The 101,285-nt window shown below is 39.2% G+C and overlaps 3 protein-coding genes across 10 annotated transcripts; 1 reads left to right on the top strand and 2 right to left on the bottom strand.

The window, feature by feature from the left end:
• Positions 1-878: 878 nt before the first annotated feature.
• On the bottom strand, positions 879-69,257 carry ppp1r9a (protein phosphatase 1, regulatory subunit 9A). Of its 5 annotated transcripts, XR_005007056.1 has the most exons (22): positions 68,879-69,257; positions 61,370-62,801; positions 38,955-39,087; positions 37,833-37,953; positions 33,508-33,612; positions 26,280-26,415; positions 20,920-21,072; positions 20,337-20,390; positions 19,046-19,275; positions 17,539-17,635; positions 16,371-16,515; positions 12,475-12,617; positions 11,665-11,776; positions 10,614-10,683; positions 10,435-10,494; positions 8,884-8,932; positions 8,698-8,742; positions 7,119-7,238; positions 5,685-5,708; positions 5,205-5,387; positions 3,138-3,877; positions 879-2,843 (listed from the first exon to the last, which is right to left on the bottom strand). XR_005007056.1 is itself a non-coding variant. In XM_036566449.1 (21 exons), the coding sequence occupies exons 2-21, from the start codon at positions 62,690-62,692 to the stop codon at positions 3,671-3,673; spliced, it is 3,510 nt and encodes a 1,169-aa protein (XP_036422342.1). In that variant the 5' UTR covers positions 62,693-62,801; positions 68,879-69,257; the 3' UTR covers positions 879-3,670. The 5 variants fall into 5 exon arrangements, 4 of the variants coding, with proteins under 4 accessions (XP_036422342.1, XP_036422343.1, XP_036422344.1 ...); XM_036566449.1 differs by having other exon boundaries at positions 879-3,877; XM_036566450.1 differs by lacking the exon at positions 68,879-69,257 and adding an exon at positions 63,935-64,202 and having other exon boundaries at positions 879-3,877.
• Positions 67,579-85,078, top strand: sgce (sarcoglycan, epsilon). Of its 4 annotated transcripts, XM_036566458.1 has the most exons (13): positions 67,579-67,905; positions 68,404-68,463; positions 73,248-73,370; positions 73,825-73,982; positions 75,304-75,376; positions 75,906-76,104; positions 78,022-78,184; positions 79,673-79,887; positions 80,606-80,632; positions 81,215-81,403; positions 82,632-82,675; positions 83,185-83,222; positions 83,318-85,078. In XM_036566458.1, exons 1-13 carry the CDS (start codon positions 67,869-67,871, stop codon positions 83,366-83,368), a joined length of 1,377 nt encoding a protein of 458 aa, XP_036422351.1. In that variant the 5' UTR covers positions 67,579-67,868; the 3' UTR covers positions 83,369-85,078. The 4 variants fall into 4 exon arrangements, with proteins under 4 accessions (XP_036422351.1, XP_036422348.1, XP_036422347.1 ...); XM_036566454.1 differs by lacking the exon at positions 68,404-68,463 and having other exon boundaries at positions 67,583-67,905; positions 73,242-73,370; XM_036566455.1 differs by lacking the exons at positions 68,404-68,463; positions 80,606-80,632 and having other exon boundaries at positions 67,580-67,905; positions 73,242-73,370.
• On the bottom strand, positions 84,988-96,676 carry casd1 (CAS1 domain containing 1). The gene is made up of 18 exons (XM_036566453.1): positions 96,488-96,676; positions 94,184-94,280; positions 93,969-94,089; positions 93,566-93,610; positions 93,392-93,454; positions 93,254-93,298; positions 93,031-93,154; positions 92,735-92,949; positions 92,214-92,636; positions 91,563-91,652; positions 91,345-91,464; positions 91,057-91,213; positions 90,878-90,957; positions 90,664-90,765; positions 90,279-90,419; positions 90,124-90,201; positions 87,850-87,942; positions 84,988-87,738 (listed from the first exon to the last, which is right to left on the bottom strand). The coding sequence occupies exons 1-18, from the start codon at positions 96,618-96,620 to the stop codon at positions 87,475-87,477; spliced, it is 2,391 nt and encodes a 796-aa protein (XP_036422346.1). The 5' UTR covers positions 96,621-96,676; the 3' UTR covers positions 84,988-87,474.
• Between the last annotated feature and the right edge of the window lie 4,609 nt (positions 96,677-101,285).

The raw sequence follows: 101,285 nt of genomic DNA, 5'->3' as shown, positions 1-101,285 counted from the left end.
TGCTTTACTCAAAGTCACTAAATAACAAAACAACCCTAATTGGAGATCCTATAAGCTTGTTTCTATGTTTCTGTCAGAAAGGTGGCTAAAAAAAAAACAAAACACATAAAATGTGTCCTGTGCAATAGTAACGTCACATTTTGTATTTTCTTTCCCAATGTGTTAAAGCAAATAGCATTTGTGCACTAAAATCAGCAGATAAATGCCAGATTTAAAGCAGCAGTATGTAAGATGTATTGCACTATTGAGTCAGAAGAAAAAAGTACATTCTTAAATATGGTATGTGCACTGCTGCAAGTCACCCTGTAAAGCCTGAAATAGTGATTTAAAAGTCAGAAGTGTCAGGTCAAATTTCATGAGTGTTTTTTGGACAAGGTCATATGTCTTTACATATTAAAGTCACACACACACAGTCAAAAAAGAAGGTCTGGCTCAATGTTTAGGTCTCAAATACAAAATCAACATTACACCGATGATGATTAAAATAGCAGATAATTCACTTGCATCCACAGAAGACACGTCCTTCACCAAGTTTTCACTAAGTTTTCTTTGAATACTTTTGAATACATTTGAACACACTCACAAAAGTCAGATTCACTTGCTTGTGTGGGTCCGAAGCACAACCCACATTAGAAAATGTTCTTCCGCACGTTGCTTGCAATTACACGTTTCCAAAAGAGAGGTCTCCAAATCCCCAAATCCTATGTAGAGTAGCTTTAAGTTTGTTCCTTTGTAGAGGATGTGTTATTTTCACTTAGAAAATCAAGAAAACATAATTTGACCTGGGCTGTTCAAACAAGTGCATGCAACTGTAGTACATATTATAATACATAATTATTAACATGACAAAGACAATAGAAAACAAAAACCAGAGACAGTTTTGGAATGAACTTTCATTGTATTTCTCTGACTGGTTCTGTCATTCTGAGGTGTATTTACAGGCCAACATGAGTGACAACAGTAACCTCTTATGAACAAAAACATGGCATCAAATATTACCAGCCTGGAGCTTCGAAAGGGGAGACATGGCACCTTGGGGTCCTTCATGCGACTATGACTTAACAAAACGGACTGGTAAAAGCTCTGCTTAGCACATGCGGTGTTGGAGCAGTTCTGTACCTTCACTGGTTGTGTCATCTCTGAAAAGGGAGGAGATGACTGCTTTACTAACAGAGTACGCAGGAAGAGAGAAGGAGAGCACAAAGGTGACAGGGGCAGACACCATTTATCCAAAAATGATGAACAGCTGCCTTGTTTGTGCGGCTGAAGAGCGATGGAACTCTAATTTCGACACAGAACTGCAGAATGACAAGGTGCATTGCAACACTGTGCATTTCTGTACTAAAGCCAAGTAACCGTCAACCATCATCATCACACCATGATTATCCCAATGCACACAGACACATTCATATAGACAGAGCCTGCAGTTCCCCACAGCGAAGTAACACAGTAAAAACCCAAGGGCTTTGAAGTTCACCTATTGCTTTTAACTGTTACATACAAAAGTCATGGCATTGCTGCGCACTGACAGCTTAGATTAAAATCTACAGCAGTTGTTTTTTTTTTCATTGCTTCAATGTGGAGATACAATAAAGTTTAGTTAGAGTGACAAGCTTACAATTAAGAGATGTGAAGGATAAAAATGATCTCGCAAAAGTAGTTTTGGGCTAATAAAGAAATGTAAATTGTCCTACTACTGCCAAATGGAGTACTGTAAGTAATATACTGATCACTTTTTAAAACATTTTTTTGGCATAAATGTAATCATACAACTTTTTGTCAATAAATTACATTAGCTGATTTACAAATGTTTCTTAAATTTGAAAAATAAATAATTAAAACAAAATCATTCCTAATACAGCTAAATGACTAAACTTAAGTGGAGCAATATCATATTTCTTGTGAGAGCAATCCAAACATTCATCAGGCGCTGCCTGATACAGTGCTCCAAAACCCAGGAAGGATGGAAGCTGTCCTCGTGTTGCTATTGAAATAATCAGTGTTCAAATGTAAACATGAAAATTGTCACAGGAGAACATAAAAATCCAACGTTAACACGCAAGGGATCCTTCACAGGAGGGAAAACGTTACAAAAATGTAGAAATACTAATACCAATTGTGTAAAACTATATAAGTTCAGCAATAAAAAGAGCAAAGCAAAACTTATAAAGCAGAATGAATTACTAAGCTACAGCTAAATCCGAAGCAATTAAAAGTTTAGGTATCATAAGACATTTAATAGAAATATTTTGTATATTGAATTATGTACATTTGAAAATAAATTCACAATAGAATCACAGAGGCAATACTTGCTCATTGTGTTATATACTGAATTTAAATTTTATAAAACTTTTTTTTGGAACAGTTTTTCATTCTTTATGGTGTATCGCTAAGGGAATAAGCTATAACAGACAAATACAAGCGTCCGGCGGGTCCACGCTGTAGTCAGATGGGGAAAATATCTCACTCTACTACGCAGAAAGTAAAATAAGAGCTACATAATTAATGTTAAATGATGGATGTTAAGAGGTCCGTTTTAAGTGCAGGTTTGTCAACTACTCACCAACATTTGCCAGACAAATCAGGGCAGAGTAACTATGTTATACAAAATCTATACAGCAGCTCGGAAGGCAGCACTTGGGTCTAACTGAGGATCTAGTTCGATGAAACGAAGAAGACTAAAAGCAGGTAGCAGTGATGAAGAAGCAGCACAAGCTTTTGCAGGACTTCCCAGTGATCCATTCTTCCATCTTTGGAGTGTGTTTTCAGCTCTTCATACAGCATTGTCAGGCCTCTCCGTGATTATTCCTTGTGGTTTCTTTCCATGTAGGAGACTTCAATCTCTGAGAACAACAAATACGGTTAGATCTACTTCACTTGAATACTGAGAGGTCACTGAAGGATACAGGACACTAAACGGTAGACCGCGGTCATACAGTAAGTATACAACGTCCGCTAAAGTCGGATGGGTTTAGCGCGAGGTCTGGGATGTTTCAAGACTTGGAATGGCTTTCTTTTCACAGTAAGATTCAGTATTCCAGTGAGTCTGACTATAGTGGATCCTTAGAGCAGCACTCAAGCTTTCTGATGAAGCAACATACGAACACTGTGACAGCAACACTGTCCATCATCATCACCTGTGCTTGAAGACAAGAGCTCTCAGGAAACCTTCTTCCACACAGGGTAAACTGCACATCTTGGTCTTCATAGAAAATGGCACATTAGACATATATACTATATATATCTTCTATATATGTACATAGTCATTATGTCTAAAGATGCTTGAAATGTCAAAAGCTGTAGATTCATTTCAAGCTGATATGCTCTGGGCAAAGATGTACATCTTCTTACAATTCAAATAAATAGACATTTATCAGACATAAACAAAAACACACGAGCAGAGATCATTCTTAAACTGTTGTAAAATGAAGAAAAAATCCTGACTTGAAATTACAATTAAACGTAAACAAAGTCCTTCAGCAGAGACAGTGAGATCCTCAGGACTGTTTGGTTTCACTTTATCCAATGGCAGTTCAGTAGCAGTTCCTCTTAAAGTGAGGTTCTGGTGTCCGCAGAAGGGAGACCAGTCTTGAGTTCCATAAATTAACTAGACTCGTCTCGTTAGAATGCTTTTCAGAGTTGAATCAGTCTTGGTGGTTGAGCGGTGCTGTCACTCTGCAGCGCCCTCTCCTGGCCCAGAGGACTTGCTGTTTCTGCGGCCCTCTTTTTGCAGCTGCTCCAGTTCTTTCTTGCGTAACTTCTCACGCTGCTTCTCCAGCTTCTCCCTGTTCCTGCGGGCCTTCTCCATCAGCACCTTCAGGTCTTTCAGCTTCTTCTTAATCAGAGCCCGGTCCTGAGAGGAAGCTACACCTAAAGCCTACAAAAACATGTAAAATTACCCCTAAAGTCTGACACACAGAGCATCAGAGTGAGGCATTAAAACAGTCTAATGATCAGCTACAGTGCCTTGAAAAGTCATTTGCTCCCTTCCTGATTTTCTCTACTATTGCATATTTGTCAAAGTGAAAGCTTTTAGATCTAAACAAAGTGTAATATTAGACAAAAAGAACCATATCAAACATAAAACACATTTTCCAAATATTACATCATTTATTTAAGGAGTAAAGTTATCCAACATGTAAAATGACTGAACACAGCCAGGCTTGAATGCAGCAAACTTCAAGTATATGTCAACCTCACTTATATTGAAATTTACCATCAAAGCAAACATTAGTGAATCCTCCTAGGAATGGCCGGCCTGCCAAAAATTTCCCCATGGGCACAGAGGCAAATTATCTGGGAATAGTTCCAAAAGAACTGCACACGTCTCTAGCCTCGGCTAAGGTCAGTGTTCCTGACTCCACAGTAAGAAAGGGAGCAAGGTAGCAAAGCAGAAAACACCACTAACCAAAAGAAACATCTATGCTCATGTCACATATGCAAAAAGCACCTGGATGATCCCTAAACCTTTTTTAGACGAATCCAAGGTGTAATATTTTGTATGACACAGGTAAGGTAAATCCCCCATGAAGCAAGTTCTATATTTCAGAGTAGGAACATTATACGAACATTCATACATGGTGGTGGTAGTGGGAAATTGTGGGGATGTTTTGCTGTTTTGGGAACAACTGAACAACTGTAATTGTTTATCTGTCCATGAGCTGAAGCTGAAACAATTGGGTTATACACCAAGACAATGGACCAAAACAGCAAAGCAAATCCATATCTGAATGGCTGAAAACAAACACAGTGAAAGGTTTAGAGTGCCCTAGTCACAGCCCTGAACTGAACTCAGTACAGATACTGTGGCAGAACTTTAAATGCTAAGTAATTCAACCTATGAATTAAAGCATTCCTGAACAGAGTGGGCTCAAATTTCTTCACAACAATGTGAAAGACTGTTATTAAATTATAACAAATGTTGGTTGCAATTATTGTTGCTAATGTTGGATATCTTTGTACCTTAAATAAACAAATAAATTCAATATGACAAATACGCAGTAATAGAGAAAATCAGGAAAGGGGCAAATATGTTTTCACAACACTAGATTTTCCTAACTCTTAACCTAGAAGGGCCCAATTGCCCAGTTATAATCTTAGTAACAGAATAATTTATAGTATTTACTGAATAATAAGCCTGCAGTTTAAGGTCTTCAACTAAAGTGCTCTCTTGTTTGGCTGTAAGTGTGTGTGAATGTGCTCACCTTGAGTGCAGTGCTGTCAAGCTGCAGAAGCTGCTCTCCATCCACGTTCTTGGCAGTGAACTGAGGGATGTACTGCTCCAGGTTCAGGCCCATGAGCCAGCATGACACCTGCTGACATGACCACTCCAGCACACTGCGGTTCTGCCACTGGTGTTGCTTTGGAGGCTGCCCTTCATCCAAAATCTGCCTCAAACACAAACATTCACACTCTATGACGTTATGATATGAGCTCTGTGGTCAAGGTCATGTGATACGCAGTATCTATCCTTAGCCTTTATGCAAATTAAAGGTACCAGAGGCAAATAAGCAACCACAGGTAATGAAGAAAAAAATCTCAGTTGCCTGTGTCAGTTTCAAGCAGATAGTAGAAATGTGAAAACAACAACAAAACACCACCACCACCACCACCACCATGCTCTAATGAGAAATTAAAACAGGACTAAGCACATGCTGAAAAAGCTTATTAAAAGAATGCCTCACCTCATCATCGATCATATCCAAACTCTGACAAGTGCAGCACAGAGGACAGCAGGAGAAGTGACTTTGTTAGCATAAGCATACACAGCATAACAGCTCCATCTACTGGACTAACTGGAAGTTATGCCCAAACAGTAGATCTCACTTACTTTTCTAAAAAAGGCTTCCTCAGGTGATGGTTTGGCCAAACACCAAATTTGCTCAGTTTTAGCAAATTGTTATAGTCGTTCAGCCAAGATGTGTTTGGTGTCTGAAGCTTGCTTCTTTAGTTTTGCTACAAGACTGGAGCTATGAGGCCTATGTAGCTAAAAGTAATGGATGCCTACAGCCACCAGTTCAGCACTGTGTAAACAGGACATTCACGTATTGTGCAGATGTCTGAGACCACCCTGCATTTATTTAATTTCCAGTAAAAATCCATTAAGTCCAAGTTATTTATTTTTTTAGGAGATAGTAAGGATATTAGATAAAATAAAATAATCCATATAATCCAAAATAAAATAATGACATAAGGATGGGGAAAGTCAAAGGAAAATAAGGGAAAAACAGGAGTTTCTAAAACTAGGGGAAAAAAAATGATTGAAAGACTCCTTATGAAGCTCCTAAGAACAGTACAAGACCTGGTAGACCACCAAAACTGTCCCCATCAGATAAACAGCATTTAAAACTTTCATCTCTTTTTTGGGGGGGGGGCAGAAAATCAAGCTCCACTTTTGCTTCAGATCTGAAAAAAATCCACAGGTGTTTCTGTCTATCCTTCCACTGTGAGAAGAGGACTTAACACTATGAGTCTGAAAGGATGTGTAGCTGTCGAGAAGGCCTTACTGAGAAAAGAATATATACAAAAAAGAATAAAATTTGCAAATCAAACAAACGTCTAACACTGATGTGTGGAAAATATTCCTGCAGATTTCTTTGAAAAACTGAAAGCAAGTCTCCTGACAATAATGGAAGCTGTAATAAAGGCAAAGAGCAGACACACTAAATATTATAATTATATTTGGTTGCTGAGGTCTCTGTGTAATTCTGTGGCTTCTGTGTATGTTTTCAGCTCACTTCCTGATGCTGAACGATGGATAACTTGTACTTAACAGCCATTTTGACAGAAATTAAATAAATGAAAGAGGGTCTTTGACTTTTGCACAGTACTGTATGTCATTACATACTTGCCTCAAACCATGTCATGTTGTTAAGTAATCTCAAATAGACTTATGTGGTTCCTAACATTGTATGATATACTGTTATCTATGAAAATGGACAAAGATATGGATAAAAATCAGATGTCAAGATGCTACCACTGTTTAAGCTATGCAATGTACATTTGTCCATCGTTCTAGATAACAGTACACCAAACAGTGTCAGAAACAGCACAAAAATTTTAAATGACGTTTTTGACCAAACCAACACTTTAAAGCTCAAGAAGATAAAATCTCTCACCTCATCTGAAGACACTACTAGTGTGTGCGAGCGGCCAGACAGTTTGGGCTCAGTGACTGCACCACTGATCTCTGCTGAGCTTGAGCTGCTGATACTGAGGTCATCATTTAAAGTGGGACCCTGAAAAAAACACACATCATGATTCATCAGCATCAAAACACCAAGCATGGCATTTGATATACACTCATGCAGCTTTTCATTTGGACTTGTTAGGCTTGCCCCTAAATTACCGGACAGGCAGCCATTTGCTCCACCACTGTGGTCAGTAGAGGCGTAAATAATCACCAGGAAATATGTTACGGATTGATTGTTAATTTAGTTCATCAAGTCTAATTAAATGAGAGGAAAGCAAAGAGACCCGAGTAGCCCTGCAGAGAGTTCTGGACAGTATGATTAATAAAGTAACCTTCAAAGAAAGCAATTTAGTTTTGATGGAAATAAATGTATTCATATAAAATGTGAAAAAATAATCAGTTTTTCTGAGGCTACAGGATAGACAAAGTGATCCAAAACCAGCACCAGCATGGAATAATTCTTTACAGGTGTTCTCATATACAGTACTGTGGAAAAGTCAATTTCCTTAATTTCCAGTCAAAACAGCCATTAAGTACTGCAGTATATGTATATGTGTGTGTTGTGTATTGTGTATTTGTACATTTTTTGTTTCGATGTGGATAATCTTAATTGTTTATGAGATTAGTTCTAAATAAGAATTAATTACTTCATGTTTAAACATATTTTGGTGTGTATGTGTTCCAGACGACACCCCCTCAAAGCTATAAGAAAAACACAACACTATTCAAAAGACTCTCGTCTCTGAATGATGCCCTTTGCTTCGCTGGCTGGTCTTTTTTACAGGCTTTCTTAGGTAAACAATTGCTGAGCTACTTGAAAAACATGGTATCAGTGCTCATTCCCTTCAGATGTCAGCATAAGTGTAAGGCCCCTTTTCATCTGGGGAATCTGAAAGAAACAGGCTGGATCTCTTGCCCTCAGCAGAGAGTAACCCATTCACTTCTGTAATATTTTTTCTGTCAATTCCAACCATAACATGAAAATAAATACAATTTGTTGCACAGTTAAAGCATAAACAAGATGTGAATACCCAAAGCTTATGATAAGGCATTCAAATACTACGTTATTACTGGGGTATGCAAGGACGAACGTGCAGTTGAGTTTATTCTCACCCTAGACTGATTTTTCACACCATTATAAAATAAGCACAGCCCCTGTGTGGGTGGAAAGCACTGCACAGTTCTTCAGCTAGAAAGCTCAACTTAAGAAAGGCAATTTTCATCCCAAATACAACTTACATTCAGCCATAATTTCTTATTTACCAACACAATAAGAAGCCACAGGTATCAATGATAATTACAATTTCAAATTTCAAAATCTTTTTTAGGAAAACAGCATGGAACTTTTTTGCCAGCTTGATTAATGTTAAATCATTTTATGCCATGCAAATTTCATGTCATTTTATGTCATGCCCATTTCAAACAGTGCTTTGATTGTGTTGGAAAGCGCTTTTATATTAAAGCCGATTAGTCTGGTTTTAAATAAACAACAAGGGATACAGTACCAAATAATATGAATAGGAGAAGAAGTGTGGCCGTGAAAGAGATTTCTGCCAAACAAATATAACAAACCAGGTCATCAGTAAATACAGCTCTGATAACACAACATGGCAAATCTCATTAGTAACCATTCACATCTGAAACAGTCTATTGCATATTCAGTTCAGGTGGGTATTGATGAAAACTCCTACCTTGCTCTTGGGTTTCTCTGGGCTATTCTCTGCAGATGGTTCTGTGGAGCTGGAGGAAGGAGACAGGTTACTGAAGCATACACAATGAGACAATGGGACAGGGGGCAGGTGCTAGGGAGAGCTACTGAAGCACAAGAGCAACATCAGTAGCAACAGTGGCATACAAAGCACATGCAGATAAGTGCATAGATGGGAAATACTGATACCTGAAATACTGAAAATATACTACTTGGATATGAAGATATATGTATGTAATTCTTTTTTAGTAATATAAATATATTTTGAATCTTGTAAGAAGAGTGTTTTTTCTCTAATAAATGCATTTTTCCAATAATAAAAAAAAAAAAATTGCATTTATATATGTGTCCCATCAGGGAAAATTCTAAGATCAAAGCACTAAGTAAGCACAAGTATTCACATGTACTCAGTGTATTCGCATATGTACTCAAGTGTTTATACATTGTCTCTAGCATAGTATAAGCAGTGTCTATACAAATATTCAGACACTTCTGTTTTCATACAAAATTTAATATACTTTCAGTGTTTATATCCATTTCACTTATGTAGTTTTGCAAAGGTGCAAGCAATTCTGCAGTTTAAGAACATGTCATGAATCTGACGTAGACTTTTTCTCAGGACCTTTCTCAAGAACATATTTAAGAAAAAACTTACAGGAAGATATTGGTGAATGAGGCCCCATGTCTTTTGACTTTGTACTCATAAATATGACCAAAGTGTGTATTCATAAGTATAAACAAAGACATGTTTAAAAAAAATTAGATTAATATAAAAAAATATTCAGAACCCACAAATTAGTAACATTTGTGGCTTGTTGCAAAGCCTTTGATAGCAATTACAGCTTTAAGGCAGTAAGAAGTAATTAACTTTTTGTAGCATCATTGTTCAGTTTTGGCCCATTTCTCATGGTAAATCATCTTCAGTTCCCCAAGGTTACGAGGGTCCCTCTGATGGACATTTAAAACTCCCCAATGAATTTTCAATGGGATTCAAATTAAGAGATTAGCTGGGACATGCAAGCACCTTCACCTGCTTTTTTTTTTAGAAATCACTCAAATTATTTTGGCTGTATGTGTGAGGTTGTTGTCTCATTGAAACATCCATTTCTCCCCAGAATCAGTTTATATATATATATATATATATATATATATATATATATATGTACACACACACAACTGCAGTGTGCGCAGGTGTCCTGTGAACTTGTGCATCTGTATGCATGCGCATGTGTGCGTCTATGTCTGGCAGCTGTGCTCCCAGACAACCAGGTTCAGCTGTGCACAATGCGGCAGTCTGGAGCTTTGCTGGCACCCAACGCTGTAACTGCACGCTCCATTACTTCCAGCGCCTCTCTCAGTATGCTAGTCACACTTCAGGCAAAGGCACCGAATAGGCTTGAAATTAGAATTTGCTGCAAATCCAGTGGAAAGCTGGACTATGTGGGGGAAGTGTAGTTGAGTGTATGTGCGTAATGCAGTGGATGTGTGTAATTTGTGTTTACAGTGACTTTATGTGAGTGTACTCTGAGTTTACCTGTGTCCAGGTGAGCCTCTGGAATCCTGGTCTTTATTTTTGCTGCGTCTCAGGGCTGACCTAAACGGACAGGGTGGATCTATTCAGAGCTAAATAGATGAATCTCTCCATAGCACACATCATTAAGTGAGACAAAAGCATCTTAATCAGTTAGAATGGTCCTAGCTGTAGCATCTTACCCCAGGTCAGGCATCCTCTTGCTGAATTTCTCATCTTGAGCTAGTAAAGAGCTCGACACCAGTGCAGAACCTGCATAGACATCAAGCTTCAGACTTTGCACTTTGAAATTTAATCTAAAGGCCATATTTTGCTAAACTATGGTGATTTTTAGTCACTAAACACAGCCAAACAACAGCTACCTTTGATTATATTACAATTAGCATTACTTACATTTAATATTGTTTAAGGTTATCTGTAAGCAATACATAGTAACATGTGAATATATTATATATCTGAAAGTATGTATGCTTCCCTTCAGCATATCTCTATATACCTGTCATGAAAAGACTATGTACAGCCATGGCTGCTGCTAAAGTATGTTACAGTCTGTTACTGTTCGCTTGTCTGTAGACAGGGGTTTAAAAATGTATGAATACATCATGATGCATTGATCTGAAGGTGACAATTCGAGTCCATTAATTTTAGAATGTTATAATTATAGATTACAATAATATTCACTACTCTTGTTACTGAGTCAAAATAAACATTTCTGGCTGTGTTCAAAAACAAATAAAAAAAAACAACAACTTTTTTCAGGTGTATTGTTTTAGGTGTTAAATCGTTCCTACAGTCACATTTGTGTATTTACTGTATTTGTGAACAGTACCAAAATAATCAAATCAAACTGATTTGTGGTAAAATTTGAGATTTAATCATGCAATGAATCGTTTTCTAAATCACCAACGGATCAAATCACAATGACTTAATCTAATCGCAATCTTATCACTGTCACTTGAATCATAATCGGATCAGTAAACGTGATTCAATGGCAATATGATCAAATCACTGTGATTAAATCACAATCGAACTGTTGACACTAAATTGTAATCAAATCAAATCACTGTGATAAACCTGCAATAGAATCAAATTTGACTAAATCGTAATCTGATCAAAAGACAGCACTTTACTAACTCACAATCAAATCAAACTGTTGTAACTGAAACACAACTGAATCATATCGCTGCAAGGTCTGAGATTAACAGTTTGGTGGAGACTGTGTAGAGGACGTACCCTCACTCTCAGGCTCCTGCCGAAGCTGTTGGTGTCTAAGTGAGGCCTCTGCACTGACAGGAATCCTAGAGGTCATGGATCCAACCCCACTAGAAGAGACACTATGAGAACCCTGCAGAGAAAGTGAGACAGAGAGAGAGAGAGAGAGAGACAGAGAGAGAGAAATGGAAGGGGAAGAGAAAGAGAGACTTTCTTTTTTAACTGCTGACTCAGATGAGGCTTAACTGGAACTGTCCACTTCCTTTTTTATTTAAGAGACTTTACGACCAATTATGACTGCAAGATGCGGAATAAGCTCTGACGCTAGGGAAGATTAAATTGGTGCCATCCGGGTTCAGACACTGCAATTAATATCTTACATAAAAGCTTTATATAAGACATTGCTGCGCCGAACAGGCACGTTCACACTCACAGCAAGTAGCTTTCAGGAACACTTAATGTTCAAGTCACTGTCAGGCTCAGTGGCATGGCTGGTTTAGCATATTATGGCAGTTAATATGATGTGATGGTGATATAATCATTACACAAACTATGGAATGGTCGTTAAAATTAAAGATATGTAAATATAACACGTTGATATTCCTCCCTATAATCGATTCAGTGTCTCTCTTCCTCCCTCCCTCTCTCTCTCTCTCTCTCTCTCTCTCCTGCTGCTTTAAATCATACTGCGTTTGCAGCGCCTCAGTAAATGCCTCCCGCTGGGCTTCCGTAGACATGTTGGCCAGTGTGCATGTGAGCGTTCTAATCCGCCTTATTCAGAGTTCAGTGTGCGTGTTGTGTGAGTTGTGTGTGTTCTGTATTGTATCTTACCCTCCGTTTAAGGTTCTCCTCACCCTCAGTCGAGCTGCTGCTGTCTCGTACTCTTTCGTAAGCTCTGTCTGTTCCACTGGCTCCAGACAGCTGGCTATGACCCTTTACAAAATCACTGCCCACACGCTCCAGCTCACCCAGCTCTGACACACAAAACAAAACAATACACAGACAATATATTACAGGGTAACGCTTTATTGTAGGGCAACATTCCTACAGCTTCTTAAGTCTTTCATGACAACTGGCATATACTTATATAAACATTTCCAAACAATTATTCTGACAAGCATCAGGTGTCTGTCTGGAGTAAAATGACACTGTCTGGGGTAAAATGACATCAAAATTGACTAATGCCTTTATGACAACCAAGCCGTTTATAGTTATTGTAGGTTTCTGTCAGTTATGTCAGGCTTACGTAAGTGTCATGTAGCAAGGGCTGAATGATTTGGTCAAAATATCTAATTGCAGTCTTTCTAACCAATATTGTGACTGTGATCTATATTGTAAATTGTGATCCAGGTCTGTTTTTGTCAAGACGACTAGCATATTCAACTTTTCTGGTTTGAGTAATGTGTTAACCAGTTAGTTCTTGTTATCATGTACACAGCACCTGGGTGTTTGGTTGCTTCCAATTAATCTCATCTACAGGCAGTTTATGTTATTAGGTTATATTTTGTCACTTAAAACATGTTAAGACAACATTGTTAATAATGTAGGTTATAATAAAAATTGCAGCTTTTGTAATTTGAAAACTGCACTCTTTCAAGTTAAAAGTAAGGTGGTAAAAGGTCTGTGAAATGTTACCTATTACAGCACTCTGAATGCTACAACAGCACAGAATTATAATTATTATTAGGTATATTGTTAAAAATAATGGTTTATTAATGGGTCTTGGCTTGGGCATACAGTTCTACTGGAATTAATATAGAAACTACATTATCTGGAGGCTCCTTAACTTTCACAAGGTTCTTTATGCTCACACATCTCATTAACAGAACTGGTTCTTTAAAGAACCATCCACTGAAAGGTTCTTTAGGACAGGGTTTTCCAACCCTAGTTCTGTAGGCCCACTGCCCGGCATATTTTAGTCTTTTCCCTGCTTTATTATACCCGCCTAAACTCAGTAAAGGGTTGTTAATGAACTGTTAAGTTGGATCAGGTGTGTGGGGAGCAGAGAAAAAAATAAAATGCGCAGGGCAGTGTGCCTCCAGGCCACGGTTGAGAAACTACTTTAGGGAACCAAAACTGGTTCTTTTCTGACACTGCTCTCAGAAAGCCTTTCTGGCACCATTATTTTCAACAGTGTCTGGCTTTTGCAGCTTGTCTTCACAGCATATTCATATTGCCCCTTGTCCTGCTTCACTGTATTATGCTGTTTGTGCGAATGTGACACGAAATAGTATCCCATTAGTGAAAAGACAGCGAGGGCTCCCTCTAAAGAGCCTGTCTCAGTGAACTCTGACCATCCCCACTGTTTAACACCGCCTCATTCAGTCATGATGCATCTCAGTCAGTATTCCAGCATTGCCCTTTTTTATCCCAGTTATTACAGCACTCAGAATGGGCCGATTTCTAGGGCCACAGCACCCATTAAAACACTCTGCATCAGTGGAAAAAAAAAGAAAAAAAAAGAGTGCAGCCTTATGAAAAAAATCACAGCCTAAAATGGATAACCAGGGTTACTCACAGGCCTTTTTAATTTGATTACTGATGTGTGACTGAGGGTCAAAGAGAGCGAAAAACACTGGATCTGTATTGATTGCTGTGCAAATAGGTTACACATTACTGTGTAGAACTGTAATATACTACTGCATAATCAGTATGATGACAATCATAAAGTTCCTGCTGTACACAGAGACACGCCATAATGGCTATGCCACAGATACATTTGCAATGAGAGGCACTCTACTCCTTACACATTAGTCTAAGTCAGCAATACTCAATGCAGGGCTGCTTAGTCCAAACTGGCAGCTCCCATGGCAGTTAATAATTGCAGTTTAATAGCCTGGCTTTTATCATAATGCAGCCAATACTAAGAGTGTAGCCAAACATTCACAGTGGTACTTATTCATATAAAAAGCTATATATCCAACATAGAAAGAAAGAACACCTTCCGAAACCTAACCAGTCAATTAACCCAACTCTAACTATGAGCCTATGCGTCAGGTAGACTTGCTGTTCCTTCACATCAGGATTTGGCATTTGCCTTTATTCATCCATTCATCTTGCGCTAGTGTTGAGTTTTAGAACAGTTCAGCTCATTCGTCTTTACTGTAAAGCTGATTAGCTTTTATGGTCATAAGAGAGAAGTTACTTGTGCACAGACGAGCAAAAAAATGACTGATGTATTTTATTTCATTATATCGGCTACATTATAGGGATATACAGTATGTTGTACAAAGACAAATTAGCAGATAGATTTGCTAAATGGAGGTGATATCATGGAAATGTGGATCTCTTGTTAATTCACTCCTGAATGTGAGGCTCCTTTGAGAAAAAAATAGTGAGGACTACTGCTCTGTGCAGTGCCTCAGAGACTCTAAAACAGGCCTGCTCAGCCCTACACCTGGAGATCTAACTTCCTTCACAGCCTAGTTCCAAAACCTACCTCTGATGTTCACATGTTCCTGACTTTGATTATGTGGAATAAGTGCTTTAGATTGCAGCTGGAACTAAACTCTACAGTACATTTATAGGGCTCCCTGCTCTAAAACATGAGAATCTGCCAGTTTGAGGTTGATGTGTACTGCTGCTAGGAGTGACCAACAGGCACTTATGTATAGTGACAGTGAGGGAGTCTAATGCAGCCTGGCAGCCACTGTAGCCTTCTGTACAGCCTTCAGCATCTAGTGTCCTTTACCTAGGAGCTTGCAGTCCCATCACATATCTTTTCGCAACTGTACAAACTCCTATTTCTCCCAAAAGTCCCACCCTGCTTTACACAACCACAAGATTTGGAATCTCTTGTCATGTAATATTTGTTTTTCCATAATAACATACAATGTAGACTGAAATGTAATAAACTAGACACCAAAATGTAACCTGATGGTTTATTCACAACTTACAGTATTTTGGGAACATCTGAGTGCTTCTGACATGGCAAAAAAATAATAAACATTCAGGATTAATAAACTGTAATTATCTACTGTATTTTTGACATAAAATAACTATGGACAGGATTTTGATCAATGAGATTTGGTCATCACTTTTTGAATATGAGGGATTCTGAATATTTATTTTATGTTCATTCTTAATGCTATGCATAATACAACTATTATAGAATCACTTACAGCTCCATTCATCACTGAATATGTCTCAATTGTACAGCTTTTTAAAAAATGCTTGAAACCTATGGAAATATTATCATTTTACATTACATCATTAACAAAATTGGTTTTATATAGTTAATGACAGTTTTTCTAAACTTTACGGATTGGTAGTGTACACTCCTGATTTACCGCCTGATGGGGCAGACTACGCTTGCCTGGTTGTAGCTGAAACCTACAGACCTGGCAGGTTAGGTTATCGTGAGTAGGTCATTTATTGGCTGTGTAAGATAGATGTGGTTTTTAGAGAGTTAACCTCCCTTGCTAAACATATTCACAAGAAGAACCGGCTCTAATCGGGACTAATGGGAGTGCTGCCATTGTCTTACAGTTTTCACATTTGTCCTTGTCTCACTGTGATAATGCCCGAATATGACCCGTTCTCTTCTTCACAAAAGATCACTAGGCACTTTTTAGTAAGCAGACATGATGTATTTGAGAGGGAGACATTCTGAGAGGAGTGTGGCTCCTGAATAGACGGTTGATGATAATTACTGTAATGAGTCACCGGGTGACATTGTTGAGGTGAAGACAGAAATGGAGTCTGGACTGTGAGTGTTTGTCTCTCACCTCCAGGGACGCGTCTCCCGGGATACTGGAGGGCAGCCAGTCTCTCACTCAGCTGTGCGCAGCTCTCTGCACTGTTGTTGTTGTTGTTTACCTGGATGCCATTTTGTTTCATCAGCTGCATCAGCTCTGATTCCAGTGTTGCAATCTGCCCAGAAAAACAAGGTTTGTTTTATTGGCACAAATGTGACTGGTGTCGGGTTACATTCTGTTATTTACGTTTCGACAGTCAGCACCCTCCTCCGGTCAGGACTTGAATTACACTGTAAATTATAAAACAATCCATTATTATCTTCCCTACAATGACACTCAGTCTGCCCTCTAATTATGGGATAAACTATGTGAGGATGGGATTCTATTGTGAACCTTAAATAGAGGTTAAACAGTGAGGTTAATTTGAGTGAGGTTACTGTTTGTTTTTGTACATTTTAGGACAAAACAATATTTTGACTTAACAGGGTAATCTACAATATTTTGACTTAACAGGGTAATCTACCCTTTCAGGACAAACAAAACAGTCTGGAGCAGTGCAAAATTATTCTGTGGAGTGACAAATCCCACTTCTCTATCTGGCAGTCCCCTTAGTTCTAGTGAAGGGAAATCTTAATGCTTCAGCATACCAAGACATTTTGTACAATTCTATGTTTCCAACCAATAGCATGTGCCAATAGCATGGGGAAGGCCCTTTTTCCAGCATGACTGTGCCCCAGTGAACAAAGCAAAGTCCATAAAAGCATGGCTGGGTGAGTTGAACTTGACTGGCCTGGCCCTCACAGAGCCCTGACCTCAACCCCATCAAATGCCTTTGGAATGACCTAGAACAGAGATTGCAAGCCAGGCCCTCTCGTCCAACATCTGTGTCTGACCTCACAAATGCCCTTCTGGATAAATGGGCAAAATATTTCACAGACACCCTCCAAAATCATGTAGAAAGCTTCCCAGAACAGTGGAAGCTGTTACAGCTGCAAAGGGGGCAACTCCATATGGATATATATATGGATTTAGAATGGGATGACATAAAAGCTATGTAGGTGCCCCAATATTTTTGTCCATATAGTGTAGTATAGGTACTTACATATCCATAACACAATATGAAACATGTATGACCCCATATCCTGACATCATATAAAAACAAACCTGTGTGTGTGTTTGTGTGTGTATTGATAGTTACCCTCAATTGTAGCCCTTGGATCTCAGTTAAATGAGCCTTCTCCACTTCCTCTAGTCTCTTCTTCTCTGCCTCCTCCCTCTGAGCAAACTCCATCTCTCTGACAGGCAAAACACACACACACACACACTTTATGAAGAAGGTCAGGTTTTTTTGGGTGTGTATGAGTGAACTAGAGAAACATGAGCAGAGCTATTATAATGAACTTAAGCAGAACTGAACTCTTCCTCTTTCATCAGGGCAAAAAGGCAAGAATACACTCTCACATACACATGAGAACTAGTTCTATCAAGGGCATGAGCCTGGGGAGAATTACAGTACCCAAACACCCCCACACCCCCAACCGCTTCCTCGCTGCTGAAATGAACTGTCTTATTCACGCCCGCCAAATGCTGCCACTACACCGAGTTTGCTTTTGCAACATTGCCCCAAGGGGAACGGCAATTAAAGCCAGTCAAGCTGTATAGGAGTAAAACCATTGTGATAGGCATGACCATAAAGATCAGCTCACACTGTCTCACAACACGCGCACTTCCTTTGTGCTCCTGCAGGGAAATACATACTCAGATTACAATGCCTACACAAAAGACATTTTTCTGGTCAATAACTGCAAAGCATGACATCTAAATTCCCCCAAAATAAATCCAGACATATTCAAATCTTGTTCAAGGCATAAAAAGAAACGTGCCTCACAAACCCTACACTGAAGTCTTCAAAATGTAATACCCATACTTTTAATCTGAGATGTCATATCGGTATTGATGGATGGATTAGCTAGCTTCAAAGATCAGTTATGCTTGCTAGGTTAGCTTTTGCCTGCCGTTAGCTTTCTCTCAGTAAATTTATCTGACTCGAACAGAGTAAAAGAGACTGGAACACAATTTTGTTAATGCTGTGCAGGTAGGACAAACCACATCATGCCTGTGACTGGTGAGGGTAATGCTTACGAAAGCACCACCCAAGATTAGGACTGCCTAGTCAATATTTCAGAGAATATGGGCAAAACACAGCCATTTAGTGGGCATTGGAAAGATTAATCTACTTAGAAGGAAAACATAGATTTAGTTTCTCGTAGATTGAACAGTGATCACACGAGATCAGGCATTCTCAGAGTGGTAAGGTCCTAAGCAAATGCCACCCCTCGATTCAGCCCCTTTATAGCTTGTGACCACTATATAACCCATTTAAAGTTTTCTTCTTTGTGCCTTAAGATCATATGCTTTTGACTCTATTTCAAGATGACTAGATGACACTCAAAATAAAAGTTGAGATGAAAAGTGCTTCAATTACAAATAGTTCATTTTTAGGCTTAGTAGTTTTTAAAGAAAGGATATTAGATCGTTATCAGGATCAGCCAATACTCAAAGTTTCATGCATTCAAAACTAAATGTGTACCAGTAGCATCTAAGAATCTTCCTGGTAGGTGAATCCTGGTGGCCTAGAAACTGACAAAACCTTGGAGTGTGTTTGTGTGTGTGCATATATGTGAAAACTATGCTGAGGAACTAACTTCTGTTGGAAGTCCTTGATAAGTTTTTTGGCCTTGTTGTACTTCTTCTCCAGGGCCTGGTACTGATTCTGTGCCTCCTTCAGGTGCTCGTTTACAGTGTGGCAGAGTGTCTGAGCCTCGATCCAGTAACTCTCCAGCTTCAGCATCCTCTCCTTATTGTCCTCAATACTCTGCTTTAACTGGCTCTTCTCACGCTCCCAGCGTGCCTTCTCTTTCTCTACTGCTGCCAGCTACAGAGATAGAGAAAGACATTATTAGTGTATGCTCTTTGACCCACAGCTGACACAAGTAAACCAGTACTGCAAAATGTCTACTTGCAACATAGAAAAGTTTTTATATTATAAATTCTATAAAACCTGAAACAAAATATGTCCCTCGCTTTTTTGTAATAAAAGAGTTGAAGGAACCAATTCATTTACATATATACTTCTATACAGCATACAGCATTCAGTGTTTCAGCCTGGACTGTTTTTTATTAAGGCACAAAACAGGATGTTTTACATATGTCAGTCTAAAAAGAACAGTAACAAAAACAACCCGATTAATTCGAGATAAGAGAGGTTGGAAAATGGTAATGTAAAAATCAATTACGATCATTTTTGAAACATAACACTACACAAACATCAGAAGTGGACCTCAAAGAAAAAAATTAAGAAATCTGTGGGACACTGGCTCTTTAACAGCACTCAATAATATAGTTTGGTGAGAAACAAACATCCAAGTCCAATCCAGTCAAATCTTCCACTAATGGAACTGGAGGATCTGAACAGCAGTTTCATATGAACCAGCTATCTGAACTGAGGATAGGCCTGAAGGCCAAAATCAGAGGTAGAAGTCCTAAAGCTGTTTAGGCTTAGAAAATGAAAGACTGATTAAGTTCAAACACTCATCTTAGAAAGAGATAAGAAAAGTAAATTTGCAGAAATAGCAAGTAGAAAGGAAATGGACCTAGGGTCTGCAGTCAGCACTTCTTGCCTCAGATTATTACTGAAAACAATATTACTGAACTATTATTGAACATCACTTGAGTAGTTCTGTAGTATATATACTTGCTTTCTTCTGAGTTGATTCCACTAAGGCAAATTCCAACCCCAAACATGTTGCCATGGCAATAAATATTCAATCAGAATCTGAACTGTACATGAGCTGGTTGCCCAGACTCAGATTAACTTAAAGCCTATAAGTAAGAATGTGTTTTTCCTTCTCCTGAAGAGTTACTATTATGGAGATGTATAGAGGATATACTGAATGTAATTGTTAAAAAAAAATATATATAATATATAGCTCTTACCTTGTTCTTGAGTTTCTGGATCTCAGCCTCAGTGACACTGTGTTTGATCTGTAGCTGTTGACAGAGAGATAGAGAGAGAAAGAGAGAGAGAGAGAGAGAGTAAATAAAGACAAGGTGAGTGACTGCATGTGCAGGACATAGGAAGAATTCCTCCACAGCCTTCAGTCTCTTGCATGCCAGGAGAGAGAAGGAAAAGAGAGCGCGAGAGATGAACCAAAGGAAATAAAAGAGAGGGGGGTGGATAGCGAGTGCTCTCTGGGACTTCTTTTTTTCCTCATCCAATATCAAACGAAAGGTAGCACATCTACACTGAGCTGTAAGAAGCGTAGTGCTGAAGATAGGGTCAGAATACGATTGTCTTTGAAACTGACTTACAGAGCTGGTCTTTGAAAACAGGTAATAAGGTAACACTTGTAGGTTTCCTGCATATGAATGACGTTTGAGCTCAGTTTGTACTGCAACTCTACACACAGCTCTGTATTTGTAATGTTAACTAAAATACAGCCTCTGGATAAACTCCCTCAGCACCAACTTGATCATTCCATTAAAAACAACTTCATGGTCTGCACATCTGGGAGCCTACCTCTCTGAATTTCTGGTAGAGTTTGGTGGCGTCCAGCTCAGACGGCGAGATGATGTCCTCATTCTCGGGCAAATCAAAAACCTCAATGGTCACATCTCTGTCCGTCACGGCTGGCCCCACCTCTTCCTCCTCATCTGTGGCGTACTCTCCTGTCTAAGACAAGCACAAAAGTAGGCATTCAATAATATACGTGAATAACATGGATGCTAATTAATTAGGGTTGCACAAAGTTGTGAGTTAAAATCACTTTCTGAAAACAATTTCAACTGTTTCAGCTTAATTAACATATTTATTTTTTAATCAAATTTCTTCACTATTAATACAAAACTCTTCAAATGCAGGCCAAATACAATGTCAACCTAGTGCTAGCTTTTCAAAATAAATAACTGAAACTACTGAAAGTATTGAAAGTTAGACTACTGAATTGTTTGCCAAATTGCAGTACTGAAAAAATATTGAACCTTTCTGATTTTGATGCAATTCTGTTTCAAACTGAGATATGATGCTGTATCTATTGTGCTCCAGAACAGCAGTATGTTTTTGGAGTACTAGGCTACTGTGCTAAAAATATCTAAATATTATTTGTTTTACTGCATTTGTTTCCCTACAGAAATACATGTTATATTAGGGATGGGTAGTATCAGTTTTGACAGTATTTTTTACTATTTTTGTCTGTTCCAACTCATCAAACTTAAAAAAAAGAAATATTGTGATAGTGTGTACCAAGAACATTTTTGAAGTTTTTCATTATATTTTTATATTTTTCTATATTGCACTCCTATCTTATATTCCTTTGTATGACTAATCCAAGTAGATTTAGTCCCAATTTCTACATTTTTAAATGTGTATGTATCTGCACTGGCAGATATGAAAACTATCAGATTCAGACATCGGCCTATTGCTATATCAGTGCATCCTTAGAATTAATGAAGGGTACTACTGGGTGTCTTTGATTGACTATTAACAACTTTACTTTCACTCTGCACTGTAGAAATGGTGTTTTAACTTAAAAAAGTGAGTTAACCTTGCTTCCTTAAAATGTTGATTTTATTGAACTTATTGTAGAATGTAGAATGTAACACACTGATTAACACGTTGATGTAACAATAACAGAATGTAAGAGGTTCAATGAACTAAAATTTTAAGACAGCTATATTACTTGCCTTGATAAAGCAACATTTTTTAGAGTGCATTCATTTTGATAACACACTAAATTAATCAATTTTAAGAGAGCGCAAAAGTAGCTTCTTTTTAGCTGACCCAGTTAATTAACACCCAAATTAGCTTGAATGGTAGAGCGCTGCCTAAATGCATTTCATCAGTCAGACAGGTTGCTTTCTGTCTGATACATGTTTCAGTCTTAACTTACACATAGCTTTTCAAAGCCTGTAGAAATGGACAAATTGCACAGTACAAAACGCATCTGACACCATGTAAAGCATATTTCTGTATCACTAATATCGGGACAAATTCTGGATGCGGCTTCAATTTCTGTGTGAAAATTGAGTGAGATAAAGAAGCAGGGGGTGTGCTGTGAGCCTGCCAGAGCGGATCAGAGAGAGAGCGAGGGATGGATAGGTGGATGGATCTGTAGGCAGGCTGGTTTCACTTGGCTGCGGCTCAGATCTAGTTGCAGGCAGGGCTTCTCCCTGGGAGGCCTCCCCTTCTGATCAAATGATCCGCCTTGGCAGGAGGCTGTCCAAAGCCCTGATCCTATCCTGCAACTCTAACCAGCGCTCTAATTGTATCTCAAACTCTCTCTCTCTCTCTCTGACACACACACACACACAAGGTGAGGATATACAGCCTAGGGGTAGGCAATCTGACGATATTTTACTATTATTGTGATAAATAATGCTTATTATGATAAATAAATTATATGCTTTTTCTGAGTGTACTGTAGGTATTAGCAGGACTTCTACAACACTAAACAACTGTCATAACAGACTCCTTCCAAATTTCTGCTTAATTTAATTGTTAAGATGCAGACTCCATTCTAGAGAAACTTGCTGACTCAGAATGATTCGCAGTGGTGGTCGGAACTGGATCTCCAAAACGTTTAATGTTTAAAAAGCTCCCAAACAGAAACCTGGTTCAGAATATGTTTCCTGATGCCTGAGACTTTTTTTCAGATAGTTTTGAGATAAGTGTTTGGCAATAAAATGTATCTTTAAAACACATGGAAGGCATATGCAAGACGATGCAAGGCAAAATAGTGCTGTAATATTTTTTTTTTTTGAAAATTTTGCAACATTTCCCAAACCAGTTATACAGAGGCTGTAAACAATAATAATAATAAATTTAAGATTTAAAAATCTATTTTAATATGGCATTACTGTTTTGCTGGTCCTTTTTGTCTGCTCTAACTTGTTATCATTGCCATATTGTTCAACCTTACGCATCCTAGAATAGGACGCAAGCATCCGCCCATGCTGTCCTGCTCAAGAGGGCACCCAGTTCGTCTTGCAGTGTCACATTTAATTAGTCAACGTGTCACCCAGCCTACTCACACTTGACTATCTTATTGCACGTCACAGAAGCTGAAAGGTGATTTGTGCACTCATCGAATGCTACATTCTCAGAGGGGACTAATGCAAGCACTCTCTGATACAAAGCTAGTGGTCAAACATTTCAATTCAGTGTCCATGGTCCAGCCAACTTGTGTGCGAGAGGCAATGCCTGGTCAGGCCAGTCACCTGTTCCCTCTATTCACCGGCATCTGGAGGAGCTGCTTACCACAGACCTACTAATCCACGGCCTAGAGAGCTCTCATCCTTGCTCACACACACACTTTCTGCTCCACTGCAAACACCTGCCCAAATAACTCTCATAAACTCTTAATTTGCATGTGGAGGCTTTTAATTTTTATTAATATCTTTAATTCTTCAAAATCTTTAGATCTTTATTTAATATATATACATGCATACACATGCTTCTGTAAGTCAGCAGGATGACATGGGGCTGGACCTCTCAATGAAATTCCTGCTGGACAGCAAGGCCCTCTCCAGCACAAAGCTCAAAGCACCAGTACAGACCAAACCACTTATCCTAGCATGCAGTCTATCCATTCATATATAGCATCCTTTGTAAAGGATCTAGAGTGGCATTGTTGAAAGTACTTTTGTTGGATAACATGAATACTTGATCAAAACCTCCACAAAAAACACTCTGTAATTGTGATTGGTCAAGATCTTCATAGCGAACAGTAACAAAACACTATGATGCTTAAATGTCAATAGTGTTACGTATTTACAACTAAGTATTAACAAGCAGTAATATTCTGCAGGCCTACCATACACCTCTTCTAATTAAAGAATCAGGCTATTTAAGGCATACTCATTCTCAACACAGGTGTTTGAAAGAACACAACGTAATCTCCATAGACAGTCAGTGGCAGTAGAAGGCTCTGATGCAGGTGTACACAAGTCCAATATCACCATATCCAATGCCAAGCATTGGCTAGAGTGGTGTAAAATGCCCTGCCAATGGACTGTGGAGCATTGGAACTGTGTTCTCTGGAGTGATGAAGCACTATCAAACACATTTTGGCATGAGCTGGAGCAGAGTTTGTGATCCAGAACTAATCAACAACAGTGTCTCACCTCAGTAACGCTTTTGTGGCTGAATGGAATCAAATCCTCACAGAAATATTCCCACCTCCAGTGGAAAGCTTTCTGCAAGAGCAGGGGCTATTAGAGCAGCAAAAAAGTGGTATCATACTCTTGATCTTGGCAGAAGAACAGGTGTCTGGATACTTTTAAACATACAATACTGTGCAAAAGTCAGAGACGACCCTTCATTTATTTATTTTCCAGTCAGAATGGAACATCAGGACAAAGCAGAAGACATATATTTAAAAGACAATCACACAGAAGCCTCAACAACTAAATATAATTTTTTCATTATTTAATGTATCCATGTTTATCTTTATAACAGCTTCCATTCTTTTCAGGGGAGACTTGCTTTCAGGTTCAAAGAAATCTGCAGGGATATATTTCTGCACCTCCAAAGTTCAGTCTTACAAGTTGATTGCATTTTCAGCTTTTCACAAAACAAGTAATCCCTCTTTCAATGATGTTGATGTCTGGACTCTGGGGTGACTAGTTCACTGTTCTGAGAACACCAGCAGCTTCTTTGTTTGATTTGCAAATGTTCTTTTTTTGTATTTCTATCTTTTTATAATTTATATTCTAGTTTTGGAAACGGTCATTATTTTCATTTATTTTTCTTTGATTTTCCTCTTCCTTATGCAAGTGGATTATCTTATATCTAATGTCTACAGAAATATCTCAAAAAAAAAGAGAACTAAATGGCTGTTTTGACTGGAAATTAAATAAAAGTTGGTCTCTGACTTTTGCACAGTACTGTGTAGTGTCCATGGCTTAAAATACTGAACCTGACAGGGTGATATTTTAATATCTTACACTGGTAAAAAAAAGACAGATTACTAGCCATGCCCACAAAACATCATGCAGCCATGTGCACAAATACCAACTGACACCTCCACTGAGAAATAGTGAGGGTGCGCTGGTAAACATTAAAATTAATTTTCCTATTATAACCCACAATGCATTCGCTGGCACTGCCTGTAATGCTAAATTGTCCTTGTCCTCTGAAATCATAAGGTAAAGATTGCTGTGTGTAGCCTATAGATGTAATTATCTCAGCATCCTGGCTGATGATTCATTCAACCTTCCTTCCAGTCAATCATCAGAGTTCTAATATAGAATCTCAGTGCCATGGCAACTCATCGCATATTATGGAAATGTGGCACAGACTAATGCATGAAAACAAATCATCCAAGAAGAAAGGCTACTGACAGGCAGGAACACAAGCTGCTGCCCCTTTTGTACAGAAAGACCGGCAGCCTCCTGACCTGCTAATAATCAGTGAATGATGGCGATACAATGGCGAGTAATATGTGTTAAAACATGAGAAGGCTATTAAACTAGCTGTCATGGCTACAGTATGTGCACAATCACAACCTCAGGGGGTTCAAGGTAAAACACGTTGATGTACAAATGCACTTGTAAGCAAATTTAACAACCAAAACTTCATCAAGACCGTCATAATCTATTGGTAAGCAAGTGACTCCTGCCAACGTGCTATGGCAGGCTGTAGCACGTCTGGACTTGTTGGCAAAGGTTTCGACAAGATGTCAGCAGTTTTATCCTGCTCTATGCTGTTTTGGCAGGTTGTAACAGGCTTGGGCTTGTGGTGACTTTAAACCTAACTCTAACCCACTCTGCACTCTTCTAAGGTCTCCTTGGCAGGTCATTACAGGTTCAGACAGGTTATGGCTTGTTCAGACAGGTTATGGGAGACAGAAACGCTGCTGTGAGAGCTGCTCCAGGGCTTACCTCATCATCGTCAGCATCATACTGAGCATACTGCTGCTCCAGCATCTCTCTCTGACGTCTCTCTTGCTCCAGAGTCTGACTGATCAGCTGGGCTACCTCGCTCTCCTGCCCTGGACGCTCCCGGCCAATCACAAACCTGCAGTCAAAAACAAAGACTTTTTAAACCTCGGGTGGGATGTGGCGTGATATGAAAACAGTCCAGACAATGGATCTAATTCACAGTTGGAAAGAAATGACTGCTGAGGTAGGGATGTTCTTCTGTCTGCGTGTCTGTGTGTGCATATTCACTGTGTTTTCAAGCTCAGTATGGCTGCTGCTATTAAAATGTAAGTACATAAGGATACCTTTTCTAGTTAATCTGGGAGATGACCATCGTCAGAAGCATGTCAAATTGACTGTATGACTCCAATTAATGCAATACATTCTTAAAAGGTTGCTGGCTGTTTATTCTAATACAGTAATCCGACAAATAATGTCAAGTGCATTTCCAGCAATACTGACCACTGATCTCAGCAACAGCTCTTCTTATCTCTTGGACAGCTAATAGCTTTTTTATACACTGGACATTTCCAGGCTTATATGTCCAGTTATTGAACCTGGCTCAAATCAACAGTATTTCACAATAAAATGTAAGTTTACCTTTAGGCCTTTAATCAAAATCAAATGAAACACAGTTTTCTCATTTTTCATAAATACACCTGTTAGACTTGCTAATGCAGTTTCTAACTGTATGGCATACTGTTATCTAAAAAAATGGACAAATATGCAGACATATTTCAGGCTAGTACCGTGTTTTGCTATGTGATGTGACATTTTTATAGATACATATACAGCATCAGAAACCACATACGAAAGTCTATTTGAGATTAAACCTAGTCATTAACTAATGAGTTGAATCAGGTGTGTTTAAACAGGCAAAATCACCAAACTGCAAGAATCCAACCCTCCGGAACTGTAGTTCCCCCTCCTCACCATACACACCTAATAATGGCAAGAGAAATGTTTGTGCCTGTGTATTTTGTGCTTTACTTTGATTTGATCATAAGCGCAAAGAGCAAAGACTACATTTGTTCAAAAGAAAGTTGCATGCAAATGTTTGAAATACCATGTTTTGTTGATTTTTATTAGTGAAAATAAGTTAACACATCCTCTGCAGGGAACAACTTAAACATGACACTTTTTCTGCACATTTTGGTGCACTATTTCTATTATTTGCTGAGTGTAACATACTGTAAAAAATAAAATAAAATAAAATATAAAATGTGCCATAACTTTTGCCACATTTTATGTTTTATTTTTCCCTCAATGTGTTAAATTCAGTAAATACACAGTGATTATGCTTTAAAATGTGCTGAAGTGTGTTCCCTGTAGAGGATGTGTTAACTTGTTTTCACTTAGAAAATTAACAAAACGTACCATTTTACCAGGGCACACAGCACTTTCTGTGTTGCCAAGTTTTCCTGTCATTCCCTTTCCTGCCATCATGCTCTACAGTCACTGATAAAACTAAAAGTAATGCTAGCTAGATAGGAGCTAGTTAATAAAGGGCAGTAGTGTAGGAATGAAGTTAACATATTAATGTCAAAGCATATTTTTGAATTTATGGTATATGATATGATATAATAATGATGACTGTAATGTCAACAGCCACATTCCGAATCAGTTTTGAGATCTATTATATGATTTCATTTAATTTTTGAAGTTGATATACGAATAACACAGTTATATAAATATAACTTAGTAATATTTTCATAGCATTATACTGGCTTACAGTACACTGCGGTAAGTTTATATTGACATGATTTTAGGCCAGACTTAGCTCTTTTAATTATCGAGCACACAGGGTGGGGGTTCCTAAAAATGCACAGTATACCCACCTATAGGTAAATTAGATTTTAGAACTATCGCTTTAAGACCATAGAGTACCAAATGACAAGTTTCTGAGAGTATTACCTCTCCATATTTCCGTATCGTACAGTCGCATCTCCTAGTGAGACATGCAAGGGTGACCCAGCAGGAACCCTGCCCTAATCAGGCCCAGCCTTGATCTACATCTGAAGCAACAGTAGAGCGGATCCTGAGTGCTGCTGGCTGCTCCTGTGCAGCTCAGCGCAGAGGAGCTGTGACCTGGAAACCCACACACACATGCACAGAGGGGCTCGTCACTGCTCCAGGATGCCATGCTCTCACTGCACTGACAGGCGAACCGTTTAGGACACCCACATCCCTTTAGCCGCCAGCTGACATCTCCTGTCGACCTCCTAACAGCTCCATGCTGCTGTGAACGTTGATTCATAAACCATCCAATCAATCTTAATTTAGAGTTGCTCTTGATATATACTTGTGTTGTTCAGTCCAGGTCAGTGGCCAGTGAAGTAGATGTGATTTGAGACCTGGATTAAATTCTAGGTTAAATATAGCGCGAAGGGAGAATCTGGGCCACCAGGCAACATGCTCAATTCGAGGAGAGGAGGGGAATTACTGAAGGAGAGAGTAAATCAGAGAAAGAGGAGAAACTGAAAAGATCAGAAGAGTTTAAAGGAACACTCCAGTGTTTTTTAACCTAATCTCCATCTGCCACATCTGTAGCATACAGTCTGTTACCACTAGGGATGCAAATTTTGTCTATTTTTTTCACTGATCTCCAAGTCATTAGATGGCAATTAATCATTAATGGGGAAGCCAAAATTAAGGATGTGACCCATCAAAATATATAATTGTACTATAAACATATAATCTGATATCTGATTGACTGAGTCACATTCAAAGCTATTGTAAAATGCTTTATGTATGCACACTTATGAGCACACACAACTGAATTTTGTATTATGAACAGAGATACAGTGCTGTGAAAAAGTATTTACCCCTGACCTGATTTCTTCTATTTTTGCTAATTTCTCACATTTAAATGTTTCAGATCATCCAACTAATTACATTAAATTACATTACATCATTACATTACATTACACTACACTAACAGGATTTTTGAGCATGAACTGCCCATTTAAGGTCTTGCCACAGCATCTAAGGGGACTCTGGCTCGGCCACTCCAAACCCTTAATTTTGTTTCTTTTGAGCCATTCAGAAGTGGACTTGCTTGTGTACTTCAGACCTTTGTCCTCCTGCATAACCCAACCGCGCTTGAGCTTGAGGTCATGAACTAACGGGAGGACATTCTCCTTCAGGATTTTCTGATAGAAAGCAGAATTCATGGTTCCATCAATTATGACAAGTCGTCCAGGTCCTGCAGAAGCAAAGCAGCCCCAGACCATCACACTACCACCACCATGTTTGACTGTTGGTGTGATGATCTTATGGTGGAATGCGGTATTTGCTTTACACCAAATGTAATGGGACCCATGGCTTTCAAAAAGTTCTACCTTTGACTCATCAGTCCACAGAATACTATCCCAAACATCTTGGGGGTCATCTTGATGTTTTTTGGGCAAATGCAAGATGAGCCTTTGTGTTCTTTTTTGGTCAACAGTGGTTTGCACCTTGCCACCCTCCCATGGATGCCATTTTTGCCCAGGGTCTTTTTTATTATGGAATAATGTACACTGAGCTTAACTGTACACTGAACTTGAGGCAAGTGAGGCCTGTGGTTCTTTAGATGTTTATCTGGGTTCTTTTGTGTCCTTCTGGATGAGTCATTGATGCACTCTTGGTAAAACTTTGGTAGGCCGGCCACTCCTGGGAAGGTTCGCCATTTGTGGATAATGGCTCTCACTGTGGTTTGCTGGAGTCCCAGAACCTTAGCAATGGCTTTGTAACCCTTTCCACACCGGTAGATTTCAGTGAGTTTGTTTCACATCTGTATTTGAATCCCCTTAGAACGTGACATCATGTGCTGCTTTTTGAGACCTTCTAGCCTGCTTCACATTGCCAGACAGAGATTTAACAGGTCTGGCAGTAATCATGCTGGGGTGTGGCTACTTAAATCGAACTCAATTTGGTCAACTGGTTGATTTAGTAGCTAAGGGGGCAATTACGTTTTCACTTAGGGCCAGGTAGGGCTGAACAGCATTTTTCCTTCAATAAACAAAATCATCATTTAAAAAAACAGTGTTTTGTGTTACTTGGGTTACCTTTGTCTAATATGAAAAGAAGCTTGATGATCTGAAACAAGTGTGACAAATATGCAAAAAACTAGAAGAAATTGTTGAAACTGTATAAAACATACCCTACTCAAGAACCCACTTTTTTAACTGAGGGGTGACAAGTTCAATATGTTTATGATTATATCACCAAAAACTAAAAAAGTTGCCAAAATGACAGGAATAAACAATGATGGGATATTGAAGGTTCTATTTTCTGAAGTTCTGAAGTTCTATTTACCACTCATTTCTGGCCAAATTCAAAACAGACACACATGTCATGACTGTGGCTAGTTTTGGCCCAGAATTTCTTGAAAGCTGCCACCATCCATCACATCATCCTTTATAATTTAACACACCCATGTTTGATTTCCTCATCTCATGGACTCTACTAGCTTTAGCTGCAAACTTCATTTTTAGTAGGCCTATCTAACAGAACCAACTGCTTTTTGTGCCCACATTTGTACAGTTCAAAAACGTTCAACTTGAAAAATAAACCCACCTACTCAAAAACGAACTGTTGTTTATTGTAAATAAAATTTAATTCAAATTTTTCCCCCGATAACACTGGATGAACAACTGCTTATGTGTAGGTTAACAGTTAAGCATCTAAGCATTTACATCTCTAGTTTTCCATGGGGAATAATCTCAATATAGTTATGACTGAAGTCAGTGGGCAGATGAAAAGGATTGTCTATGCTGATTTTCCATATGCTACAGATGCGGCAGACAGAAATCAGATAGAAAAATACTGGAGGTTTAATTTGAGGCATGTGGCGTCTTGTCTCCTCATGCTGCACATATCAATATTAGCTGAACAAACATTCACCAGGGTGGTGAAACCGGGGAAGACACATGGCACTTCATCAAAAAAACATTTCTTATATGTTGTAGAAAAAATGCATCAGAAGAAAATGGTTTCTTCTGATATACTATAATTAATTCACTAATTCAGTGTTTATTTTTAATGAACTTAAAAAGCAAAAAAGAATAAACTCTCCTGTTATATTCACCACAGCTGCAGTAGGGGCTTCTTTTGTCGCATCAGAGATAATTGCAGAGGCTCAGGCAGTGAGGTGATTAAAGAGAGAATGGGGGGGACACAGCGCAGACAGCTTCAGTTTAAAAATAAATCTCTCCACCACTGCTGTCCTATTGTTTATGAAGAGATTGTTTTCTCTCAGTATGAAGTCCTGCTGCTGGCTAGTACCCCAACACAAAGAGCCGCTCTGTTCGTCCATGTCTGAAGGGCGCTTCAATACACTAATGAGAATTGTGGACTGTGTGTGCTTCTCATACACAGGGGAAGCGAGAAGGAGCCAAGACGATGTGCCACGACAATTCACTCAGCGGAAATAATGCTGTTGAGCGATGCTAAGCTATTAAAGTGATTTGAGATCAGGCTACAAGTTCCTCTGTTAGGTTAAGGTTAGGGCTTAAGCAGGACAAGCTGGTTCTACAGCAGGACTAAAGGACAACATTTACCTGTGACTAGTTAAATAACATGTAGGTGTCTGTAGGCACTGTCTGTGTTTGTATGTGATGTAAACCACTGATAAGATACTCAAGACTCCCTATATCCAAAGGGTTAACAAGACTAGGAAAGTCTAGTTTTACTGGACTGCCATCATCTGCATGGCATTTGTCACATAAGTGTCTATGATATAATACATAGGATAGGATATATTTTGATGTGTCAATCGCTACTATTAGAACTATCACTTTGTACAGCTAGATTTGCTAATGTAATGTTGACTAGCTTAACTTTCACATCACATTCCTGTTTATAATACCACTTCTACTACTGCTAACAATAATAATCAGTAGAAGAAGAAGAATAGTAAGTACAATGTTCAGTAAGTACTCAAGTACATCAAGTTACCTTATTTAAACAGCATAATTACAGATAAGCGGATAAATCTGTGTTCTCTACAGATTTGTTTGGTAATTCAATGCATAAATCTGACACAATGTGTCTGCTATGTCATGAGTGAATCCATGAAGACAGATTTAGCTAGCTCTTTAGCTAGGTCTAAATTATAAAATCAGATGCTGTTATTAGCATAGTAACAGTATCACACTCTAAGATCTTTTTTACTTGCACACAGATTCACACAACTGTGTAAAGTTATTCAGAACATAAATTAGTCATTAGTAATTAGTAAATTTTTTCTGTTGAGGGTGTGAAAATATGAGCAACTCATTCTCTAGCTGCTAGCGGCTAATGTTACACTGGCAAACAAATGTAACTTTACAATCCTAGAAATAGCAACTGACACAACAAAATAGTATTTCGGTTTACATTTTGGAACACTGGGTCACGTACTAGAGCTCAGTGAGTTACAAATAGCTAAATAAAGTACTATTCAGACAGGATTAGTTTTACGTGTGGAGGTAGGCTAACGGAATTTTACCACAGGACGTCTGTAACATTTATGATCAGTTTGCACAGGATATGAAATCTCAGTTTAATTACGCATTTTTATAGTACATATTGACTTGGTTTTAGCCCCAGAGAACACAGGTAAATGCTTCTTCAAGCACCCCCATACTTAAGAAACTACTTTTCCACAGGATATGATAGCATTTTTACGGACATGTCGGTTTGCATGGGATTGATATAAACTGGGGTTATTTGTACAGCTCGTTTTATGGAAGGTAAAAGGCCCTGGGATCTTTACACACGCAAGAGCGTGTAGCTTGTAAAAAACAACTGACATGTTTTTTATTCGAACAGGACTAAAATCACAGAGAAATGCTGGTAAAAATGACATTGCCTCACCTACTCATGTAAAAAATCCTGTCCAAATAGGGCTTATGGCTGTTTATACAGTAAGATGAAGGAAAGCTTCCAAAAGGAGTCAGACACAGCTCCTGCTCAAAAAGAAGTATTTGTTCCCATGTTATTTCACCCTTTATTAAGTCATTGTTGACCCATGATGTGTTTCAACGAACACGTTATTTGTTAGCCTTATGTTAGCAGCGTTGCAAGGATATGAGTGTGAAATTTAACGGTGTATGATGCCACCTGCTATTTGTCTTAGGTGAGGCTTACGCATGGATGTTTCAACAGTGGACATCAGTCAGTCAGTCAGTCAGCCAGTGTCTCAGTAAATACATGAAACACTTACTTGACCACGCCCTGTGTGTTCCTCAACACAGAGGCAGCGAAGCTCTGGGTCACACCCACCAGACTGGTGCCATCAACCTCCACAATCTGATCATTCACCTTAATCCTGAAGAACAAGAAAGCGATAGAGAAGAAAAACAAAACATTAACCCTTGTGTGGTGTTCAGGTTTTTGTTACTCAGTGGTCTGGTGGACCCACCGCATTATTGTTTTTGAAATCAATACAGCCGTAACAATTTATGTAAAAGTACAAGATGTTTAAAATATCACAAGTGGCAGCGTAAGGATCTCCTTTAGCAGCTGTAGCCAGTCAGCAGCCTGTCCATGTTGGCCACCCTCACACACACGCACACATATACAAACACATAGACGCACACAGACACACACACTCACAGCAGGCCATGTAGGAGGAGAACAGTGTGAAGGGACACAGCAGCTCCACACTTTTATTCCCCGCGGGTTGATCCCAACACCACGTGTAATATAAATGTGTAGGGGGGTGTACAGTGTGAAGTCATTAAAAAAAGTGTCATTTTATATGTTCTTTATAGAAAATGAGCGAAGGCCAAGGAATCTGGGGTTGAAATAATAATAAATCGCATAATTTTTTTCTTTTCGTAAACACTGAAAATGGGTCCCACAGACCCAAACACCACACAAGGGTTAAGATACTTTTTACCAGCAACTATAGAACAGCTTACTACTCAGTCCTGGGTCTGCCTCTTCCATAGTAACTTTTAAATTGCAAAACAAAGCTCATCTGCACTCTTTGCATTGGAAGGTGATTAAAATGTGTACGTGCATCGTCCTGTTGATGTCTTTTTCAGGGCATCAAGAATTGTCCCTTACATGTCATTTTTTTTTTTTTCATTTAATTTTTTAAAAATTCTTGTGTCTTTTCTGTTTTCAAATCTTTGAAACGTGCTTTGTAACTGAAGCTTGCAATTCACAGACTAAATGAATGTACTAATTTAAAACACAGGCTGTTGGATAGCACTAGCTCACATGGAGAAGCATGTTCATCACTCAAGTGCAGCAGGCGTGTATTTATGGCATAAAATCATTACACAGAGCAGCCAAAATAAAAATAAACTGGCTGACTGTTGAGCGCATCTTGGGAGCAAATATCGGTGGATTGTGGTTTCCTTTTTTATTATGGTTTATCTACTTAACCTATACAGCACATTGGGAAATGCCAGTTGACTTTAAATGTGCTCTAATCATAAAACTTACTTACTAATAAGCACCTGCTGATATAAAAACTATACATCACAAAAATTACCTAACCTGCTCAGGCCAATAACCAACGACATACTAAAACAGTGGTACAAACACCAAGTAAGTCATAGAGTCACTAAGTGAGAGCATAATGGTACCTTGTGAAACCAGATGCTCTGCGTATCTTAAAAAATCTCTGGTGAAATTTCAACATGTTTGATTAAAATGCAGTGACAGTATTTTAAAGTGTTCATCATAACAATACTGTGTGTGCTAAATATCACAGTATACCTTCTTACTGAATACCAGCACATCTACTTACTAACTAATACACTGTAAAGTAGAATTGCAGAAGTCTTTCAGTGTCATAATCATAGACTGCACATGCAGATGGGGAGGCACAATGAATCTTGAGTACACCATTTCCATGTGTCTTATAAACATGGAGTTTGGACAGACATGTGACGACCCCTTCCTTCCACTGCAGGCATAAAACTGTAATGCTTATCAGACAGAAGAAATTACAATCACAGTATGGGGGGCACATTAGGACAGGGATGGCGAAGGCTCTGGGCTTGTGGCAGCTATTTGGTCAATCACTGAATGTGGGTCACTAACCTGCCCCTGTGCCTGTTCAGTTTCTTCACAGTCCTACAATTTCTGCACAAACTCCTTACTACTGCCTTAACCTCTGGTTACTTGTTCTTTAACTGATGTGCTTTGTAATTCCTTATTTCTTGATAAAACAGTGACAACGACCTACACTCCCCCTCTGGAAATTAAGCTGCTGGCAAATCCACTCTGTTATGTAGACAAGCAGGTGGCAGAACGCTTGCCAGACAGAATCTTAATGTGGTTTCTATGAGTCTGGCATAAACACTGCATGACCTTCAAAGGCCTTCTGCAGCCGTGCCTTAATACTGAGCAAGCAATCAACAGCTCTATGTAAAAGAGGAGAAAATGGAGACCACTCAACAATCTCTATCCAAAACTGCACTAAACTGTCAGCAAGGAGAAAGCGTGCCAAGATGTAAATGGAGGATGGAGGAAATTACATTCAGGCCATCGAATCCTCTCTGCCTACTGCTCCACACCTGAGGGCAAGCCTCTCAGACAGACACAGATCTCTTGCCATGAGCATCTTTCTTCATATTTCATCAAGCTACCGTACGTGCTGGAGCTGCATGACACAGCCAGAATGTCATATTGTGATTGCAGTATGTTATGCAACATATTAAAACATTTTTTGCATGGGATAAGCGCTGCCTGGAATGCTTTATAAGCTGATATAAAAAAACAGACTCACATGACCTGGGGGGCCTCAGACAGTAACCATAACAGAGCTGCTGTATCAGAATGTACCGCTAACTAGCTAGTGAAGTCAAAACAAATGTTGGGACACTAATCCAAATGTACATATTCAAACCTGAGATCTCCAAAGTACCTTCCAACACATCTGACTCAAAATAGCATTAACATTCTTAAAAGATATTCCATTTGAATACTGATTTGAGTTGTCAAATATCTGACACTGTCAAAAGTTTCTTGGTTACAAAATGTCTGTGAGAAAGAGCACAGATAAGCTGTAAATTGTAAAATCATGCATAAAAATGTCCTGAAGTGGTGGGATGAGACAGGATGTGTTTAAAACCTTCCATGCTCTGACCATCCAAAAGGGAACATCCAACAAACCTGGTTGAGCATCTGTTGTGCAAGCTGTGCAAAAGCTGTTATCCAAAAGAAGGGACAGGCAACAAAATATTAACCTAAATAAAATATATAACATATGACTAAATAAAGGGAAGAGACACTACTGTTTGTCTTACTAATGTGTAAGTACTTTTATTTGCCTTATATAAGGTTTAAATTATTACTAGGATCATTTTGAGTTTCAGTTAGAAAACCTGGTTGTTACTGCTGGTTGTTATAACTTTTCAGACGGACACAAAATAAAAAATGATAACTTTAGCTTGGAAAGTAATAAATAAACAAACAAACCATAAATTGTATTCAGAGAGTGTCCCAAGATTAGTTTTGTGCACTGTACATATTGCAGCCTTCAGCCATACAGATGTTGAAATGTAAATTCATTCAGGGTGCTTTAATGTGCATTCCTCATTCTAGAGAAATTTACTGACTACAGTGGTGATGATAGGAACCAGGGGTTGTAATGTTTTTACCACAAATATAGTAATTTTATTTACTATCCACAACAACCAGTCAACCAACATGTCTTTTGAGTTTTTATATATGATGTTGATCATGTTAAATCAGTGGTGAACCCCAATTCTTTTTCTTTTTTTTTGTGTTCTAACATCCTGCATGTACCTCACCACCATGAATGGTTAAAAATATGTTTTAGGCCAAAGCCTCACCTCCAAACTATGGTTTGGTAAAAGAATATCTCAGAAATCAGGCAGCACATTCGTATTAATTTCATGGAATAACTTTCTGTGAGGCATTAAATGCCTCAGTGTGTGTTTACATCTTAATGATTTAATAATGCCGACATTTTGAAAAATCTGCGGTATTCCACCTTAGTGATTAACAAACAATACACTGTGCTGACCTAGTAGGTGCTTATGCAAGACGAGACACTAAGGGCTTACAATTGTTTTCTTCTCTTTCCAGCATGAACCTTGGCGAACAGTGATCTCTCCCATGTCTCCACGAACGCTAATACCGCCCACATGTTCTCATGCGGTTGGAGCTGATCCCAATACCATTAATATTCTCCTGCAGCAAGCTCCTTAGCTCTGCCTTAATCCTGTTGGTGGCAGTCAAAGTTACCCCAGCTGAGTGCTGTGTTGACATGCAGGTAACCTGCTGTGAGATGGGCTCTACTCCCTGAACGCCCCACGCCTGGCCCTCACCCATGGAGGACTCAGCCTCCTGAGCTGCAGCTGCTGACAAAATCCCAAAGCCTTTCCTCAGATTTCAGGCCCTGCACTAATCTCAGCTACCCCCACAGAGAAAGCTTCCTGGGAATGGGTGCAGTGGTGCAGAGCAGGGGGCCATGAACTCCTCCTAACCCTCTTCTCCCTGCTCTCTTTATCCTCTTCTCTCTCTCCACTTTCCTTCCTCACTTCTTTCCTCCATCGTCCTTACCTTCCATCTCTCTCCGCTGCTCCACCTTCGATAACAGTCTTGACGAAGATGCCCAGCTTCTCCAAGCCTGCATCCGCACCCACTCCCATTCCGATAATGCTGATGCCCAGGCCATCGTCATCTAAGCAAAGAGCAAAGAGATGATTCAGAGACATGATTTACAGCAGCGGGTGACAATTCAAGGCAGGGCACAAACTATGACTCAACTAAGAAACTTGTCTATGAAAAGATGGATGCATGGAGGGATTGACAGATAATGAAATTATCCATAATGCACGGTTATGTGTGTTATTACTAGTTCAGCAATACAATGTATATATCAAAACACAGCATGTACAAAGTTCATGCTAGTCTTAAAGGCTTTATTCACGTTCACTGTGACAATCGAAAGTGCCTTAAAAGCTAGCCCACATCTAATAAAGCCTTTCTGTGTTTAATGTGTCCATACGTGTTACAGTTTCCATTCTTTTTTGGGAAACTTTTTCCACTTCACACTTTTCACACTTTTTCAAAGAAATCTGCAGGTATCTGTTTCCACACCTACAAAGTTCAGTTGGTTGCACCTTTTTGCTTCTCAAGACCCAAACACATTCAATGATGTTTAGGTCTGGGCTCTGAGGAGTTCATTGTTCTAAGAACACCAGCAGCTTCTTTTTTGATTTTAAAATTTTCTTCATTTTCCCTTTCTTGGTTTCCTCACAGTGGAAGGATGGACAGAAACATCTGTGGATTTTTTTAGATCTAAAGCAAGAGTGGAGCTTGATTTTCTCTTAGCTTTCACAGATGAAAGCTTTAAGTTCTGTGTATCAAATGGTTGTTAGGAGTCACATTTTCTTTATATCTTTTAATTAAACTTTAGTTTTGCAAACGTTTCAATTCCTCATTCAAGTGGATTACGTTCTATCTAATCCCATCAAAAATATCACCTTGAAAAACACAATAATTTGCACTTTTTGGCCAATTTGCCTGGAAAGGAAATAAATGGAGGGCTGTCTGACTTTTGCACAGTACTGTATATAACCAATTATGCAGCCTAGACCAAAATAATGTAACCACACACATTCTACCCCTTTCAGTAAATCTCTGTAAAGTAATGAGTACAGTGTTGGAGAGAAAATTCACCCTTTTCCAGCTCTACTGGGAAAAGTTCCAGTTTCTCCACCCTCTTCTCCAGTTCATACTCCGCTGAGGATGCCACCGGATCCACCTCCTCGTTTCTGCGATCATAATCCTCATTCGAGTAGGTATTAAAAACCTGGAGACAGAAACAGGTGAAGCTTATCTCACTGCTGGGGTCATATTACGAACACAGCCGTGAATGTAGAACAGGAGATTTATTTCTTTATTTCAGCCTCCAAAGACCAAGCGCAGCATGTCGCTCTGAATCACTGAGGGCTCATAGCTATTACATTTCCAAGATGTATGGAGTAGGTCATAAAACAACGATACTATGTCTTCACTTCTACAGGGCATCTTTCTACTTCAGACACATGATTGGTGGGGGAGAGGAATTATGATTAGTAAAGGGGGCGGCATATAATGTCACTGTGGATTTGTGCACCGGATCTGACCCCATAACTTTGCTCATGCTCTAAAACACAAACAGTCACTTCCCATCCCATCAGGGTAAGTGACGGAGCTGAGCGGTGGGGTGTGAAGGGGCTGTCACGCAACGCTGCCTCACCCACCCATGGCATCTCACACGCACCTCGCCCTCATGCCAACATGCAGCATGACTGCTTCTCCTTCACCTGGCTCTTACTGGACAGTGCTGGGTAAATCCCTGTCCTTGATTTGATTACAGTTGTTCAAGAAACTAGTCAACACATCATGAAAGCTCAAATTTCACAGCAGATTTATTCAGATTATTTTGGTGCAATATTATTTAATAACATTTCTTTCTTATTGCTCCCAAAATACTTGAAATTGTAAATAAACCATCTGTTTACATTTTGTAGTGTAGTTTCAAATTCAGTCTACATTGTGTAAGTTATTAATGTATAACAACTATTCACATGACAAGTGATTGCAAACCTGTAAACGATAGTACATTTCCACACTCTTGAGCTTGATGGTGAAGAACCAATGTGAGCCTTAACTAGCGTACCTCTGACCTCTGCTCCTGCTCATCTCAATGAATAGACCTGTGCCCAACATAGATTGGGAATCCAGATTCAACCTGAGAATGTTATTTCAGCCAAAAAATGAGTGCATACTTTATTAAATATTATTGCTATTAATGCTGCACCAATATGGGAACTGTGCCAATATTTTTTATGTACAACTGCTGATGACGATACGATGCCAATACATAAATATTTATAAGATGTAGAAATTATGAATGTATCTATCTGGATTAGCATTACAAAGAAATAAAACAGACATTTTGCAGACATTTTAGCACAGTAGCCCAGCTTTGCCTAAACCATCTGCTCTACTAGAGGACAACAAACACATCATCAAATATCAGTTTGAAATAGCAGTCAAATTTTCATATCCAATGCCATTATCAATTATCAGCCAGATAACAATATGATTTAATATCATTATTCATCACAAATTGTAATCCATTTTAACTGATTGTAACATTCCAAAATCAGTCCACTTGAATCGCTGCCTTCACATCAATTCATCACGACAAATGCATTTTTACACCCTTACTGAGAAAAGATAAGCTTCTCACCATGATGTAGGTCCTGGAGTACCCATCCCCTGCACATTATGGGTTTTCCCTGCTTCCCTACATGCCCGACCCAATTAATAAGCTAATTAAGCCCTTGCAGATTGTGTGTTCTAGAGCAGAGAAATCACTAAAATGTGCAGGACCCGACCAAGGTTAGGACCAACTGATGTAGGACCATGTCGTCACCTTGACAACTACAGAAAAACCATGAAATCAGCATAAAACAGCAACAGTCACTAACACCTGCTGAAAGTGTGTGAGCTCCTGGCTATCGTCTATCAGCAAATTAGCGTGCCACATTCACCTCAAGGCAGCCGTCGAAGCAGTCATATCCAGCTGTCACTTTGAGGAACATCAGCTTCATTTAAGCTCTGATAAATCATAATTGAGTCACCGCTACCTTGTCTGAGGAAACAAATTAGGCTGGGATGCTTGACGTACTGTATGTTCGTTATTAAAATAAAGCACCCGTAGCAGAACAGCCTGTGCGGTAGGGAGTGTTCTAAAAGTGGACGCTTAGGAATGTGTGAAAGCACAGCACTGAAAATGATGAAATTGGAGCACGATTTGAAGCAGCTCTGCAAATTAGTGATATAAGAGTGGCGATGTCACTGTGAACTTCCCATCATCAATAATGCAGCCTGATCAACCACTATGCATTATTGAGCAGCCACGTAGCTGAACAATAGATTAGCTGCTACAATGCATATTAGTCTCTTCATCTGCTTTGCTCTGTCTCACCAGGCTTGCTGTAAGCTGAGCAATGCAACACATGCTGGAGCAATGTCTGTCGCAAGGAAGAGAGAAAGAGGGACAGGGAGTGAAAAAGGCTGAAAATGTGTCCAAGCTCCATGACAGCAGATGCAATGCCATTAGGACTGACTCAGATGAAGCATGGCTAAAGCAAGTATGTTTGACAATACAACAGATCCGGTATATATACTGATTTGGTATCAGCAACAATGCCGAGCTGATTGACTGAGCAGCTGTCAGGCAGAAGTAATCATTATTGTTTTCTAGTTAACAGATGATATTTTCTTGTTAAAGTATTCATCATTTATAAGCCCTCTCCAAGCCCTAAACACACTTCCTATGCTTTTTTTTTCTCTATCTTTAGCTTATGCATTTTTATGTAACTGATTTAATAAAAATAACTAAAATATTGAGTAACACAACATCGTAATAAAACATTTCACCGCTCGTTTTGAAATGTGTGAGAGAAAATGTGAATTTGTGTGCTCCAGCAGAGACATTATAAAGGAGGAGACAAGCCACTGCTTGGAAAATGAATGGGAAAGCATAATATGGTGTCTGTTATGGGGGGAAAAAACCTGCTCTTCAATAAAAATGGTAAAGCAGCAAGTTAGAAAAGCTTCCCCTTGTTGTGGAAATATGCACATGCGCAGCAGCCAGAACAACTTAATTTTTTTGTGCATTTTTTGAGTCAAACGCTACAAAGTATTTATTCTGTCTTTGTCAGATTTTATCTGTGATTTTTAAATTGTTTCTAAAATGTTAGAGAGGCTTTTGGTTTTGGTTTTATAGATCTCTCCCTATTAAAACAGACTGGAAGTAACTGCCTGGCGACGTTGCCTAGATGGCTCCTGCAGGTATGGTTTCATGGTACCTTATTCTCTTTAAATGATGTACACAATAGCAACTCGTGGAGACATTTCAGACTGCTAAATGTGCATGAGTGAGTAAGCTCCAAAGCCACGTCCACATACTTTGTGATTTAAAAACAACACACAGAGTTTTCCTGGCAATGTAGCAGAGATTCTTTGAAATTCAGCTACAGATGCCTGTGGGAAAGCATGAAATATTATATTTTTATAATTTATTGAAGAGCGGGATAATATTTTCATAATTTCATAATTTATTGAAGGGTGTCTTTCCTCCATAAAAAGACACCATGTTCAGCATTACGAGCTTTCCTATTTATTTTCCAGCCAGTGACCTGTCTCCTCCTTTATAATTCCTCAGCTGGAGCTCACAAATGCATGTTTTCAGTCACGAAATTTCAAAAACCAGAGGTAAAATAGTTTATTACCAAAATAAGCTGTATAATTATGAAAACACTGAAACATGGAAAATGCACTGAATTATATTGCTATGTCACACTCTTGGAAACCCGCAGCAGAGACAGTGGAAAATGTCTCTAATGTAGCCCAACGGCTTGTTCACGCCCCACAATAATCAATATTATAGCAATAAAAGAGAATAATATACTTAACATTCAACATTAAAGAGAAATAAACATTATTTAGAAATCTGTTTAAAAAGAAATGTGTCCTCTTTCAGTTCTCTTTCCCAATATGGCATTATCTCCTTTAAGCATCACCAGTCATCAGTGAAATCTGATTACATTGCTCTATCAGCCAGATCTAATATGCTGTAAATAGTGTTCTAAAACAAGTGTTTTAAATATAATTATTCTTCAAAGCTGTCAGACTGTATAGCTGTGTAGTGTAGCGTAGCATGTACAGTGGTGTGAAAAAGTGTTTGCCCCTTCCTGATTTCTTATTCTTTTGCATGTTTGTCACACTTAAATGTTTCAGATCAACAAACAAATTTAAATATTAGACAAAGATAACACAAGTAAACACAAAATGCAGTTTGTAAATGAAGGTCTTTATTATTAAGGGAAAAAGAAATCCAAACCTACAGGGCCCTGTGTGAAAAAGTGATTGCCCCTCTAAACCTAATGACTGGTTGGGCCACCCTTAGCAGCAACAACTGTAATCAAGTGTTTGCGATAACTGGCAATGAGTCTTTTACAGCGCTGTGGAGGAATTCTGGCCCACTCATCTTTGCAGAATTGTTGTAATTCAGCCACATTGGAGGGTTTCCAAGCATGAACTGCCTTTTTCAAGGTCATGCCACAGCATCTCAATCGGATTCAGGTCAGGACTTTGACTAGGCCACTCAAGTCTTAATTTTGTTTTTCTTAAGCCATTCAGAGGTGGACTTGGTGTGTTTTGGATCATTGTCCTGCTGCAGAACCCAAGTGCGCTTCAGCTTGAGGTCACGAACAGATGGCCCGACATTCTCCTTCAGGATTTTTTGGTAGACAGCAGAATTTGTGGTTCCATTTACCACAGCAAGTCTTCCATGTCCTGAAGCAGCAAAACAGCTCCAGACCATCACACTACCACCACCACATTTTACTGCTGGTATGATGTTCCTTTTCTGAAATGCTGTGTTACTTCTACACCAGATGTAATGGGACGTACACCTTCCAAAAAGTTCAACTTTTGTCTCGTCAGTCCACAGAGTATTCTCCGAAAAGTCTTGGGGATCATCAAGATGTTTTCTGGCAAAACTGAGGCGAGCCTTTATGTTCTTTTTGCTCAGCAGTGGTTTTCGTCTTGGAACACCGCCATGCAGGCCATTTTTGCCCAGTCTCTTTCTTATGGTGGAGTCATGAACACTGACCTTAACTGAGGCAAGTGAGGCCTGCAGTTCTTTGGATGTTGTTGTAGGGTCTTTTGTGACCTCTTGGATGAGTCGTCGCTGCGTTCTTCGGGTAATTTTGGTCGGCCGGCCACTCCTGGGAAGGTTCACCACTGTTCCATTTTTTCGCCATTTGTGGATAATGGCTCTCACTGTTGCTGGAGTCCCAAAGCTTTAGAAATGGCTTTATAACCGTTTCCAGACTGATAGATCTCAATTACTTTGTTTCTCATTTGTTCCTGAATTTCTTTGGATTGCAGCATGATGTCTAGCTTTTGCGGATCTTTTAGTCTACTTCACTTTGTCAGGCAGGTCCTATTTAAGTGATTTCTTGATTGAGAACTGGTGTGGCAGTAATCAGGCCTGGGTGTGGCTAGGGAAATTGAACTCAGCTTTCTAAAGATGTGATAAACCACAATTAATTTATGTTTTAATTGGGGGGGGGGCAATCACTTTTTTACACAGGGCCCTGTAGGTTTGGATTTCTTTTTCCCTTAATAATAAAGATCTTCATTTACAAACTGCATTTTGTGTTTACTTGTGTTATCTTTGTCTAATATTTAAATTTGTTTGTTGATCTGAAACATTTAAGTGTGACAAACATGCAAAAGAATAAGAAGGAAGGGGCAAACACTTTTTCACACCACTGTATATGAGAAAAGAAAAAAGGAGTATCAGAGTATCGGAATTGGAATTGGGAGGGAAAATAGGGGATCAGTGCATTCCTAAATGTCTGATCTTGTGCTGGACATGTTTTTTTTTTTTCAAGTCATCATAGATGAATAAGGAAGCAGGGTTTACATGACCTATAGCAATGCAATGGAGCTATAGGATAAAGATGAAAGAGAAATGGAAAGCACAAGTGAGAGAGAGAGCAATACAGACAGTGCATGAAAGGGAGTGGGTCTTGATATGAGAGAGATGATGATAAAGAGGAAGAGAGAGAGAGGAAGGAAGAGAGAGAGTGAGAGAGAGAGGTGGGGGGAGAACGCATGCAGCAGCACTCCCTAGAGGGTACGCTGCTCTGATGGCGGGGTCTAATGTGATTCGCACATTCGCTGAGTCGACGGGCTCTCCTGTCAGTGGAGCAGTACCAGAACATTCCACACACCATTAACTAAATTCCCCTGTTCTCTCCCGGGCCTGTCCGCCTACAGTCACAATGCCCACCGCCAACTAAAAATGGCACTCCGGCTCACTGTTTGCTGTCCAGCAGCCAGACGTGGCAACTGTCAGAGCTTTACTGATTCTGCCAGGGACAGAGTGGGCAGCAATCTGAGATGTGAGTGGTCTATATTGACCATTATGATCTTATCACAGAGGTTTACGCTGAAGAACAGGAAGATGATGCATCTGTTGTGGATACTGAACCGTTTTATGGATTCATCAGTAAAGTAGCCTTCAGTAGGACATATTCTCTTGATATTATGCAGATCACGATCAGGTTTAAAGGGAAACTGCAGTATTTTTTCACACATTCAAAGAATGTTCTAAATAAAACCATGTTGGTATTTTATTGTTTGTTTGTTGAAATGCACAATAATAAAAGTAAAAAGTGTAGAGGCCACAGAACTGCACCAGTTTCAGTTTCAAAATGGTCCTATATTTTCATGAGTTTTAAAACAAGTTTGACAAAGGCACATCTTTGGGTTCTTTTCAGAATTAAGAATGAGTAATTTAATTTATTCTGAAAAAAGTCCTTTTTTTCTATAAGCTTGACAGGTATTGCTGTGGATGCACTAGCTTCATCTACCTAATTCATCTGCAATGGAAGGCGACGACATGCAGAAACACTTTACTCACAATATTCAGTTAAGGGCAGAGCAGTAAATAGTCCATAGTAGATTATAATATTATTAGTGTTTTGATATTTCGAAGTTATTACCATTAGATAGAAAAGCAGCAGATGTGCTGAAGAATATTGGTGAATTAATGGTATACCAGAGTTTCTATAAGCTATTTCGCTGTCTCAATCTATGTCCTGTGGAAAGCCATGAGACAATTTTTGCACACCAACAGTGTTTTAAAATAGTAAAATTTGCAAAAAAATATGTCTTGTTAAAAACACTGCAATTCCCCTTTAAATATTCAAAGTAAATCAGATATTTTTTCTAGAAATGAAACTAGTTGACTATACTCTCCAAGTTATACTGGGCAGTGGCAATGCTCAAAAGCACCTGGTGGTTCTGTTACTCGAGATTTTGCTTGGTATCTTCCTATGAATTTGTCATTTTGATACTGAAAAATCTGGATTCCATTAGTTCTATTTGCTGTTCAAGGAACTACTTAAACTACCCCACAGGGGAAAAATACACAGCTAACATCACATCAATCTAATTGTCACATCAATCTAATTGTATTCTATTTTAGGCAGAATCTGTTACAGGACTCGATCGGATTCATAGTTTTGTTTCCCTTTCTAATATCTGGTTCAGCATTTTATGCTTGATACGGACGTGCCACCGAAAATTCATTTGACGCTCCTCAAGCTGTTGCAAAATCTTTAATGAGAAAAACCACCTAACTGCTTTGGTTAAAGAGTCTCAGGCTTGGCCTCTTTCATTGTGAGCACTACACTCCTTGATCCAGCCTGAAAGCTCTGATCAATCTTCTCATCACCTTTCTGCTGTCAGTTGTGCTTCCTCTCCTCTTGAACCGTCCATCTCGCATTCGCCTGTCTCTGATCAATACAGCTGTTAACTGACACCCAACAAACGCAACATAGCCTAGCGCTTTTGTCTTCTCATCATAAATCAGCCTCTCACTACCGTTTCCTGTTTCTCTGACACACTTCACACCACAATCTAATCAGCAGAGTCTTACTTAAAACACCCAACAGCCTGCTCAGCCTACTGTATCATTCTGTATGAAGGTCAAGAACTGTATTCTCATTTCATATTTACTTTTTAATGTTGGTATTAGAGGCGCACAATGATATAAGAATCATAATGTCAGCAGATAATTGCTTAAAAAATGATCAGACAGATGTTTCAATCTGGTATTTTACAACATATTTTTTATACTCTGGAAGAGCAGAATGTTTAGCCTACGCTGGGCTACAGTGCTAAAATGTGTGCATTTCATTGATTTGAAAACCTATAGAAACAAGTACTATACTTCTAAATAAACCAGGTAGGTTTAGTCCATATTTCTACCTTTTTAAATGTTTATGTATCAGTATATGCCATCAGCTCGCAATTCCCTTATCGGTGCGTCCCCAGCTGTTATTGGGCTGTGTTTAAAATAGCAATATGTATTATGGATAAGCTTGTGGCCATATGTGTATCAGTACAGTAACAGCTGTATTGTTATTTCTTTATTTACTTTTACACAGTGTGCGTACATGCGAGTGAAACAGACAATGCATTTAAGTCTGAACGTGATCTGATCACCGAAAACATGTTTGGTGTAGAGCAGTGGTTCGATTCCCCACCCGTGCAAGCACACCACGTTATACTAATAAGAGTACTTGGGCAAGACTCCTAATGCTACTTTTGCCTACATCTGGATAAGAGCATCTGCCAAATGCATAAATGTAAAATGTAGAAAAAAAGGTGAAAACACATGTTGCAATACAAGCTGTAAAAATGTCCTGAGAGCAAAACATTTTGCAGCATCCAGCATGTCACAAAAATGTATATAAAGTTTATATTTCGGGTTTATTCTTTATTTATTATTATGTGCATAAAAGATGTTTTGGGGAAAAAAAACTCCCATCCTGTCCAATTTCACTCCGGTTCCTTCAGGAGAAACGGTGCTTGTTCACTACTTTATGTCTGCTGTTGTGTTCATGAATGATGTGAGTGTCCTTTCTTAACTGTTCTGAAGAACTTTAAAAGTATTTTACAGAAAAACTTGCAAGTGATAATACAAAAAAATGTCATCACTCTCTCCATCCTTATTTATTTATTCTTTTTATAACTATAATAATTTTTAGAACAAATTTTAAAGGGAAATTCCTTTTTTTAATTCTACATAATTTAATCATAAATAGTAAACAAAGTCATTCAGAGTGGACTGATGTCAAATGTGCTGCTCTAGATTAACTTACTAAATCAGAATTGTTCACAGTGGTGGTGATAAATAACAGACGTCCAAAGCATTTAATGCCTCTAAAGCCTCCTGCACATGAAGCTATTACATTAAGTAGTTATGAATACACTGCCTGATGCCTGAAAATTTTTTTATAAATTTTATAAATTTTTGTTTTACGGTAGTTTTGAGAGAATTTTTAGCAAAAACAACATATGTTTTTATTCATCAAAGGTGGAGAGATACATGCAGAGCACTGTAAGGCAAAATAATAATACCCAAAGAGAACACATTTTTTCAGATTTTACAATAATCAGCAATATATATAAAAGCTCATGAGACATGTGAAGGTTCACTGATGGTTTTGGATAGCACAGGTGGTTTTGCATACCATCACCACCACTGTAAAGAAATCTAATTCAGTATGTTTCTCTACAATTAACTATTTCTCACCAAAACACTCTCTAAACAATTCATGTTATGTACAGATTTTGAACACTCGGCGGAATTTCCCCTTTAGGTGAACACTGACCAAAAACGTCTGTTGTATATCTGGCGTGTTTTGTCATTGTACAGTATCGTATTGCATCGTGAAGCTGGTGACAGTACCCAGCCCTACCATTATTATGTTTATTTTGATATGTAAAAAGCATGGAAAAACTGAAAATTTTAACAAACAAACATCCACATGATTATATTTCACACTTCGGTTGCCCTTTATTGATGTTGTGATAAATTAATAATGAACCCTTAGGGATGTGAAACTTGTTCTAAATGTGTGTGTGAATGGTTGAATCGCACAATGCAGTACTGTGCTTCTTTAATAGTGAGAGAAAACATGATAGCTAACAGAAAGCTCCAATTTCACTTACCCGTTTTACTACAGCCAACACGGGCGTACATATGTCACAGCTTCTCTAGGGGCAAATTTTGAAAAGTTAAAGTCTTTAAATGCATCACTGATGATACATTAGGTAAGACAGGGTTAAAGCAGTTCTCTCAGGCAGGAGGCTGTTGGAAGAGCACAGTGCTGTTGATATGCATATTTCATTTCATGCTGGGAGACTTCATGGGTAATCCTGCTCTGTGAGCATCTCATATTGCTTGCTGCCTCTGGGTGTGCCTCCCTCTATCTCCCTCTCCAGAGAGAGAGTTCTGCCACTGAGGCTATATGGGCAGATCATACTGTAGCAGTTCCATCATCCATCTCTCCACTCCCACTCCCTTCATTATGGGCTCTCTCCTCTCCCTCCTTCAGTCTGTCCCAGCACTGAGTGCTGTTCTGCTCTTCTCTATCAGTATTCATCTAATGTTGAGCCAGGGCACCTCTGGCCACACTGTGGGTGACTGCATTCCTGCTGGGGTCCGGGCCAAGGATTAACCGCGGGGGCCGAGAGTGAGAGAAGGAGGGAAGGTGGGAGAGAGACGGGAGAAAGAGGTGGGAGGGGTGGAGGGTGCATTTTTATTGATGCCAGCCTCAGCACTGAATGAAACCCGGGCCCAGCCAACGTCCACCGATCGCATTAAAGTGAAAATTCAAGCTCTGGCGAAAATTCAAGTTCATACAATTTTCCCCTTTGCAAAGATAAAAACAGTCAGCAAAGACATGACTGGTGCTCAAAGTTTGTTTCTTCAGTTGTTACTTTTCCAATTAGCATCATGACAACTGCATACTTGCCTCAAGCTGCGTAATCTGAAATACAGTACCATCAGAAGCTCTGAATCGCTGTTCAAAAGTCTGAAATTGCAGTTCAGTGTTTTCAGTTACAGATAAACGGATATATAAACAGAGTCATAAACAATAATTGTAATATGCATGTGCATCCTCACAGGTTTTAAATGATTAGTAGAACACTAGACTGTAGCTGTAAATGAAAATGAAGAAATTTTAGATAAACGCAGAATAATGAATGGTGCTGTAGAAGACTCTAAAATGACTGAGAAGGCTGTATAGCGTCTAGAATTAAGATAAAAAAATGTCAATAATAACATTTAAATAATAAAATTAATAAAGTAATTTAAGTAATAAAAATAAAACTAATATCCAGAATTCATCATATTTCAAAATTCGAGCTCAAATAAGGCAGAAAACTTGACAAATAATTAATGTAAATAGATAATTACAGCATATTGTTTCTCAACTTCACAGAACTCTTAAAATATTCAATAAACAATTTAAAAAATAACTTTAATGGCTTATAATATTTTAATCTAAAATATATCCAATTATTGTGTACATTAACAAAAATTGTAAATACAGCAAGTAATTCCAAGTTTTTGAACGGTAGCATATAACTGATTATATGATTCTTTATGCTTAATGATACATAGTTATCTATTTAAGTGGACAAGAGAATGACAAAATTCAGGATTCAAGCTGATGGCTGCTACTGTTTTCAGCTATGCAATGTATTTCTGACCAGTTTTAAAGATAACTGTATGTTATACAGTTTCAGAAACCACAAGCAGAAAAATATCTGATTATTAAGGCGCTAATGATGCTAATCATTGAGCTATACGTTTCCACTGCGTGTTAACTAGCCTCATAGCTGTCATCAGAAACTAAAGAAGCAAATTTCAAACAAAAATAAAACGTCTTGGCTGATTGACTACTTGGCTGATTGGGATGAGCAGAAAACTGTATAAGTTTGATATTTCGTCAAACTTTCACTTTAAACGGCACTGTTTAGATGACACACTCAACCCAAGTCACACTCATCCAAACGGAGGTCTCTCTAGGCCAAGACTGACACTCAAGCATCCTGTGATGCATTAGCAAGACAACACAGTGCATCTACACAAATGACTCAGCACATTAACATTCCTGAACACTTACTTGTGGCCTGACAATGCTGACTCACACTGGAAACACGACATACTGTTAAAGGGACCACAAAAATCTTTATGCCTCTAAATTACTGCTCACAGGTGAGATACAGGCTAATGGCACTTACTCTATAGACCTCAAGCCAACTTTCTGATATTAATATTAGTTATGGCACTAGTATTTGTATGGGAGGCAAATCCAGCCAAAAAAGAAATTACAATTAAAACCATAAAATGAAAATGCAAACCTCTTTTTGCCATTTCTTTTTCCAAACATCTGCGCAAATATCCTGCCAAAATTGAAAATGAAATACCATCCATCCATCATCTAAACCGCTTATCCTTCTGGGTCGCGGTGGGGTGCTGGAGCCTATCCCAGCTGTCATTGGGCGGAAGGCAGGATACACCCTGGACAGGTCGCCAGTCCATCGCAGGGCAGACAGACAGACATACACAGTCACACATACAATCACACCTAGGGGCAATTTAGCATGTCCAATCAGCCTGACTGCATGTTTTTGGACTGTGGGAGGAAACCGGAGTACCCGGAGGAAACCCACGCAGACACGGGGAGAACAGGCAAACTCCACACAGAAACGACCCTGGTCACCCGGCCGGGAATCAAACCCAGGCCATTCTTGCTGTGAGGCGACAGCGCTACCCACTGCGCCACCGTGCCGCCCAAATGAAATACCTTCATTTGCAATTTCATTTTTCACATGAGCACGAGCCATTTGTGACAAAAATAAAAATAAATGTAAAACAGCTATTTTTCATTTCATTTTAGTCGTTATTCTGGTTTTTCATGACCAAATCTAAAATGAAAAAGCTAATAGAGAAAAGAAAATCCAAGCTTCACTTTGGCTTTGACTTTTCTCCATGAAGTGCAGAATATGTGTCAAAACTAAAATCAAAATGCAGTGTTTATGTTCTTATTTCTTTTTCACAGCAATCGGCTGCAGATCTGACAAAATGAAAATGAAAATGCAAAATGCATAAATCAACAGCAAAGGGACAGCTTGTGATCCAGTTTTCGGCGCGGACGCGCTTTAGGTGTCAGAATGAAAAGGCAAATGCAAACAAACATCAGCGCGACCTGCTGGACATTTACTTTACATTTTCCACTTTTCAATTTCGTTTTCGAACTGACCAACATGCAAATATATGTTAATTAGCACTAGGCGGGGCTACGGGGTACATTTTAGGACATCCTCAGACCTCCGAGTCAGAGCGGCTTCATTCCTCAAGCTAAACGACTTCGAGTCTCGAGAAAAACCATCGTGATGACTCAGATCTGGTGAAACTGAACGTCAGACCAAACACCGTCAGAAAAAACTGGAAATGTTATACTGGCATTTATATCGAGATACATAATAGTTTTCTAAGTTATACGAACCAGTATGTGCTCGACCTGGCCTGCGTTTGGTCTGATACCTTTTCTCTGAGGCCGTTTTTTCTGACGGTGTTTGGTGTTTATGGTTTTAATTTTAATTTTAATTTCTTTTTTGGCCGGATTTGCCTCCCATAGTATTTGGGCTTAGCTAGAAAATGGAACATTTGAATTGGCCGAATCCAGATTTGATCAAATAAGTAAACAAGCATTAAAAATCATTCACCAGCTTTTGCACTGCAAAAAAGAGCACAATCCCATTTTGCAAACTTATGTAATAAAAGCTCAATAACATGAGCTGTTTTCATTAGACCCAGTGTTCTCTGGAACGTAAGTATTTAAGTAAGGCAGATTTGAAGAGTCAGGTGCTCTTTGAATTCTTAAACATCAGTCCTGCACTCTACATACAAACCACTGCAAAGCCACTCTGGTCCAGTGCACAACAGAATGAACTGGGAAACTCAACTACATTTACCTTTTCCCTTCAAGAAAACTGCTGACTCTGACTGAAGCTTATCTCCCCATGAGTATGTGTTCTGCCTCCCTTTAATCCTGTGTTTGAGGCATTAGCATTGGGTGCCTTAATGCCAGCCAAAAAACATTCCCACTAGCACAGCGAGAGAGATTCCTAGTGTGCAGAATCTGGGAATGACAAACAACTGTTCCTTTCATGACTCATTCCCAATTATGCATGTGTGGGTTAAAGCATCTCACGTAGCTAATAACAAAGCACGCTGCTGTATTATTAATTAGTGTAATTTACTGAATAGCACTGTTAAGATGAGCGTCAGCAAATACAAAAGTGCATTATAGTAGATTTGCATAGAGGTGGGCACTTCAGCAAAAATATATTATCGTAAGACATTTTTGGGACATATAATATTTAGTTTTTTGAGGTTTGATGAATTAAAAAAGACAATAAAGAACCAGAAGTGCCACATTTAAAAATACTATCAAAACTACTCCACAGTACCATAACGTTTCACATACTGTGCTGCACTAAATCCACCCTGTAGAACTCATGCAGGTGATCCATTCTGAGAATGTGGCCCCTTAACTCATTTAAATCTGCCATGTACATGTGCACACTGCCCAAAGTGAAAAGTACCAGTCAGTGTGCACTTTCTGTGTGCTACTGTGTTTTCCATCACTGTATAAAAGATCCACAAGTTTTCCTTTACTGTAGGATGCACTGTGATTTTCCCAAATGAGTGTGCAAGCTCATTCAGAGCACAATTTGGATTGGTAAGTGCTTATTATTGTTTTGTTTAATCACAGTAAAACATGACTGATGCATAACATAATTTGTTTGCTTGTTCAAAAATGCAGTTTGTAGCATAAACTAAATAAAACTCTATGATTTTTTGGCTTTGTTAGATCAAAATCTTCACATATCCAAAAAAACAACAAACATCTGAGACATCACATGATTAACAGAAAATAACAGATTAAACAGCAGAAATAGCCATGATTTTGAGCCAGCTATAAAGGGTTAAAGATGCCTAATTACAATCTCTTTCATGAAACATGCAGTTGGTCAGTGTTCTTTAAGTACTGATATCTGTAGTATGCTCAGAACAGCATGTAGTGATGTAAAATGTCATAATCTGACATATCATGATGATAAACACTATCATGTTTTATTTGAGATTACTTGCAAGGATCTAGCTCATCAAAAAAGCACACTTATAAAACAAAAAAATATCCCAGCACATTTTTCTAAAGAAGGTTTTTTCTAAAGAATATGAAATGATGGAACCTAGGCTAGCTATATTTTGAAGAACACAAAGGCTGCTGTAGACATTCAGTGCTGACTGCGCATGATTTCTGTGCACACTGAGAGTAAACTGAACTCAGTACAACTGGGTGTACATAGAGACGGCCCATTTGGCCAACAATGCAGGACAGTGTGTCAGTCTTAGCGCCTCCTTGTTTTCAGCCGGGAGCAGAGCGAGAACAATGCCTCCCTCTCCGAGAGAGCCTGAACTCAGGGAGGGAGGGGCAGTGGTTGTGCCTGACACGGCCAGCCGGGATCTTCCCTGGCCCGGGACCGCAGAGCTGTCTTCTGTTTCCAATCGTTAAAAATTCAACCCTGCAAGAGGTCAGGTGTCACCAAAACAAACCAACCAAAGAATAGCACATCATTACTAATATACAGTAAGACAAGAGTCAGGCCTTTGCCACTGGATTCCGGGAAAAAAAATCTGATATCAGGATAAGCTGTGTAAACTTCACTGTTGTCATCCCTGGTGGAGCAGAGTTTTATTATGGGGTGAAATTCATTGTCTTCCTGATTGCCATTTTCATGAGCCTGGACTTTGCTTCAGGGAAATTAAAAGCAAAAACAATCATCTCCTGATAACTTTGCTCTGTTTAATTGTGTCAAGGCCACCACGTTTGCTTCATATGAAAAGCTGTACTTTCTTATTAAATCCAAACAGTGATTGCGTAATCATCAGCTCCTAAGAGGACTACAGAATTTGCTGTTGTTCTGGTCAAGCAATGCTTCAGGGAGGGAACATCCAGTTAGCTTATGCTTGAGTGGTGCTGGCGGATGCTAATCCGCAAAAGCAGCAGAAATCCCTCCACATATCTTGGGGAGAAAACATTCCCTAAGGCCTCTCTGCATTCATGTGTCTCATCCACTGAGCCTGACTGACAACATTTGTAGCAAAGAGTGATATCAACAACACACAAAAGCCATGACTCAAAGACCTAGCCAGTTTTGTGAACCTCTTTAAAATAGCACACCCTGTACTGTGCATAATATCACACGACTGCAGGTTTAATTTCTTCATCAAACAAAAATGAGATCAATTAAGTCTTTTGGAAATGTAAGTGCAATTCATTTTATCAGTGCATTTAATATATCTCAGATCCAAAACTAGCTATTAGCAGCTTCACAAAGGAAGTCTGAATTTGTGATGAAAAGCAGCAGCAGATTATGTGCTGCCATTTACTGTCTCATGCCTCATTGAGTCCAAGTACAATATATTCTCCTGGATTTAGGGTCGTTTTCTCAAGTGCCTCAGCCCAAACTGTGAAATATTAACTTGAGGGGAATTTACACTAGACCAAAAACCGATATCAGTAAAAGCACTGTGGATCCAGGTCGACATCCCTGATCTTCAGGTGACAAAATAAAGCTTGAGCCACAGCCACTTCTTTCAGCCATAATTTTGTTTACACAACGATGCGTTCCAGTTCACAGAGTAAATGACACAGATCAGAAAAGAGATAATCTGTGTGAGCAGATCATAACAGACTGTGTGGTTAGCTGATTAAGAGAAATAAAACCCTGACATTTGTCTAAAGAAGAAAATGTTGCCCACTCACTGTTTGTTTAACCTCCGACTAGCCAGATGCTAAAAATAATGGATCAACAGGGGTGTACCAAAATGAGGTTGATGCTCATATCCGATGTTAATACCTGCCAGTTGATATCGATGCAGATACATAAATGTTAAATACGCTCAATGACATTGAAATAATAAGTGTCGACAGACGTTTGCTTAAAAAAATACTGTCATTGGAAGTTTAGATGTTTAGATTTGACCGATGTTTCATGCTGATATTTCAAGTCACGTCAGGTCAAGTAGTCTTTATTGTCATTCCTCCATACAACTTGTATACAGTGGAATTAAAACGTTAATATCAAGGCTCCATGGTGCAACACACAACAGTTGCATGTTACACATACGACTACATAAAGTCCAGATACACAACCGCATGTAACAAGTGCAAAATATAAAATAAATACACCAGACAATAACACAGAAGGCAGTAAATACACAAGAGAATAAATACACAGGACAATAAACAACCCATAATGCTAACTGGACATGACAACAAAACAATCTATGCACATAATCATTACATGTATGTATGTCAAAACAGCATGAGTGGAGGAACTAGTGCAAACATTGTTAACTGCAAACTGTACAGAAAGATTGGGGTAAATGTGTCCCATAGCAGCATTTAAAGAATTTAAGGTGCAGGTGTGCAGTGATTTTTAAGGGGTTTGTGATCAGTCTAGGTAGATGATGGGGGGCATCAGTGCATTCAGAAATCCGACCATCTTGGGGAAGGAGCTGCTGCTATTTGATGACATATTTGCTATACTCTATGTATGTATTTATTATATTCTAGGTATGTTTGGGTTACTGTGCTAAAATGTCTTACTTATGTTTTATTTATTTTACTGCATTTATAACCCTGTAGAAATAAATCTTTACAGTGCTAATCCAAGTAGATCTAGTCTTTCTTCCTTTCACAAATGTTTATAGATCAGCAGCAGTATCAGCATCAATATACATCAAAAACTCATTTCTGTATTGGTTCATCCCTAACAAACATTTATAAAATGAAGAAATTGAGACATATACATCACAGGATTAGCACTACAAATTACAGAGTAATATAACATTTATTTCTATGGAACTATAAATACAGTAAAATGAATAAAATGCAGAGGTTTTTGCACAGTAGTCCAGCATCATGTTAATGTTCTGCCCTTCTGGAGCAAAATAAATAAAATATCAAGTATCAGTTTGAAATATTGGTCAAATCTAAACATTTGTCCTATGCTGATACTATTCTTAAGCAATTACCTACTGATAAAGATATGACTCATCATATCTGTCATAGCTGTCATAGCTAATAATCAAGGCTGCCTCCAGCTATAAAAGGAAGCTTTATATTTCTAAAGCTGTATATTTCTCAGCACAAGAATACAACAGGCACAATAGCACAGGACCAGATGGACAGTATGCAGGCTTCTATAATATAATGATGGAGCAGAGAAAGTGGAGTGTGCAATTACTGAGTCGTTTCAGCACTCATTCAATTGCTCTCCAGTCTTTCAAATCCACTTAATTCGATTAGGGAATCAAGATGTCGCAACAAGAGGCCGAATTTTGTATGATGCAACATTTCATTACAACCTCTAAGTGCCATTTAGGGAGCACATAGAGAGCATGATGACAGGATAGACACTACAAAGGACAGCCAAGTGCACATGCACACCCAGAGCACTTGTCTACAGCAGATCATTTAATTAGCTTCGTTTCTCAGTTGTGAGGCTTTCATGCTGTGTGTGGTTGGACCAGGATGCCTTGTTATCTGTGTCACCCAAATATGAAAGAAATCTGTCATCACCACACAAGCATCAAGTGCATCCTTTCTTTTTACTGCACCTTCCACACTGTAATGATCTGTTTGTCCAAAGTATTACCACTTTTATCAACTGAACCGTAAAACACCTGCAGGGTAGGGGTCTATGCTACGGTGCAAGTTATTACTCTGTCCTGAGCATTTGCAGGGCTCACTTCAGAACAAACCTTTCTGAGCTCCATCTGATGTGACAGGTCTAGGTGTGAAAGCTGGCTAAAGAGAGCCCAATACAGCATAGTCCTCTCCCTTACCGCTCTCCATTCCTTCCAGTCCTCTCATTTCAGCGCGCAGGATTGATAACTTGCCTGCAGCATGTATATTATTAATATTTTGACTTCTAAACAACCTCGTAATTCAGAGGAATCAGTGACACTCTGGGAGAAAATGTACACAGCACAAAACATATTGCCTTTGGAACATTTCTGTTTCTCACAGGACACGACAGCGGCAGTTTTTGAAAACGTCATTCATTTTTATCACCGGATTAGTCCCGGAGTTCCTAATATGGGAATGACGCCGACTATAGAATGACGCATGACTTCAGAGGTCTATTGACTCCTAACGTGCCTGACAATCGGCCGATTAATTTTTCATTAAATAAAAATTTAAACACACTGTTTATGTTAATTGTTGTTTGTTGCTACTTTGGCTAATAAAAAGTACCAGAAACGTACTAGGATCCATCTGATATATTCAGAACTAGGGATGCACTGATAAAGGAAATGTTGGCCGATGCTGGTATCTAATACTTGTCATGTAAATATCTGCTGATGCCAGTACGGATGCTGAAGCATAAACATTCATAAATATATATAAATTGGTCCTACATCTACCTGGATCAGCATTATATAGAAATATTTCAGTTGTATGTATGGGGGTACAAATACACTGATGCTGAAACACAAACATTCATAGATATACATAAATATCGCTGCTGTCAGGAGAAATTCTTGTATCTCCAAAATGATACCGGGAAAAAACCTACTATATAGAAATATTTCAGTTATATGTATGGGGGTACAAATACACTGATGCTGAAACACAAACATTCATAGATATACATAAATATCGCTGCTGTCAGGAGAAATTCTTGTATCTCCAAAATGATACCGGGAAAAAACCTACTATATAGAAATATTTCAGTTATATGTATGGGGGTACAAATATCGGTCAAATCTGTCAAAGATCTGTCGGATACCAATATTTCTTTCAAGCAAATATCAGCTAATACCGGTATGAATCTCCGTGCGTTCCTAATAAGAACCCCGTAAGTATTACAAGTTTATGTATTATATGAAAACTTTTGGTTGCTCTTCATGTCTGAAGTGCTTTATGTTAAACCTACCCACCATTTTTTAACAGTAGTGTGTTCACATAGGCCACAAAGTAAGAGCTTTGGATGAAGTGCAAATAAAGAATGTTATTATCTTTACTGCCTTCTGCTTTTGACAAAAACTAGATAATAAACCTTGGACAAAAAAAGGAGATTTGGCTGTAAAGAAAATTTATTCGGCTAATAAAAAATTCATGATCGGGGCGCCCTCAACAACAATGTTGCATTTAAGGTCAGAATGTCCCACTCAAATCAGGGCACAATTAGACAGCCACACTTACTGAACACAGATGTACTTGTTTTTAATAGGCATGATCAAATATTTTCAATGCATCATGCCCTTTAAAAACTACTGGAATACTGTAGGTCATCTTTGCTCTATAATTATCTTATACAAAAAGCCAACAGTGAGTATAGCCACTGGGCTGCCATCATTACTCAGTGAGTCTGAGGGAGCTGTGTGACCAAGCCAGTGAAAAGAGGAGTAGAGCCATTTAAAGACATACACAATAAGTCAGATCAATAAGACTGACTCCAGGACAGTTGGCCCTGAAGGCTGCAGGTAATACATTCCTATTTGACTATCTTTACTTTCCTACAAGGGTAGGACTATATAATTAATGAATAATACATCAATGCCAAAAAAATGCCCAAAAACACAAGAAAGGACAATTACAGAATGTGATTTATGAGAGATAATATTATAACAGAATGAGATGGCAAATTGTAGAAATCTCCCTGGAACTGATAGGGCTCTTCTCTACTTCAATGAACAGAGGGCCTGTGAGAGTGCTGTTATAGCCCACAGCCACTAGAGCAGCCCTCCACCACAGCCTCTTACAAGAGCACCAGATTAATTAAGGTTTAAAAGCTTTAATGTTGAAATGATTTATCCGCTTTACAAGGCACTGAGTAATATTACGAGAGCAAGAAAAATGTTGAGAAACATTAATCATAGACATTTTTTCTCCCCAAAGTCTTTCTAGTAGGCCCTCCCCCAGGGGTCAAGCCAGTCTTGTGTTGGGTTAGTGTGGTGGGAGTAGCTACATTTTACCAAACCACTTTGTCCTTTTCATAACTCCAAACAGGAGACAGACTGTTGTTTGTTTAGAGCATGCAAAACAAGACTGTGGCCTGACAGTGTTTAATATTCCATATGATTAATGAGCAAAGTCCAGCCTTTGTCTGATAAACTGAAGCCAAGGCCCATTTAACAATTCAGCCCAGTCAACTGTTAACCCAGGCGACACAATACCAATTTACAATGGGCTGACACTCTCTATTTACTCCCTATCTACAAGAGGACAATTGCATTTCAACAGCCTTCAGGCCATGAATATATTGAAAAGGAGTGGGATAAAACAGAACCGTTAAAACAGAGTGGTGCCCACATGTTTTCAGTTCTAAACACAAGCTACTTTCAAGCCATTTAAATGATCATTTTAACATTAGGTTGAATTAGCTTACTACTCGAAAGTGCAAAATGGCATCGGGCAGCAGGAAAGACCTATATACTTCACTTATAATTAGCCAACTAATCTGAGAATTCAAATTGAGAGTAGCACAGGGATGTGATCTGATTACAGAACTCTAAGAATATGATACACTTCAAGGGAAAAAAAGGAGTAACTGGAGTAGCTGACCTTTTACTCTGACAAAAGCTGACGCAAGATAACTTCATGAGATTTCAGCTAACGTGAGAGGGATTAACAGCCAAAGATCACGTTTTCCCGATGAGTGAAATAGGAGGAAATTCTTCAGAACACCTTAAGCATGCTAATAGGATTGATCTGGACCAGAGGAATGTTTGTTTGCTTTTATTTTCCACATTCCCAACACCATTTCTGATTACTTCTAATAGCTGCTGTTAACAGGGGCTTGTTTATTTAGAGGAGATACTCACAATATTATAGCCAATCAATAGTCCAAAAAGTACAGCCTTGATCTGCGACTATATGAAGCTGTTCTCTTTAACTGGGTAAATTAAAGTTCATTGATCTGATGGGGGCAGTGCAAATGGACCATTGGTTTTAATTGACTACATAAAATTGATTACTAATGCTTTCTACTATTATCCTTCAGACTAATATCCTGGTAAAAACTACAGTAAAAATGCACCATTGTAACTGCCTTAGAGTACTGGAGTAACTCGATCTCTGGCAACTTAGCAAACAGAGGCATGCAGAATGCAATTACCACCTTCACACTTCCCATACGAACATGCAACACACACAGGATTCACGGGCATCCTGTGAGACCAGGCTTGGATCATTTACAGTAATACTGAGATGAACATGACAGAGTGCAGAAGAACAGAGAGAGGCTGAATTAGTGCAGAAAGCAAAAGGAAGCAGAGCCAGAACGGACTGTTAGGGCAGCAGCTGTTTGTGTGCACATCTCCCTGCAGACATGAGAGGCCCTCCAAACGCCACTTTAGGACACCGCCTGCTCATTAAATAAACTGCACTGCAATGATCAGGCAAGACGGTGACTCAACACAGCTTAGCAAAGGCCAATAAACGCCTCTTGCAGATTTGATTACCTTGACTAAAGGTTCATGCTTTACACTCTATATACTCTCTATCGCAAAAATAAAGCAGAAACTTACATGTGGAGACTACAGTGTAAAGATATGGGGTTAAACTTACTGTTATTGGGGAAGTGCTGAATTGTATTTTCCGCCGTTGAGGAATATCCTCCTTCGGCTCCTCTGGGAGACCAGGAATTTCTGTTATCTCTGATCCAGGGTCATAGCTAACCTCATCATCCCCATACAAATCATCCTCCAAGTCGGTGCAGCTTTCTCCCCATCCCTGGTAGCAAGCATCCCCATCTGCATTGAAAATAACCCTCTCGTTGCCACAGTATTCCTCATTGGACTCCTCCATCTGATCCCCCGTAATCCGGCTTGACTTGTCTTTGACACCCTCCTCTGCATCTTTCTGCACCTTATTGGCTGCAGAGTCAGTATCCTCCTGTGGTTTGTCATTGACTGTAGCGTTACTGGCTTGAATAGAGTTTGTGCAAACTCCAGCAGCATCTTCTGCCTGCTTCTGCTCGCTCAATCCATCCACAGTCTCCTCATGATCGCTCTCTGCCACAGTCCTTTCTTGGAGCTTCTTCTCCTGCACTGCCTTAGGCTGTTCTACCACCTCTGATAAAGGGCTGGGGCTAAGAAGATCTTCTGAGGAGGATGAAACTGGAAGGGCGTGCTTGCTCCCAACACGGGTCCTGTACATCCCTCTTGAAGGAGACTGTCGGGCACTGGTGTCATCTTCACTGGCTTCCCCATGTCTGAGCGAGCTGTCTGGGGAATACAGAGCACGTCCACCCCCATGGCTTCTCCTGACAGAGGATCCAGAGCCTTGCTGGTCTAAATTCTCAAACACAGCACTAAGCTGGCTGACGGTGGGCGAAGAAGCCTCCGTTCGTGAGCAAAGGCTATCCAAAGAGTCTGTACTGCCCCTGTTGGACCGCGCCCCCCTCCAGTCATCCAGGTGCTCATGTGAACCCCTCTTATCTCTGCCGTAAGAGTACACAGGAGACTGGGACGTATCTCTGGAGCTCTGCTCAAAGAGCTTCCTCGTCTCTGAGAACTTGGAGGTGTGGCCGCCGCCGCCGCTTCTCTCACCATGCTGAAGCTTGATCACCGAACCATCTGCTCTGTTGACAAAGTTGGTCGGCTTGGTGAGTTTCTGTGGAGAAGTCTCGTCCCTTGTGCGCGTCTTGCCCGAGCCTGCATTGTCAGTGCCCATCTGCATGAACATGTCCTTGATCCGGCTGACGTGGGCGCCATACTGCCGACCCCTGGGCTGCCTGACCCGCTCCGGATCCTTGAGCTTGGGGTCACCATCCTGCCTGGGCTGGTCAAAGGCCTTCTTCAGAGCCTGGAACTCTGCTCTGTAGGCATTCCTGTGCGGAGAGGCACTCCTCAAGTTAGTCCTCTCTGCTGAGGCCTCCGTCTTCAGCATCTTAGCCTCAACGACGGAGGAAATACTTGCTCTCAAATGTGCAGTAGCATCCCTAAATGTCTTTTTACGTGATTCAGAATCACATTCTGTTCAGTGGCTTCACAGTAGCCTAGAATAAAAAAAAAAGTGTGCATTAGACGTGGAATGTGTTTACAAGGTATGTAAAAGGCTTTCTTCATTATACTGTGCAATTAGATGTTTCTAAGCAAACAGCAGCACTGTATCAATACACTAATAGCACAGTGATCCCGGGAGGGTAGGGCTATCTTTCACAAAAGCACTTGGTGCAGTCTAATTCATTGAGTGCACACTGATGTAACAGAGCTTGCTTCCTGAGCACAACAAAATGGCATTCGTGGTTATTTTAAGAAGCATGTGCTGTGATCACACATTATTCAACACAGACAGCAAGTACAGGGATGAATTCGTAATAAGAATACTCTTCTAGCCAAAAGGCGAGGGAAGGTGTCCTTATGTGTGTGACTGCCCACCGCCCCGGGCCAGACTGTCCTGCGTAATCATCAGTATGCCATGAGGGACAGAGGAATATTTTTGTTGCGATGCCGAAGCCCAGATGGGTGGGTATCTTTATCGATGGAGATCTCTGTGACTTAGAAACAAGCCTGGCTCTTACTAACATACAGATTTCTGCTAGGTTCATGCATTAGACTCTATAAGCTTTTATGTCAAGCCTTTAGCATAAATCACCCCATTAATGTTCATAATAAAGAGCAGGTGACTGGAACTGGCATCTTCCATTTCTTTAAACGACCAGACCAATGAAAGGGCACACATAAGCAATGTAAAGAAAAGGCTGGAATTGGACAGTAGCTCAGCAGCTGAATGCAGAGATGCAAAACTGCACCATTCAGCAAAAGCAAAACACGAGCTTGGAAGGAAGATAAAAATGATACTGCCGTTGGAATGAGCTAATAAGACTACAGGCTATATCCAGCCTGCTCATTTAAGGTCTAAAAACGTGTATGCTGCCCAATTAAGACAACTACGACGCATTATAAAGGTAAGGCTGAAACCATAGAGGCTATATCCGTCCGTCGCCTGGATAACTGACAGCTCTGTCTATTAAGCCTTTACATCCACACTGGAGATATACAACGTTAAGTCTGTTAAAATTTTATCATAGCTCAACTGAACCCACAGGAAAACGACTTCAAAAGCAGAAGTAACTGTTGCCCAACTCCTCTGCTGTGCTACTATGTTCAAAACAAAAGGGTCACTTACGTCCTCTCTTTCTGTCTCTCTCTCTCTCTCTCTTTAGGTCCGAAAACTGATGCCGTTATCAGTTCCCTCACGCAGAAACAGAGACGTATTCCCGCTTGAAGTGGTCAGTCAGACGAAAATGGGCGACTCGCATCCCTACGACGCAGGCTAAACATCATTTTCATTCAGACCACTGGGACTCCGCCACCGACACCGAGTCCTTCAGCATACCATTGAACAATCTGACACACAAGCCGGGCTCCACACACATACGGCCAGCCAACGCCATTGCAGGCTGTGGGGTGATGCCGCCATTCGCCCAATAGGGGGGTCCAAACACAGCAGCTGGTACCGTAACACCTTTAAAAACCACACAGCACTCGTTATGTTCGCTGATAAATCTTTAACAGTGTGTTCACGTGCTAACGCCACTGGGTTTCGTGTCTATAAGTCTGATTTTTCACTAAAGCGCCTGGTCCATGTGACAGGTGTACAACCTTATTTACAAGAGAATGGTTCGTTCCAATAATCTGTGGCGGGGGGAGGAGGGGGGGCGCTCCACCAAACCGCAGTCTGGCAAAGAAAACAGCGTGAGAGCTAAGGCTGTGGTACAGTAACGTTAATGCTGCAACCAGGAATTTCAGTTTTTTTTTCATGTTTACGTCTGTAAGAGTTCATTAAAATATCACATATGCTGTTTTCATGAACATTTTCAGCTAAAAAAACGCTGTTTCACCACCCATTTTATCACATTCATGTTTTATAGATAAGACTGATGTAAAATAAGATTCAGAGGAGCATAGGTTTTCTCTTCTCTATGCAATTAAAAGATTTCTGTAGTGCTGTATAATATTTGTAAAACGATATAGTGTGTATTTTCGCCTCTGAATAATATTCCTGTAGCACAGTAATCTACAACACTTGTGAAGTACCCTATATAAACTATACCAATTGTAGTAACTTACTATAAGAATTTATTATGTGATTCTTATAGGAGTGCTGTAGAAATACTTGTAATACTATAGGTTTTTTATATGGGTATATTGCTATGCATGATGAGTCTGACATAAAATATCACCAAAACACAAAAAGTTTATCCTGCCCTTGCAAAGTCTTGCAGCAATGTATATGTGTAGTATCCTATAGTAAACTATACAGTAATTGTCTGAATTTACTGTAAGATTCTTATTGAAATGCTATGTAAATCCCTGTAGTTTTACTGTAGAACTTCTTCATAAGGGTGGATGCCTTTGCGTGAAAAAATAAGAGGAATGGATGAAAGTGGTGCTCTCTGCCTGAAGCCTGGGGGTGGGGGAGTGGGGGGTGACAGGCATGTGATTGGCTTGAAAAAGCTGTGAACTGTGAATGGGAGTTTTGAGAGGAAGTGTATGTGATACACTTCTAGGAAGAACAAGGACAGCAAGAAAGATGCTGTTGTAATGTATATGTTTAAAGTTAACCAGAGCACCAGAGCTCAATCTTCTCGATTTATCATGAATTTCATTCAAAGCTGAAGTCAATGTTTAGTCTTTCCACTAGATGTGGTGAGCTAGTAGTGCTGGGCAGCTACTGAAAGCAGCTTAAGAGCCTTTTCTGTGTGTTGACAAACTCCATGTTTATGCGTATCATAGAGTGTGACTGTTACAACAACAAAATGCGTGAACCAGGTACCTTTTTAATAATAAAATTGCCAAAAACAAAATAGTGTTCTGAATAACAGACAGATACATGTGGTAAACCGAGTTACTCCACTGGAGGGTATTGCATGTTTCCCCTCCTACTCCTGCCAACGTAGAGCATGTTGCCTAGCAACCTAAAAATAATTAAGTGTGCATTTGTGTGTTTTCCTAGGGCTTGTATAGAACAGGCCTGTGCAATTTTGCAGCCGCTATATTCAGACTCATAAAACAGCTGTATCTATTACCACAGGAAATGGGCTGTAGATTAAGGACAAGAGGGGGAAAAGCGAAAGGTTGCACTCCCACCAGTTGAAGATGAAGACAATTCACATGTATGAATCTGTGCAAATGCTTAAAGGGGAATTCCACCAATTTTGCAAAATTTATGCATAATTAAATAGTTAAAATAGAAACATTCATTCAGTCATTCAGAGTGGTTTGATGTAAAACACTCCGTTCTAGAGAAACCTACCGAATCACAATTGTTCACAGTGCTGATGATAGAAATCAGACGTCTGAATAGTTAAAAGCCTCTAAAAGCTACACTGCAGAAGGTTATTACATGAAATGGCTTTGAATACGGTGTCTGGTGCCTGATACACAGTTTTACAATAGTTTTGATGAAAAAGGTTTGAACAGCTAAAGTTTTCTATTTCTTTTACTGGTGAGCTTATAATATTTTTTCTGTGTATCATTAGGCCTGTATCACATTGGCCCCCTTTTGCCCTGTCCAGTTGTGGAGCATTGCTCATGGTGCAAAGGACGCTTTGCATGACCATCTGTCTTCTCAGCCACACCACAGGGGGTTGAATACATTATAACAGACCTTATTGCATTGTCCGCTTTAGAGCTTATGTCCTGGGGGAGGGGTTATGGACCTGAGAGAATATTTCGGCTCAGTGACATTTCAATAGCACTAAAAAGGGAGGAGCTGCACCTCTAAATGTGTCTTTTTATTTATATAATAATTATTTTTTAGAATAATAGAACGTGATTATTTTTATTGTCATTATTGTTGTTGCCGTTGATGTCATTTTTGTTAGAATGACATGGCATGACAACAGAATAGAATGGTCTATATTCTTGCTTATGTTATTTTATGATACTTAATGTATCTGTTATTCAACTGTAACATTCTGTTTATTAAAAAGCCAACATTATGGAAAACTAATGACATTGAAATGACAGAGTTTGATGTAACATAAATGATGGTAAAGAATGTGCCTTTAACTTCACTACATGGAAACTAAGCCAGCCTATTTTTAGTTCATTGTTTTTTTGATGTCAAAAAGACCAACACATTTACATTTATCTACCTAATCAGGATATAGCAAGACAGCTCTGCTCATTCACACTGAAGTTACAAGGAGTGTTTCGGAACAGATTGCTTTTTGAGTGAAGCCTAATACAGGGCAACCAATTAGAACGTAGCTCATTTACATATATCAGTCTTAAAGGCATGGTACCTGTTTAATTCTAAGGGATAAAGAAACCCAGATAGCAAAATTGATCTGGCCCATTTGTGGGCCACATCCTTGTGTTTGTACAGGCGCAGTATACGTGGGTCCTCTGCCCAGATCTGGCCCACACAGTGTAAATTAAGTAGAGCTAATGTATGTGGCCCAAACCTTGCCCAACTACACTGTTGGTTCACAACATTCACGCCAGATTTGGTACACAAATATAGATACGAGGCAAAACCGTTTGAAGTTGTACAGGATTTGGTCCTATTCTGGCCCGCATGCCTAACATTCATACTCGCTTATGAAAGCCAGAATTGGCCCAGAACTGTCTGCTATCTGGGAAGTTTGGAAAATGGTCATGGTACAAAAACACACCAATATCACTGTTGGACATCACAAAGAAAATACAGGGAAAATGTAGGACATGGATACTTTAATCAACAGAACAGGGACACAGCAAAACGTGGTCTGCAGCTTTTCTCTTTCTACAGAGCTGTGAGTAATGGCTCTGCTGTGCTCGGTGCGGTGAGGCGGGGTTGGGCGTTGTCCGCTCCGGCTTTCAATCTTAGAAACCTCGCAGAAACGGTGCTTCTGATTTTCCAGCATCTGCGCCAGATGTTCGGTGTGGGTGTGCATCGTGTGTGTGTATGAGAGAGAGTGTATGAGTGTGTATTTGTGCTCCAGGGAGGAGGCGGAGGCGGAGGGAGGCAATAGGGCTGCAGCAGCGAGGGGGATGCTTATGGCTGAAGGAGTGCGGCTAGCACAGGCGAAAAATCACACCTGTCATGTAAATACTCATCGCGACTAAAAGCCATGGACTCGGTGGGGGTTCTCTTGTGGCTTATTCTAGGTATGTGACCATTTGAGCCATTTGATATTAACAAAAAACGCCATTTTTCCCCTTTGAATCCTAGCAGGCTAACGGTAGCTAGCTGGCTAACTAACGTAACGGATTAGCTCCAGCGCAGATCAGTTATTATCACTCATCTCATGAGTGCGAGCTGACAGAAAAACATTGAGTCTCTGAGACAGTTAAAAAGATGTAACATTAGTACATATTTGCCAGGGTTCCTGCTAACGTTAACTGCTACAGGGAGACAGAATGATGTTTTCCTGTTAACGTTAGCTTAAAGCCCAGATTTTACAGAATGATGTCACTTCGACCTGACTAGTGTTGGATTTAACGATTCTAGGTTGGTAGATGTTCGGATAGCTTAATGCACAGTGTAAAATAAAACTGGCTTATATTGCATAAGAATCTGTTGAGAGTCATTTTTTTCATGAACGTGGCTACGTGCTTGCTTTATATGTTTTGTTGTCCATTATGTCCTTGTCAAAATCTGTAAAGGCCATAGTCAGATCCAGGCTTTAGGCGACTCCACACAGAGATCCGCCACTCATAGGAGCGGTGAGTGAGCCGGTTTGTTTCGTGTGACCCCCTTTTTATTCCCCTCCTCATAACACTGGCACACAGCTGGGCTCAGCTGTTTTATGTGCAGAGCTTTTTGACCTTATAACACTTGGGAAACTGCTGAATAGTCACCTTTTACTGTCCTGTTCTCCTTTTACACAAATAAACCTGTAAAAACTGTAAGCAATATCTCACACACTGTGTATGGATACAGTGTGGAGGGGCTTTTGAAAATTTGACTCTCATCACTATGTTAAAATGTATTGCTGCTAATGCATTACAATCAGTTCATAGCAAGCTTCGATAAACTAGGCTGGCCATACCATACGTATGGCTTTAGTCATTAGGGATAAGGTTTTCACATTTAAGTACAACAGATTGTCCCACAAATCTGGTGCAGAAATTCAGTTACCTGAGTCTGATGTATGTTCAGATTGTGGACCGGAGGTTCTCTCTCTGCACCTTCATGGCTCCTGGCAGCTGCCTAGTGACAGCAGACTGACCCAGCTCTGTGGGTAACTTTCACTTCCAGGAAAGAGTACTTTGAACAGATAAGGCAATGTCTAGAATCTCAGCAGATTCCCATAAGCCTCTGCTTCTCTCTGCTTGAATGGTTGAAGCGCATGAGTTCCCCCTGACCGGAAAAGAGAAACCAGCGCAAAGCTGATTCGGCACTTCAGTACGACATCCCCGGCTGTGGCACCAAGAGAGCGGGTATGCGCGTTCTCCTGAGGCACGTAATGGCCCACTCCATAAGACCCGGTCAAGGTCGACCCATAAAAGCATAAACTAGAGTTAGCCATTTCCACTGCAGCACTTGCCTCGATTCTGCAGAGTGAATGCGTATGTGTGTGTTTCCACTTCCACATTCGCCTGTGGCAAATGGTTTTGCATTAACCATTAATGGATGATCCATTAGAATAGGGTGGAGTTCATCACCTTCACACGGCCTTGTGCTTGTGCAGTTATCGGCCCATCTGATTGTTTTACAGCCCCCATGGCATGGTGTATTGGCTAACTTTCTGTGCTTGAGATGGACACATTAAAGTGGACACAGTAAACGAGGGGCCAATTCCCAGCACACATCTTCAGACACATGTGCAGCCAGGGAAAAAACAAATCAATACTTGACCTTACTTATAGCCATTAGTAAAACCATTTGTGATTCAGCTATTCAGCAGTCTCTTGTGTGTTTATGTTGTATGTAAGTGTGTTTTGTTGTTTCCAGTGAACCTTAATGACATTTCTAGGAGGCCTTTTCCTTTAGACATGAAGGAATAATTTTCAGCATCAGCGATTTTTGATATTTTGAACTGCATCCTTAGTGCTGTTATAGCTGCTGCGGTTTCGGAGAAGTGGCTCTGTGAAGGAAGAAGATGGCGTGTAGAACAGTGTCGGTCGTTTCAAGTGAAGCACTGCTGTTTTGTGGGTTGGAGTGGTCATTTTGATGGTCAGTAACTTACTAGATACACTTTAGGATTAGCATTAGCATTGTGAAAATATCTGCAGTTCATTTTTGTCCGTATGGCCATTCACAACAGCACTGACTGGGACTGGGTATTAAAATTTAATATTTTTAAGGTACTGACCAAAGTATTTCATTTTTATAGCGTATCTTCCACATCCTTCCAAAGTTCTGTGTTTGGTCTCATCAGTCTGTGAGCCAGTAAGCACGCCTGTTCCAAAATCTCAGCTACTGGTTGGCTTCCTAACCCCTTTTCCCAGCAGCCAGTGTGCGATTTTTTACTGTGATAGTTGAACATGATTTTTTGATATCAAGAAAGCTGCACTTGTTTTGTCTGTTTTATCTCTTTTTTATCTTTGTGAATAAAAAGACGTGATTGTTTTCAAAGCAGGGGTTTCTCGGCCCTCATCTTTCACCTCACATTACTCATTAGCATTTTATTTGATTAGATTAATTAAAAAATAATATGGAATGGTCCCTAGAAAGCTTGCAGAAAGATGCATGTTATTAACCCTGATGTGTCAGGACTAGGAATCCAAAAAATCTGAACAGCACCCAGCCCTAACAAAGACTGTTGTTTCTGAGTGGCTATTCTGGTTTGTATATTTGAGACGAGCAGGAATTGGTTGTCTATATGTGATTTGCCCTTTTTAGATTTCTAGTAACATACTTCTAAAAATGTAGGATAGGATGCCATTTTTGTGTTAACACAGTCTTTATGCCTAATCTGTTGTCGTTTTAACTCAGAGTGTGGATTTTGAGTGTTTTTAGCTTCTCTTACACCTAACTATTTTAACACTCATGAAATGATGTTTGTACTATGGGTGTAAGAATAGCTTACCCAAAGCAGCTCTGCTGTAGTGGGTGGTAATGTGTGCTGTGAGCTGTTTTGTGTTGGGTCTGGAGGCCCTGTGCTGCAGTTTTTCCTCAGTCCAGCGCTCTTCCCCGTGGTGATTAAAATGAGCTCCCACCCACGGACGGGAGGAGAGAGGAGAACAAGGCAGTGAAAGGAGATGAAGGAGAAGCTGCAAAGAGGAGTGGCACACAACGCCTCCACTGGCAGTCTAAAGTAAACCATTTCAAGGACTGACACTTTACCCTGAAATGGATCCTGAGGAAAGAATGACTGTTTGTTTGTATGTGTAGCTTCTTTAAGCATCTAACCAAAATAAATGGTGTTAAATGCCTCTTTCATGGATGGTTTTGGGAGGTGCTTTGGCACATGAGACTGTACAGAACAGCAGAGCTGGTGGGAATGTGTCTGGAGATTGTGTCTCGCAGCCCTGCTATCCAACAGGCACAATGCCACTGATAAGATTCACACAAACATGAAAACAGAATATCTTATGAATAGTAGAACAACTGTTGTAGTTCTCCTAAGAATGAGCGGGTTAGAGATGGCACCACTTTCCACCTTTTCTGGTAACAAACCTAAAACCTTGAGTACCAATAAGATATTTTTCTTTAAAAATATCTAAGCTTAAAAATAAGATATTTTTAACTAAAGCACTTACTTAAGAGGGCCATCTAAGAGTACAATGCCTAGAGAAACACACACCTGCTCTAAAGGAACAAAAGAATATAGATACATTGACACCGTATTGATTTGTAGTGTTATCGGACTGATATTAGCAGAAAATGCTGGATAGGATATCGGAAGGAAAAAATCAGATCCAGTACTGTAACAAATGTGGCTTGAAATAGCACACACATACATTAGTGGGGTTTCCATTCAAATGTTTTGCAAATTTTAAGATTTTAAAATTTCTGAAAAGTCAGTAAAAGAACGTCAATTAATCAGTGTTTACGTCAGCTCTTGTTTTGTGCAAAATTCCAGAACGTGGCATTTTGACAGGCAGAATGGGCAGAAGCCCATTTAATGAGGGCTGAATTTTGGGCTGTCACAATTTGCCATTAGCCACTGAACCCCTGCAAACAGCAGTGGGGCAAATAGTACTGAGAAAGACGTCGTGCCAAACATGAGTTTTCCTGCTGAATCAATACTTTTGGAAATCAGTGTTTTTTGCATCTCTCCTTTATCGATAGACCAGTTTTCCACCTCATCGAAGCTTAAAAATTTCTTTTGTAATGTTTAGACATTTTTCAAATTTCTGGCTTTTACATGCACGTTTTTTTCCATTCAGATCTTTAGGAGTCACATAAAGGATGTGCATGGAAAACCTTTTACTGTGTACTGTCATGTTGTTAGCGGTGTATTTCTTCCTGTGGGGTAGTAGATTGTTTGGTGGTCTGAGGATGATAGCCTACTTTTAGATGCTCATATAAAGGGAAGTGCTGTAATTAAAAACTGCTAATTTTAAAGCATATTTGTTTTTAAAGAAAAAAAATGTTTCAGTATCGTTATTGGCTGATACTCAAGGTTTCAATATCAGTATTGGAAAAGAAAAAAGCACTAAAACTCATCAGTACTTGTCATGATACATTTTTATTGTGATAGAAGATGTGCTTTTCTGAGCGTGTTATGGATAGTGTCTGTTTCATTTCAAAGAGAGCATAATTAGTCCTTTAACTGGATTTAGTGCAGCAGAGTATGTGTAATGTTAATTAAATTTCAGGTAGTTTCAATGATGTTTTTAAAATGTGGTACTACTGGTGTCTGTGTATCAAAATATTGTGATCCGTATTATGTATCGTGAAAATGTCTTTAAGTAATATCAGGTTTTTGCCATATCACCCAACCCTGCTTATGCATGCCAGATCTAATAAATTCAGTCCTTGATCTGTTATAGAATTGGATTTCATTTTTTCTTGTCCTCTTCTGAGATACAATTCAGCATTTTCTGAGTGAATGATTGCAGTTACTGTATATAGATACATGTATTGGAGACACATCATTAGCTTCCATCTGGACCATGTAATGGCAGTCAGTCTGTGCCAGTATATACTCATCACACATCAGCAGTTTGATGAGGAGAGGAGGAGAAGGAGAGAAGAGAGAACTAGCTCAATTTGTTGGAACAGAATGGAAACTATCTGAAAGCTTTCTCTGTTGTTCTTTTAATATATTTCTTAGTAAGGCTCACAATAACCTCCATCCAAATGCTGGAAAATACCAGCAATGCTCTGTAATGTAATCATCAGCAGTGAAATTTTGCCAGCCATTTTTTTGTAGTTGGACCAGGAACATTTCTAATGTGCAGCATTTCTGATTTTTTTGTTAGTTTTAGATCATTGTCCCTGTCTGCTCTTCTTTGTGCAGCTGGTTTTCCCTGTAGCCTGCAGGCTCTGGATGATTTTTGGCTTTCCACAGTGATCACAGTTAATTGCCTCTTTCTCCTTTACTCTCAAGCCCCAGTGGTCACCATCGTGTCCCGGTCACACGCGGACCGGAACGTCTACCCTTCAGCTGGCGTGCTGTTCGTCCACGTGCTGGAGAGAGAATATTTTAAAGGGGAATTTCCTCCCTATCCAAAGCCAGGTACTATATGCTTATTCTGCCCACTTTCCTTTACTCAGTTATTCACTTAAAGGTCTGTGCAGAGTCCATTTCCTCTGACTGACCTTAATCTTATGAAATACTTGGAAATATCTTCATGAAGGACATGTTCTGCAGCAGCACTGGGTCACAGATATAGAACAGCTGCTAAAAATGCAGAGCATAAGAAAGGCCTGCGCTTAAAAATAAATCCATTTTTCCTGATTCATAATTTACTGGATTTAAATGTGTACATCATTCCCACATGAATAAAATATATGAACACAATTTTGTCTTTCACCTTACTTTTGGCAATAACTGTTTGATGTAATGTATTTATTCACATGGAAATGATGTACATGCTTGAATCAAATAAATAAAGCATTACTTTCTTCAGTAGTGCTTCAAAACAACAAGTTAGCTCTTTATTGCTTTTTTCCCTAAAAATGGAATACAGGGGACACCAGCAATGACCCAATCACCTTTAACACCAACCTGAAGGGTTATCCAGACAGACCAGGGTGGCTTCGCTACATCCAGAGAACTCCAAACAGCGATGGAGTCCTCTATGGCTCCCCAACAGCAGAACACGTGGGCAAGCCCACCATCATCGAGGTGTGTGAGTGAACGCTCGAAGAATTGTTGTTCTTTTATTTACAGGGACGCAATATACGTTTTATGCATCATTCACGTCTTTCAATTAACAGTGATCTTTTTTAAGTGATTATAACAATGTGTTACCAGCATACATTAAAAAATTAGTACATTTTAAAAACCACTAATATAAAACTTAACCAGTAGAAATTGCTGTTATCTACAGGGACAACAAAGGCATGAAAAAATGTATTTGAGTTATTTTTCACTCATTGGTCATTATTTTAAACACAGAGAAATATCGAGCTAAAAAACCTTCATAGGGATGAATATTAAGTAGCGATGCAAAGAACAGAAGCAAATTGTCAATGCAAGACAAGATACCAAGCAAACACAGGGTTATAAATACTTAAAGCAGAAGCAACTGGGTCTAATAATATGAAGTTAGGGCTACAGACTACACACAGGTGAGACAGATAACAGGGAGATGGGACAAGGGAGGAGATAGGAACAAAAACAACAACAGAAGCACATGGCTAGGGACAGGTAGACTAGACTGTGGCAGGAACAGAAAAGAGCAGAGACAGACCAGGGAAACCATGACAGGTTGTAAGTAGAAGAGTAGATTTGCTATTATTTTTCTAAATTTATGATATTGCTGCGCATACAGTTCTGTTTTGCTGAAAGATTTTTGCCACATTCTGTCATTTTGTTAAATAGAACTAATTGCGTAAAGACAGAAGTTAAGACCCCAAAAGTATCATCACAGAATGTAAATGTAATTCATCATGTAACTGATTATATAATTAATTGTGTCATTATCCTAGAGTATTTAAATGGTAAAACAGAACACCTGTAATACAATAGTATGTGAGGGTTTGGATACTCCCAGTTAAATTACATATTTCGTTGATTTTCTAAGTGAGAACATACCATGAAAGAAAATGAACTTAAGTGTCACATTTTTCTGCAAATTTTAGTGCAGTTTCTATTCATCTGCTGCAAAACACAAGTCACATTTTGTGTTTTTTCCCCAGTATGTAAAATACATCAAATAAACAGTAGTTGCATGTTAAAATGTGCATAAGTGTGTTCTCTGTAGAGGATTCATACATATTTTCTCTTAGAAAATCAACAAAACAAAATTCAACCAGGGTGCCCAATCATTTTTCATACAACTGTAACTCTAGACTGAGGGTTAACTTAAAAAAAAGTGTGTTTTCTTAAGGTCCACACAGAAATTCTGTCCCACTGTTACTGTGTGTCTTTGAATCTACTGCATTGTGCTCTGTGCATAAGCTGTTCTGAGCTGGACTTAAACTTTCCACCTTGTGTGTTGCAGATTACTGCCTATAACAGACGCACCTTCGAAACTGCCAGGCACAACTTGGTAATAAACATCATGGGTACAGAAGGTAAGATCCTGTGATGAAGTATTAGATATTGTTAATATTGGCACCTTCTTTAACAAAACATTTTGAAAATCAGAAGAGTTGGGTTGACTTGCTTATATGGTGATTACTGTATTTATGCTTATATAAATTCTATTGGTAGAATTCTTTAGACTTTAGGAAAACAGATTCTTTCATTCTGTACTAGGTTCAGGTACCTTTTGTGAGATATAGAGTTTCAGTGTTCACTGTTCACATGTATTATTGAGTTTCCTCTACATTCAGCCTGATTTAAAGCTCTGCATTTATAGTTTATGTTAGGCTTTAGGTCAAACAGCTGTTTGGGTCAGGCTATGACCTCACTCTGATGTCGACAGCCATCTGCTCACTCTCTGTTGTAACACACTTGTATATCATCACTACTGCTTAACCAGCTGACTCTTAAGCTAAAACAGCACTCAGTCTGGGTTACATCCAAGCGCTCAGATACAGAAAGAACACCCTGTTTACAATGCAGTCTCTCTTACTCTGTCTCTTTCTCTGTCTCTGTTAGAGTTCCCGTTGCCCTACCAGGCAGAGTTCTACATAAAAAACATGAATGTGGAAGAGATGTTAGCCAGTGAGGTGCTAGGAGACTTTCTGGGTGCTGTGAAGAATGTATGGCAGCCTGAGAGGCTGAATGCCATCAACATCACTTCAGCGCTGGACCGGGGCGGCCGTGTACCTCTGCCCATCAACAACCTGAAAGAAGGGTGAGCTTTCTTCACATAGCTGCAACGCAAAAAGCTCTGTAAAACCTTCTCAAAGTATCTCTAACAACAGAAAATATATAATATAATATAGTTTCAAGGTTTGTAAAGGCAAACTAGAATTTGCAGCCTTAGAGCCTTATTAGCTCATTAGTCCTTCAGTTGTTTAGAATAAACAAACAACTGAGAATTAGATATGCAGTCATCACAGTTTCTAGCAGTTCTAGAGGACCTCTATGCTACACATGTGAAAGAGGACTGTTCCGTGACAGAGCGGACTGGTTCATGCAGAACAATGATGAGTTTTGAATTCTGTGCTGGAGTGCAAGGAAGGTGTATTTTTATTTACATGCACATCAATATGAACACGTGAAGTTTTAGAGAGGTTAGCCCATTGTTCTGCTGACCACCGACAGCCAAGCTGCTCTTCGCTTAAAGGCAAATGTGAAAGTGAAAGTGCGACAGGGTGGGGGGTTGTTTGTCAGGGGGGCCACTAGGGGGACCAGAGATTGGTTTAGGCTGGCTGTGCCCCCTCCACGGTCCCACCTTGTTGCTGCCATTGCCTAGTGTAGTAGAAGTGACTCTTTTACTGTAATAATATAGCCCACACTAGTTATGCGCATGGATACCCGAGTGCTCGGTTAACCATTCCTGCTTTTATGTTTTAGCAAGACTGTAACATGTTACTATTTTGCTCATATCTATTAATGTTTAGTACATGTGCCCCCTCGAAACATGAGTGCCTGGACATCAGCGATGCTAAGGATGTTTTATTACGGATGAACTTGAGATGTAGTGCAGCTTTATTGCTAACTAGGCTAACTACTTTAGCTGATTTTATCCAGGCCCAGAAACAATGAAAATCTATTTCTTTGATAAACAAACATGATAGCACATCGTCCACTAAGGAGAAAAGACAGCAAGTCCAGATCAGCTTCCGCTATTGTATCAGTTACCTGTATTTTTCGCTCACATCTGAAGATGCAGCCTTCATTTCATCCAACATGAAAACTACTGATTTCCTTTGGCAATTGTTGAATAATAAAACGTTTTCAAATGTATTGTTTTGCGTGCTGCTAAATGTTTGTCCTGCTGATTTTTTAGCCTCTTAACACCACAGTAATCACCTGAGCTTTCCAATCGTACATTCATTTTGGCTGAAGTAACTTTCTTTCCTTACCCACAGTTTACTGGATATCTGCTCTTAAACTTAGATTAGTGCACATCCTTAACCCACATGTCAGACTCCAGACCTGCTGGACAACAGCACTGCAGACTCCAGCGTTCTGCCTCATTAAACACATTTCATTCAACTCATCAGCTAATTAGCAAGGACTTTGTGAATTGAATTCAGAGCATTAGATGAGGAAAAACACTAATCTCAGTTATGTCTGATATAGCCCAAGCAGCCAGTTGTCTAGGCAATTAATCATAATACACAATTGCATCATTCCACCACTATAAATAAAAATTAGAGGACAAAAATTAGACATATTATTCTTTTCAGGTTATATTCATTTAAAATCTACTATTTAAGCTCTGTTGCTTCCCCCTAAACTCTGCTTATGAAAGAAACCACTGGCTCATGAGCTATGAGTATGTTGCTTTTATTGGCTCCTTTTTTTACATGTCCCAATTCATCTGCATGAATTAGGACGTCTCATGTAAATTGTATGTATATGAGGGTAAATTGGGACTCATTGTATGCAAACAATGGATGCTGGTTTCCATGTACTGAAGCTGATTCATCAGTTGCACTTAAGTCTCGACTCATTTTATGATGTAAGACTGTTTCATAAATTAGAGACAGATTAGTTTGTATGAGCCTTCCAATTTGCACTTGTTTTTACACAACCTTGATGAATAAGGGGCACTGTGTTGAAGGAACTACTCTGAAATGTGTGTACGTGGTGTGTCCAGAGTGTATGTGATGGTGGGAGCGGACGTGCAGTTCTCGTCGTGCCTGCGTGAGGTGGAGACCCCTCAAAACCAGCTGCGCTGCAGTCAGGAGATGGAGCCCGTCATCAGCTGCGATAAAAAGTTCAGAGCTCAGTTTCACATAGACTGGTGCAAGATCTCGCTGGTAAGAGCCTCATACCTCCATCCTTAATAAAAGCAGTAGTAGTTTCTGTAATCCTTGAAACCTTACTGTGTAACTGTACATGAAAAGTGGATATAAAACCTGTGTTTTTCTTATACATACATCATCTAAACCGCTTATCCTACTGGGTCGCGGTGGGGTGCTGGAGCCTATCCCAGCTGTCATTGGGCGGAAGGCAGGATACACCCTGGACAGGTCTCCAGTCCATCGCAGGGCAGACAGACAGACATACACAGTCACACACACACTCACACCTAGGGGCAATTTTAGCACGTCCAATCGGCCTGACTGCATGTCTTTGGACTGTGGGAGGAAACCGGAGTACCCGGAGGAAACCCACGCAGACACAGGGAGAATATGCAAACTCCACACAGAAATGACCCGGGAATCGAACCCAGGCTATTCTTGCTGTGAGGCGACAGCGCTACCCACTGCGCCACCGTGCCGCCCTGTGTTTTTCTAGTAGACGTTAAAAAAATGTCAACAACACAGAAATTATAGTTTATAAGGAACTGGAATGCTGTGTGTTTAAGCCACTGTGGTGATGATTTGAGTCGAACGCAGATTAGAATTGACATTTTTTTACTTTGTTAGTTCATGTCTCTGGTCATATTAAGCACGGTTCATCATATCATACCATATAAAAGACAAAATTCTTGTTTTCTCATAATTTTATCAAAATGTAATGACATTTGCTTGCTTCAGAAGTGTCTTCTGATTTTTGTTTGTGTGGCTGCGCACCGGTGGGCAGGGAAAAAACAATGTGTTTTGCTTCCCCCTCCCGCCACCCACACCTATCATCAAGCGAAAATGCTTATCTAGCTTAAAGACTCCTGATTCTGTGTTTCACTTGGAAATATGTCAGAGTGTGGAAGGAAAATGAATCATGATTTCCAGTTCATGTAGACTTTAAGTAATAGCCCAAACTGTCAGACTGCTATTGGCCGGTGACTCCTGACTTTAGCTGCGACTTTAAATCATTTTAAATAATTCATCAACTAATTAATCCCTATATTGTATGAATATTCTAAACACTGACCTTATTTATTGCACAGAATTCTGAAAAAATGTTTTCTGAAGCACGACTGATGTTACAAAGTGTTCTTGGGTACGTTGCATGCAATTACACATTTCCACCAGAGAGGTCTCCAAATCCCCTAACTTCAAGGGTTTTTTAAATCCAGAAAATGGTTCTATATAGAGCCATGAAGACTTAAAGAACCCTTTGCTTGATTTAAATGTTCTTGCATCGTGGAAGGGTTCTTCAGATAGATGGAGAATGTGCTGCAGAAGGTTCTATATAGAACCTTTTTAAAAAGGTTTCTATATAGCACCAAAAAGGGTTCCACTATTGTCACAAGCCAAATAACCTGTTTTGTTACTATATAAAACCCTTTTTGCTAAGAGTGTACAAATTTAGATTTTCAAACCGCCTGCACTAATGCTGCTCTCGGTCTCTCTGTCCCTCAGGTGGACATCACTAAGGTTGTCCCTGTGCACAACAGCCGTCCAGATCCAGGCACAGGGGTGCTACCGGACATCGGAGAGTACAATCCGCCCTCAGAGTCGCTGAAGAGTAGGGACTATTTTACTGACTTCCTGGTCACGTTGGCTGTGCCCTCCGCCGTCGCCCTGGTCCTGTTTATCATCCTGGGTTATTCTATGTGCTGTCGCCGGGAAGGGGTGTAAGTGCGCTGTGCTTACTTCTCAGAGAGAAATCACACACCCCCACACACAACATGATGAATATATGCCTGAACTGGAGCAAACAGTCAATAGATTGTAGTCACTTTACAAATATGATTTAAATCATTATGTTTTATGCCTGTATACCTGAACATATTTTCAGTTTATACTTATGACACTGAGTATGTTCATAGCCAGGCAATGTGAGAGAAATTAAGTATGAATGAAATTCATTCAATTCAATGAAATAATCTCAGAATTAGAATTCCTAATTGATCAATAGTTACTGGAGGTGCAGTGTGGAGGCCATAGGACAGGGTTACCTCCCTGCCAAGAAGCAGCTTATCATCCCCATCCAACGTGCAGTTTTATGGTCCATTACTTTTTGTTGAATCATTTGTACAAACACACTCAGTCCAAGGGTTCCCATCTATCATATCAGAGCCATCTCAATGGATACGTTTTTCATCACCCCATATCATACATGGCCAGTCCAGTTCACAGTGCCTCCCTACCTTTCACTCATCACCAGAGGTACTGCAGCCTGAAGGATTCCCCATCACAACCCCCCTCTCACCCCTCTCCACTCCTCTCCACTCTCCACCTCCTCTTCACCTCCCTCTGTTTGACCTTGACTTGCTCCCCATTCGCTTTTGTGTGGTTGTCTTTAAACTATTAATATTAGTATTTAATTCAGACATTTTGTTTTGTTTCTAGGGAAAAAAGAAACATGCAAACACCAGAGTAAGTGTTTCCTCTCCTGTGTTTTTTCTTTTATCTTCGGTTTGTGTTTTTTATTTGTTTTTTTTTGGTTTTTTTTCTCTTTCTCTTTTTATCTCTCTTCAGCCAGGGGAATCTTTTTGTTTTATTTGCCTTCCCACAACTTTTTGTTCTCTTAGTCCTCCCTCATGGTGACATTTCCATATCCATCTCAATCATTCATAAAGACACCATGTTGTCATCCAGTCGGGGAAGCTGCTTAAAGAGGCAGATTCAGGTTCTAATCTAGTGGTGTGCTAACGGATATATATCACAGGTTCGACTAGGTTTGGGTGAGAAGAACAGGAATATGAAATATGGTGGCTTATGAGATAGAGGGGATGTGGCAATGTGATGAGAGAGCAAATGATGTGACCAGAGATGACTCAGCACATTCGTTTCTCAGCGTTTACATGCTCCATAGGTTGTATGGTGTAACATAGCAACTTAAACATGAACTTGAATATTTTCTTTGCGCCTCTCCTATATTGTGAAGCATGCTTGTTCAGTATGTATGATGCAGTATGTATGTTCATAATGTTTAATTGATCTCCTTTGTCTTCTCAGCATTCAGCTGGTGCACCACAGCTCTATTCAGAAGTCCACAAAGGAGCTGCGTAGCATGTCGAAGAACAGGGAGATCTCCTGGCCTCTGTCTACACTGCCTGTCTTCAACCCTGTGAGTGGGGAGGTGGTCCCGCCCATTCATCCAGACAACTACGAGACCACCAGCATGCCGCTCATGCAGACCCAGACGTGAGTGTCCTACTGCACTTGTTAACACAATATTAGCCTTTGCAACACTGATAGTGCAGAGGGCTACATTATCAAATGGTTTCAAATGATAAAATAATCACAGTGTATTTCTTACTATGTGCTCTGAGCCTCTTGACTGATCCCAGTTTGGAATGAGTGTTTCCTTGAATTCTTGGTGAATCAAGGCATTAATACGATCCTAGAAAAGAAAACTATTTTGGTCAGAATAATGCAGGGCAGTCTTTAACAGTGTCACATTATTGATTCAGCTGTGTTTTTGTAATATGTTACAATATACTGCAGTCTCAACCATAATTACAGTAGTAGTATTTTAGGTATATTGTCTTATATTCTCTTTGGCTATAGCACCTGCCTAAAACTGGTGGCTATGGTTGCTACTGGAGCATTACTGCTGTGCATTTCTGAGTGCTTTGAAGATTCATGGATCAAAATAACAGCATCTTTACACTTATTACATATATGTTACTATCCATAGCCATTACAGTTTAATCATTTTACAGTGGTAGGCATATGTAGCATTAGGAGTATTGCCCAATGATTCTTATTGTTACAGCGTGGTTTGCTTCCCTGGGCCGAGGATTTAAACCCCAGTCTACTGTGGGCAGCAGTGTTACCTACTGCGCTATATGACTCTATGAAGTCATTGTGAATCAGAAATCATGACACAATTTTATTCTGTATCATATATAGTCGAGTGCAAAAGTGTGTTAAATTTAGCAAAAAAATGTAAATTGTGCACCAAAATTTGCAGACAAATGCCAAAAAAACAGGGATGTTCAAACTTTTGTTTGAACTTTTGTTCAAATGACTGCATGTATTTCTAAGCGAGGCACAGTATCAGGGACAGTCTCTGAGCTTGCTTAGCATTTTAACTGGGTGTTAGGAAGCGGGGAGGAAGAAGGGGGAAGTGAAACATAATTTTTTTTGGTTAATATTATTTTTGTCTGCCTGCTGTGCATGGTGATGTAACTCACTACAGGGTCACAACAGTTTGATGGAAGATTTAAAAATACATGAGGAGTCATACATAATTTGACATGAACTAACTAGATAAAAAGGTCCTTTACGATTACAGGTTTACTTTAAGCATTAACCTCAAATTATTTTTAGAATGCGGTTTAAAATGATGTTGGCAGAGTATTACGAATTACCTGCCATTAGTGAAATAGAAGCCCTAGCCATATTAATGCTGCCTTTCTGTTCACAGAAATCTTCAAAATCAAATCCAGATACCACAGCAGCAGCCTTCAGGTAAGTATGCACCAGTGTCAGCCAGCAGCTTCATCTAAGCTGTGTCACTGTATGGTACCCATATGCATGAGTAGATCTGCATGTAGATCATATTGCATGAAATCTATCTTTTTACATATTTAAAAATGTTGTCAAATATTACATTTATTGCTGTTTATTGTTGCATTATTACAAGACTGCTTACCAGCCTGTGTCATCTAGTCACTTCTAAATTAGCTTTATAGCTGTCATAGCAGGCTGTGCATGAAAGACAAATTTGCAGTGAATAGGCCTGTCTCACAAAAGCCATGAGAGCGCAGACTGAATAGGAAATATTGATTATGCAGGCTCCGGGATTCACTGGTTTCAAATTCAGCATTTGTTATTCAAAGCCCCATTACTTGTTTAATCGCGTAGCTCGTGTAATTGCACTCTTCTATGCCTCAGTGTGCACACTAGTGAACTGCAGTTGATCCTTTCCAAATCTTCTCTTGTCTAACATTCTATTCATTCATTTACTGCTAACAAAGGAGGTAATTACTGTATGTCAACATTTCGAAGACTGGAGGCAAGTACTATCATTCCTATGTGTAGTTGTGTGAAGTGTCATATATTCTGAACTTTCTTATATTGAAAGGCTGTTTGCATTTGTTTTCCTTCTAGGTAAATGGTATTCCTGAAGAGAGGAAAGTGGCTGAAGCGCTGAACTTGTGATGGGATTTCCACTCTTAGCTTTTTTGTAACCATGTAATTCATGTTTCTGTTTTGTGCCAAGTGTGCATGTGCTAGCTCTGTGATCCTGTTCACTTGTGTGACAGAGTGCAGTATAACCTAAATGTGCTCAAAAAAGCACCTGGAGCTGTTGTAAAGACAGATACACTGACAAGAGAGTATTTTCACTAATTCTGTCAGAACTTGTCTTGTTATTTTAAAGTGAAAACCTGTTTTTTTTTTTAACATGTTAAGGGTCCACCAATTAAAGAGGCACATTTAAAAAGACACGCTGTGGCCAGAACTGACTTTTGTTGGTGGGGTCCTGTGTAAAAAAAAAGTGCCCAGTAGTAATCACTGTCTATCCATCCAAAAGCATTTATTTTATTATTGTATTATTCTATCATTGTATTTTTTTACAAACCAGTATGTAATCTTTGGTCACCAAATTGTACTAACCTCCTTTTAAAGAGCTTGGTTGTACATTCATTTCATTGCAGCACTGCAGGTGGCAGTATTTTAAAGTCTATTAAAATGCAGTCAAATAGCCATAACTATTCAAAATATAGGCCAGGAGTTGTGAACTGAGGGTAGAGTCCAGCACAGTTTGTTGATTTCTCTGTTTGTCAAACTAACTAAGCCTGGCAATAAACTGATGATTTGAGTCAGTTGTGTTTGAACAGGGAGATCATCAAACTGTGCAGTAATCCAGCCCTCTAGGACTGGAGTTCCTCATCCCGGATACAGGCAAACAGGTTGTCCTCCACCTGTCATATCCGGGACCCAGTTACAGTGCACAGTCATTTTGAAACAGGGTGAATCACTCTCAGTCTGAAGTAAGAAAAGATACAGAACTAACAACCCTACAACCCTGCTAATGCTGCCCAAAGGCTGATATCAGTAACAGATTTTGAGTTACAGCACAGAGGAGACCCATCTTTTCCTTTTATTAAATTCTAATGCATTTCAAATGACATTTCATATTAGCTAATAATACAGTACTGTGCAGAAGTCAAGAGACCACTCTTTATTTAACTTCCAGTCAAAAACAACTCGTTCATTTTCAGGATTTTCTCAGAGATTAGATAATAGGAAAATAATAGAAAAGTACATTTTGAATTGAGGATTTTTTTTCCCTAGAAATGTGGTCCACTTCTACAGGCAGACAGTGGTCACACCAGATACTGATGTGGAAATTCTATTTTATGTCCCATCCTGTTTTTGTGTGGTTTAAGTTTAAAGAAAATCCCCAAAGTGTTGCGTTTCTATTTTTATTCTTTATATTTACATGTTGAGGCTTCTGTGTAAGTTTGTTATATGTGTTTACTGCTTTTTTTCTGATGCTGAAAAAAGAACTTGTACTTTTGTACTTAATGGCTGTAAAAACTCTGCACAGTACTGTATATTATTTTTGAAAACTGATCATACTGCAATAATTGCTGAGTAAGACGTTTTTATTGTAACTGAATAATTCCCATTGTTACTAATTGTGTAACCTCACCATTAGTCAATGAAGACAACCATATCAACTGTAACATCCTTTAAATGTCAAGGTTGCAAAGTTAACCCTGCTATTTCATCAAATTGTCTTGACCTGTCAGTGTTCACATTACCACATAGTATTTGTTGAATAGGCAACTTTATTTTGTTATTATACATTAGTAAAGATGTTTTTGATAAATAAATTAATAAACTTATCAATGTAAAAATCTGCTCTCGGTACCATGAGCGTTTACATGTGTAAACTGAGAATGTGTTGATGTGTGTCAATGGGAATGCACCAGAAGTGAATTAATACAAGCCTGCTAATAAGAATGCAGCACTAAACAAGTTCAGTAAGATGTCTGTCATCAGTAATGACTACACAACATAATGAAATCATTTCTCAATGGATAAGAGAGAGGTTTCACATTTCAGGACAAAACAAATATATTTACATCAGCTCTGTATTGAGGCATGGGGGGGTATGAATTGTTTCTTTAAATAGGATCAAACTAAACTATACAAAACATTGGATTTATATACACAAATGAAGTCTTAAAAAAATAAAATCCAAACATTTACAATAGGATAAATGTCTCTGTTGGTTCAGTATAGCAGTGAAGTGGATTGAATTCATCAAGTGTAATTCGAGCTGCTGTTTGGAATAAACGCAACCGTCCATTTTAGAAAATAAAATAATTATTTCTACAGAAGATCTTGTTTGCTTTTAACAAGACTTTGTCTTCCTATAATGGAAGAAGACCCTAAAAAAGTGCAGATGGCTTTAATCTGCAATGTCAAAATAATACATTGATGAAAAGAAGCTATGATACAACGGTCCAAGTTTCAAATCTCTGAATATTTGTACCTAAAATCAGTCACATTTCAGGCCAGTGGCTCTTGGATGAGGATGAGGAACATCTAAGTAACTTCTCAGTAACTTCTCAGTGGCACAATATGCAAAATCTATTTACAGTTTAGGATACATACAGACTTTTCAATCTGCAAGCACTTGCACGTGACCTCCTAGATAAAGCTCAAGCAAGTGGAATAAAACCAATTAGAGAGATTTTAAGCTAGATCAGATGAACACAGTCTTAATTCAACTGAAAAAGCCAATTTAATAACAAAGCATTGTTTATGCCACTGCTGCTCTGAAACCACAATGAGGGATGTTGAAACTGCTTTCTGTGAATAAACATCAACAATATGCTCACAGTTTCATGAGGATGTAGATGTGAATGTCAGATTTATAGTTCATACCCACTAATTATTTCATATATTGTCCATAACTGTTTTACGACACTGCTATCCAACTCCATCATGACAGGATTTTTCAGTCCAGTGGTCTTAAACCGTTCAAATGTACACAACGCCTTTAGGACCTTAAAACGCTGTTCTTCAGGTGATTTGTTTCAGGTCTGATCTTAGGAACAGAAGCATAGAAAATTCAAAGCATGGCTGCAGCTCTGAAGAGCTAAAATCCCTGCCAACAGCTTTAAAATGGTTTGGAAATGCATCCTAGTCAATGCCACAATAAACGGGATAATGATCTATACAATAGGGTTAGTTTGTTTAGCATTTCGTACTTAATTCAAAGGTAAAAGCCACAAAACACATACATACAAAACAGGTTGGCAATTTCTCTCATCAAAAAAAAAAGCTACCTTTTGACCCTCATGCCTTCAGAAGCAGGACTGTTTCTGCTTTCTCTGCCTTGCATCACACAACAGCACTGACAATTTTCAGTTCATTAGATTATAACACCACAGCAAAGCTACTTTTCTTGGTTAAAGATATTTTCCTTTTTGACAATAAATAGCAGGGAAGTAAATCGTCTGATAATTCAAGACAGTCTCTTTCAGTAGTACATGCAGTGATCGCTTCACTGCCTGTGTTTTGACAACTATAAAAGTTTCATGTGTCTGTTGAGAGTTCAGGAGAACTGAGAACTGTTGAAAGCATCATTTAAAAATTGCAAATGCTCAAAATACATTTACAATAGTGGTTGTTTACACTGAAATCAATTGGCTAGTAACCGGTGGAAGTTCCAAAAGATGGAGCTGGCATATGGCGCACTGTCTACTTGAAATGGGAAATGTAATACTCCATTCATATTCCGTTCATGTTCCGTTCAGTCAAGGGTACAACCCTTACAAATAAAGAAAAAAAAAAAATCTACCAAGAAACAACATAAAGGTGGTACAAATATACCCCTGTACAAAGTACACTTAATTTAAATCATTAAATACTGTACATATGACAAATAAGTACTACAAGACATACGGACGGAGGACAGGTTGTTTACATTTTATCAATGTCAGAGCGAGTCTTAGTCCCTCCCGAACATAAGTTGTCAGTCACAACACTGTGTGTGACATTACGTAGCTCGCAAGCGTCTCTACGTCTAGGGCACACATCCTGTATAAAATCTGAGTTCATCGTAAACAAAGCTTCATCATGTAAGTCTTTACTGCGTCACAGGCCTTGCTCCTGGCCTCTCCTCTAGATTAAAGTCTCAGTCTGAGTTCAGTATTACAGCACAGGGCCATCAATAGGCAAGAATTCTTGCTCAAATTATTCAATGCACTCAAGGATCATTCATCATTCAGATGGGCAGTGGTTCTTCAGTTGCCAGCCTGCCCGCTCTTAGAAAGAACGAGAACGAGGCCGAAGAAGACACCAGCAGCCAGCATCCTCTTAATCAAAGCAGCGTTCTCTTTAGGGATGGCCACCTGGGCCAGGTCATTGGTGATCTGTGAGATTTCATGAGCCACACACACAAAGATGAAGGTGCTGATGATGATGTTAAGGGAGGGGTTTCCAGGAATGAGGACAAGGATGCCCTTGGTGTCTGCCGCCAGCCATATGTGGTACTGACAGATGAAGAGCTGCAAGAAGAAGGACAAAGAAGTGCTTAATTTAACTGCACATGAGTATTCCTATTTCTGCTGAAGAACTTGATTTGGAAACTATTCCCAGTAATCATACATGACGATTACCTCTAGTGAGATTTTTCCAAACCACGCGAAAAAGGAGCTATACAAGGAACGGGCATAACCGGGAATGTTCCTGATTAGAACAAATGCCAGAATCTGAGGGCAGAAAGAAAGCACAGTGAACAGCATGCTCAAGCATGTGAAATCAAATCATATCTTTATATCTGTATTTATATAGCAACTTCCTGACAAGGAGTTGTAATTCAAAGTGATTGACACACAGACAGAGGCCTCATCAGTAGAATGAGAGTAATTAATAAACATCTAATAAAAATTTACATCAAAATAACACGAATAAAATGAAAGAATTATGAAGTATAATATCATAAACTATAAAATAATACTGGAAGGAAACAAAAGAATTATGACATAAAAGAAGTGTAAAATTAAGACTTAACATTTAAAAATAGCCACAGACTGCACTGCCCTCAGGTCATCTATCAGACTATTCCAAAGGTGAGGGCCATATAAAAACTGCCTCACTGTCTTTGTTGCTGCCCTGCAAGAATATTAGCGCCAGAGGAGCACAAGGATCTGTTTGGTTCATAAAATTGAATCATGTCAACATATATCTGGGGGCTAGTCCACTAACTGATTTAAAAGCGAACAGTATTTTAAAATCACTTCTGAAGTTAATGGGTAAACACTAAAGGGACTTTTGGAAGGAGCAATATGCTCTTTTTGGTCTTGTAAAGAACACATGCGGTAACACTTTGAATCAATTGTAACTTGTTAATGGATTTAATGGATTAATGGAGACCAGAAAGAAAAGTATTACAGTAGTTCAACCTACTAATTATAAAAGCATGAACAACAGCGACAAAGCAGGTAAAAAGCACATCCAGTTAGCCTGACGGTTGTTTCAAAACATGGAAGGCGCTTCACGCGTTGTATTGTGGTCCTTCCTCATATCTTAGGCAGTGATGTAGACTGATTTATAAAAGAATACGTACATACAACACATACCAAGAATAATAAAAGATTTAGGATGTTCTTTGAAAATTACATTTTTGACTTTCAACATAAGTTATTTTAACATAGCCAGCTAGTCAACTTCACTAACCTGACTGGAAATTGTTGGCTTGGTTTTATGTTCATATATATTTAATATGTTAATGTTTTGATATGTACATGTAGTTTCACTGAATTTCCCCAATGTGGAACAAATAAAGGATTATCTTATCTTCAATGTGAATGAGATGAGGTGATAGTGAGGGCCAGATCGTGCAGATCAATAAGGAAGAACAACAAACCACACAAAGTACAAGTCTGACACACAGTTATGGCTAGGAATGAAGAGAGAGTTGTGGTTGCAGCGTTATTGTACTGAGTTGGCTAACCAAAGATGTCAGCTACTAGCACTAACCAACAAATGAGTTTAAATTTGTGTGTGCAGTGCTTTTTTTTTAGGTCAGGCTGCTTTTGCAATATCAGTAAACTGTTAGACTTTGAACTTCTGATGAAATAGTTGGTTTCTTATTTAAATATTCTGTTCTACTGTGACTGCTGCATCATTTAAGGTGGAAAGGAAATCTGAATAAGAAACCAACTTCTTTCTCCTCTTTATCCTGGCTGTTAACATGTGTTCTGAGCTGTGTGGATGCTCTTGAATAAACAGACTCTCCAATCTTGTGCTTTTGAAAGTTATTCCAAAGTAAACAGTAGAGTACAGCACCACAAATGAGCATGAAGTGACACTAAGGAGTCTTCTAAACATCACTCTCGGCAAAGAGACGCCTGCAGACATGAATGCCGGCATTTACTCTAAAATTAAGACACTCTATCCTTCGGATTCACTGGATTCATTTCGATCTTAATGTGTGCTTGGCCGGAAACACATGAAATCCTACAACATCTTAAAGCTGGACTGTGCCATTTGTTCTGGTTAGACCATAAACTAAATGACCTGCTAAAAGAAACCAACGGAAGTAAGAACAGGGAAATGTAAAAAACGGCCTATCGAGAGCCTTGAATACATGATATACAAAGTATTTCTTTAACAAACTTAAGGTTTTCTGTGCTTTAAAAGAAGCATCATTTTAGTTACCCAAAATGGCAAAAACAGTGCAGTTAACCCCTTAAACTACAAGGGTCCATATGTGAGCCCATACTTCATAACCTACACACTGGTCTCATAGTAGTTACAAAGTAATTTAAATAAAAAAAGTTATTTCTAATTTAAAACCCTATTTGTCACTTGAGGTCTGTTCAATGTCCTAAGTCCCAAGAGCCCCAAGAGAAAGGAAATGACAGGAAAACTGAAAGATGAGGACATACCTGCACCACTGAAATATAGGGATGCATCTCATTGCATTCAGTCTTATTTTTACAGCTACTGGCCCATATGGAATATGTCTGTAGGGAAAGAAGCAAGTTACACAAAGTGACCTCTAAAGAGGCAATCAGAAAAGAAACTCTAGTAGTCTACTTACTATGAAAGAGACCACAGATACAAAGAGCAGGCAATTGGAAATTCTGTTGGAGAAGAGAGGCTCTCCTTTACCCTCTGACAGAATCTGACATTTCTGCAATATTAGGTAAACAAAGGCGAACAGCATCCCGTGGATCACAGCCTGCAATTCAAGAACGCATAAACAGACTCAGAATGACACATTACTAAAAACATTTTTGGATTTGCTTGAATGTCGACGTCACTTGTTAGCATGCCTGGGCAATTATATGACTACATTATTTTTACAAAGCAAAATGTCATAAATAACTTTGGTTATGGGGCACTGGTTGTTCAGTAAGAACAAGATATTACAGAGCAATCATTTCTAACAAAAACACATCCTGGGAAAGTCACATTTCACTTACAAATCTATCTAGCTTCCATCTGAACCACCACTCATGGATGCTTCCTTGCAGCTCAAAGAGCTTTGAAATAGGCCACACGGAGAAAACACTCTCAAAGAGTTCCTGAAAGGAGTGAACAAGTTCACTACAAGTTGTAAAGTGAAGCAGAACAATATGCGTCTGCATTCTTAAATTTATAAATATATAAATAACTGTCATGGTTGTAAGGACCTACCTGTGAATATGCAAAGAAGCAAATAAAAAGAAGCAACCCCAGCAGTTTCAATAAAAGTGCCAGGTGCCAGAAACGGTTACCTGTAATAAACAAAAACAATACTATAGTGCTATTTGCATCAAATACTAAGACCAAATAATCACAACATACAGAATCTGATTTTCAATCTAAGTCATTACCATTGGCTTTTATCTGCAGAATTTGTGGCCACATAGCCATCGTGGCATAGATGACCACAAACCAAAAGGTAACCAGAGGCACAAAGTAGTAGAACTGGTATGGCCTGTCCATGACCAGGCAGAGCACTACCACCAGGAAATTGAGTCTGAAGAGAACCTAAAACAGAGTCACCTCATCATTATTGTGTGTTGTGGTTTCACCTGACATTTAAGGTAAAAGCAACAAGTCAATGCTTTACTGTATATAGTTAAGGTGTAGAATGGCTTATAGAGGGAAGGTGGAGATACCTGGCACACTCTGTAGAGTCCAAAGTCTCCCTTTAACCAGAAGAAGGAGAAGTGGCCATATCCTGTCTGGAAGAGATAAGCTGCCACTAGGACCCGCACATGCATGTAGACAGGTATAAACTGTGGGGAACAAAGAGAGAAAGGCAAATTGAGATGAGATGATCATAGTATAATGCGTTATTAATATAAAGTGTTTATGTATCCATGACAGAACTTACAGCGCTGGCTCCTGATATATGATAGATGAGTATGACCAGCTGCATCCAGCCCTTCCATTCATCAGTTTGCTCTCTGTTCAGCAGCTTGGTCTACAATGCATAACAGAGTGAAAAAAAACAAAACACACAAACAAACAAGCAAACAAAAAAACGTACACTTAAATTTCCCCTTACCCCAAATGTAGTTAATTAGCCAAGATAAGTTTGGTGTCTGAAGTTTCTTTAAATTTCTACACAGATCAACAAAAGTATGACAAAATTCAAGCTTCCTAACAGCTGCTATGCAATGTACTTCGTCGATTTTTATGACTAACAGCATGTTATACAGTGCCAGAAACCACAGAAGCAAGTCTATTTAAGATTACGAAACAACATAATGTAGTTAAAGACAAGTATGTGATCGTTTTATGCAATTTGCACAATGCTGGGGTTTGCACAATTGGTGGGATATAATTATTAGCTGTTTTTTACATTAGCGTTGTAGCTCCAAGACATGTCCTGGATGACCATCTACATTTGAAGTAAGAGGAAAATTGTACAGATCTCATTCTTCACCAAATATTTTGCAATAGTCTAAAATGTCAAACTGAAACTAGTCATGTCTGTTTCAGAAGAAAAGGATCTCTTTTAGTTTAAGACAATTCCCGCTACCTCTTTGCTGTTTTCATTGTAGAAGATGCCCAGCACAAATATGTAGATGAGTGGGATGAAAAAGGTAGAGTGTGTGTAGAACTTTTGCTCCTTCATGAAAATGTCTGCTCTGTCGCACAGGTAGAAGTACAGCATGATAAGACCCATCTTGCAGGCCGACTGTAACGCTTCCTTTAGGTTGAGCGGAACTGCAGCAATGGGAGGCTTCTTCTCCTCTCCACTCTCCACATCAGAAACCGGCCTGCTCTTACGATGTTTGCTGTAGCCTAGCGCATGGAGGACCAGGAAGCAGATGCCAGCTGCTAAGAAGAGTCCAGCAGCCAGTTTCTGTAAGATGCTCAGCGGAGGAACACTTTGACAGCATGAGCCATCAATGGGCTTCAGGATTTTGTTGCATATGGAGTTCATTAGAACCATGGCACCCTAATGGAAGAACATAATAACCAGTCCAAATTACTTGACGGATAACATAGCTACATAAAAGCATTTCAAGCAGCAAAGAATCTGGACTAATGACCTACCACATTCCTTGTGCTCTCAGGGAGGTGCAGCCCATCCACTGATTGGGTGACGGTCTCCATGGCAGCCTGCCGAGAGGCCTCCAAGAACTTCACCCTGGCCTTGGAGTTCCTCTTGCTGTTGTTAAGCGCACTGACTGCTGCTGCATTATACTGGTCTATCTGCTCATTCGTGATCATCTTACGATTCTCACTCAGCAGCTCCTCATACACGGGATCTAAAAGCAAGACCCAAAAAATCACTTTTGCTTTCTTGCAGCAAACTTCAAGCTTCCAGTCCTTCTACGTTTGAGACATACCTTGTAAGACCCAATAGACTTCACTGCGCTCAGTTAGTTTCTCCAGTGGTGCTGCTATAGATGTGAGATTTGCTTTGTATTGAAGGAGCGTCTCACTGCTGCCACTGTGCAGTTTGATGGACCACTGTGTGAATACAACATGCAGAACAACTTTGTATAATTTAGAGCAATAGGACGTACTGGAATATTATGCTAATATTTATTCAATGAGATTTATACTTACAGTGGCCGCGCCAATGATTATGACATCTGGTTTGTTAAAGGGCCTCTGAGGTAAAGAGTGATCAGAAATACTGACAAATTATACAAGATGCACTACAAAGAATCAGAATTGATCATACAATCATTTTTTTGCCCTTACCTCTACCCAGGTTGTCACCTGCTCCTTCATGGAATTATTCACTTCTGCATACCACAAGAAGTCCTATAAAACAACAAAAGAGACTATGTTTTCATCCTCCATTTAGAATTTCTTGTGACATATTTTCCTGTCTTTTACCACCTACTGGAAAAGCTGACGTATGAAAAAACTCACCACATTCACAGAAGACTCTCTGTCTGCAAAGGGAATGTTTTCGTGCTGCCAGGGTCATCAAAAAAGAAACAACTAGAAACGATCATTAAGAACACACCAAGGCCACTCTTTATCTTTACCTTTGGGCATGTTTAGTCTCTCAAAACAAAGATAATTCCAAACAGCCGTCTATTTTGTCTATGGGGTCAGGCATCTTAGAGCGATACCAGGAATAACAAATGTAAGGTTTTTTTTTTGTGTGTGTAATTTTTTGTATTATTTGTGTACTGTAATTTTAAATATAATTTTTTAAAGTCCTTAACAAGTGCCCATTATCAATTATGGATAATTACAGTAATGTACAAACTAGCACCACAAAAAAAGAAATTTATTGAGAATATCAGTAAATACAGTAGACACAAACCTTGTTCCCATCTTCCTTTGTGTCAGGGTTGATAATTTTGATGAAGGCATAGAAGAGCTGTCGAATTCTGGAATCACCTATGAATGCTATTCTCTTATTGTTGAGGCATGTCTTTGCTTCACTGAGGAAAAAAAAACATTTCAAACTTTCAAATGCTATTCCTAACTGCCACATGCCAGAGTATATAATCTTACAGTGTAACTGGTGTGACTCACATGCTTTTGTACTTGTGCATCATGCAGCCATATGGCTGCCACACACTGTTCCCTAGGAAACGTCCACTGGATAGGAGCCAGTCACATGTGTCCCCGCCTGAGAAAGTAAAATTTGTTTTGAATTTAAACATGAACAGACATCTCTGAAGGTCATGAATTTATATATACAGGGCTGAACAACATATTTTTTTATATTAAATAAAACTGCAATTTAAAAATCGCTATTTAAAAAAAGGAGTGCCACTTTTAAATCACAGACACTGCAATTTTGACAAATGTGACAACATTCTAAATCAACAACAAGAAGTGGGGATATGTAACCTAACAATGCCAAGCTCATGAACTGGAGCACTACATTCAGGGCTAAAGCCTTAAGTCTGAAAAAAATGCATGTGCACATCTTTTTGGTGAACCAAAAGGCATGTGGCCACTTGATAAAACATCTTAAGTATGCATCTTAAATTAAATGTTTAAGCAATAAATTTAAAGCTATAGATTTACTTTTAAGCTTTGTAACTGTCAAAAACCTAAGTGATGAAACTTAAATTAAGGGACTAAAACTCAATTTACAATTATGGATTTTTTGTCATTTTTAACTAACATTTCTCAGAAGAGATTTTACACAGCTCGCTTAAGATAAAGGAAAAAACTTAGGAACAAAATTCATTTAAAGGGGAATTCCATAGATTTTTTCTAAATTGTTGCACAATTCCATTGTTGTGATGTAAGAAAGTCGCTCAGAGTAGGTTTGATATGAAACGGTCTGTTGTAGAGAAAGTTACAGATTCAGATTTCTTTACAGTGGTAATGATAAGGACCATGTCTACAGCACAAACATAGCCATTTTATTAACTATCCAAAACCACCAGTAAACATACACGTCTTCCGAGTTTTTATGATGATGGTAAAATAGTGGAACATCTGAAAAAATAAGTTTTCTTTAGGCCTATTTTGTCTTACAATGCCCTGCATGTACCCCTCCTCCATGAATTAGAAAAAAAATGGACTAACAAGAGGTTTTAGGACAAAATGTTTATCACCAAACTATTGTAAAACAATGTCTCTGGCATCAGGCAGCGTATTCACAACCATTTTGTGCATAACGTTATGTGAGGGAGCTATCCCTTCACCACCACCGTGGACAATTCTGACTCGGTAGAACAGAGCATTTCACACCAAACCACTTTAAACAACTCTGTTTGTTTACATTCCATTTAATTATGTGGATCTTTTGAAAATTTGTTAGCGACCACAGTAGCTTCATTTTCATAATAATTATAATTATTATTACATAAAAATATTCCTTGTAACTTGTAAATTGCAATACTGATGAGAAAATTGTATTTTGATATTTTCTTGAAATCTTACAGCTTAACTTATAAGATGTCACTACTTAAATCACCAAGTGTAGCACATATTATTAAATCTATACACATATAACTTGGCTTCATCACCACACCTGTGGTACCTTCAAGATTAAAACGTGTCCGAAGTTCTGCAGACACCTTTATGTGTGTGGGGACATTATAGCACTGTAACTACAATGTAATATGTTGCAGTAACTAATGTCCCAAAGATATCATGATGCTTGGACCACACAGTGTAGGAGAGAAGAGACACGGGACATTTATATTCAGCTCAGCACATCTAGATTCAGTTAGCTACCCGTTAACCACCATAACCACAGAGTGGATGATGCAAAGAAGCGGCTGAACGCCTAACGGTCGGTCAGCTACTTTACTAGGTAATTACAAGGACTTTACTAACGTTAGCTACTTAACTAGAACATGATACTGGAATGGTGTGAACAGTTTAGAGGAATGCTGTTTAAAAAGCGTCGACCCAGCTAAGGTTAGCTAGGTTTCCATATGCACAAGTGTAAAAATGTAAACCAAGCACTGTTAATGCAGCGGCCGCTGCAAAGCGCTTAACAAGCCAAATTACTCCGACAGGTAGCTAATTAGTTAGCTTAGCAGGACATTTCTGTGACAGCTAACTACACTCGCCGGTAGTTAATTAATGAACTGCGCTCTTTATGGTATGTAACACCAGCTAACCTTAGCTAACCTCGCCTTCCTGTGTAACATAACGCTACTTTTTCAATTCAGCACACGCTGCAAATACTAAGTCGACGTGTCTTAGCGCAAGGTGATCTACCGATACCAGTCTGCTTTGTGTATTACAGCTAGCTAAGTGACACCTGACTGTCTGTCCCTGCAGGACACGGAGCTGCACTAGACTAGCGAGCATGCTAACGCTACTGTTAGGCTGAAAACACTGCAGGGCAGAGCTCTTTACACTCACCTCCATAATATCGAGTGGCGGAGTGGACCACCGTGAGGAAAATGACAGCGACGAGAGAGAGTAATTTGGCATTTTTGATGCTGAAATACTGATTTATCTCCCGTTTGCCTAGGCTATAGGCCAGGACCGCCATCTTGGCTCCTCCATGACAACAAGCAGATAGACGTGCTGCGGCGGAGCTGGCGGGGACTCCGCGGAGCGGCGCCTCAGTGCGCCCGGGCTCTCCGCCTCAGTGGGCGGGCGAAGGGGGAGGGATGGAGACTGCTCCTGGTGGAGATGCCTGAAACTGCGTTTAGGAGACACTACAGAAGAGGCTGGAGTGTTCAGCGTGGTCACGGTGTGATGGCAGCAAGTTTTCTACACACTAAGTGGAGCCTAATGACATTAATTTCAGCTGTTCAGTTCTCTGGTTCCATCAGTGACCGTGTTTTATCACAAGCTGCCAGGCATCTTTTCGCACGTTAGGCTGCTGTTGTGTGTTCATCTGTGTAGTTTAATTTCAAGAGCCTGAGCCTGAAAATACACTGAAGCCTGGTATTTCTTTCTCCCAGCTGTCATTGGGCGGAAGGCAGGTTACACCCTGGACAGGTCCAGCATCCCACCGCGACTCAGAAGGATAAGCGGTTTAGATGATGTATGTATGTATGTATTTATATATGTACATAAATAAAGTAAGGCAACATATCGTTGCTTTCCAACGAGAAACAAGTATCTCCAAAATTGTAAGTTTACAGGAGAAGGCAAAAACCTTTCAAAAAATCTCTATTTCTGTTGGTCCGTTCATCATAAATGTTTTGTAAAGGGCAGCTGCTGAGCTCAAATGATGTAGAATAATAAAAACTGACACAAATGGAGATACATGTTTTTCTTTGGACAGTGATGATATATTGCATAATAGACAATAACATATAGACAATATATGTTTAACTTACATACAGTGAGATGTTTGGTAGCAGGACAGTAGTGGTGTTACTGTCTCTTAGTTGGTGGCATGTTACTGCATATTTTAATACATAGGTAATTTGTCAGATAGTGTTAAAATTTCAAAATTGGGAGAATGTTTTTCAATTTTGTTACGAAATTTTCTTATGCTAGTTTGAATTTTTTGCCATAAAAGAGGAAGTGTAGCACTGTCTTCACCTCACTGCTCTCACAGTGACCACGCAGTTTTCTCTCTCTGGGCAGCCAGGATTTTTTTTATACCTGTCTGTTTCTATGTCCAGGCTGTGGTCACTGAGCCTGTACTTGGTGAGGATCTGTCTCTGCTGTAGATCTCTGACAGTGAAGAGATACTCTGCCAATTTATACTCTCTGTTTAGGGCCTGATAGCACTGTAGATTAAACTGAGCTCTGGTTTCACTGTCCCAGTGTTCCAGAGAGCTGTTTTTTACTCTTGTACACTTTACTTGTTTGATAATTTGGTTTGCTCTGATTGGACTTTGGTCAGCAGTGCTGGACTGAGGCTGCTGTGTGTGCTGTGGGGGTCAGTGTTTTAGTTGAACCAGCTGACAGAGGGGACTGAGTTCAGGGCTGAGCTTGTGGGTTTTAGGTGCTTTATACTGTAGAGTGTTTTGGTTACTTGATTACTGAAGTTTAGATGCAGCCAAAATTTTAAAGATCATTTTTGAATAGGTATAATCAATGAAAATCAGCCTAATTCTGCCCTACATGCGTTTATTGGTGTTTTTTGAACTTCTGTGTTGTTTAAGGAGAGTTCAGGAACTGTAGATTATTCCAGCAACACCACTAACACATTTATATAAATATTGAACTCTCTCTCTCTTTCTCTCTTTTCATGCCATCATAATGCTGTTTTGATAAACTTACTGTCTTGTATGTGTCTTCTGAGTTTTTCTATGTGATGTTGATAATGGTAAAACAAAATGGTAAATTAAACTTTATTCTGTCATAAAACAATATCTCACACATCAGGCAGGGTGTTTATTGCCATTTTAATGTAAGTGTAATAACTTTCTGTAATGTGGCTTTTAGAGGCATTAAATGCTTCAGACATCTGGTTCCTATCAGCAAGTGCCTCTAGCACTTTATTAGTATCAAATGCAGTTACATGTAAATGATGTTATGAGGAGTAAGCAATACAGAAACTAACCCTTTTTTTTTAAATTTACTTTAATTTTATGTGCAAAAATGTGTAAAATAGTTTTAAAACACCACATGCCTGCAAACCCATCTCTGGTTGCTCAAAGAAGCAAAGTAAACTTTGTGCACTTAGCACCACACTGTGTCTAGAAATGGTAGTGCTAAAGGAAGCTATGGATTCCATGTTGGCTGATTTTTCACTGCTAGTAAATGTTTTAAATTGAAGCAAATAAAAAAAGATATGAAGTGTGGCATCACCATCACACTGGGTTATTTTCCCACTCTTGTAACCCATACTGTAAACATAGCATGTGTATATTAGAATTTCTAGATAATATTAGAGACTACTAATATTATATGCATAGATTAGTTAGCTAATCATAAACAATGTGTTGTCAGTTCATGTCAACTATGTGGAGCTTCAGTGTGGAAAACAAAAAACAATCTGTCATGCCAGAATAATTCATTTACATTTATTTTACATTTACAGAGGAATTGCTTTGTATGGAATGCTCACTCTCACTTATCATCTAAGCCGCTTATTCTCCTGGGTCACTGGGGGTGCTGGAGCCTATCCCAGCGCTCATTGGGCGGAAGGCAGGAAACACCTTGGACAGGTCGCCAGTCCATTTCTCTTTACTAACAGCTCTTTCGCTACTCAGCTCATGTCAGACCCTCTCTTTTTCCACTCACACACGCACATAACCCCTGCCCAGGCCTAGCTCAGCCATTCACTATAAGAATCCTTAGCAGAATGACTCTGTGAATAACTGCTGAAGAACAAAGAACAAGTAACCGACAACTAATGTAAAATTTCATGAACACACCACAATATTGAGAAAACGCATTTATGGTGCCACCTTTTGGCCAAATGTCAAAAACATCAGGGGCCCATTTGATGTGAGTGAAATTATGGCATCAGATCTCAGCCAAAAGTGTTTGTCACTGCACATCACATCACACTTTTAATAAATACATTTGTGTGTCAGCAGGGCAGTTTGTGTCCATAATATAGCGGCTTGTAACAGTACGTATTCGTAAGCTGTAATAAGTCTGCTGAAAAAAAAACAGCACAGACCAGCATAACTAAGTGGGGGTTTAGCTGGTCACCCATTGTGGTATTGCTGGTTGACCAGCATACCAGCATCCAAAACACAGTGTATTCTGGTTTTGCTGGTGACCAGCATATTAACTTTCATGGCTGTGACCAGCATTCCAGCATCCAAAACACAACAACTGTTGGTTTTACTGGTGACCAGGCATGATGATCTATGCTGGTTTTTCTAGCAGGGAACACTCTTGGCCAGTGGGAAAATGTCAGCTGAGATATGACATTGAGAAACCTCATGTTTCATAATTCAGTGGATTGATTTTAATGATGAGTAGAGTGTTTTTTCCCCTTTTTGTCATTTGTGTTTGTGTGTATGTATGTGTGTGTGATGTAAAGTGAAGGTAAAGTGTCGAGAAAGGAAGTTGTTTCAAACATTATTCTTTCTTTCAGATGTGTAAATAATGATGGCATTGACAAAATGGCTTCAGAGATCGGGAAAGTGGATGAGTGATTGGAAAGAGACGCACAGCATTTCTGGAATGTCTTTGATTAAATTAAATAAGGCATGTGACATGTCTAGTTATAATTCATGTCATTTCATAGTTTTTCTGTGGTAATATAAGGGTTAGAAATTGCAGTGTGGGTTTGAAGCCAAACTGCTCTAAATATTTTGAAGCCATGTCCGTCCATGAAATTAAACGGTAAGTGCAAAGAAACGCACGTGCCATCTTGTGGACACTGCATGTAACTTACAGTGACTTAGTTTGTCATCTTTCCCATACAGATGAGTAGCTAAACTGTTATCTGCTTACATGTTCTGCTGCTGTGCAGGTACTTTTCTAAAGAAATTTGCTTGAAGCAGAATTCAGACTTTTAAAATGATTTCCACTAGGAGTAAACAGAACTTCAGTGCAACCCCAAAGGTGAGTACATAACATGAGTAATTAACTCTTATTGTGCCCTTAAATATTCATTGAGTGGACCGTAGCTTATATATCCAGTGATGAGTGGACACTTTAACCATACCCATAAGGGAATGCTTATCCTTGGTTGAAGTCCTATAAATCAATTGCAATTTTTGCCCCTGAAAAATCTACTTCATGCAATATTTGTAAAATCTTGTAGTGCAGATCCAAAATGTAGTTTTGTTATAGATTCAAGTAAAATAAAAATTAATGTAAAAAAAATAAATAAAATAGAAATGGTATAGAAAATCCATTTAACTGATAACCCATCTTTGGCTGCTCAAAACAAGAAACATCTTGCACCACATTATGTCTATGGAGTCCATGTTGGCTGGTTTTCCCCTGCTAGCAAACATTTCAAATTGCAGCAAATAAAAATAAAATGTGGCATCACCATGACCTTGGGCTATTTCCCACTACTGTAACCCGTACTGTAAACAGTGTGTGGATATTAGCATTTCTGGATCATTTTAGAGGCTGTTTAATATTAGAATAATATTAAATACATATATAAATGAACAAATCATAAACTGTATGTTGTCAGTGCATAGCTACTATGTGGAGCTTCAATGTGAAAAAGCAATCTGTTATACCAGAATAATTCATTTTCATTTCTTTTACTTTTACTATTAAAATTTCCAGTGGAAATGATGAAATGATGTTTTATGCTGTATGACCAGTG

The sequence above is a fragment of the Colossoma macropomum genome, unplaced genomic scaffold (genome assembly GCF_904425465.1).
Source record: "Colossoma macropomum unplaced genomic scaffold, Colossoma_macropomum, whole genome shotgun sequence".
NCBI classification, from domain to species: domain Eukaryota; kingdom Metazoa; phylum Chordata; class Actinopteri; order Characiformes; family Serrasalmidae; genus Colossoma; species Colossoma macropomum.
The sequence above is the reverse complement of the archived record's forward strand: the minus strand, read 5'-3'. Positions and strand labels throughout refer to the sequence as shown.

Bases quoted from the DNA above. Each gene is read 5' to 3' on its own strand.
- ppp1r9a (XM_036566449.1), bottom strand. From the start codon at position 62,692: ATGCTGAAGACGGAGGCCTCAGCAGAGAGGACTAACTTGAGGAGTGCC. The intron at 17,636-19,045 runs GTTAGTTCCTCA...TTTGCCTGTCAG, and splicing joins ATCAAGGACTTCCAACAGAA to AGAGATGGAGTTTGCTCAGA. The intron at 12,618-16,370 runs GTGAGAGACAAA...TTTGTGTGTCAG, and splicing joins CGGGAGACGCGTCCCTGGAG to AGCTGGGTGAGCTGGAGCGT.
- sgce (XM_036566458.1), top strand. From the start codon at position 67,869: ATGGACTCGGTGGGGGTTCTCTTGTGGCTTATTCTAG. The intron at 81,404-82,631 runs GTGAGTGTCCTA...TTCTGTTCACAG, and splicing joins CCGCTCATGCAGACCCAGAC to AAATCTTCAAAATCAAATCC. The intron at 82,676-83,184 runs GTAAGTATGCAC...CTGCTAACAAAG, and splicing joins ACCACAGCAGCAGCCTTCAG to GAGGTAATTACTGTATGTCA.
- casd1 (XM_036566453.1), bottom strand. From the start codon at position 96,620: ATGGCGGTCCTGGCCTATAGCCTAGGCAAACGGGAGATAAATCAGTAT. The intron at 93,455-93,565 runs GTGAGTTTTTTC...GTTGTTTTATAG, and splicing joins GAGAGTCTTCTGTGAATGTG to GACTTCTTGTGGTATGCAGA. The intron at 92,637-92,734 runs GTAGGTCATTAG...TTCTTCCATTAG, and splicing joins CTGAGAGCACAAGGAATGTG to GGTGCCATGGTTCTAATGAA.